This window comes from Labeo rohita, chromosome 5 (genome assembly GCF_022985175.1).
Source record: "Labeo rohita strain BAU-BD-2019 chromosome 5, IGBB_LRoh.1.0, whole genome shotgun sequence".
Lineage (NCBI taxonomy): Eukaryota > Metazoa > Chordata > Actinopteri > Cypriniformes > Cyprinidae > Labeo > Labeo rohita.
In genome coordinates, this window is record NC_066873.1 from 43,211,835 (window position 1) to 43,326,051 (window position 114,217).

General features: G+C 31.7%; 2 protein-coding genes across 4 annotated transcripts; one reads left to right on the top strand and one right to left on the bottom strand.

Moving 5' to 3' along the window:
- Positions 1 to 1,517: 1,517 nt before the first annotated feature.
- On the bottom strand, positions 1,518 to 40,591 carry mapkap1 (MAPK associated protein 1). Of its 2 annotated transcripts, XM_051110134.1 has the most exons (13): positions 40,412 to 40,591; positions 38,693 to 39,131; positions 34,512 to 34,547; positions 31,313 to 31,402; positions 31,066 to 31,214; positions 27,619 to 27,791; positions 24,084 to 24,260; positions 19,165 to 19,274; positions 9,297 to 9,404; positions 8,991 to 9,131; positions 6,984 to 7,121; positions 3,086 to 3,183; positions 1,518 to 3,002 (listed from the first exon to the last, which is right to left on the bottom strand). In XM_051110134.1, exons 2-13 carry the CDS (start codon positions 38,964 to 38,966, stop codon positions 2,880 to 2,882), a joined length of 1,617 nt encoding a protein of 538 aa, XP_050966091.1. In that variant the 5' UTR covers positions 38,967 to 39,131; positions 40,412 to 40,591; the 3' UTR covers positions 1,518 to 2,879. The 2 variants fall into 2 exon arrangements, with proteins under 2 accessions (XP_050966091.1, XP_050966090.1); XM_051110133.1 differs by lacking the exon at positions 34,512 to 34,547.
- A 2,618-nt stretch (positions 40,592 to 43,209) lies between these two features.
- On the top strand, positions 43,210 to 94,905 carry pbx3a (pre-B-cell leukemia homeobox 3a). Of its 2 annotated transcripts, XM_051110137.1 has the most exons (11): positions 43,210 to 43,899; positions 45,660 to 45,733; positions 79,944 to 80,185; positions 81,629 to 81,819; positions 84,646 to 84,781; positions 87,195 to 87,224; positions 88,777 to 88,942; positions 89,355 to 89,432; positions 90,075 to 90,184; positions 90,860 to 90,949; positions 93,519 to 94,905. In XM_051110137.1, the coding sequence occupies exons 1-11, from the start codon at positions 43,724 to 43,726 to the stop codon at positions 93,609 to 93,611; spliced, it is 1,386 nt and encodes a 461-aa protein (XP_050966094.1). In that variant the 5' UTR covers positions 43,210 to 43,723; the 3' UTR covers positions 93,612 to 94,905. The 2 variants fall into 2 exon arrangements, with proteins under 2 accessions (XP_050966094.1, XP_050966095.1); XM_051110138.1 differs by lacking the exon at positions 87,195 to 87,224.
- The last annotated feature ends 19,312 nt before the right edge of the window (positions 94,906 to 114,217 follow it).

A 114,217-nucleotide genomic window follows, 5' to 3' on the forward strand; every position in this document is an offset into this window, starting at 1 on the left:
TACTATTTTTACATTAATCTTTTTCAGTTCAGTTTCTATTTCAGTTTTAGCTTTTTTAGTACTTTAATTTATTTCAGTTACCTGCCAAGGCAAGATTTTAAATTTAGGTTAAAGTAAAATTTAAATATAAATTTCAGATTAAAAACCTGTGTTATTTCAAATACTGAAAACGATTTTTATAGTTTTAATGAACAATAACAACACACATTAAACCATATGTGCTCAAAAAAGACAAAATATGGCAAATATAAGGTGCCCTTGACAACAAATCTAACTTAACATTGATGAATAGATTTTGATCAAACTTCAGCAGTTTGTTTGGTGCATGAGGCCGATCACATAGATGTGACTATGTAGCGCCACCAACTGGCAACAGGAAGTGTGTCTCTTTTAAAAATGCTTTGAAATCACATGCTTATTTTCACCCAATCTGCTTCAAACTTCATCAGAATAATGCCAAAACATGGCCGATGAGAATCTGAAAAAGGGGTCGTTGATACTAAATGCTGTTGCCATGGCAACGTGTCAAACTTTAACATTTATTTCCTGTGTTTTTGGGCCACTTAATATGCTTAGAATTTCATGAAACTCAACACACATCAGTATTAATGATAGTTACACACTGGCAAAAGCTCTTAAATGGGCGTAGAAGAGGCGCTCTATAACGCCACCTTTTGTCAAAAGTGGGGGTTTAGTTTTAGCTACAGACACCAAACTTGGTATATATATTGTTCCCATCAAGCCGGACAACTTTCTAATTTACACTCATTAGCTGTGACCAACAGGAAGCCAGCTATTTTGATTTGAATGTGGATTTTTGGAAAAATATAGCTGTTATAACCGTCATTTTCTTATATCTTTAAAGTACAGCATCCCAAACACTTCAAACTACTTTTCATTCAGACAACTAGTCATTCTGAGGAAATATGCTTAGATTCACGAAAATCCAAAGCTCTATGAATAAATGAAAATTAAAAAACAATTAGATATCTGATGTCACTCTGCCTATATGTGTGTGTGTGTGTGTTAAGTGTTAGGGTGACTGTAGGGAGGAGGGGGTGATGGGGGAAAAGAGAGAGTCAGACAGGGAGAGAGAGGTCCATACATTTATATCTGTGTGATTTTGCCGGCTGTGCACAATTTTCCTAGTTCTATTGGGCCCGTCATCGCTACTTGCAGCTATATTTAATATTAGTTTTCATAAAAAAACTGTTGGGAAATTTTTTATTATTTTGGAATTAGTTTTCAGTCATACCAGCCCAAAGCAAAACATGTAAAAATCAACTGATTCCAATAGTAAATTGTAACTACTCATCTGCCGTCTCGAATGAGCTTCACATTGCAATGCATTCTGGGACTGCCTTATCTGTGAAAAATGCATGCAATGCTGCATTAGAATTTGTGCAAAAGAAGCAATCTTAAAGTGAAACACAAATATGCTGCCTACCTTATGCAACAGCGGAAGCGCAGAAGACAAAATGATGAAAACTCAACAAAACGACACCAGGACAAACACATTGTAGTTCAGTCTTTAATTAGAAAATCTACTTATATACAGTATACATGTACTGTAGCAAATATTGATTCCATAGGCCGCATGATAACCCCCCCAGGTCATCGGAATATTATAAATAAAGTTTTATTTGAAATGTCTATTCAGCCGTTATCCCTGTCACGGGAAAACATGCGTGCTCTCTTTGTCCATCCGTCAGCGCTGAACTGAGTATCAGCCATCGCTCTCCGGCTTTGACAGACGTAAAAAAAACAAAAAAAAAAACAAGATCAGTCAAGACAACATGGCAGTCGGAAACCTGAGTCAGAACAGTTTTGGATAGAATGAACACCCTGAATCCAGTTTAACAACAGCAGCGTTTGAAGTGGAGTTATAGAGCGAGACTTTCGGGTCGAGACGGCAGGTTTGAAGCCTACGGACGCGGATGAAATGAACCTAATAATGTTATCTTTAACATTTAGAAAGAAACGTGGCAGAGACGGTCATACATTCCCATTGCAGCCCGAGAGGACAGTCAGAATAAACCAAAACATCCGCCCAAATGCGAGACGGCGATCGGTTCGTTATAATAGATATATATATATGCAATCCAAAGATACAATGCAGAAGGGAAGAAACACATCACAGTAAAAAGTAGTTATTAATTTCATATTTGATCATTAAAAATCTGTCATTCCTTAACCTATTAACCTCCTCCGGTGGTAAAAAGAGTTTCCCGACTTAACCAGCGGACGCTTAAAATCTCGAAGAACGCATTTGTCCCTATTGATCTGTAGCAGGCACTGAAGTACTATGGCCAAAGAGGGTGTCATCAGACCCTGAATGCGTTTGCTATTTACATTTTCGTTAAAAAATTGCGATCCCTTTACACGTCAGTGTCCGATGCGGTTTAAGTTAACGTCTTTGATACAGCTAATGCGGTTCGCTTGCTCTTTCTGGCTTGTAAGGTTCCGACTGCGTTCGTTTGGTGCGCGTTTATGTACAGTTCGTTTGTAGGCAGTGGAAGTAAGTCTTTGACGCAAACAGCAGCAAGTTCTCGGTCCTTGGCATTCAGAGTCCAGCCGATGGTTTTGTCTGGTCTGGGCGATGGCTGTGGCTTCAAACGTTAATATAATTGTTCAATTAGATTGTTGGTTGGTTTTGCTAGTACATTCGAGTGACAGCAGAGAGCATTAGTGCTCTGATATGATTAAGGACCGTCAGTCCAGGAAAGGCCGACCTTGAGAGGCTGATTTCTCCATCCGGATGAGACGAACACATCTGTCTCACATCTAAAACTTCTCTTTGTATTTTCCCGTCTATCTCGTTGCCTCCGTTCACACAGGCCGTTTGGTTCAGAAACCGCTGATCGGTTTGGCCGCTAGCTCTACTGGCCCGACTTTTTGTCCTTCTGGAAACTGAAGCTTGTGCGACGGTTCAGTTTGCGTTGTTTCTGGGCGAAGTAATCCGCCCTCGATGTGCTAGCACGGGACTCCAGGATGTAGTTCACCTGGGAGAGGAAGAGGAAATGACACATTTTCCTGTGAAAAGGATCAGATGTATAAACAAAAATGCAGTTGAAGCAAACCCTACCTTGAGCACAATCTCATTGACAGTAGCAGCATCACACTCGAAGTACAGGGCTTTGTAATCGTGGTTGCTTAGATATGTGAGCTTAAATATTGCATGACCTACAGAAAGAAAGCAAGCATTACATTTAGCAAAAAAAACATACAGGGCAGCATGTGAGCTAAAAGTATTTGTTACATAAAAAAAAAAAAATGTATGATACATTGCTTTTACATGTACATTTATGACAATTATGATGATGATGATTTATTTGTTTATTTAAACAAAAAAAAAAAAAAAAAAAAAGCTAGAACTGCAATCATTCTTATTAATTTTTCTTACCATTTTTATTTTTGGAAATATTCCATTACTTTGGAAACAGTTTAAAAGTCATTAAAGCTCAACAAGAAAAATAATTTAATCAGAATAGACTATTTGAATAGCAGCTGCTAAATGGATTTTAAAAATGCAAAAATATTTTTTTAAACTTGATAATTAAGTTAAATAATTTAGTTTAAAAAAAAAATGAATTAAAATAAATATATAAATAAATAGAAAGTAAGAAAGAAAGAAGATAAAATAAAAAAAAATAAATAAATAAAAAATAAAATAGATAAAACTCACGTTTAGGGCCCTATAAAATCCATTGTATTTATTTATTTATTTTTCAAAATTCAGTTTTATTTTACTATATACATTTATTTATTTATTAGTATTATACACACACACACACACACATATATATATATATATATATATATATATTTTTTTTTTTTTTTTATTCTGTTTTAATTTTTCTAGACTGTTTTAATGGTTAAAAAAATAAAATCAAAAAATGTACACAATTTAACAGCAATTTACATTTTTAAGGCCTTATGAAATACATTTTTTCCCCCTCAAATTAATTTATTTTTATCATATTCTGTGTTGTCCATTACTGTTCTGGATTCCATTTTAATAGTTTCATGAAATTATAATAATCAAAAGCATCTTTAATTAATTGATTTTATTTTTAAAAAAAAATCTGAATTTATTATTTACTTTCTTTTTTTCCAGAAATACTTACTAGTAAATACTTACTGGTACTTTTTCTGGAAAATATTACTTTAAAAAAAAAATTTTAGAATATTTTTATTAATAGTAGTAGTAGTAGTACTATCATTAAATTAAATAATATATTTCAGTCACAGTTTCTTCAAGTTAACCCGAAAGTTTATTTTGATGGGTTGCTGTGAAGACCTTTAAGTTTATGTATGTATATGACATGATGATAATTTTTTCTTAAAAGTAAGATTTTAATGTTTTGAAAAGACATCTCTTATGCTGATCAAGGATATATATTATTATTATTATTATAAAATATTATTACAATTTAAAATAACTGTTTTCCATGTGAATATATTGTAAAATGTAATTAATTCCTGTGATCAAAGCTACATTTTTAGCATCGTTACTCCGGTCTTCAGTATCACATGATCCTTTAGAAATTATTCTAATATGCTGATTTCCTGCTCAGGAAGCAGTTCTGATTATTAGCAATGTTGCAAAGAGTTTCGTTGCTTTATAGTTTTTTTTGTGGAAACTGTGATACATTTTTGTTCAGAATTCTCTGATGATAAAATACGACTATTTAAACAATTATATGTTAAACTCAAATATTGCCAGCATCTTTGAATCTGAACATGCAGGACACACAGAAATAAATGGCCCCGCTCCAAAAACGAACGCTCAGTGAACGGCATATCCCGACTGTGAGACTGGAGCATTTCCAGGCGTAGTCGGAGCATCGGTGTGCGCCGCAGCGCCTGTGAGCAGACTTCAGCAATCTGTCTGCACTTCATCAATCACCGTTAGCAGCACGCGTCTGGAGAGCTGCGCTCGTGTCCCTGTCATATCCGCTAAGAAGAGATGTCTGCATCACTTACCAATGCAAACCTTACAGAAAGGCTGCGTAAATAGATTTTGTTTTCGGTAACGGAGTTCCCTGTAAGTGTAATGCAATATAAATCCCTTGGTGAGTTTGCAGCGCTACACTATATCTGTCAGTCGCCAGTGATGTGGGACATCAAAAGAGTTTCTACATAAAACAGATACGTTTTCCTCTGAGGAGGCTAGAGAGGCAGTGCCTATTTCTTCACTGTAATATTACTAAAAAAAACTTTTAAATAATCACTATATAAACTACTGGTCAAAATCATATATTTTTAAAGAAATAAATGTTCTTATTCAGTAAGGATATATTGATCATTGATTAAAAGTGACATTTATAATGTTACATAAATGTATATTTTAAATAAATACTGTTCTTTTGAAAAAAAATGCATCATGGTTTCCACAATAATATGAAGCAGCAGAACCGTTTTTAACATTGATAATGAAATGTTTGCTAGGCAGCAAATCAGCATATAAGAATGATTTCTGAAGGATCATGTGACATTGAAGCAGCGTTCTTAATAAAACCCCAAAAAGAAAAGAAAAACAATTTTTTTTGTTTTAAAATAAAATGTTAACAATAAATAAATAAATAATAAATAAAATAATAAATGTTAACAGGAATAAAATAATATATATATATATATATATATAAAAAAATGTCATTTAATTTTGTTTAACTAAAATAACTAAAACAGAGAAAAATGTATTAAAAAAAAAATACATAGACACAAAAAAAAAAAAAAAAAAAAAAAACACATACTAAAATGACAAAAACAACAACAAATACTAAAACTTTAACCAAAATTTATAAAATAAAAACTATTTAAACTTATTTAAAAATAAAAAAAACCTACTAAAATGACAAAAAACACAACAAAAATACTTAAACTTTAACCAAAATTAAAATAATAAAAATAAAATAAAACTATATAGACATATATATAAAAAAAACTACTAAAAATGACAAAAACACAACAAAAAAAAACTTAAATTTTAACCAAAATTAATAAAATAAAAACTATTTAGACTTATTTAAAAAAAAAAAAAAAAACTACAAAAATGACAAAAACACAACAAAAATATTTAAACTTTAGCCAAAATTTAAATAACATAAAATAAAATAAAACCATATAGACATATAAAAAAATACTACTAAAAATGACAAGAACACAACAAAAAAATACTGAAATTTTAACCAAAATTAATAAAATAAAAACTATTTAGACTTATTTAAAAAAAAAAAAAAAAAAACCTACAAAAAAAAAAAAAAAAAAAAAAAAAAAAAATCACAAAAACACAACAAAAATATTTAAACTTTAGCCAAAATTTAAATAACATAAAATAAAATAAAACTATATAGACATAAAAAAAAAACTACTAAAAATGACAAAAACACAACAAAAAATACTTAAATTTTAACCAAAATTAAAATAATAATAATAATAAAAAAAAATCAAACTATATAGACATTAAAAAAAACCTACTAAAATGAAAACATAATAATAATAATCTAAATAATAAACTAATAAATTAAAACTAATAAAAAAACAATATAGACAAAAAAAAAAAAACTAAAATGACAAAAACATAACAAAAATACTACCACTTTAACCAAAATTAAATTGAATACAGAAAACACAACAATAAAAACTAATTCAAAATATAAATAAAAACTATAATAGTACTCCGACTGAAGACTGGCATAATGGCTGCAGAAAATTATAAATTAAAATAAATTAAATTTTAAGATATATTCAAAAAGAAAACTGATTTTATTTTGACTTGTAAAAATATTTCACAATATTAGCGTTTTTCCTGTATCAAATAAATGCAGCCTTGGTGAGCAAAAGACACTTCTTTCAAAAACATGTACAAAAAAAAATAAAAAAAAATTTAAAAAAAAATAACCCCCAAACTTTTGAACGGTAGTGTATATAAATAAATAAAGATTTCATGCATATTTCACAAAAGTATGAGCAGAACTGACTTGGACTCTTCTCCTCTACCAGGTCACAGGCACACAGCAGATCCGAGTCTATGGAAATTGGCTTCTGTCGGATCCAGAACTTTGTGCTTGTCTTCTGATTGGTGACAGGATCGATCTCTACCTTTTCGCCAGAAATTCCTGAAAAAGTGAAAAGGATTTATCTTAAAAATCACTTACAGATAAATTTCAATTGTCAATTATTCTCAAAAGAGTTTAGATAAAAACAGCGTCCAGGTTTTAAAGATGAACAGGTGTGTGGGTTTATTTTCCCTGTTATTTAAATATGAAAGGAGACCTGACCCAGACTGACACTGATTCTGTAACGCTGTGAGAGAAAGAGAGGTCTGGAATATGATTACAGGTCTATCTCAGAAGCACACACACAGTCTATCCATAATGGATGTGACAGCTGTCAATCATTCACATGACTTAAAAAAAATAGCATGCAAACATCAGTGTGTCAGAAAAAAATTCCAGCCTGTCAATCAGAGTGAAATTCCTAAAGAGATTCCCTGGCTCACACAAGCTTCCTGCGCCTGGAGCGCTGCTGTAATTGGGATGGAGCTGTGACTGGAGCAACTGTCAGGTGTGCTGGAATATTTTTTTTGTGTTTTCACAAAACAGTACTGTGTTTGATCTGAAGAGCATCTGCCAAACTTTTGTTCAAGAGTTGAATCATGTGCTTTGAGAGCTGGAGAAACTGAGAAGTCAGGAGCAGCAAGGAAGAACTGGAGAGACTTTCTCAAGGAAGTTCTAAGTGTTAGACTACCATACAGTATTCTGTGCCAAACTAAACTATATATACGAAGAGTTCAGATGCAAAACCAGATAAAAGCCATCTCGGTCAAACTCACTAAATTCCAGCCTCAGCCCAACCAGAAGTACCAGTACTTACATAGAAACCTATACAAAGTAGAAAAATCTAAAATATAATATAAAAATAGTGTAAACAGTATTTATTTACTTTAGTTTTTTTTTTAAATAAAATAAACAAATAATAAAGTGTGGTAACACCATTATATTTTAAAATAAAAAGGGAGTATTAAATAAAGATACAATTATTTTATAGTAAACTAACAAATAAAACGGTAATATTTACTTTATATGAATTTTCATTATTTTCAAACTTAAAATTAGCAAGCTTTCATTGTAAATATGTGTATTACAAAATTAGCTATATTACTTATGTAAAATATGTTTAAATAATAAAGATAAATTTCTTTATTATAATATTAACTCTTGTTTATATAACTATAATACACACACACGTATATATTGATATTATTATACTATATCATATCATATTACATACATATAAATAATACATAAAAATAAATACAATCTCCCATATATTAATATATAAAAATAGCATAGTAATTTATATATTTAACTAAATTCGATTTTTTTAATACTATGTAATAATACGAATATGACATTGTAATATAATGATATTTATATTACACTACATTTATGCATGATTAAAAGAAAATTTTAAATTTTAGAATTTTTAAAATTAATAACTGCATATTTACTTATAGAGTATATGATCTTATTAGTCATATATATATATATATATATATATATATATATATATATATATATATATATATATATATATATATATATATATATATATACACACACACACACACACACACTATAAAAAGAAATAGTTACAATACATTAATGTGTAACAGAACTAAAATTTCAGAAAGGCATGATAAAATTGTACTGTATTTTTAGTTGTATTTTTTATTATTGCACACAGTAGCATAATTTCTTAAACCTTACTTTTATTATAATACTACTAAACAATTACATATTATTATTATTATATGCTTCTATGCAATATTATACCATTTCATACTAACACTACAGCAAAATACTTTGATTTTATCCTACTGAGTCTGAACAGAAAACTATTGGATCTGGATGTTGGTGGGTTTTTTGGCAGAAATAGAGCCAGACATTTCATAAACGTAAAATATAGGAATTTGGAAACTGTACCTAGCTGTACATCTGTGGTGAAACGGAGCTTGTGGATCATGCTGATCTTGAAGGACTTGTAGTGGTGGCTGCTCAACATGTCCTGTACCGTAGTGATGTCTATAGGCGGGTCCTCCTCTGAGCTCTCCTCGCCTCGAGAACCTGCAGATAAACACAGGGCATGTATGCGTTAGGTGCACATTTAGGCACTTTACATTTAACGTTGCTGTTGTTTCACAACAATGAAGATGATCAATAAAGTGTATGAATTTATCTAAATAAAGCTTTGTGTGTGAAAGCAGCATCAGAAATGTCATGAAAACTCACTGTTTTCTCGGACCAAGCAGAACTCCATAGTTCCCTGGCTCTCCAGCGTACTGTCCAAATCCACCGCCACATTTGGTTCGGTTTGCTTCTCTAGCCGATACATGGGGCCTGAAATGAATCACACAAACAAGATACAAGATTTTCACATTAATGAGAAACGATTACAAGAATCATTAATTTGATTCTAAAAACATGCGTAATGTTACATAAAACAAAAATACATTTTGAATCTTTTATTGAATTTACTAAATCAATTGAACTCAAAGATATCTGCCTGCCTGGATCAGAATTATTTACTGAATTAACAGATGACTGAATGTTTACATGACGGTATAAACAGTAATTCCTTTTAAATGTACCTACACTACTGTTCAAAAGTACAGAATCATTTTTTATCATTTTATCATTTTAATTAAGTTATTCAGCATAATGCATTAAACTGATCAAAAGTGACAGTAATATTAAAATGTTACAAAACATTTCTATTTCAAATAAACTCAACATTTTATTTATATAAAAATAGAAAGAAGCACAACTTTCAACAGATCATGTGACACTGAAGACTGGAGTAATGATGCTAAAAATTCAGGTTTGATCACAGGAATAAATTACATTTTACAATATATTCAAATAGAAAATAGCTATTTTAAACTGTAATAATATTTCACAATTTTACTATTTTTACTGTATTTTTGATCAAATAAATGCAGCCTTGGTGAGCAAAAAAATCGGCTTTCAAAAACATAAAAACAAAACAAAAAAAATTTACTGATCCCAGATTTTTCAACAGAAGTGTTGTGGCCTTTTTTTTCCTTCTCCCTCTCATAACATTAATAATCTCTACTATACTGACCTCATATTTTGAAATTCTGAATAGTTTAATACTATCATAGAGAGCCCTTGAGAGAAGGTAGCCATCATAAATGACTTCAGGATAACCAGAGCAGTTTAAAAACAATCTGTTAAAGATAATGTGCTGGGATTTACAGCTTTGGGCTTCTCTTTATAACATCGCTTGATTAATATTGCTCAGTTCAAACAATCTAATTTGACTTTTTATAGTTCAATCAGACGGTATCTACCCATCTAAAACCTTGAGACCGATTCACTTTGAACGATCTCCAAATGAGAGAAAGGTTTGTGAAGATGAATCAATAACTACTGCCTTGCAGGAACAATTGATGGCTATAAAACCAAAAAATGCCTGTTTATTTTCTTGTTAGAAGCAGGAAAAAATGCCCAGAGGCAGGATCAAGTCTTTCCCTCGTTTTTCGCCAGAAAAGAAGGGAAAAAAACAATACAGAGAAGCTGCCAATCTAAATAGGGCAAACACTCAGGGCGATATTTACCCTTTTGCAAATACCGTGGTTTTCCAAAATGTCACCAGAGCCTCCGAAAGCTTACGACCTCTATGGAGAAAGAAATATGTTCACGGCAGCCTCCAGCACAGTGCGAGATATACAACACAAATGAAGCCAACGAGTGAATTAAATCAATACAACACTTCAGTTTTGCGCTTGATGTGCAAGAATCGGACTAGCTGAGTGTATGGAAGAAGGAGAAAGCGTCTCTCTGAATCTACAGGAGTGAATGTGAATCCCTGTGACCGCTGTGACACTGAAGAGCAAGAGACTGTGACTAATTCAGAAACACACCATCTGACCTTTTACAAGCTTTCCTGCGACCCTGCGCCGATCTCAATGAGCCGAGAGGATATTTTTATCCATTTTATCATCCGTCAGGCAAAAACTGTAAGTCTGATCACTTAGTAAAGTAACAGCACACCTCTCACCGACAAGACATGATATCAAATGATATTTAATATTCAGAGTTTATGGTTCAAAGCTCTTGTCACAAGTATGAGGAAGATTAATATGAAGCGTAACTTAGCAAACATCACTAAAATGTATAAAATGTCAGAACATGTTTATTTACATTTATATTATTTATTATTTCATTATTTGAAATTAATATAATTTATTTGCAAATAAATCATTATTTTTTTTCTAAATCATTTCAAAATAATGCAATACAGTGCATTAGCTGCATTTATTTGATATATAACAATAATATTGTATTGTGAAATATTACATTTTACAATCAGAGTTCCTACACATTTTCTAATTTAACATTCCACAATTTTCTACCCCTGAGTAGATTTTTCAGACCATATTTCATGGTGAAAACAAATAATTAAGAGTACATAACATATTTCTTTTAAATATATACATTAATTTGTTTGTATTTATATACACATAACAATTACACACAGCACACACATACATTAGGCAAACTCAAATTTTCATTTTGTATGCGATTAATCGTGATTAACTGCTTGACAGCCCTAATATATATGTATGTATATATAATAATAATGATAATAATGCATTTTATTTAAAGGCGCCTTTCTGAACACCCAAGGACACCTTACAGCAAACAACCAATAAAATAATAACAATATAAAAAAGTATAAAATTTTTTGTATGTAAATATATATGTAAATATATATATATATATATATATATATATATATATATATATATATATATACATTTTTTTTTTTTTTATGTATATACATACATACACATTTTTATTGAGATTAATACTTTTATTCACCAAGGATGTATTAAGTTAATAATTAAAAGTTTATTAAAAGTTAATAATAAATAATTTACATTGTTATAAAATATTTATATTTTGAATAAACACTGTACTTTTTAAACTTGTTATTCATGAAATAATCCTGAAAAAAAAAAAAAAAAAAAAAAAAAAATCACAGGTTCCAAAAAATATTTGGCAGCACAACTGTTGATATTATCCAACATTGATCATTCTAATAATAAATCCGCATATTAGGATGATTTCTGAAGGATCATGTGACACTTAAGACTGGAGTAACAGCTGATAAAAATTCAGCTTTTCATCATCAGGAATAAATTCTATTTTAAAGTATGTTAAAATAAAAAACATTATTTTATATTGTAAAAACATTTTGCAATATTACTGTTTTTTTTCTATATTTTTAATCAAATAAATGCAGCCTTGATGAGCATAAGAGACTTCTTTAAAGACTATTACAAGTCTTACTGACCCCAAACTTTTGAACGGTAGTGTGTATATATATATATATATATATATATATATATATATATATATATATATAATATGTTATATTTAATTATATTTAATCTATATTATTACGCTTCAATTATATTTTCATTTAGAAATTTGCGTTTATTTACATGTAAATGTGTGTTTGTGCATATTTCAGAATGAAAAACAAATTAATTGTGTGTATTAAATGATTAAAGATTCAACAGTGGTTCAAAATCATAAAAATAAATAAATAAATAAAAAGAGAAAGAAACTTTTTTTAACTATTTGAAAATAGTTTAAAACTATTTGAAAACAAAAACAAATGAATAAATTAACAATTAAAGATTCAATAGTGGTTTAAAATAAATAAATAATAAAAAATAATCATAATAAAAAAAGAAATTTCAGAAGTCCAATACCAGTAAAATTTCACTGTTCTCAATAACTGAACTTTTTTTTTTAACTATTTGAAAATATATACAAATAAAACAAATAATAACTCAAGATATAAAGGTTCTATAGCGGTTCAAAAATATATAAATAATGAAAATAAGTAAAAATCAGTAGTCTGTACCAACATTTCACTGTTTTCAATAACTAAACTTTTTTAAAACTATTTGAAAATAAAAAAAAAACATTTTTTAATGAATTAATTAATTATTAACGCTAATAATATTTACACAAATAATACATACAAAGCTGACTTTTCAGCATCATTACTCCACAGTCTTTAGTGTCACATGATCCTTCAGAAATCTTCTAATATTATAATTTGATGCTCAAGAGACATTCTTATTATATTAATTTTTGTGGTAACTGTGATTTATTTTTTCAGGATTTTAGATGAATGAAAATCAAGAGCAAAATAACCACATTTATTTGACATCTGTAACAATATAAATGTCTTTAAGCAAGGACGCATTAAACTTATTCAAAGTGACAGTAAAGTATTAATTTCTTCAAAAAAAAAAAAAAAAAAAAAAAAAAAAGAAAAACCTGGTAGTGTATATGGCAATAATAATACATAATAACTGCATTTTTATAGAATTCAACTGATGTGCAGTCACAGGTGTGTGTGTATATATGAAAGACTTCGGCGATCAGATTTCAGAGCCGTTTAATGATGAATCTTTAATAACCGGAGAGCAGACGTACCATGTGGAGCTACAAATCCAATCATTTTGTGTGCATGTGTGTCATTAAAATATGGAGCCAAGAACTAAATAAAACAGCTGATACTAAATACCCACAAATCCACACAAATACAGCAACTGCTGAAAATGTTCAGCTTTGTATCATGTCTCAATGCACTGGCACTAAGCACATAAAGCATAACAGTCACGGTGTTTCTCTTTCTACTGAGCTCATCTGTAGTTCACACACAGGCACACCGACCTCAAACCGCAGCCATCGCCGCCTCCCAAATGTCACCAACATTTACCCTGATAAGGCTCATAAGAGGCATTCAATCGCGCTTATCTCCCCCAACAGACCCACCGAGCTTTACAAACCCTGAGCCGCTCATAAAACTAGTCATATTTTACAGTTCGCACCCCTTCTGGTGTCCTACAGTTATATATTCGCTCAGTTTAACTGCAAAAAACGCAATACTATTTTTAAAAATCATTAGACTTATTTTTTTTAAATATCAGTCCAAACATTTAAAGTTCATCTTTACAAAATTATACTAACAAATATTAAATAAACACAAAATTATACTAATAACAAAAAATAAATAGACAGATATAAAATCTGTTAATATGCTTAATTATATTTTAATTTATATTTTGAATTTTGAAAAATAAAAATAAAAATAACAAAAGAAATAAATGTTATTTAAATATTGATCTCTGTTAATGTTTTAATTTAATTTAATTAATTTTATAATTGAATTACATTTAAATTACTAGACTTATTTTTTAAACATCAGTACAAACATTTAAACTTTATCTTAAAAAAATTATACTAATAAGCATTAAATAAACAAAATTATTAATAACAACAAAAAAGATAAAATCTACATTAAAATGCTTAATTATATTTTAATTTATATTCTGATTTTTTTTTTAAATTTCAATAAAAAATAACAAGAAATAAATGCGTTATTTAAATATTGATCTCTGTTAATATGCTTTAATTTTACTGATTTTATAATTTTATAATTTAATTATATTTAAATTATTACTCATTTTTTAAAATATCAGTACAAACATTTAAACTTTATCTTAAAAAATTATACTAATAAACATTAAATAAACAATTTTATTAATAACAACACATAAAAGGATATAAAACCTGTTAATATGTTTAATTATATTTTAATTTATATATAATAAATCATGTTTGTGTATATGTGTGTTTAATAAATGTTTATAAAAGTTAATTCTATTTTAATTTATATTGTACTAAAAATAATATGGTTACTTATATTTTAATTTATATTTGAATTAATATATGTGTATATGTGTGCATGTTAAATCAATGGGTTATTTATAGTTTAATTTATAATGTAATATAAAATGTTTCACTTTAATTATACTTTGAATATTATTTTAAAAATGGTGCATTTATGTTCTTCTAAATATTAGTATTGTTTTTAAAAAACTGTCTAAAACTAATACATTAAACAAATGTAATTCATAGTATAATATTACACACACACATATATTTAATCAGTTTATAAGCTTTAATATATTTTATATAATACATACAACAATAATATATATAATAAATATTTAATTTATTGAATCATTTTATTTATATTATATTTTAATTTATATTTTGAATTCAAAATAAAAAATAAAATTTTGTTTAAATGCATAAAAAAATGTGTGTACATTCACATATAGACACACATTTCAAAAGTGTTAATTATATTTTAATTTATATTTTTAAGTTTTATCATTTTAACTTCTTTTTTGTATTAGTATTGTATTTTAAAAAAGCCAAAAATAAATAAATTAAACACAAATTTTATTTATGGTGTAATATTACACACACATGAAATATAAAATATTTAAAAGAAAAAAAAAAACATGTTTCTGTTATTTTTGTGTTCCTTGTTCAGACCTGAAAGGATTCAGCTAATACACAAAGGAAAAACAATTGCTCAAAGGAGAAAGAAAACAATGAACGGCTGGTGCAGAAGAGAGGCCAACATAGTGGACAGAAGATTGGATCGGTCTCTTGTCTCCAGCGGGTAAATAAACAATCAATACTCATCTAAATGCAGATGAGAGCGTGGCCCGCACCGTCTAACGTTTCTCTTCTGGACCGACTAGCCCATCACATCCACTCAAGATGTCTTCTGAGACACCATCTCAGACTAAAAGAGAAACAATCACCTGCAAGATGGGATACTGGACCAGGACGGGGCAATGGCTCACTGCCCACGGGGCAATTCTGTAGGTTTATTTCCAATTAAATTCCCTCTGAGGGCTCTCTTGGGCGGCTGTCAAATCAATCCGTCTCTGATGAGGCTGTACATCAAACACAAGTACTCTCAAACCACTGCAACTAAACATGCTCGCACTTTTAAGAGCAAGCAGATATTTCTCTCTCTTTTTTGTCTAAGATGTCACAAATCCAAAAAGAGAAACACTGGTTTTGTTTGTTTGCCCCAGAGACTGAGCCGCACAAGAGGATTGAGCTGGCTATTCCTCTGATACCTTAAAAAGACAAAGAAACACGGATTTCACTGAGTCGGAGCATTTATTTTTCTATTTTTCTAACCATCTTTGTTGTTTCTGGAAAAGCTGTCAAATACATGGTTTTTGCAAAAAGAGATGCCAACAGATTGCGTTTTACAACCCAAAATAGCATCCGGAACAAGCTCACGTTAGACTATTTGAGAAGTTCAAAGTGCTCAATGGTTTGAAGTGAAAGGCAAAAATCATTGTGATTGATTATCTTTAACATTACTACAGACAGTTTAGTTGTACTAAAATAGCTCATGATGTTGTCATACGTGAGGAAAGTAATTTTAACAAAGTATATTTAGGAGTCAATAAAATAACATCCACAAATCAAACCAAAGAACTTCGCAAGACGGCTTAAATGGCTTAAATACGTCATTTTTCAACATATTAAAATTATTTGAAATATAACAAAAGCCAAAACATGACAAAACCTGCATATATGAGGGACTTCTAAAAGTATGAAAAGTCCTGGAGATTAATTAAAAAAAAAAAAAAAAAGGAATAAGAAAACTTAATATTTTTCTCTTAAGTTCTAAAACATTATCTGGCAAAAGCTCAGTTCTGGAATTAAGGTAATTAAACTATATATTATAATAATTCAAATATTTTAATAATATAATATATTTTTAAAATAACTAAACATTACACACATTAAAAATTCTGGAATTCTGGAAATTATTAATTATTTTATTACATTTTTATAACTTAAAATATATATAATTAAAATATATTCTAAAATAATGAAACTTTAAAAACAATTATAATAATTAAAATGTATTATAACAAATCAATTCAACACTGCACATAATTATAATAATTTTAAATATATTTTAATATAATAAAAGTCATGCAATATAATTTTACTAGAAATTGCAAAAAATGTATTATCATTTTTATTATTTAGTGAAATTATTTGAACTTTAATGAATATTAAAATATATAAATTTAATAACGTGTAATCATTAATATTACCTAAAATAATTATTTATACTAATACAAGTAATTAAGTAATATAAGTAAAATTAATGCAATACAGTGCAATATTAATGAACTGATTATTAATAAATTAAAAAAAATATTAAACATTTATCATTATTAAACATTATTTTGCATTATTTAATATTTTTTAATAAAAAATATATACATGATTTATATAATTTAATAGTAAAATAATGATACTAACTGTAATCATTAATATTGCATAGCATAATAAATTTAAAAATAATTGTGATAATTGAGATAATTATACTAATTTAAGTAACATTTTAATATAATTATAATTAATGCAATATAATATAAATTAATTAAAAAATTCAATAAACAATCTCAGAAAACAGGGGACTTGTATTCACAAAGGATAAACTAATACTAATATAAGTAATTTTAATATAACTAAAATTAATGCAATACAGCATAATATTAATGAATTGATTAGAAATACATTTTAAAAATGTTTTATTAAACATGTATCATTATTAAACATTATTTTGCATTATTTAATAAAATTCTTCTAATTTGAATGAAAATTAATATAAATAAAATATATAATAAAAAATAAGTAAAAATGTAAAATAATACAATAATACTAGTTGTAATCATTAATATTATATAGCATAATAAAATTACATTTAAAAAAAAAAAAATCATATTAATTTAAGTATGCAATATAGTACATCATTTTAATATAGTAATGTAAATAATTTGAAAAATCTCAGAAAACAGGGGACTTGCTTTCACAAAGGTTGAGAACTGCTACAGACTAATCAGTTTGGTGTCGATGAAGGAGTAAGTGATCCATACTGATGAGGCTGTGTGGATACATATAAGACCAAAGCGAAGACTACAGCCTCTTTAAACTGACAGCACTAGCCTCCAGCGCCCTTACTGAAGCGAACCTCTCTCGCTTTAGGCTTTGACCTCAGTGTGTGGTAAATTCAGGAGAGATGAGGCTCCAGTGGCTCTCCACGCGCCATCATTTTCACTGCGTTTCATCCATTTTCTCTCTAATATACTTTTGTTCCCGCACCATTGCTTTCCATTCTTTATGTGCACTTCTCCGTCTCCGAGTCAGTCTGCGGCTCAATCTCCTCTCCTCACCCCTCTTATCTCGACGCTGCCCCGGCTCATCATGGCCGTCAAAGGGGCGATCCGTTACCTGTGACTTTTTGTATTAAAGTCTCTGGCCTTATCAGATTCCGCCCCATTCGGCGATGACAAATTAGGACGGCACATTGCCGCGGTTATCGGGCCAAATCGCAGCAGACGGCTTCACTTACTTTCTAAGATGAAAACTGCACACACAAATACCAGCTCGACCGACAATTCAAAGGCACCATTTGCTACACTTATTCCCGCATTTATTTTTTCCTAGTGCACTTACAATATTAGTCAAGATTTCTCGGACTAAAAATAGTCCAGATTTTGTTTATCATGCCAATATGTATGCAAAAGCATCAGTGTGGTTATTATTAAATAAAACTATAAAAAAATAAAATGTAAATAATATAAAAAAATGTTAATTATATAGAAAATATACTATGTATATTATATATTTTATGTATTACATACATAAAATACAAAAATAGAAATATTACAAATATAATGTAATATAAAAATGTATGTTATAAAATGTATTATATATTTCCTATAATAAATATATAAATATAATAAAAAATACAACTAATAAAAATATAAAACTATAAAATAAAATGAAATATAAAAATTAATGTTCAAAATATCAAAATATAAAATAAAATAAAATATAAATATTAATTCTGATTTGACAACTAACTAAAATAATTTGAAGTATGTAAATTACTAAAACAAAAATAAATTAAAGCTAAATATTAAAAACTAAAAATAAGAAAAAAAAAAACAGAAAAAATAAAAACAAAAATGCTAAAAAAAAAATAATAATAATACAAAATATTAATAAATATTAATAAATAATAATAATTGTATATAAATAACACTGCATGCCAATCCAACATTACAGGATTAGCAATCTAAGCTTGAATGTAAAACTCATCCATCTTTTCACATTAAGTGAGATGTGTATCTTTTAGATGTCTCACCTGATCCTTTCTGGGAGCCCTTTCTCTTTTTGAGGGCCTTCTGCAGAATATCCTTCATGGTCACTTTCAGGCTGTCCACTGGGATCAGGGAGAAACCATGAGCGGCGTTTCTGTGGGAGACAAAAGCAAATCATCAGTCACACTCAATACATCTTTTGCGTTTGGATTAGATGTGAACTTCCTGTGTAACAGAGCATCAACAGTGAGATCATGACCTCAGACTCTCAGGACTGAGCTTTGAGTCTGAACCAATGACGAAGCGCATCAGATTCAATTATATGAACCCATAAAGCATCAAATCATTAGCTTTATCATGAGCTTGGCAGGCGTTTAATGTTTTCCCAGATAACTACTGGATAAGACATTCTTATAGTGGCAAAAGAATCAAAAACAATGATACATTATACATTTAACAAATACTAAGTAATTAGATTTTCATTATTTTCATTAACTTATTAATTTTTTTATATTTTGTTTAAAAAAAATAGTATAAAAAAATAGTAATAGTTCTCGTCTCTTTTAGAGAAATAATAATCTGTGGTTCAGTAAGAAAATGAGTCATCTGACTGATTCAGTAAGGAAATGAGTCGTCTGACAGATTCACTGAACAAGTGAATCATCTGACCGATTCAGTGAACAAATGAGTCATCTGACCAATTCAGTGAGCAAATAAGTCATCTGACCGATTCAGTCAGCAAATGAGTCATCTGACTGATTCCGTAAAGAAATGGGTCAATATGTAATAAAAAAAAAAAAAAAAAAACATTCCTGTGATGCAAAGATGATTTTTTTAGCAGCTATTATTTTATTTTCGGTGTTACATGATTCTTCAAAATTCATTCTAATATTTATAGTTCTTGACTCTTTAAGAGACATAAAAACTTAGAGCCACCTGAGCTGATTCAGTGAGGAAATGAGTCATCTGACTGATTCACTTCATGATTCAGACCAATGACAGATTCATGACTCTTCTCATTGCTTCAGACTGATTCAGTTGATTCATTTACTGGTACAAGCAGTAAATGGATACAATTGTGTCAGAAGGAAAACTTGCACACACACACAAAAAAAAAACAAAAAAAAACAACTGTATTGTACTCAGAAGTGGGCGGCTTGCTTTAACAGAGCGCATCCTAAACACAACAGGGCCGAGGGCCAGTCCACGAGTCAAACTTTGAGCACATGGACGCATCACTTGCGATAGACTACATCAACAGAACAACAACCCGAGGCCAGAGAGCGGAGAGCGCGCACTTTCTGGACAGAGGACTCGCTTGTCCACTTCCATTTAGCAGTCCTGACCCGTCTGCCTCGGGCCAGGGCTTCTGACAGGCTTCACGTCAGGCCGGGGATCCGGCAGAAGAGGTCGCCGGCCCCGATGGCCCACTGAGGGCCGAGCGCTGGCTCAGTTCTCGCCCAGGGTCCTGCAGTGCCACATCAGTGGTCCTCTCATGAAGGGAGCATGCAGCTGACCCAGAGAGCTCAGAACAGCAGCCCACGGCTGAGAGATGATGAATAAAGAACAAATAACTACAGACAAAGACATGTGAAAAGCAATGAAAAGTGCAAAGCAGCTGGGCCACAAATAAAACTTTTCAAAAAAACACTAAATTAGTTTATGCCACAAGGAAATGGCTACTTATAATGAAGTTATACTTCCGTTCAAAAGTTTGGGGTCTGTAAGATTTTTTGTTTCTGAAAGAAGTCTCTTCTGCTCACCAAGTCTGCATTTATATGATCAAATTACCTAATTTTATTTAATGCCATAAATATATATTTATATGCTACAGATTTATTAACTAGAAACAAAATATTAAGAAATTTTAAGGAATATTATATGGTAAAGTTCTATTAACTAGAAACAAATGATTAAGGAATATTAAGGAAAAATATTTATGTTAATTGAAAAAATAAATGCTAGCTGAAATTAAATAAAATTATTAAGTTAAAGCTGAAGTACCTAAATTACTAATACTAAGTTAAAATTAATAAAACCCGAAGACTTAAAAAAAAAAAAAAAAAAAAAAAAAAAAAATATATATATATATATATATATATATATATATTACTAGAACTAGTTACTAAAATAAAACACAAAGGTAAATTGAAAACTAAAAAATAAATACCTAAAAAAAAATTCAAAATATAAATAAAAAAATAATAATAACAGTATATGAATTACACTAATAAAAAACTGTTTCTAGGTCTTATGTTTCATTAAAATAAAATACAGTAAAACTATTAAATATTTTTACAATTTAAAATAACTGTTTTCTACTTGAATATACTGTAAAATGTCATTTATTCCTGTGATGCAAAGCTACATTTTCAGCATCATTACTCCAGTCTTCAGTGTCACATGATCTTTCAGAAATCATTCTAATATGCTGATTTGCTGCTTAAAAAAAACATTAACATCAGTGTTAAAAACAGCTGCATATATTTTCAGAATAGAAACTTCAAAAGAAAAGCATTTATTTGAAATAGAAATCTTTTATAACATCATTAATGTCTTTAATGTCACTTTTGATCAATTTAATGCATCCTTACTGAATAAAAGTCTTAATTTCTATTAGTAAAATACTGACCTCAAACTTTAAAACGGTACTATAACTTGATGATTTCACAGTTGATAAAATGATAAAGGAACAGTTCACCCAACTGTGAAAACCAATTTTACGTAATCTGCAAAACACCTCTATTTCCTAATAAAAATGTCCATGATTATCTCTTATTCAGTGCAAATGTTACACAACCTGAGTGAGTACAAGAAATAATCACATAAAAACATCTGTCACGTACATCTGTCTCAATGCCAAATTCACTATTACAGCCCAAACCAAGGTTCCCCATCAAAGGGAGGAGAGTCTGGCAGGGTGCCACTCAAATCCAATTAGCAACTTCCAATTAATAGGGGCCTCCTAACGCTTTGTCAGCCACATTAAGCAAACAGCTGATTAAACATCGGCCCAAATGCACAGAAGAGCAACAATCGAATTGAGAGCTCACAAAACAAAGAAAAGAGCTTCATGGAGAGGCCTGTGGGGAAAAAAACTCAAACTAACTTAAGGAATAAGTGCTTAGGACTTATGTGAATAGCCAGGCATTTAAACCTCATTAGTTTAAGGGCTCAAACATTCAGATCATTCTCTTAAGAACCGTATGAGAGGCTGTGCAAACTTCAAGACACAAAGAATTGAAAGGGCCCTCGCATCCGGGCCCACCGCCACCTGGTGGCTTTAGGAAAAGAGCAAGAAATATGCATTTAAAGTGGTAAATATAGGAGGAATATGTCAAAGTCAATTATATGTGCCAAACTTCCTGCTGCCAGCTGGTAGCGCTATCTGAATATTGGCATGTAGATGTCTTCAGGCCAGCACTTTTATCTAACATATGAAGCTTGGTGCAGATTGAACATGATATGTTCGAGTTAGTGTAAAGCATGTATCCTGTCACCAACAGGTGGCGCTATGATTATACCTGAATATTGGCCTTTAAATTACTTCAGGCCAAGACTCTTACTAAACATGTGAACAGTGCAGGCGGGACATTGCATGTTTAAGTTAGTGTAAAACAAATAATTTCCTGTTGCCAGCAGGTGGCGCTATAATAACAGAATATTGGCCTTCAGATGTGTTTAGGCGAGGACTCCTACTGAACATGTTAAATTTGGGGCAGATCGGATATTGTACAGCTGAGTTTATAACAACTTATTTTTCCATTGCGAAACATCGAATTTTGGATGTTTCGGACACGCCCTTTAATGAAAACTTAAGACCTGCACAATTTATCATCGCAAAGGCTTTTAGATTAGACTGACCGAATATAATGTTGATGTCATTAAATCTCTAGGAGAGGTTTGTTAGAGCATAAAGCATGTCACTTCCTGTTGCCAGCAGGTGGCGCTATGACTATAACTGAATATGGGCATGGGTGTGTGTTCAGGACAGGACTCTTATCAAACGTTAAGTTTGTGTGCAGATCAGACATTGCATGGCTGAATTATAACAACTTTCTGTTTTATGGAAACATCAAAGTTTCCGACAAGCCCTTCGACGAAAACTGAAGATTTTTGCAATTTATGTCACAAAGGGCTTTAGATTACACCGACCAAATTTGTTTAAATCTCTAGGAGGAGTTTGTTTCAACACAACGCCTGAAATGGCAAGAACAGCACAAAACTCGCAGAGAAAATTCAAAATAACAGACTTCCTGTTGGGTTTCGGACTTCACACCAGGGGACTTTTTTGTAGGTATTGGTGTGTTACATGTCTCTACTGAATTTCACACATGTATGTGAAACATAGCTCGAGGGACACCTCGTTGAAATTTTAAAAGGTGGCGCCATCGAGCCATTTAGCCACACCAACTTCTGAAACCTACATCAGATGCAAGTTTTTACCACTTTTAGCATGTGTGCAAAGTTTCATGAGTTTTCAAGCATTTTTAGGCTCTCCAAAAATGCAATTCATTTTGGAGAAGCAGCAGCAGCAACTGAGCAATTCCAATAGGGTCCTCGCACCATCAGTGCTCGGGCCCTAAAGAAATTAAAGAATTAATTAAAGAAGAAAGAATTTTCAGCATCATTACTCCAGTCTTCAGTGTCACATGATCCTTCAGAAATCATTCTAATATGCTGATTTGCTGCTCAAGAAACATTTCTGATTATTATCAATTTTGAAATCAGTTGCACTGCAAAAAAAATAAATAAAAATGTACGGACCCCAAACTTTTGAACAAATATGGTATATAGGTATAGTCTGTCATTAAAAAATTGTGTTAGTAACTCATTTTACTCTAATAATCTATAAAGCATATTTGATTTCCTTTTGATTTTGACTCTAAATGTCTTCATTCTTTACAGTGAGTCAGTAGTAGTAATTAGAGGCGATAAAATCAGAGTTAAGTGGCTTTCTTACATGCGAACAAAGAGTGATTGTTTGGGCCCCAGTCCAGGAGACGAATACTTCTCAACCAGAGCCAGCGTGCTGAAGCCAAACTTGTGTATGGGCTCATTGGAGTCCAGCGGAGGGAAATCTGTGTCCACCTCCCCGTCGTCCTCTGCGATGTGGAGGCAGTAAGTGTTGACGTTTTCACTGTGGAGTACAAAAGATGAAAATGAGAGAGAGATTAAACTCAAAAAGTGCTGTTGTCAATGTAAAGTATGTTTACGATTTCAAAAAGGTAAATCCTGTTTTCCCATTAGCTTGCAACAAAGCCATTTATGCTACACTTACGTAGTTGGTAAATTATTAAGAATAATTTGTGTCTGTGTAAAAGTGGTTCTGACTCTTTTTAAAACTCTGGATTGTTGATAAAAGCCAACATTGCTCTCCCGACCCTAGACGAGAACAACAGAAACATCAAACAAAAGCAGCTAGACACAATTTATGAGTCAGGGCATTTAAATAGGGGCTATTCATTGAGGAGCAAAAACATTGAGGGTTTGTTGGGATGCAGCCTGGCACAGAACGAGTATGAATCAAGAGAAAAGCACTGGGAAGAGTTAACTTCATTGGTTTCATGGTTAAACCTTTTGCTGTATGATTATATATCGTGTAAGATGGCTGTATTCCAGATTACTTTTGCCCAGGGCTTTGTTTTATATCATAATGGATCCAGACTGATCCATCAGAAATACAAAACTAACAGCAGCCTATTCCACGATTCATTCAGCGCAGACATGGTAAGCTTTTGTCTTTATGATATAGTTTTCATCCCTCGAGGGCAGTGCCTGCGCTGGTGTTTTTACGCCGGGACGATGGGGTTTTAATTTGCTCTGACACTCTGTCGAAATCCAGGCCTGAGCTGTAAAGACTAACTGTCATGGTGTTAATCAGACCCATGATCCTGCTCGGGCAGCCTGAGGAGATAACAGCCGACTCACAGAAAGTCTTGAACCTCAAGCACCACAAGTTGTCTTTTTTATTTGTAGTTTCAGTAACATGAACTCCTTCTCGATTTCACCTTCAAATTCTGAGCCATCCAAGACAACAGCCGTCTCCTGAATATCAAAGATCCTTGTGTGTCTCATCTCTAAAGACCTTCTGTCTGTAACCCAAAAAGCCTACCAAATGTCTAAGGCATCTTTGTAAAGATCTCAAGCTGTCTGAATTTCATCTTATTTTTTTGCAAATGTAAGTATTAGTAACAAACAAACAACTAAACCTAGACAAACTCTAGTGCAGAGCTGGGCAATATGGCCGAAAATATTATCACAGTATATTTATTAATGCTGTTTGACATCACTCTTCATCATAATATTTAATTTCATACAGTTAACAGAGAAGGAAATGCATTACACATTTAAGATTACAAAAAATTGCTACTTTTCAATTTAAGGCCTCAAAAAAAAATGTTTTTTTTTGTTTGTTTTTTGTGTGTGCATGTGTTGTAAAATAAAAAAAAAAAAAAAAAAAAATATCACCAAAAGACAAAATGTAAAAATGTAATCTAAAGAAAATACGACAGTTAACTTTTTTTTTTTTTTAACAGTTTAACATTTTTGTCTAATAAGGTGCTGCACAACAGAACTATATATTGCTGTCATAATTTCTTCAAGTTAAACCAAACTTTTATTTTGTCAGTTTGTCATGAAGACTCTGGAGTGCCAGTGTGTATTTAAGGATAAATTACCTTGTGTTTTCCAACTATGACTAACTTATTTTTTCTGGATTCAGTGTTTCATGATTTAATGCAAATTCATCACCGAAAATGGCATCTAATGAAATTAATTTAGAAAACAATTTTAACAATTTACAATAAAACTGCATTTTATTTCAAATAAGGTGCTGCACACAGAACTATAATAGTAATACATTCCGGTCACAATTTCTTGAAGTTAAACCAAACTTTTAGTTGGCGGTTTGTCATGAAAAATTTTAAGTCTCAGCGTGTACTTGAGTATAATTTGAGTCGTGAGTGCAAAAACTACAAAAAACGCTGTATTACGTATGTCAGGCCAGTAGTTGGCGCTGTCACCTTGTTAGTTAACAACACCTATAGGGAAGTAAAATCGACATGTACTGCACATGTCTACATACCTAACACATACTAGTGCACATGCATAATAGTGGCATTTTCCAAAACTTGCACTTTGAAACCAGTTTTCAAAATTATGCGTTTTCAGTCCCCAAAACATTGTTGAAATGTAAACGAACAGAACAATAAAAAGTTTTCCGTTTGCACACCAGCTGTTGCACATCCCTAGTCTGGATGATAATAATACTAGATCTAGGGTTGGTTCTAATGGGAAATTACTGGTCAGCGCTGACAGCGATCTGAACATCCTGAAAAAATCGTCTCAGAATTGAAGAGGGGCATCTCTTTACCTTGATCCTCACTCAAAAGCAGCTTTCAGAGGGCCTCTGGTAATGGCCAGAGCCGTACGGAGGTAGTCGACTCATTTAAACCCCACACAAGTCCTGTATCTCTTCCTCGCTACAGCCTGACCCTCCTCCAGGGGGAAAAAGCTCATTGCTATGCCAATCAGGTCTCACATCAACCACCAAGACTGTCTGTGTGAGGCACCACGCTGCCCAAGAGGGAATCTTGCTTTTTTTCCTGGTCTCCTCTCCATTTTAATGGTCACCCTCTCCTCAATCTGACCGAAGTATAAATCTTCATATTGTACCACGTACCAGGGAGAAAATTCCTGCGCTATTCGGTCAGCAAACCTCGGAGACGTACTGAATGAGGAGATGAGAAAGAAACCCAGGGGAATCCCTGCCTTCGCTGGGAAAGGTCAAGACTGGCATTAGCAGCAGAGGTAGATGGGAAAGGAATATAAATGCCTCTGGGAAGGATCATTACTTGGAGAGTAGCACTTTCCAAGAAGGTTGATAACAAATATATTTTATTTATGGCACCCTAAACAAATATCCACTAAGCAGGGATCGACGTGTCAACATTTCACTCGCATTTGCGACTAAAAATAAATGTGTGCAAACTGTAAAATGCACTTAGGACACGTGTGAATAAAAAGGTTGCACAAAATAAAAAGAATGGCATAACAAATGTCTTATTTATCAGTCCTAAATTTGGGGCAGAAATCAGGAAATGTAATATGGCTTAATGATGTGGGTTTTTTTATATTTTGAATTAGGTTTTATTTTTATATAATTTAAATTTTAATTAATGTTTCAGTCATTTTGTTAACTGTTTTAGAATTTTTTTTAATAAGTCTCTATAGGTTTTCATTATTATTATTTTTTTTAATTTAGTCATTTTGGTACATCAATATAAAGTAATTTAAAATGAGAAATGTCTGTATTTCATTTTAGAAACATCTATTTTAGTTCAAGTAATAAAAAAAAATATATGTTTTTTTTTTATTTGTAAAATAAAAAAAGCCACACACTGAGGATGACTTTAACACTTCAAGCACTGGACAATGTGGAGATATAAAATTCTTATATAGGGTTTATTTGTAAAAAGTTTTTTTTTTATACTAACGTGAGCTTGGGTTCACGGCCCTCACAGGTGTACTGCCAGCAGATGAGCCCGATAAGATCGTGGACCCGAGCGTTAGCCATCGTGACCACCGTCATGGGGTGAAGCTTTTCTTGGGTCGACTGCATTGAGAGGTAGACGTCAATTTTTTTGGTTGCCGTTGTACCAACATGGCCCTGAAAAAAAAAAGTGAAGGAAACGCTTTTATATAATATGTAAAATATAAAGCAAAAAGTAAGACAGCGTTTGTACAGTAAGTAAAATGACATTCCAGAACTTTCAAACACTACTTTTTTAATTTTCAAGGACTTTAAACAGGGATCTCATTCATCGAACAATGTCTTCTATTTTAAATTCTAAAAAAAAAAAAAAAAGAGAGAAATACATAAAATATACAAATAAAAAAAGGCAAAATACTACTGTTGTACTTTAATGTAAAAAAAAATTTAATTCCTGAAATTGCTCCGAAATCCTGATCTGAAAGAAATGATTCGCAATCCGCACTCCGAGTGCTGATCTGAAATTCTGAACTTTGGAGCATGTTTGCAAATCTTTTGCTTTAGATAGAATTTCGGAGCACGGATCGTGAATCATTTGATTCAGATCAGGACTTCGACACAGGTTCGAGAATCACTCCGAATCGGATTTCGGAGTGATTTCGTGAATCTTTTTTATGTTTTTTTTTTTTCTTAAACAGTAGAACTTTGCGTATCACAAATCTTTTGATTTGAATCATTCAATTCGCAAAATGACTCACAAACCCATTCCAATCTGAATCAAATGATTCGCAATATGCGATTTGAACACTTCAAAACAGTGAATCATTTTGCAACACAATGGTTTAACTGATTAAGAGTTTCGCAATTTGATTTGATTTTTGCTAGTGAATTGCTTGAAATGAACAATCAAATTCAAGACTTTGAATCAATCGGCGCAGTTCCAGCATAAATGACTCAATTGATTTGGTTCATCTGTTCCTCTTTTTACGTCTTCGGCCATGTTTACATGACACTGTCAGTACTACTACTTGCTTAGCTCAATTGTTTTCTGCCATTTACTAAAACAAGCAAAAAAAAAAAAAATTGTATGATGTTTTTTGAATCGTGTGAATTTTGCATGAAAAGATATGTGCTTATTGACAAAATTAAACACTTATTTCATACATACATTGTCTTTCAATAGTTCAAGCACTTTTCAAGTACTTCTTCAGGAATATAGCTATTTTCAAGGGTTTTCCAGGCCTTAAATTTCAAAAAACAAATTCAAGTACTTCAAGCACTTTAAGCACCTTGTATGAGACCTGGCAAAAAAAAAAAAAAAAAAAAAACTGATGAAAAATTGTCAAATTATGCCTTATATTGAGCCTGGGTGCTCATGCAGTAGGCACAGGTTTGAATCTGGTTTGTATTCTGACTTCATTTATGATCTATATTCTCAAAATAATTTTGTTTTTTCTTAATTTGTCAACAAAAGTACCAAAAAAGTCCCAAAATAAACAACAAACACAATCTGAAAATACATATTTTTATCATGAAAAAAAAAAAAAAACAATGTAAAAACATGAATCTAAAGAGCTAAAGGGGTGAACAGGTGATAAAGACAGCCGTAAGTGATACACAATGACAAACTACACCTAAAAATCTCGGAAATTAAAATGGCAGTCTTTCTTTTTTCTGCTAAGGTGTTATAGCCTGGAGCTGATCCTAATATAAGGAGACAGGAGAGAAACCTGCGTGACACCAGCCGTTTCTGCTCTGTGTTTTAGAAAGAGCTTGCTTAGAGAGCGATGAAAACAGTCTTTAAACATCCCAAAAATATTTTATTTAAATTAAATTCAATTAAGATTTACATATTCTTCAACAATAGATGTTAAAGATGAGGTCTGAAAATTAAGTTTGGAAGTGATTTCTTAACCATGTTAATTTTGTTATTCATGCAAGAGAGGAAGGGTTCAGCAATGTATCATGACCAATTAATAATGATCAGGGTTAATATAGTTAACTAAAACAATAAATAAAACAACAATAAAAAATATTTTAAAAAATGTAATACAAAAAAAACATTTTCATTATGTGAAATTTAAAAAACTTAAAATAAATGTAAAAAAAAAAAAAAAAAAAAAAAAAATAAATAAATAAATAAATAAATAAATATATATATATATATATATATATATATATATATATATATACACATACATATATATATATACAGGGGTTGGACAGTGAAACTGAAACACCTGGGTTTAGACCACAATTAGTATGCCGTTTGGCCTCCTTTTGCAGCCAATACAGCATTATTTCATCTTGGGAATGACAAATACAAGTCCTGCACAGTAGCCAGAAGGATTTTGAGCCATTCCTTTCACAGAACAGTGGCCAGGTCACTATGTGATGTTGGTGTATGAAAACATTTCCTGACTCGCTCCTCCAAAACACCCCAAAGTGGCTCAATAATATTCAGATCTGGTGACTGTGCAGGCCATGGGAGATGTTTAACTTTACTTTCATGTTCATCAAATCACTCTTGTCACCAGTCTTGCTGTGTGTATTGGTGCATTATCATCCTAATACACGGCACCACCTTCAGGGTACAATGTTTGAGCTATTGGGTGCACATAGTCAACCTTCACACTCTGCTCTTATTGGTGGAATGTGCGATCAGTAAAGACTGGCCACCAGGCTGCATAAATATAGCCATGAAACCTCCAACACTATATTAGCCAGTGTTTCAGTTTCATTGTCCAACCCCTGTATATATATATATATATATATATATAAAAAATTAAGTGTTGTATAAAAATGTAACTAAAACTTTAAATTAATAAAAACTATATGTGACCCTGGACCACAAAACCAGTCTTAAGTAGCACAGATATATTTGTAGCAATAGCCAAAAATGCATTGTATGGGTGAAAATGATAGATTTTTCTTTTATGCCAAAAATCATTAGGATATTAAGTAAAGATCATGTTTCATGAAGATATTTTGTAAATTTCCAGCCATAAATATATCAAAACTTTGTTATTAGTATGGATTGCTAAGAACATCATTTGGACAACTTTAAAGGCGATTTTTAGATTTCTTTGCACCCCCAAATTCCAGATTTTCAAATAGATGCATCTCAGCCAAATATTGTCATATCCTAACACACCATACATCAATGGAAAGCTTATTTATTCAGCTTTCCAATTAAAAAGACTCAATTCAAAATAGTCATTATTTTAGCTAACTATCTAAATTATATATTACAAATGAAGGCAATTGGATGGTTATATTATATTTCTTCAGAATAATTTGCACTGAAGGATCATTCACAATACAGCCAGGGACATTTACTAAGAAAGCCAATTTTAAACTCATGTTGACTTTGAAAATCATCAGTTTTCAAAGATAATCCATCATGTAATTTTAGAGGAAAAGTACTTCGTCTAGACACAAAAGTGCTCACCTTGCCATCAAATTTGGAGTACTCGTTGAAGGGGTTGTTGAGCTGCTGAGGACACTGCTCAAGCCTCAGTGAGAGTGTGGATTTACTGCCTGTGCTCCGGGGCCTGTCCTTAAAGTCCTTCTTTTCGAAAAGCGAGCTCAAGTCGTCCGCTACAAACAAAAAAATCAAGACAGAAGAACAAAATATTCAGAGGACAAGAAATAAAGAGCAGAAAATGAATGCAAACTTTTGAGTATGGCTACTGTACCTGATTGAGACGAGCTTCTCTCTTTCCACTGGATGTTTTTGCACTTGATCTGGTTCTGTCGTTCTTTCCTCAGTCGCTCCAATCTTTGAGCTTTAAATGAAAAGACTTTGATCTATTAACAGTGTCAGTGGTGTGACCCCATTACACTTCAAAGTGGCCAACGAAAACATTTCACGCATATTAGAACTGTGATTAACAAATACAAGGGCTGTATTCACCTGGTGAAAAAAAATACATAGGGATATGATACATTTAGCAATGTTAAATATTTGATTAAAAATGGAGGTTATTGCTAGACTGATGATTTAAATATTAAAGCGCTTGTCATCTAACAAATCAGTGTCAAACTTGAGTTGCTATTACATTAGTCTCGGTTTTCCTCATCAATAAGCCGGCAAAAAAGGTGTTTGGATAAATCTCACAAAGAAATGACCAGGTCACAGTTCAATTCAAAGTGTTTTCAAGGTTTTGTTTGTTTGTTTTTGTTTTGTTTTTTTGGGTTGTGACATTATTTTCAAGACAATTAAATACTTTTCTCCCTTTAAAAAAAAAAAAAAAAAATCATTATCATTACTGTAACATTTTTATTCAAAACATCAATTATATCTAGTCCAACAAATACTACCTTGACATATACTTTTCATATACATGTACTTTACAAATCTGATTTAATATTACATCATTATTTTTCCCCATTACAGTAATGAGAATTTTTAAAAGTCATGAAAATGTCACAAAACTCAAACAAAACAAAAATGAAAATGAATGGTCTTAAAACACTCAATATAGTCATTCATGTCACTGGATTATATTGCCAATATTAAGAATATTCCAGAACGTCTACACAGAAGTACAAGATGTTTTCCATTTATTTAATGAGGCCTAGAGCTAATCTACATATTATTTTATTTTCCAAACATATATATATGCATTCTAAACAATATGCAGCTCATATTGCTTTCAAGATACATATGCACATTTTTCAGTTTGCATTCTGTGAGTCTAAAATATATTTAAACTAGTCCAATTTGTACACTTAAAGTGCTTGAAAGAATCGCCAGAGAGCACTTGGCTGGTATTTTGAGAGTGAGTACAAATACGTAGTACTTGAACTTGAAGTATGTATGCAAATGTAATCCACTCTAATTGCAGGGCAAAAGTTTCTCTTAAAGGGCTTTTCTCTTATACTGGAGTCAAAAGTGTTTTTTTGATTGTGGAATGTCAGCTTGAGTGGTCTTGAACAATCCACATGAAGGGTACTTTTTCCCACAGTGGAAAAACAGCACAATTGCAGATGCACAAATATACAAGTGACCACAAAGCATGAAATACACTCTATTCGCAAATATGTGAAAGCAAATGCTTCATGGATTTTGTGTGTCACACTGCAATTTGTAATGCAACATTAGACATTTGAAGGAAACACTACTGTCATCTTGAATACTGGGGATTGTTGCTTTAACGATAATACAAAAACATATATGAAATATCTTCTACTTCACAACGTGTATGTTAGACTATACTTCACCTGATAAAAGCCTTAAAGTTTTACAATATTGAACACTGCTATTAGTTACTAGAGACAGACAGAATTATTTCTTTATCTTTTTTAAATATTATTTGTATTTAATTTTATATTATGCATGAGTCAGGACATCCCATTTCAAAAATGTATATATATAAAATCATATTAAATAAAAGTAAAGTCTATACTTTAATATTTAAAATAACTTTTGTGAAAACAAAATGTCAAAATGTGGATGAAATAATGTTCCTTCATCATTCAGGGAAACAACATACTTATTCTGACCTTTACTTATTAAAATATATAAAACAAAATGCAATAACTCTAAATTTGATTATATTTTCTATTTAAATTATATTTTAAATTTTATTATATTTTCTCAATTTTATATTACCACCCCTAAAGGGTGCATATTAGTACCTTAAAAATACCTTTTAGTACCTAAAATGAACATATTAGTACCTAAATGTAGGTCCGTTTTATTTTTTCCTCAATTCTGTTTTATTTTTTTCCAAATTCCGTTTTTTCCATTTTAATTTTTCTGGATTCCATTTTTTTTTTCTGGACTTCTTTTTAATGGTTAAACTGAAAATGTATTCATCAAAAAGCATGTCTAATTAATTAAAATGATGAAACTTAAACAATTTAACATCATTTTATTTAAAAAAGAAACAAAAAAATACATGTTTAAGGCCCAACGAAAAGTTTTATTTTTTCCCATTATACGTTTTATTGTTACCAAATTCTGTGTTTTAGCAGGTCTAATTTTTTGAATGCATAAAAACATTTCTGCCTATCAAATGAAGGCATAAAACAATAATTTAAGTTTCTTTTCATTAATGAAAATTAAACAAATTTTATTTCTTTGGCAAATAAAGTAGATTTACTATTAAAATTAAAGCATTGAAGAAATATTGTAAGATTATTCCTTAAAAAAAAAAAAAAGTTTTAATCATTTTAGTAGTAGCATTAAGTACATTCTGCTGAACAATAGTAATGTATTTCTGCCACAATGTCTTCGAGTTAAGCAGAACTTGTATTTTGACAGGTTGCCGTGAATACCTTAACATTTCTATATGATATATGATATATGATACGAGACTAGTTTTACTCAAATGAAATGGTAGAATGCTCATTAGGAATTCTCAGAGCAATTCTGAGATGGTGATTATGTATTTATGTCTTTATCCTTTCATTAACACAGAGACACACAGAACATGCAGGATTAATATTTAAATAGTCTTTTTGTGGCTTAAAATTGACAAATACTAGTCCACATCAAGATCTGATTGAAGTGTAATGACCCTCTTTTGATTAATCCATACAAATTTTGACAAACTCCATGACATTCTGCGTTAAACTGTAAATTCTGTTTTAATTACTGGATTCTTAGGGCCCTACTAAACGGTACCCAGTGACAGCTTTTGTATATTTTTTTTCCTTAGAGTGTAAAAAAGTGTTCTCTAAGTGGGATTTTAACCCAATTAATAAAAAATGTAGACCATTTAAAGATGAAATAATTTGAAATTAAAGTCTTATATCAAATTAAAGAACAGCTTTTTGAGATTACAGAATGAATTGCTGAAATTCAAACTGAATTTGATTCACATGTAAGATTCATCAGATTCATATTGATCATTTCAGCACTGTTTCCTGTCCTGAACACTTCCTTACCAGCAGGCTCAGGTCTCACGAAACTCTCTTGTCGTCCTGGGCACAAGTTGTTCAGATGGTTCATAATAGAGAAATATTTCAATGACCCCCCTCCCCGACAAAAGCATACCAAAACCAGAGCTAAGCCACATCCATTTCATCAACGTTACAAAGCTGGAGTGCTAGTGATTATCAATCCCTAGCCCAGGATTAATGCGCATTTCAACAGTTGCCATGATAAAAGGTACTGACTGAAACTGAATGACTCCAGGAACAGACCTCAGCATAACCAGACATCAGTATTTCAGACCAAAAACTGTTTAAACAAGCATAACATAATTAAAGCCTCGCATAATTATGCGTAATTCAGCAGTCATAATTGTCATATTGCTTCCAAAGCAAAATATAATAGGCATAACTCACCTGTAATGTGAGAAACTGATTGTTTTCCATGTGAAAAATGTTTTTGTGAAATTATTCGTTGAATTTAATTTAAAAAAACAAAACAAAACCAGTATAAAACATTGTGTGTTTTTATCTACTGCAAAACATTGACAGCATTGTTGAGATAATCTTTAAAATAGCCCAATATAAAGTGTTCATGATGATTTTGAACAGGATTAATACTGAAAAACAAGAAAGACTAGATTTAATATGTAATTTGTTTTTTTAAAAAAATCATCAGATAAGCTTACAACTGATTCCAAAAGACAAAAGCTCCAATTTCATTGGAAACAATTTCAGCACTGGAAACAGGTTTGCAAAGGCAAGATCGTCTAAGAGTACAAATCAATTTCAGTCAGTTGCCATTCCCAGCTAACAAGCACAATCAGATTAACCCTTGATCGCAGAAAAGGAAAAATCAGATAATAAAATAACAAATTTTCCCCCCCAAAGAAACAATTCATTTCATTTTAAATGTTACCTATTGAGATCAAAATGTTTTGTGCAATTTCCTCTTTATTTACGTACACATTTATTGAGCCCCAGTACAGATTATGTTTTCTACTCATTTCTGAGTGGCTGGTACAGCAAAGACTAACATAGCTGCATTAACAGGAAAGCTTTAAGGGAAAGACGAAGCAGCGAAACGATATAGTGTTTAAGTCCAGTCTAACTTTCTGCTTTGTTTTGCTCTAAGGTTTCAGCCTATTGATAATCAGTAAACTGGGATGGGAATAGTAAGGAAATGAATGATTCTGGCTCTGATTCAGATTCCAATTAAAGATTCTGGTTCTTTAGGGATTGCATTAACAATCGTTTCAGGTTTTCTGAAAGATCGCTATTTAGGAAGCAATTCTGTCAGTTGCAATCAATTGCATTTAAGGCCCTCAGCAGCCTGTCGTCAAATGAGTTCAGATATTCTACAAAAATAAAAATACACTAAACCAAAGAACTTTTTCAAATGCCACATTATGCTAAATGAATCAATAATAACTTTCTGGAAAAATTCCATAACAGCTTTCAGAAAAGAATCCAGTTCTCAATTCCCAACCCTAGTGAGCTGTGATTTCTGTCCATCTGCAAGGCACAGAGCAGTTCAGCTGATGACCAAACAAATGCTAGTCTTGATGTACATGCTACACTTATTTAAACTTGCTTGGTGTTCAGCTTCTTTAAAAGCAATTTATGGCTGTTTTTCCTTAATTGCTTCACATTTTTCATCAACTGAACTGCTTTAAGCAGAGCAATACATTTAGAAATCACGTTCAGAGAGAAAGAGAGGTAATCATGGGCCGACACAGCAGAGCAAACTGAAGCAGAAGCGTGCAAGGTTGAGTTTAGGCTGGCATTAGATGATTTTCAACATTCAGCGTGTTTGATATTATCGGTTAGTAAACTCTGGTAGTGACCAATGAGCATCTTCTCACACTGAAGAACCGACAAGCCATTGTCATGCTCATTATCTGATCCCTTTGCAAAATGCATGTTAAAGGAAAATGTACAGATAATTTACTCGCCTCCTTGTCATCCAAGATGTTCATGCCTTTTTTTCTTCAGTTGTGAAGAAATTATGTTTCTTGAGGAAAACATTATGGAATGTTCTCGATATAATGGAATTGGTGCCTGCGAGTTTGAACTTCCAAAATGCAGTTTGAATGCAGCTTCAAGGGCTCCAAATGATCCCAGCTGAGGAAGAAGGGTCTTATCTAGCAAAATGATTGGTTATTTTCTAAAAAGTACAATTTATATACTTTTTAACCTTAAATGCTCATCTTGTCTAGCTCTGCGATGTGCATGCATACTCAATACTGCTCAATCCAGGTCAATACTGTTAGGGCATGTCGAAAAACTCCCGTCTCCTCCAACTTTAAAATCATCTTACATCTCAGTTTTACCTTTTTGTAATGGGTGTTTTAACCTTTGCATATTCACTTTATAAACACTGGGTTGGTATTTCTGCAGCAATGTAGAACGATTTTGAAGTTGGAGGAGAAAATAAGAAAATGAGATGGGAGTTTTTCAACATACCCTAACTGTACTGAACCGGAGGTGCAAAGATTGCGAAAGCACATCACAGACCTAGACAAGATGAGCGTTTGAGGTTAAGTAGTATATAAATTACTGATTGTTTCACTAGATAAGACCCTTCTTCCTCGGCTGGGATAAAGCCGTTTAAAGCCATTTGAAGCTGCATTTAAACTGCATTTTGGAAGTTCAAACTCACGGGCACCATAGAAGTCCACTATAAGGAGAACATTCCTGAAATGTTTTTCTCAAAAAACATAATTTCTTTATGACTGAAGAAACAAAGACATGAACATCTTGGATGACAAGGGGGTGAGTAAACGATCTGTAAATTTTTGTTCTGGAAGTGAAGTTCTCCTTTAAGTACTCTTAAAGGAATAATTCACCTAGAAATTAAAAACTTGCTGAAAATGTCCCTATCAGGCCAGATTTGGAGAAATTTAGCATTACGACACTTGCTAACCAATGGATGCTCTGCAGTGAATGGGTGCCGTCAGAATGAGAGTCCAAACAGCTGATAAAAACATTACAATAATACACAAGTAATCCACTCCAATCCAGTCCACCAATTAACATATTGTGAAGTGAAAAGCTGCATTTTTGTAAGAAACAAATCCATAATTAAGAGGTTTTTTTTTTTAAACTTTAAAACATTGCATCCAGCTACAATACAAGCCCATTATCCATAATAACGCTTCCTCCAGTGAAAAAGTGCTCTCGTCCTCGCATTTCAAAATCCATCAACATCTCTGTTTGTTGAAACCAATGCTTCATCTATGCATATTTTTCTTCTGTTTCAGATAAGATGACTTTTTCACTGGAGAAGGCTTTATAATATATTTTGGATTTGCATTTAGTCTATTTTTTATTTTATCTTATAGCTGGAAGCAATGGTTTTAGTTAAAAATCATCTTAATGATGAATTTGTTTTTCACAAACATGCAGGACTGGAGTCATGTGGATTACTATAGCGAAAATGAACACAAACAACAGCAAGTGCACAGGCAATGCGTACAATATGCATAAACAGTTTGATAATTCAGATGCACGTCTCCAATCATATTTAGATCACTTATTAGTCATGTTCATGGTTTTCAAATACATCATATTTAGTAATGGTAGAGAAAGCAATATTATGGATAGATGACTCACATTTTAGCTGAAAGCAATGGTTTGAGGTTGAAAATGCATTAATGATGGATTTGGTTTTTTTTACAAACATACAGCTTTTCAGCTTCACAAGACATTAATTGATGGCCCGGAGTGGTGTGGATTACTTATGAATTACTGTAATGTTTTTATCAGATGTTTGGACTTTCATTCTGACGGCACCCATTCACTGCAGAGGATCCATTGGTGAGCAAGTAATGTAATGCTACATTTCTCCAAATCTGTTCCCATGAAGAAACAAACTCATCTACATCTTGGATGTCCTGAAGCTGAGTACATTTACAGCAAATTTTAATTTTTGGGTGTACTATTTTTTTTTAAGTTGGTCTGAGTGACACAATACTGGAATTTCTAACTACAATACAATGCCTTGAATAATATAATCAATATTCGATAACACAAATGTAAAAAATAATATGCAGCTGGGCAATACATGCTTAACAATCTTAAAACCAAGTGTGAGAAGGTTTTGAGCGTTTCGTCTTTACCTGTACCAACCACATCAGTAAGCTGGATTCAGGGCCCCAAAAGCAGCAAAGTCTAATAGTAAGACAGCTACTTGCCTGTGTTGGAGCGCCGTCGGATGCCAAAGTCCCAGCTGGAGGTGATGTCGACAGACTGAGAAAGATCGCAGGTCTGGCCGTCTCCTCCAACGCTGCCATCTCCGTACGAACCCCCAGACGAGCCTCCGCCAGCGGACGCCGCAGACGAATGGCATTTCTCCAGATCCACGTCGTGGTCGATCAGGACCATCTCGCACATCCCGGTGTCATCGCTGGTCACGTGCGACTGGCGGATGTGGGCCAGGATGATGGCGGGGTTGTCGAGGAAAGCCATTCTGAGCACCCGCCCCTCGCCCCTCTGTCGCTCTCCGGTTCTCCGTCCGGATGTGCCGACCCTCAGTCGGAGTTAGAGGCTGAAGATTCCTCAGCAATGCAGCGTCTTCTTTTCTTTCTTTTTGGGGTTATTTTCTCCTCTCCATGGTGGGACATGGATGCTTGCCTGCAGGGTAACACAGACCGGATGTTTAACCATTAAGCCACAGATATCATGACTTGCGTAATACAATAACCCTACAAAGCCTACTGTATCATATTTGACATGCAAATGATCAAAACTTGTGCTGTTGACAAACTACTACATGCTGACTGATAGTTTATCATTTTTAAGTAAAAGGTTAGCACAATTGTAAAAACATCCACCTTCATCTTGTCTTTTTTGCTGTGAAATCTTTAAGTATTTTTATAAAGTAAATGCAAGAATAACGTAAATATTGTTCATAATAAACACTTACTAGACTGAATAAAAAAATATTGAGTATCAAATGTGAGTATCAAATATGATCATCAGGCTTTTTGAGGGAAGTTTGTACTGCATCAGTATATTTTGTGAAACTAGCTTTAATGCAATTAAGTATTTAAATATCATCTTTCTAAGACTTTCTATACTATTGAGAAATATACTGACAACTGATATTTACATGCATTTTATGTAGTCTGCTATAGCCTACTGTTCTAAAGATCTCACTAATTTACTTTACAAGCTATCAGAATTACATTTTGGCCGAATAAATAACTACAGCTGCACCAAACTGCAGATTTCTGCTCATTTAACTACAAAAATGTTACAATTATCAACTTTAAAGGAGCAAATAGGTGTATAAATTAAAATAAATACTTGCCATTCATTCACATCACACATCTTCCTACAAAAAGTCAAACTGAAATCATCCATTCAACAGGTTAAGCACAAACATCACGAGAGATACACACAGGTGTAATGGATAAACCAGTCTTCCAAGCTCTATTATTGTTCTTACAAGGATGTTTATTATATAAACACACAGTAAAGACAAAAACACACACAACTGGTTAGTTACTAACTAGACACTGTCATGATCGCTCCTGTCACCAGAATCCCAAACAACAACCTTCTTAACTAGACTAGGACAAAAGAAGGGACACCCATGCCTTATTGTTAAACCACATGTTAAAAACGTTTTAAATCCTGATTTGTAAACAAAATGACAAATGATGATGCTAAAATGCTAATTAGCCAGCAAGCTAACAATTTCTGATTTATAACCGCATTAACCGTGTTCGTTATGAGTGCGAGCTGGTCGCAAATGTACTCTCGTTGCTGTCTGAAATGCTTAACATTACATTTGAGTAACATTTTAGATTAAACACAAGTAAGAAAAAGCTCAGTGGACGCGCTAGTCAGGCCCTGCTAATGCTCGTGCTAATCTGCTCGATAAGCCTCAACCATCACCGCATCTTTACCTTCATTCATGCCTATAACAGCGGCCGAAACCATCAAAGACACGCCACACCGTCTGAGCGAGGGACTGACTGTATTGTCTCATTTCATACTTGTAGAGATATCGTCCCAAAAACGGAAAAAATGTGTCTGTTTACTCTGTTGTTCCTGTGTTGGTGGTCCACTAAGCTACTTCCTGCGGGTTTACCCCTCATACCGGAAGTACACGGCTCTGGGAAACACCCTCGAGAACGAACGATGGACAAGACATGCGGCCAATCAAGGCTGAGAGAATTTTAAAAATCAATTTAGTAGTAGATAGACAGATATTAATTAATTTTTGTAAGTATAACAAAGATTATCAGTAAGAAATAATAGACATAATTCTGCAAAAACTTGATATAGCTTTACACCTTATGATTCAGAAAATTTCCACAGATTGTTAAACAAACAGAAAGAGACAAATAATGTTATTATATTTTTGGAGTAAATAATAGACTATGATATTTTCTGAACATGCAAGACACACTATTTATACTAGACCTTGCACAATTACAGTGTTACAGCAACAAAGAGAAAAATGTTTACTTAATTAAAGAATTCTCCCACCACTGCAAATGCAATTACAACAGGGAAAGTTTTATACCTGAAATGAATTATAACATTATATCTTTGACTGGAATAAAATCAAGCATGATTTTAAATTTATGTATTTTTTAAGTAATTTATTCAGTAAGTAATAAAGTAATAAATTTAAGTATTTATTTATTTATAGTGTATATACAAATTTATATATGATTGTTTACTAATATATTTCTTAGCTGTTTAGAATAATATTGTGCTTTCATATTTATTTATGTATTTACCTGCTTGTTTACTAATTTATTTTGTAGTTATTATTTAATTGTGTTTGACCTGAAAAATATTACTTTAAACTGTTGCAGATAGATTGATTCAGTCATGTTGATTCAGATAATTTGATTCAGATGCTTTCACATAAAACCTATTTTTGAGGTTACCTGACAAAACAATTTTTATAAATGAATTGATGTTTGTTTACTCATTTATTTCTTGGCTGTTTACAATGGCATTTCTTTATGTATATGTATTTAGTTTGAAACAGAAGTGTTAGTCTGTACCAAATGACACTGTGTATGTTATAAATATTTTCTGCATTTCTGCATGGATAAGTTGGTGTTAATATAATTAAACACCAACTTATCCACCACCTTTTTTCTAAATAAACACTGACCATTTTTAGGTTGGGTGAGTTGTGCTTTATAATGTTATATTTCTAGAGGATATATATATATATATATATATATATATATATATATATTATATTTATATTACATTATATGTAAGAAATATATTTTATACACTACCAGTCAAAAGTTTTTGGTTATGGTTTTTAAAGAAGTCTCTTCTGCTCACCAAACCTGCATTTATTTGATCCAAATTACAGCAAAAAGTTTTGAAATATTTTTACTATTTAAAATATGTTTTCTATTTGAATATATTTTAAAATGTAAATTATTCCTGTGATTTCAAAGCTGAATTTTTAGCATCTAAAAAATATATATTATTATTATTATTATTATTATTATTATTTGAAAACAGCTGAGTGGAATTTTTTCAGGTTTCTTTGATGAATAGAAAGTTCAGAAGAACAGCATTTATCTGAAATAGAAATCTTTTGTTACACTATAAATTTCTATATCATCACTTTGGAAGCATCCTCGCTAAATAAAAGTATTAATTTCTATAATTTCTTTCCAAAAAATAAAAAATATATACTGACCTCAAGCTTTTGAATATAGTGTACTGTTACAAACAAAAGCTTTTAATTTCTGATAAATGCTAATCTTTGGATATTTTTTATCCATCAAAGAATACTCAACTGTTTTAAATATTGATAATAATAATAATACTGTTTCTTGAACAGCAAATCAGAATATTAGAATGATTTCTGAAGGATCAGGTGACTGGAGTAATGATGCATAAAATTTGGCTTTGATCACAGGAATAAATCATATTTTAAAATATATTCAAATAGAAAGCAGTTAATTGAAATAGTAAAAATATTTCACAATTTTACTATTTTTTTCTGTACTTTTGATCTAATAAATGCAGGCTTGGTGAGCAGAAGAGACTCCTTTGGCTGGTATTGTATATATTTTAACTGTATTTATTTAAAAAATATTTTAATATTATTTAATATTCTAAAAAAATTTTACGTGCAGCCTTTTAGATGCTTTCAATTTTATGCATCGTTTTATTTTAATATATTTTTAATTGTATTTATTTTTAATTTTATGTTATTCAGTACTACCATTTATTTCTTTATTTTATGATTTCATGTGTTTTGTACATTTTTGCTGTTTTCTGGATTTTTTTTTTTATATCGTGTTACTGTTCACATTTCGCTGAACAGCTTGTAATAGGCTGATTAATTATATATTTGTGACAACCCCATATCGTGCGACAACATACCCCGCTATAGGATGTGTTAAGTTAATTGTATCTTTCTTCATGGACAGCAACAGTGCAATGTTCAAGTGCTAAATAGTATTCATTGTATTCAAGTCCGTATAGACTTTTAAAACCACACTGATAAATATTCGCCGTAGTAAAAAACGCTTGTAAATACACCTTATGCACATGGACAGCAATGCAGAGTGTCACTGTAAAACTTACTTTGCCTGAGTCTCTGGACATATATATATATAAATGTATGTAATTGTGAGCAGAGATGCACACTTGCAGACCCCAGGTGGGCGGAGCCGACTGTCTGTACACTGTTGTGCAACACTGGGTACATCATCAGGAGGAGCTGCTGTGCACGAGACGCACGCAGGAATCCACACGGATATTCTCACAACCCATTACATCTGCTGTAGATCATCCAGAAGAGCGGGATGTGCGTTTAACAACCTGTCTGTGTTATTCCACAGCTCAACAAGAGGAAGAACAAACCCTGGAAAGCCACTGGTTTATTGCAGATTACATGCATCCCATTTTAATCACTAATTTATTTTCTACTCGAGGATGGAAATCAAACACAGAGGGATTTTCTGAAGTTTTTCAGAAGCTGCCACTGGAATAACAGTGTGAGGAAACATTGCAACGAGGCAGATGATGAACAGCAAAAGCATCAAAGTGAACTAGACTGTTTGCTCATACTGGAAATCAGTGGATCGTTTTATTAAAGCACTTTTTGTTTTCGCGCACTCGGGACTCTTAAGCACCCGTCATTTTCATTGCATTGATCCAGGACAGCTTCTACATCTCTCTTGCGTGGATTTTAACAAAGTCAGAGCTCTTTGAGGCGGAGGATGGAGGAGCAGAGCCATCTGATGCAGACCCTGGGCGGCGTGACCCTCACCGGACACCCGGTGGCTTTACCGGTGCCTCATGACGGACCCGACGCGAGAAACAAGCAGGACATCGGAGACATTCTGCATCAGATCATGACCATCACCGACCAGAGCCTGGACGAGGCTCAGGCAAAGTTAGTTTTACAATGACACTTTACATTGCTGTCCATGTGCATAAGGTGTATTTACAAGCGTTTTTTACTACGGCGAATATTTATCAGTGTGGTTTTAAAAGTCCATTTATACAGTCTTGAATAGAAAAAAAATATGTAGCACCTGCACTGTCCAGGGAAAAAAAGTACAATAGATTTAACACGCTACACATCCTATAGCGGGGCATGTTGTCACACGATATGGGGGTAAGTTGTGACAATGTGGCATTAACAGTACAGTATTAACAGGGAACAGATTTGACACAATTATGAACAACAAAACAATTCGGTAAACAGCAAGAATGTAAAATGACACATGCAAAAATATTTCAAGAATTAAATTGTAATATTGTAATAACAGAATATAAAATAATATAAAATAATATTAAAATATCAAAATATTTAAAAAGTATATTTAAAATATTTTAAAATAATTAAAACAAAATAATACATGCACAAATGTGAAACGTAACATGCAAAACTGTTTTTACAAATATTAAATTATAATACATTAATACTAAAAATTGTTAAAAAATAAACACAAATAAAATATATATTTAAAATATTGACGTGAGACAAAAATATAAAAGTATAAAAAATATGGTCTACAGAAATTTAAAATGATAAAACAAACTGAAAGTATTATTCAGAACAAACAAAAACATAATTTGCTGCTAAAAGACAAAACATTCATTTGTTATGTGTTTTATGTCTTAATTATTATTAGTAATGTAGGAATTGTCACACGAGATGGGGTAATTTGTCACTATGTGACATTAAATAGCTTATTACAGGCTTTTCTGGGCAATGTGAACAGTAACAGTTATGAACAACAAAACAACTTGGTAAACAGCTAAAAAACGTAAAAGGTAACATGCAAAAATCATATTAAGAAGTTAGTATTATATTATAAATAATAGTAATAATATAAAATAAAATAAAAATATTTAAAAAGTAAATACAAATGATATATTTATTATTTATTTTTTATTTATATTTAAATAATACATGAAACAGGAAAAATGTGAAATGAAAATGAAAAAAATATAATAATATAATATTTAAAATATATTTAAAAATAAATACTAATAAATTTGTGTTTAAAATATAAAAAATACACAACAACAAAACAATTTATGAAAGGGCATGCAAAAGCTAACATGCAAAAATACATATATATAGAATATTATAATAATATAATATTAAATAATATTACAAAAAATATTAAATATATATATAATATAAAAAATAATAAAAATACGTTTATATGAAATATGTGGCCAACAGATTATACAATTACCCCTACCTGAACAATATTCAGTTTAGAACAAAGACATTTATTGCTGCTAAAAAAAAGCATTAATTCAGTTATGTGTTTTATGTCTCAAATAGTTGGTTTTTAATTATATTAACAATGTAGAAAATATTCTCAAGCTTATACAGTGTAATCTGTTGCAACTACCTCTTTTGTCGAGATCAATGCACCTTAAAACATTTACCAACCTGGTGTGGTTTTATATAAACGTATGCCTTTACAACAAAAGAAAAGTACTCCAAAAATGCACTTGAAACATAATAATGTTGGTTTCCTACTGAGAAACACTAGTTGAACTTGCGTGGTGCTGTGAGGTGAAGAAGATAAATTTAGTGGCACAGCAGAGTAACTTTGAATGTAAAGCACTGTGTTAATGGCATGTACGAATGATTATTTATTCTGTATCCTTCCTGTTTTTCTTTGAAAGAAAGCATGGGCTGAACTGTCACAGAATGAAACCAGCTCTGTTCAGCGTGCTCTGTGAAATCAAAGAGAAAACAGGTAAGTGCTCCTTTATGCCCCACACAATACGCTGCCATAATGCACTTGCACGGATGATGCTCTTCAATACACACCGCTGTTACATTCACAATAGCCACCAGCAGCCTTGCAGAAGCTAACGTTCACTACAGACAATAGTGTGTTTAACACTGACAGATGCTTCCTTACCAAAGTGTGAATGAGTTATTTGTGGAGTTTTCTGATGACGTATTTTGTAAAGGTGTGGTTGATATCTTCCGTTCCACTCAGCAAAAATGCAGTTTGATTGCATGGTAATAAAGCACTGTATGTAATGTTTAGACTAGAGCTACTTATCTTATTGATGTACTGCAGAAACACAGAAGCATCTCATGCCTCTCATAATGTTATTATGAGAGTTTCAGATTATGTAGAGATAAAATGTTTTTATTTAAAAAATCACCTGATTTTAGAGAGTCAAGTCAGGTATTGGTACAGTTTGTATTTGTTGAAGGTTACTTGTTTGCAGATGGCTCAACATGCTTTGTTGTGTTTCTAAAAGAAGATGAAATTCAGTTCACAGCATGGATTTTCTGTAAATTGAAATAACAATGTATTTTCATGCCTGAAAAGAGAAAAACACATGCATTTGCATAAATTGTGCTCTCATTATTTTTGCAGATTTTTAACTGAATTTCCAATAAATTAATTGTGCAATTTAGATGCAATCTTAATTTTATGGAAGCCCATTTCCAACACTAAATAAAAATTGTAAAAAAGGTAATTGCAACTTTTTATCTAACAATTCATTATTTTAATTCAGTGTTTATTCTTTTTTATTCAATTTTTATTCTTTTTTTATTCAAATTCAAGTTTATATCTCGCAATTCTGACTTTTTTTCCTCAGAATTGTGAGATATAAACTTGCAATTACCTTTTTATTTTTTATTCAGTTTTTATTCTTTTTTTTTTTTTTTTTTTTTTTTTTTGCAATTTCGAGTCTACATCTCGCAATTCTGGCTTTTTCTCAGAATTGTGAGATATAAACTCACAATTGCAATGGAAAAAGTCAGAACTCCGATTTAATATCTCACAATTCTGACTTTATAACGCAAAATTGCGAGTTTATATCATGCAATTCTGACTTTTTTTCTCACAGTTGCAACTTTTTATCTCACAATTCTGACATTTTTTTTTTGCAATTTTGAGTATACATCTCACAAATTTGACTTTTTTTCTCAGAATTGTGAGACATAAATTTGCAATTGCCTTTTTATTCAGTAGCGGAAACAGGCTTCCATACAATTTACACCTATTCCTATGTATAAATAACAATGATTTAACTATATTATTAACCGAGCAACATCTTTATATTCAACCTATTTATAGAAATTCACTGAATAAAAAAAAAAATAACCTTATTAAATAACCTTAAAATGGTTTAAACAAAATATTTTATGCAAAATTTCAATAAAAAATTTTACCATTTGATTTACACATTTACATATTTTGATTTAAATACTTATTATGTTTTGCTTATTGATTTTTTTAGGTTGGAGCAAAAATAATTTCTAATTGTAATTGTGATTTAATATCTCACAGTTCTGACTTTATAACTCGCAATTGCGAGTTTATATTATGCAATTCTGACTTCTTCACAGTTGAGACTTTTTTCTCAGAATTGTGAGATATAAACTTGCAATTACCTTTTTGATTTTTTTATTCAGTGGCGGAAACAGGCTTCCATACAATTCACACCCATTCCTATTTATAAATGACAATGATTTAACTATATTATTAACAAAGTAACATCTTTATATTCAACCTATCTATTTATAAATTCATTGAAATTAATAAATATTTGTATGTAAAAACACATTAGTTCTTTTAGTCGTTTTTCTCTCAGTGAAAAGTAATATTTTTTCTTTAAGTAGGTCTGTCGTACTACTTTAAAACGGTTTAAGCTAAATATTTTATGCAAAATTTCATTTAAAATTTTTACCATTTGATTTACACATTTTGATTTAAATACTTACTATGTTTTGCTTATATGTTTTGCTAAAAATCATTTTATCAGAACTTCTTGTAAAATATGTTATTATGTTTAGTAGCCTCATGTTCATGATTGTAAATCTTAAATAAACATTTTTGTTCAGAATCGTGATTTCAACTGTAAATCATAAATTTATGCAGCTTATATCTGCCCTGGAAAGGTCAAATAAGTAAAATCAGTCAGGGAAAAGTCGAATTGTTATAGTGATTTTATATATATATATATATTCTCGAGGTATGCATAGCTTGATAATATTTTATTGGCTTGATGTTGCTTTCTAATTAATCTATTGCTTTGCAAGTAGTCAAATGCATTGAAAAGTCATGGAAATGAATTGGCTCTGTGGGGCAATCGGTTGTGTAACGGTAGTATAAAACATTATTTGGTCATGACAGCGCACTCTAGTGCCAGTGCAATAAACATTCAGACATTGCCATCGTAGTGAGTAACTCGCTTCAACTCAGCATGCTGAATACATTCACAAACACAATTTTTGCAGTGCATGCATATCTGTAAATATGCGTCTCTCATTCTGCAAAATCAATTGTCCGCTTTAAGTAAAGCAAAGCAATTGCATTTGATTCATTAGCTTGATTTACAGACGTGCTTCATATTAAGTAAGCACTTCTGAAGTCTGCCGGGGGCATTTTAGTATTGACGCAATCTGACAGAGCTAATGAGTGAAATCAATCAGCCTGAATATTATATATCTATTTGGGCAATAGAATTTAATTAGGCTATAAGGCTATAAAATATAACAGAAGCTAAATATCAACATAAACATTGATGGTGGCTGTTGTGTTAGCGAGAGAGTTCATATTCATGCAGAAAGTGGTTTTAGAATAATAGTTAGAGGTTTTTCGACATCAGATTTGGAGAAATTTAGCATTACATCACTTGCTCACCAATGGATCCTCTGTGCAATTAACTCGGCTGCATGGTGGTTAAGATGCGCTTGACTGTGGTGGGTGGATCATTACACTCTCTCGGCCCAGGCGGCTTGTGTTCAGCTTGCTTACCCTGTAGGCTGTGGAGGACTGTCAGAGACGGGCGGCATGGATCAGTGGCCTGGAAAATGGACACGAGAATGGAGCATAATTGATTTAAATCCCCGGCGTTCCTTCCCTGCTTATGTACTTCTGTGTCGGTGTAGAGCTAAAAGCACAATGTACATTTCTTGAGCAAATGTTTACTGCGCTTGTGAGCAGTGAGGCCAAAGAGCATTTAGCTGATGTCAATGCATTTTGAGTGTGCACGTTGTCTTTTATAAAGAAAAACAGCAAACTTTACAAGCAAAACAAAATAAATACTTTAGTGTTAAAAAAGAAGACAAAAAAGAACAACTTTGTTTCTGAAGCATTAGCTCAATAAGGACATTATGTTGATGTTCCTGTTAGTTTCTGAAAACATTATGTCTGAATGTTCTCTGAATGTACAGTTTTTAAAACATTTCCGTGGTTATGTGAATGTTGGAGAATTTAACAGTAACAGAACATTCCATTTTATCATTTTGCAAACATTATGGGAACGTTACTTTTGAATGTTCTCTGAAGCATCTGCAACTAATAACATTTTCTAAATGTTACTAAATTCCAAACGTCCATTTTTTAAAATGTTTGTTAAAATAGTTCTTAGTCTTGGTTATTTGAGTGTTAAGATTAAAGAAACATTCTATTTGCAAACATTATATGAAAGTTACTTTTTAATGTTCTTAAAATCATCTGAAACTAATATTAACATTTTCTGAATGTTCTTTAAACGTTTCAGAATGGTGAAACATTTTTTAAAATGGTGAAATGTTTACATTTTTAAATTATTTATTTGTTTTGGTTATTTGAACATTGTAGAAACATTAAGGGAACGTTTCATTTTATAATTATAATTAATTTTATAACATTATGGCAAAGTTACTTTTGAATGTTCTCTGAAGCATCTGCAACTAGTAACATTTTCTGAACGTTCTCTAAACATTCCAAACGTTAAATGTTTAAAAATCGTTTTTTTGCCTTGGTTATTTGAATGTTAGAGAAAGATAAAGGGAGAATTCCATTTGCAAACATTATATGTTACATTTTATTGTTCTCAGAATCATCTGAAACTAGTAAATATTAACTATTTCTGAATGTTCTCTAAATGTTCCAAATATCTTTTTTTTTTTAAATGCTTACATTTTTAAATTGTATATTTATTTTTATTTTTGTTTATTTGAATGTTGTAGAAACATTAAAGGAACATTCTATTTGATCATTTTGCAAACATTATGGGTAAGTTACTTTTGAATGTTCTCTGAAGCACCTGCAACTAGTAACAGGCGCTTAATGTTCTCTAAACATTCCAAACGTCCATTTTTTCAATTGTTTCAAATTAGTTTTTTGTCTTGGTCATTTGAATGTTAGAGAAAGATTAAGGTAACATCCCATTTGCAAACATTATACGAAAGTTACTTTTTAATTTTCTCAGAATCATATTAACATATTTGAACATTAGGAAATATATTAAAGGGATAAAAAAAAAAAAATCTGTCATCATTTACTTATTCTGAAGAATGTGCATAACCGAGCAGCTGACGGTAGCCATTGACTTCCATTGTATGAAAAAAATACTACCATCAGAGTCAATGGCTACCATCAGCTGTTTGGTTACCAACATTCTTCAGAATGTCTTTGTGTTCAACAGATGAAAGAAACTCATACAGGTGTGGAACAACTTGAGGGAGAGTAAATGACGACAGAATTTTGTTAATTTTTCCAATTCTGAATTTTTGGGTGAACTGTCCCTTTAAGGGAACGTTCCATTTTTATCATTTTGCAAACTTTATGAGAAGGTTACTTTTAAATGTTTTCTGAACCATCTGAAACTAGTACAGTAAGTGTTAATGTTTAAAAATAGATGAACATCAACTAAAATATTTTATAAAAATGTTTCATGAATGATGAATAAATAATGTTTTTGTGCTAATGTTTTGAGAACATGAGAGCATTACTGGAAGAATGTTTGTTTATAACTTTGAGAGAACCTTGAACATTCCCTGTAGGAAGATTTAATGTGATGAACTTGAGTAGAACTGATTTCATACATTTACTTAAAACCATCAAAACACCCTTTAAAAGACATTCAGCAAAATGATGAAATCTGTTGTCAAGACGTCCTGAAAGACACTGATTTTGTTCTGTCAGCACAACCTCACACTCTCGACAGGTTAACTAAATTGAGCTAAAGTATCACTGCATTAATTTTTCATTTCCCTAATGTAAACGCTACACACCCCACCTCGTGTATTTTAATATTTTACATTTCCCCTGTGACGTGCATGCGATATGAGTGCCATTTGTGATCTGCAGTCATCCATAATTTTTCTTAAAGCCTGAGAGGGAAGGGTTGTATATTTTATAGAGAAAAAATATAACACGTGTCGGGCTGCTCAAGCCATCACATGTGTGTGACTTTCACACAAGGCCGTTTCCTCATTTTTATCACACATCAGGAAGTTGTGTGTGCGTTTTTCATTCATGGCAACGCAGGTGTGTTATGTTCAATCTGTTAAAAATATCCTTCATTTAGCTTGAATTAAATCTTGGGCCATTCTTTATGACTCATTAACAATGGAAGTTATTGAAAAAGGTAGTGGTGTTATATTTGGCTACTGTTGTATTTTTACGAGAAAATGCTAATATTTGTAAAGTTAGATGTTGGTGATTCTTCAATTAGAGCCACTTTTGACAACTTGAAATCTTGCAAAAATGAAACTTCTTTAGATTTTTCATCTAAGTAATTTATCTCATGTCCTTGAACAAGTGGCCTTGATTGCAGATTTTAGTAAAAGTGTGAATTTATGATAAGCATCACTTTTCTTACTTTTTTACTTTTTGGAGGAAAAAAATGTTAAGCTAGCAGTCAGTGTATTTGATAAAAATAGTTCTGGATTGTACTGTTTCTGTTTCTGTATTAAACTTATTTTTACTTTTACAAATACAAAAATTGTTTTCTAAAATGCTTGATGTGATGAGAGCAGTATTGAAGACAATGATTCATTATTAGAAGTTAAGTTTGTAGGAAAAGTGCAAAGTATACAGTAAATTATTGGTATTTTAACACTTTTTATATATTTGTAAATACTTATATTGTTAATTATCTTCCTAAAATGACTGTCTTTGACTTTGCATAATGAAACAATGACATAAAAAACAATTTCATAAAGCTTATATATGCAGGCATTTGTGTAGTCAGTTGGGTGATGCTCTCAAAAGACATGTAATGCTTTCTGATTGGCAACAGATCAGTGTCAAGGAGGTGACTTCACACAGTACATGTTTTAGTGATATGTGTCAAGTAGTAGAGATATTTATCACAGAAATAAAATAAAATTTGAAATAACATGAAAAATAACATTAAAAAATAATAAAAATGACAAAAATGCATAACCAAATTATTGAAACTTAAACTAAACTAAAATTTAAATTAAGACCAAAAAAATATAAAAATAAATATTCATTAAAAAATAAATAAATACTATGATTGTATATAAATAATACTAAAATAACACTAGACAGACAGATAGATAGACAGATAGATAGATAGATAGATAGATAGATGATAGATAGATAGATAGATAGATAGATAGATAGATAGATAGATAGATAGACTGACCAAAATTATAAACGTAACACTTTTGTTTTTGCCCCCATTTTTCATAAGGCTGAACTCAAAGATCTAAGACTTTTTCTATGTACACAAAAGGCCTATTTCTCTCAAATACTGTTCACAAATCTGTCTAAATCTGTGTTAGTGAGCACTTCTCCTTTGCCGAGATAATCCATCCATCCCAGACAGCATGATTATTGCACAGGTGTGCCGTAGGCTGGCCACAATAAAAGGCTACTCTAAAATGTGCAGTTTTATCACACAGCACAATGACACAGATGTCGCAAATTTTGAGGGAGTGTGCAATTGGCATACTGACTGCAGGAATGTCCACCAGAGCTGTTTCTCTACCATATACCTGACTCCAAAGGTGTTTCAGAGAATTTGGCAGTATATCCAACCGGCCTCACAACCGCAGACCACGTGTAACCACAACTGCCCAGGACCGCCACATCCAGCATCTTCACCTTCAAGATCGTCTGAGACCAGCCACCCGGACAGCTGCTGCAACAATCGGTTTGCATAACCAAAGAATTTCTGCACAAACTGTCAGAAACCATCTCAGGGAAGCTCATCTGCATGCTCGTCGTTCTCATTGGGGTCTCGACCCGACTGCAGTTCGTCGACGTAACCGACTTGAGTGGGCAAATGCTCACATTCAGTGGCGTCTGGCACTTTGGAGAGGTGTTCTCTTAACGGATGAATCCCGGTTTTCACTGTACAGGGCAGATGGCAGACAGCGTGTATGGCGTCGTGTGCTGATGTCAACGTTGTGGATCGAGTGGCCCATGGTATGTTATGGACAACAAACACAGGTGCATTTTATTGATGACGTTTTGAATGCACAGAGATACTGTCATGATCCTGAGATCCTGAGGCCCATTGTTGTGTCATTCATCCACGACCATCACCTCATGTTGCAGCATGATAGTGCACGGCCCCATGATGCAAGAATCTGTACACAATTCCTAGAAGCTGAAAACAACTCAGTTCTTTCATGGCCAGCATACTCACTAGACATGTCACCTATTGAGCATGTTTGGGATGCTCTGAATAGGCGTATACGTTAGCGTGTTCCAGTTCCTGCCAATATCCAGCAACCATATCCAGCCATTGAAGAGGAGTGAACCAACATTCCACAGGCCACAATCAACAACCTGATCAACTCAATGCGAAAGAGATGTGTTGCACTGTGTGAGGCAAATGGTGGTCACACCAGATACTGACTGGTTTTCGGCCCCCCAGATCCCCCCAGTACAGTAAAACTGCATATTTTAGAGATGCCTTTCATTGTGGCCAGCCTAAGGCACACCTGTGCAATAATCATGCTGTCTAATCAGTGTCTTGATATGCAACACCTGTGAGGTGGATGGAGTATCTCGGCAAAGGAGAAGTGCTCACTAACACAGATTTAGACAGATTTGTGAACAATATTTGAGAGAAATAGGCCTTTTGTGTACATAGAAAAAGTCTTAGATCTTTAAGCTCAGCTCATGAAAAATGGGGGCAAAAACAAAAGAGTTGCGTTTATAATTTTGGTCAGTGTAGATAGACAGATAGATAGACAGATAGATAGATAGATAGATAGTTTCCTCTCTTGCACACATGACACTCGGCCAGCGTCCAGCAGATATTTCAGAGCGTGGTTTCAGAGTGTGGTGCAAAAAGACTGCAGTGAAATGAAAATTTAATCAGCATTTTCTCTGCCTTAACAAGGCAAGTAACCCTCATTTGCTGCTGTGGAGAAGAAACTGATATTTTATTCATAACCGTTTTGGAGGTTGGTATATACTTCATTTTCAGAGGTGAAAAAATAAGACAACAAATGGAAGCTTAAAACTTGATGCAAAGCACAATGACCTAAAAACTCATAGGCTCATATGTTCTGGAGCACAATGTGTTTGTTCTTATAATCTCATCAGTATTCATAAGTATTTATATTCATTCTAGCACCCATACAGACAGCAGCTTACAACATTGACATGTATCTATATGTCTAGCTGTCTGTATGTCTGTGTATATAAACATTGGTTTATAAACCCATCAAGATTTAATGAATATTAAATTGCATTAAATATGCAATACAAAAATGTTATGTAATGGAGTTAAAAATTTAATTTATTATAGATGCAATAACATAAATCTTTGTATTCAATGAATTTTTTATATAACCTATGCAATATACAATGTTTTTTACCATCACATTAAAATTGTTTCACTTATATTTCATACTTGTTGAGTTTTATGCACAAATTAGCTTTTTCATTTACTGAGAATCAAGAGTCCTGTTGTGCAGTTCCAGTTCAGACCAGTCTTCAAAGGATTTGCAAACATTTGTAGACCTTTAAATCTGCTCATGCATAAAAGGTTTACACTATAGATGCTGTCATATGTGGATATTGTTATGAATATAATTGAGATCACCCTAGTTTGTTAAAAGGAGGAGCTCATAAATTCTTCTCACTGGGCTTGATTTTCCCACAGTGCACTTCTTCTTTTCCCTTGTCTTTTATCATTGCAGCTCTTTTATATCGCTGTTTAGTAGGGTTGGTTTATGATTGTCTATCAGCCGTGTCAATAGAGCCTCCTGGGAATCTCATAGTTGGAGTTGATTAGATAAAGTTTAAAGGCTTTTAACTGATATGCATGGTGCTACAACGTGATAACATACACTAGGGCTGCAACTTTTGCTTATGTTGATAAATTGACTAATCTGATGATTATTTGAACAAATTTTTGTTTGTTTATGCACTAAGTAATCATTTTAGCTCATAACTGATAGGCTACTTTACGACTAATTGGTTTCAAATGACTCTTTGACTAGTCAACAAAAATATTTGTTGACAATTTTTTTGTCGTTGTTGTCAAAAACAGATTTAATGTCAAAATGAAACCAGAATCGATTACATTTACTTTCTAAATACATATTTTTTGGTCTTTGATAAGAGATATGGATATTTGTCTTCATAATCATTTATTTAAACAATAATTTTGTTAACTTTTTCTTTTCTTTCTTTTTTTTTTTACTTTTATCCAGAAAAAAAAAAAAAAAAAAAAAAATCTAAATTATTTTTTATTGCAACTTTTCTAAAAATTTGCATGCATTAACAGGATAAAGTCAGGTTCGAAATTCTAGTTTTAACTTTTTGACATATTGGAATCAGAGTTAGGTTTTTACTCAAAAAATAATAATAATTATAAAAATAATAAATAAAAAAAAAAAAAATATATATATATATATATATATATATATATATTATAAAATAATATAAAAATAATATAGAATATGAATAAAACTAAGTTTTAGTGTATGTAAGTGCTACTGAAGTGGAGAAAAAACTCAAATGCACAAATAGATAAAGCATAAAAAAAAAACCCTAAATGTGTATTTTAGATGTTTTCTTTTTGCTAGTCTGACACAAGACAAGCAAAGTAGCCAAAAGTGCCCAGTGCATGTAAAAAACAATGGTTTTGCCTGTAGTGTCTTGGTTTAACACAGTAATTTAACATCCGTTTCTTGCCCAAACACATAATTGCAACAACTGAGACTTGAAAACCAGACAAGGACACGGGACAGCGTGCTATTACACGGCTGCGATGTCATCAAAGCAGCCTGTGAAGGAGTCTCGCACTCTCCTGTCACGGGGGAAAAAAAATCAATAGTGCAATCCTCCCCGTTCCCATCCTCGCCGGCGGTAATTGAAATAGAAAATCAAATGAGCGGCGAGCAGATAATTGTTTTATCAATATCCTCCTGCCCGCCCTCCGCGGGTCAGTGGCGCATGATCACCGAGCGCTGGATATGACGAGGACGAAATGTGAAATTGAACAGCTCGGCTCTCGTTTATCAGACCTGACAACTAGGAGTGACCGACTCGCGGTACGGCCGGACGGCGCAGCTGCTCCCACAGAAACCTCCCGTCTGCTCAGACTCCTGCTTAAATATCTTAACGTGATAAAGTGGGTGCTGTCGCCAGCGCTGTCATCGGACCAACAAGATTTGAATGTATTCTTGCTCTAATATGTCCTATAGTTGTACTGTACTGTGATAGATTACAGTAATCAGTGGACACTTGCTTGCGGCCACGTATTTAAAGGGCGATTGTATTGTACTGCGCATAAAATAGGCTATGGTTAAAGATGGTCGGAGGACATCTGGATCACACAACTATGACTTGAAGATATGCAAGTGTTTTTGTTTTCTGTATGTTCAAAAGTCTGTTTTTTAAAAATGTTTTAAACATGTTTTTTTATTGGTTTTGCGAACATTCCATTTATTCTTCCATTTTAGCATTTTGAGGTCAAAAGTTTACAGAATTTGCAAAATGTTAATTATTTTACCAAAAATAAGAGCGATCATACAAAATACATACTATTTTTTATTTACTACCGACCTGAATACGATATTTCACATAAGACGTTTACATAGAGTCCACAAGAGAAAATAATAGTTGAATTTATAAAAATGACCCTGTTTACATACAGCTGTGTTTTTTGTTTAGTGATAGTTGTTCATGAGTCGCTTGTTTGTGCTGAACAGTTAAACTGCCTGCTGTTCTTTAGAAAAAATCCTTCAGGTCACACAAATTCTTTGGTTTTTCAGCATTTTTGTGTATTTGAACCCTTTCCAACAATGAGTGCTGATTTTGAGATCCATGTTTTCACACTGAGGACAACTGAGGGACTCATATGCAACTATTACAGAAGGTTCAAACGCTCACTGATGCTTCAGATAGAAGCACGATGCATTAAGAGCCGGGCGGTGAAAACTTTTGAACAGAATGAAGATGTGTACATTTTTCTTATTTTGCCTAAATATCATATTTTTTCATTTAGTACTGCCCTTCAGAAGCTACAGATGTCACGTTTGGGTCAGAGAGAAAAGAGGTCCGGGTCCAAATGCAGGGGAAGAATAATTTAATATAACAAACACAAATGAACGTAAACCCAAAAGGCCAACACGGCACAAACAGAATACTAAATGAATAAAACAGGGAACACGGTCAAGGCCAGATCAGGAACACACAAAAGTACATACAAGACAAAAGACAATGCAGACCTGAACAGGAGTGAGAAGTGAGAGTTCTTATACAATAGTCCAGAGTGTGAACAGCTGTGAGCGTAATCAGTGCAAATGACAAGACAGACGTGAACAATCAGGGGAGTGCAGTGCAAGGGGAACAGCGACCTCGAGAGGCTGAGGGAAGACCCACAGCCCCGATCATGACAACAGAAGATACGTTTCCCAGAAGACAAAATAAGTTAAATTAACCCTGATCTTGATTGTGTTTCCTTCTGGAGCATCAGTGAGCGTTTGAACCTTCTGTAATAGTTGCATATGAGTCCCTCAGTGTGAAAAGATGGAGAGGATCTCAAAATCATACAGTCATTGTTGAAAAGGGTTCAAACACACAAAAATGCTGAAAAACCGAAGACTTTGCATGACCTGAAGGATTTTTTCTGAGGAACGGTAGGCAGTTTAACTGTTCAGGACAAACAAGGGACTCATGAACAACTATCACTGAAAAACAAAAAAACACATATGTGAATCATTCAGGTAACAACGCACTATTAAGAATCAAGCGTATGTAAACTTTTGAACGGGGTCATTTTTACAAATCCAACTACTATTTTCTCATGTGGACTACATGTAAACATCTTTTATGTGAAATATCGGTAACACTTTATTTTACAGTTTCTTAACTAGTTGCTTATTAGCATGCATATTACTAGAATGTAAGCCATTTATAAGTACTAATTAAGCACATATTATTGCCTCACTCAACATGATCTTATTCTGCATTCCTAATCCTACCCAATCCTAAAGTTAACAACTACCTATTAATAAGCAGCAAATTAGGAATTTATTGAGGGAAAAGTCGTAGTTAATAGTGAATAAGTGTTCCCTATTCTAAAGTGTTACCGAAATATCATATTCAGGTCAGTACTAGATTAAAAAATAACAAGCGTTTTATATGATGCCTCTTATTTTGGTAAAATAATTAACATTTTGCAGATTGTGCAAGGTGTATGTAAACTTTTGACCTCAACTGTAAATAGAAAATTTAAAATAAATACATGATATCCAACATGATATTCCAGGAATTTCTTGTATTTTCTTAAAAAAAAAGACAAAATTCAAAAATTTGAAAAGAAACTGTTACTTTAAAATCCAATAACAGAAAACTCTGACACTACGAAAAGGCACGGTTCGTGTAAAATGATACTGGTTTAATTACATTTAATCTAAACAGTGACTGACGACTGATGACCGACTGATTGAAAAAAAAAGTCATTCTTGCAGTTCTCTGATTCTCTATGATGTTCATGAGAATATATATTACGATACCATGAAAGAGTCACACGCATGACTTATAACCGTTCATGTCCGGTTTTGATTTGGGTAATGAAGAGTAGCAGTAAATCTTTGCCTCATACTAGTGTTTGTTTTAAGATGCTGATGTCTGCTCGACTGCTTTAATTGCTCTCCTGGACTCTTGACCCTTTTGAGTGGCTGTTATATATCACACACAGTCATAATGAATTAGTCCACTTCACACACAGCATATTTCTGTATGATAGATAACGCTCTGGAGAAACGACCTGTCTTAATTTATGATACCTCACCGAGAGGAGGCGAGAGAGACCAGACGAGGATGTATGGATGTATGCGGGGGAAAAATAAATGTTACTCAAAAGTCAAACTGAAGCATTAGGTTACTGCTGTAATGCAACTTTTTTTTGCCAAAACTTTAGCATTTAACGGAAAATCTGTGCATGCACATTCTCTGCTCATGAGCCAAATTGCAATCTGGCAATTGCAAACTTATCAGATTATTTTTATTAATAAAGTAAAATGTTTATTGAATATAAGTGCCTAAATCAGGCACTTGATTGCATATTTATTAATATGAATGCAATTTCACCAGTCCCTGATAAAAACCCTTCTTTGGTATATGAAATGCCAACTTCGCAATCAGTAATATCATTAAAAATCCTGTTTTGCTTTTAAATGCATCATTACAGAAGTTAAATGGCTTTACACCATTTCATGTTGACCTTACGTCTACAGGTCAGCTGCGAACAGCTACACGGTTCTTGGCTTGGCAGCGTATTGAAATATTCAAAACATGCTCTCATGCAAACCCAGTCAAAAATGCATATTCTATGACTTTATTTACATCAAACTGATTGATTTTTAATTTAGTTAAACTATCCCTTTAATAACAAAAAAGATGCTATGTTAGGTTCAGGCATCCATTTTTCCGTCTCGGTTGCGATTGCACAATCCAGTATTTTCATGAGGACGTTTTAAGAGCGCATTGTTATTCAGTCTGTCAGACACACGCGGTTCATACATTTCAGATGAGGGCAGAGGAGTCAGGTGTGGTTCAAGCGCACACATACCCATTATATGGTGTGTTTGGGCTTTTCAAGCTCTTGTGTGCCAAAACCGTTGTGTACGTCTGATCAAAGCCGTACGCTCCACTGGAGACAAGGCACGCAATACTTCACCTTGGCTCTGGTGCTTTTCTTGGCATCACCTAAAAGCAGTCTTTGTTCCCTTGTTCTAGATGAAAGAATCAATCCCTGACAGCTACCATACAGGTGAGACAACAACCTAAGAGAAACCAAGACTGTTCGCTTCAGGGACGACTGTGTTTATATTCGTGTTTGCTGGAGAAGTCGAACGCAGAGGGAGTTTTCACAGCTGAATTTTACCCATAAAAGACGCGAGCATTCATAAAGCATTCATATAGCTGCTAACAAGAGATATCAAAAAGTCTCAATGAAATGTTTGTTTTTTTTTTACAACCTGCTGATTTACAAATAACATGCATTCTTCTTTTCTTTGAGATGTTAAAATTAAGTCTATTTAGTACCATAGTTTGTATACATTGCTATAGAATGCATTTCGCCAGATTTAACGTCAATGCCGTTTTTGCATCTTGAAACTCATCATAATGTGCCCATTTTGAAATGCACAGGAATTCCCGCCTTCAAGCGAACACATTATTCTCTAAAATATGGAGCTAAATTTGGCTGATTAACCCTTTTTATCTTTTTTTACATCTACAGCAACATCTGGATGTTTCATGTATAGTAATATTGCAATGCATAATATTTGCAAATCATTTTTTGTTGTTAGTTCACCTATACAGTCTATTTGTTTGTACATTTTAGTGCTCTACTTTCATGTATTAAATTATTTGAATTTTGTATTTTTATTTGTATTATTGCCTCCTCCTTGACTGAATTGTTATATTTTATTTTATTTTATTTTACTTTTATTGTTGTTTTTTTCTCCCACCTTGTATGTACACTACCATTTCCAAAAAATTGGCATCAAGTGTTTATAAAAAAACTTCCATTCAGCAAGGATGCATTAAATTAATCAAAATTGACATTAAAGACGCGTATAATGTTAGAAAAATTTTTTAATTTCAAATATAACTTATTTATCAGAGAATCAATGAAAATATGAAGCAGCACAACTGTTTTCAACTTTGATAACAATAAGAAATGTTCTTGAGAAGCAAATCAGCATAGTAGAATGATTTCTGAAAGATCATGTATATATACAGTAGTCGACATTTGAAGATTTGATTTGGATCAAAACCTCTTATTAAATTTGTCCTAAAACCAAAAAGAATACCTGTTCTTATCTTAGGACAACTTTGATGAACTTTTTTTGATCCACTTCAAATGTTGACTACTGTAATTTCATTTTATTAAAAAAAAATACATGTAAAAAATATTAAAATAATACATTTTAAAAAGTTATTTTTTATTGTAATTATAACAAAATTACTTGTAACTGTACCAAATAATGATTTACTGTATTTTTGATAAAATCAATGCATTCTTAGTGAGCAGAAGAGAATTTTTTCCAAACAAAAATCTTACCAACCCCAAACCTATGAACATTATAACATTTTTTTTTTTTTTTCCATAAAGTAAATCATAAATAAATAAAAATATATATGCATTTGACAGTTATGACAGTGGGAGATTTATATATAAAAATGTTAGGAAATACTGACTTAAAATGTCACTCTATTCCTCACACAAAGTTAAATCATTTGTGCAAAAAAAATAAATAAATAAAATAAAGTTAATAAAAAATTAAATAAATAAAATTAAATAAATCAAGTTGATATCCTAGCTAACATGGAACATTCTCACTACACAACTTTCACTAACATTTTTAAAGCTATTTAAATGTTAGAACAAAACGTTCTTAATATAATGTTTATGGAACATCGTTAATGTTTGATAGATGTTCTCATAATCTTGAGAGAAAACATTCTGAGATCAACATTCTCAAATATGATGTTCTTTGTACTTGAACATTCTAAGAATCTTTTTTTTTTTTAGTGATCTTTAAATTATGTTACATGATGGATATTTTAATATTCTTAGAATATTAAAGATAAACTAGGGTGAAAATAAAGTTAATAGAATGCTGTAATAAGTGTTTTTGTAACCCACAAAATAAACTGAATGTTTCAGCATTTTAGAAACATTTCAAAACAATGTTTCCACAACGGTTTTATAACCTCAATTCATTTCCTGGGAATGTTTTGACTGTTTTTGTGTTCATCAGCCCAGTAACTACTTTTATTGTATGAAAAAGCATTGTATGCTTTTAATAATATGGAATGACATGAATGTAAAAAATGTTTCTTAATATCTGACCTTCTGGTAAGAGCATCTACAACAGACGCTGTTAAAGCTCAGAGTTGCTCAGTGAAAAGCTGCAGAAGCTCAGTAAACTGTTCGTTCAGAGGGTCCTTGAGAGAACATTGGGAAAAAAAAAAAAACAGTGTGTTCCCCTCCTACGCCCGACTCAGAGGAGTCTTGGGAAATCATATCGATCGATAGTTCCTGTTCCAGAAAGATTGCTGCACACACACTAACGGGCGATGGTTCTCAGTGGCCTTCATTTACAGTTTCCATCAATAAATCTACATGACTAAGCATGAGCGTCAGAGGTGAATTACAGTTCACATAAGCTTCAGCACCATCACAGCTTGGCCTTTCCTCAGGAATGACCACTCGATATTTACCAGTTAATCTGGTTACGATCGAGGAAATGTTCTGAAATGTGACCATGCAATGCAAGCAAATCCTTACAAACATGCTGCCTTTAAAACTGACCAGATCTATCTAATAAAAAAGCTGACAATTTTGTCTTGACAAACTTTGCATTTCTGTATAATGGAAGTTTGATCTTTGCAACACCATTAATGTTTCTGTTTAAATTTTCTAGTTGTTTTTTAAATGCAAGAACACGTCCAGTACGAATGCCTCCTAACATGCAACAAACGGACACGTCGCGATTAGCAGCTCCTCATTAGCCTGACACCGGAGACTGTGTTTCTTGGATTTATGCTTCCTAAACGGGACATTAACACAATACTTTGAGCAGCACTCTCCTGATTAGCATAATTAACGTGCATTCCACTGAGAGTCTGCCATCGTTAACGAGGTATAGCTGGCTAATGAGGCTGAGTGAGTGAGCTTATATCAGGATCTGACTGGCTGCTGCATGTGCACAGGTTAGTCCTGATTCATGCACTATATGGATATCCATCTTTGGCGGCTGCCTCATTTTCCCACCCATTTCAGTTTAGTGTTTCTTTATGGAGTGTAAATCAATATGTAAATGAATAATTTATGTAATATTTAGCATGTTTACCAAAACAAGTATTTTGGGAGCAAATCTCTAGGCTATGAATAGTTCCCAAGTGTTTTTAAAACAGAAAGAGAGTAGTGATTGGAAGATTGGACCATTTTTATCAACACTCTTTCATCAAAATGAACTAATGTTTATTCAAGTCATTTTGTTCATTGAGTGGCATAAAATGTTGTATTTTTAACAGTCAAATTCCCTAAACACATCTACCTATGATCTACGATCATATTTGAATTAGGAAATCATTATAAAGCATAATGATAATTTATGAGGAACGTAAATAATTATTTTACCTCAGAGTCTTTCGGTCATTTGTCATACGACAGACACATTAAACAAATCGCTCATGAATGACACATCAGTAGAACACAGTTTTATCACGTATAGTTTCCTCCACAGGATAAAAATAAAAATACAAAGATAATTGCACCTTTTTATTTCACAATTCAGATATTTTCTGAATTGCAAGTCGTAAAGTCAGAATTACAAGGTGTAAGTCAAAATTGTGAGATGAAAAGTCAGACTTGAGAGATGACAAGTCAGAATTGTGAGATGTAAAGTCAGAATTTTGAGGGTTAAGTCAAAATTTTGAGATGTAAAATCAGAATCATGAGATGTATAGTCAGAATTACGAGTTGTCATTTAAAATTGCAAGATGTAAAGTCAGAATTACGACCTGTAAGTCAAAATTGTGAGATGTAAAGTCAAAACTACGAGGTATAAATCAAAAGTGGACGATGCCAGAATTACGAGGTGTACGTCAAAACCGGGAGATGTAAAGTCAGAATTGCAAGATGTAAAGTCAGAATTACGAGATGTAAAGTCAGTGTTATGAGGTGCAAGTCATAATTTTGAGATGCAAAGTCAGAATTGCAAGGTGTAAAGTCAGAATTACGAAATGTAAAGTCAGTGTTATAAGGTGCAGCTCATAATTTTGAGATGTAAAGTTAGAATTACAAGGTGTAAAGTCAGAATTACGAGGGTTAAGTCAGAATTTTGAGATGCAAAGTCAGAATTGCGAGATCTAAAGTCAGTATTACGAGATGTAAAGTCAGTATTATGAGGTGCAAGTCATAATTTCAAGATGCAAAGTCAGAATTGGGAGATCAAGAGTTAGAATTGTAAGGTGTAAGTCAGAATTTTGAGATGTAAAGTCAGAATTATGAAGTGTAGGTCATAATTTTGAGATGACAAGTTAGAATTACAAGGTGTAAAGTCAGAATTACGAGGGTTAAGTCAGAATTTTGAGATGCAAAGTCAGAATTGCGAGATGTAAAGTCAGAATTGCAGGATGTAAAGTCAGAATTGTGAGATGTAATGTCAGAATTATGAAGTGTAAGTCATAATTTCGAGATCTAAAGTGAGAATAACAAGGTGTAAAGTCAAAATTATGAGGGTTGAGTCAGAATTTCGAGATGCAAAGTCAGAATTGCAAGATGTAAAGTCAGAAGTACTAGGTGTAAAGTCAGAGTTACGAGGGTTAAGTCAGAATTGCAAGATGTAAGTCAGAATTGTGAGATGTACAGTCAGAATTATGAAGTGTAAGTCATAATTTCGAGATCTAAAGTCAGAATTATGAGGGTTAAGTCAGAATTGCAAGGTATAAAGTCAGAATTGAGAGATGTAACATCAGAATTGCAGGATGTGAAGTCAGAATTGTGAGATTTAAAGTCGGAATTGTATAATGTAAAGTCAGAAGTGCAAGATGTAAGTCAGGATTGGGAAATGTAAAGTCAGAATTATGAAGTGTAACTCATAATTTCGAGATGTAAAGTCAGAATTGCAGGATGTAAAATCAGAATTGTGAGATGTTAAATCAGAATTACGAGGTGTAAGTCAGAATTTCAAGGTATAAAGTCAGAATTGCAAGATGTGAATTCTGTGTTAATTAAATATAAAGTCTGAATTACAAGATGTGAAGTCAGAATTGTGAGATATAAAGCCTAAAATATAGTAGAAAATATTTCTTTCTCTTTGAAATTATTATTTTGTGTCCCATGGCGGAAACAGGCTTCCATAATCATGGCATGTGTCTGAATTATTGCATGCAATCTGTGATTTGTGTTCCCAGATTGCGTCTGGTATCAGTTTTTGGATTGTCGTGTTCCAGTGAAGCGTGCTTTCAGTGACACAAAATCGTTGCAGTGCTAAACCTGCTGTTTCTCTCATCAGGCTGTGTTTTGACAACATATAATATCTCTGCAAACCCCTTTTGGAAAGGTTTCTGTGGGTCGTTTGCCTGCAGTGATAACAAGCGGTCACACGCTTTAGCCATGAAATGACTCCTCAAAGACAAAATGACTTTCGAGGCGAAAACGACTTTCGAATTGATCTGTCGCTATCGACAACATGCCCTGAAACCTGCGAGCTGGTCATTATTCATGTTGTTTTGCACAGCGGGTCCAAATGTCTGAGATGGCATTGAGAAGCTGGGATTTTTTCATGTAATACCTGGACAGAAACAAAGGTTCAGGATTTAGAAACACACAAATTAAACTTGTGCAGCTTATGCAGAATGAAGAACAAAGATTCTGCAGTATTTCTAGGTCACTAACATAGTAATATTGATTATTTATTGCCTTTTTTCAGAATTGTGAGATATGAACTTGCAGTTGTGTGTTATAAAGTCAGAACTGTGAGATGAAAACTCGCAATTCTAAGCAATAAAGTCAGCCTTTTTCCTTTAGAATTGGGCTTTATAAAAAAGTAGCAATTACCTTTTTTTTATTTTTAAGTGGTAAAAATGGGCTTCCAAAAAATACAACTATAATACACTTTAAAAAATGTATTAAATTTATTACAATTATTTTATAAATCAACCATTTTCACTAAAATGCTAGGCAAGAAATGCACTGAAGTAAACATGAAATTTTGAAGTAGAAAGACTGAAATAGTGTTTTTTCTTTTCTATTTTTTTTTTTTTTACAGTGTACCGACTCTGAATATTGTAAACTATAGGACCTTTCTGCTTTCTGTGTCTGTCCAACTTTAAAGTATATGAAGCACCAACCCTCCTTTAAAAACACGTCTGTTCTATTCTTGTGAAGAGCCTGAGCGTCTCTTACCTGCTGTTAATCAGCTGTGACACACTGCCTGCTCTACAGTCTCTCCATGCACTCCAATTAACACACAAACCATAATTAGCCTTGTTATCAGAGCTCTCTGTGTGTGTATGTGTGTCTGATGCTGTGTTGTGTGTCTGGTGTGAGGCTGACAGTGAGGACGGTGGGAATTGCAAAAATTAAAGTGAGCAAAAATATAAAACTTCCCAGAAAATAGTAAGAACAGTCAGCTGGAATCTACAGAAATGTTAAATTTCTTAATGGCTGTTAGTTGTTTATGTGGTTGCTATGGTGTTCTGGTGGTTTCTAGAGTGCTGATATATGGTTGATAGGGTGATTCTGCATTGTTGCTATGTGGTTGCTATAGTGTTCTGGGTTGTTGCTAGGGTATTGCTATGTGGTTGATATGTGGTTGCTGTGGTGTTCTGAGTTGTTTCTAGGCTGTAGCTATATGCTTCTAGGGAGTTCTGGGTTGCTATAGAGCTTCTGGATTGCTATAGTGTTCTGGGTTGTTTCTAGGGTGTTGCTATAGTACTCTGGATTGTTGTTAGGGTATTGCTATGTGGTTTGTAAGGTGTCTATATGTGGTTGCTATGGTGTTCTAAATTGTTTCTAGGGTGTTGCTTTGTGATTGTAAGGGGTACTGGGTTGCTAAGGTGCTCTGGGGTGTTGCTATGTTGTTGTTAGGGTGTTCTGCATTTATAGGGTGTTTCTATGTTGTTACTATGGTGTTATTTTTAGGTTGTTCTGGGTTGTTTCTAGAGTGTTGATATGCGGTTAATGGGGTGTTTTGAGTGGTTTCTATGGTGCTGATATATGGTTGCTAGGGTTGTTGCTATGTGGTTTCTATTTTGTTCTGGTTTGTTTTCTAGGGTGTTGCTATGGTGTTCTGGGTTGTTGTGGGTGAAAGGGTGTTCTGGGTTGTTTCTAGGGTTTTGCTATGTGGTTTCTAAGACGGTGATATGTGGTTTCTATGGTGTTCTAAATTGTTTCTAGGGTGTTGCTATGTGATTCTAGAGAGTTCTGGGTTGCTGCAGAGTTTCTGGATTGCTAAGGTGTTTTGATGTGATGCTATGTTGTTGCTAGGGTGTTCAGGATTTATAGGGTGTTTCTATGTAGTTACTATGGTGTTCTAGGTTGTTGTTATGTGGATGTTATGGTGTTTGCATTATTTTTAGGTTCTCAGTTGTTTCTAGAGTGTTGATATGTGGTTAATATGGTGTTTTGTGTGGTTTCTAGGGTGCTGATATATGGTTGATAGGGTGTTTTGGGTTGTTGTTGTGTGGTTGCTATTGTGTTCTGGGTTGTTGCTAGGGTGTTGCTATGTGGTTCTAAGAAGTTCTGGGTGCTATAGAGCTTCTGGATTGTTAAGGTGTTCTGAGTTGTTTCTAGGGTGTTGATATGTGGTTACTAATGTGTTCTGGGTTGTTTCTAAGGTATTGGGCTGTTACTAGGGTGTTGCTATGTTGTTGCAAGGGAGTTGTGTTTGTTCCTGGTGTGTTCCTATGGTGTTCCGGGTTGTTGCTGTGGTGTTCTAAGTTGTGTATAGGGTGTTGCTATGTCTTTGCTAGAGTATTATGGGTTGTTTAAAGGGTATTTCTATGTGGCTGCTATGGTGTTCTTGCTTGTTTCTAGGGGGTTGCTGTGTCCTGCATCCTCAAGCCCGTGGCTCAGATGATTTTTTTTTTCTCTGATTTTTTTGTCTGCAACACTTAACTGAAATCTGATCTCAACAAGTAGCATGATTTAATGCACCTATTGACTTAGTAAACACGTTATATTTTTGCTTTATTTTGTAATTATAAAATCACTATTGCAAATGACTTGCAGAGTCAAAAATATATGCATGGAATTGACTGATACTAGCAGCTCAAATTTAATCCAAATGTGTCAATATTAAACCAATATGAACTGAATATAAATGATCACTCTTGCATTTGACTGACAGAAGCATTACACTTCAGTTGCACATGCATTGTGATGTAAATTCACACGCTTGGAAGCGTCTCTGAGAGCTTAACCACGGTGTGTCGCGCGTGGAAACCAACAGCAGCCATTTTCCCGTTGATTTGTGATGAGCTTATGTGAGAATAATTAATGCCAATTATCTCTTAATTACAGTGATTAGAGCTGCAGCTGTAGGATCCTCATCTTGTAGTGAAGAGAGAAACTGATGCGCTTTAAACGGTTAAAGTCGCCCACAGTCTGTGTGTGTGTGTGTGTGTGTGTGTGTGTGTGTGTGAGACCAATAAATGTGAGAGACAGCACTGAAATGAGAAATATGGATTATTATTAAATCACCTTAGCTTATGAACGCCATTCACCTCTAGAAATATCCAGCCTAATGAATAGAGAACATGACAATTCCTTGTTTCATTTAATTTACATTAAAGATCAAGTATGTTATTTCAGTACTCAGTGACACCAAAGTTGAATAGTAAAAAAAAAAAAAAAAAAAAAAAAAAAAAAAAAAAAAATGAATGCTGGTGCATTTTGCAGCTTGGTCTGGACAAAAAAATGCCCAATTTCACACTATACTGTAAAAGGAAAAAAAAATTAAATAAATGTCTCTCTCTCTCTCTCTCTCTCTCTCTCTCTATATATATAGTATTTTTATTAGTATTTACAAAAGTACTTCATGTAAAAATAACTAGTATCCTTTAAAAAATATATTTTAAAAATATCAAAACTATGAAAGTTATTTTTTAGAGAATAAATTTTGAATTTAATGTACTTTCAAACAAACAAACAAATGAATAACTCCGCTACTTTTCACACTATAATGTAAAAAACAACAACAAAAACATAATGATTATTTTTGTTTTATTTTTTGTCCTGTAAAATATCTAAAGACCTATTAAACAGCCCTTAAGTTTTGTTTGAATCTATTTTTTAAGAGCAGTAAGACTTGTTTCTTACCTAAAATAGTTTAAAAATGAAATTAAACAAACAAAGAAATAAGAAAATAATATTAAATAAATCTTGGCCCAAGCAAAAATGCTACATTTCACACTTATAATATTATAATAATATTATATTATAATATAATATTAAAATAATATTAAAAATATTATATTTTGTCTTTTTATCCTGTAAAAAACATCTCAACTATATCTAAACTATTAATTAATATCTATTGTGAGAGATATTGAGATATGTTTTCAGACAATAAATCCTACATTTTTCTCACCCAATTAACAAACGTTTAGCAAGCAAGCAAATAAATAAATAAATAAATTAGAGCTGTCAAATGATTAATCGTGATTAATCGCATACAAGATAAAAGTTTCAGTTTGCCTAATATATGTGTGTGTACTGTGTGTAATTATTAAGTATATATATAAATACAAATATTTTGTACATAAATCATAAATAACATATTTCTCTTAAATACGTACATTAATTTGTGTGTATTTATATATACATATTAATTACACACATTACAAACACATATTAGGCAAACTCAAACTTTTATTTTGTATGCGACTGATCGCAATTAATCGTTTGACAGCCCTAAAATAAATATATAAATAAATAAATAAATGCAATTTAATAAATGTATTTTTCTTTCCCAATTGGCAAATAGTTTTTCCTAACTAACTAAAAAATGTATTACATTTAAATTAAATATAAATTAAATAAATTATATTTTGTTGATTTTGCCAGACACATGCCCTAAATATAAGTCACATAACTCAGAAAACACAGCTGGATGTGTAGTGGATATTTAATTTTTCTTCCGTTAAGAGCCTCAAACAAAACTCTTAATATTATTAAAAGATTTGCTTCCACTAACCTGGCAAACTTTCAGTGACTAGTTTTCTCAGAAAAGCTCAGCCTTGTAAACACAAATATTTGTTTCTGGCAGAGCCTGTGATTTTGTCAAGTGTTCGACTTCTAACACTCCGTTTGCCGCAGGATTTATTAATATAGCTGGTGTTTGGCAGCAGCAATTAAAGCTTTAATCTGAGTGTATTTTAGAGCTGTATTCATCCAAATGAACCAGTATGACTGAAAGACTAATTAGAATACAAATTCTAATTAGCAAATTATGAGGCTTAAACCCACACAAGCATGTTTTAGTAACAAAGTGTGAATAAATCAGGACAAGGCATCCATACCGCTCTCTAGAAAACCACATTAAATGCCTGAAACTACCCAGCGGGCGTCTATTTTCTGACATGAGAGGGTTTAACATGAAAAAAACTCTCATTTTATTTCGGCTGCAGCTGGTATAAGCCAACTTATTTTTGATCGTGGTGCTAATTAGGAGCAGAAGAGCAGGCTGTGGCTTTGAGAAGATTTTCTGAGCTCTTCGTGGGAGAGGGAACGCCGTCTATTAGAGTCTTTATATATCAAATATGCATTTCAGCGATTGGTTTTGCTCTGTGAAGACATCCAAAACCACCCACAGCTCCCTCCAGCTGTACAGTAACTCGGGTTTTAACTCTTATTTAAAACTGTCATTGCTCAGCGACGAGACCGGCTTTGAGCGTTTCACTGAGCAGATTAAATTAGACTTGTAAATGTGGGGTTGTGAAGATTTGAGAGCTCTGGATTATATTTATTTTAGAGCGAGACCCCGCTCGTGAAGGCTTATGCAAGTTAGCTCTCTTATGATTTATTTCCAGGGTCTGTTAAAGGAATAACTCACCCAAAAATGAAAAGTCTATCACTTACTCACCCTCATGTCACTCCAAACCCCATATGACATACGAGCACAAAAGGAGATGTTTATTAGAAAGTCCTGGCTTGTTTTTCCTATAGTGAAATTGAATAAAGACAGATGTCAATGACAAAAAAGACAAAAAACGGCTGTGGTTGTTATGACTTGCACACTTTTCTACTTTTTGAGGGAATTTTTTTGTCTCACTTATTCCTGGTCAAAAAATGTCTAACCTACAAAGAACTCGACTATGCTTGTTTTCTTTTAATTATCACAGTTTTAGTAATTTTGTTACATGTTTTTTATATATATATTTCTATATAGCTTTTTGTTTCTAGTTTTAGTAATTACAGTTTCAAATTTAACTTATTTCAGTTCATTTCTGAAGCAACGTTTCTAATTTACATTTAAGATTTGTAGGTTTAAGTTCTAATAATTGTCATTTAATTTATTTCAGCTTTAATTTAATTACCAACATTTTTTAATAGTTTTACTTTTTGCTAACAGCACTATTTCTTGGACATGTAAAAAATAGTGCTGTAAATCTTTGGTTAGATTCACAATTCACAGGTTTTTTAGAACAATTTAATCTGTTTTACAACCAGATACGGGTTTCAAGTTTTGTAGGTTCATTTTAAAATTTTATTTGATCCACGATTGATATGCTTTTAATTTGATTTAGGGACGATTTTTGCAATTCGGAATGATTCGATACGATCAGATTCGCAACAAATTTTGATTTTGATTAAATATTCGATTCTGTTTTTTCAGTGCGTTCATAGGTTTATGTCAATTCTTCTAATGTGTCATAGGTAAGAAAAGACACTTAAGAACTACCCAAGATTTTTTATTGCAAGTAAATTGAAAGTAAACACATTAAATTTGTACATATGGCCACTTGGAATATAACAAAGAGTTACTGAAATACTATGATGGATAAGCTCAGATCAAACAGGGCTATGAACAATCAGTTCCAAAAACAAATACAAAACCTGTGTTAATTGAAAGAAAACAAGTTAATAAAAAGATTAAATCCAATATTTGGTGATAATATAGCATAATGAGAAATCTAAAAGTCCAGGAACGCCAAGTTATGTATTTTAAGCACAGCACAGCAAGGGTTAAATTAGCTGAAGATCTGAAAAGCCATATTTGAAGTGCAAAGATTTGAAACTAAAGCAAAAAGGACTTAAATTGGTTCTGTTCCTCACACCAACTTATAGACCAATTATAGGTTTGTAAACAAACATTCAGGATGCGCGCGCATCGTGGTTGCAGAGAACCCCAGAGAGATAGCCTTCACAGATAGACAATTACAGGGATACAGTACAAATAGTACCGTAAAATAGTAATTTTAAAAAGATTATAGATTATATTGATTAGATGTCATTTTCAAAATGTTCTCTGCACATTACAAGAGCTTGTCACCCAGCGATAAGCACTGTTATTCAACGAAATTGACGTCAGATAGTTTGATGGTCTTACAGATCCGAAACAGGGATGATGCTTTTTGTGACAGAAAATTACAGTTTTCAAGTGGCAGTCTATGGAGCAATGGAATAAAACAATAAAAAAAGGTAAATTTGATCATTTATATTTCAAAATTCTGACTTTATTCTTGCATTTCCGAGAATATATCTCACAATTCTAAAAAGGAAAAACAACTCGTCATTCTCTCTTTTCCCCTCGGCTCAAAATAGAAGTTTACATCCCACGCTCTTGGCTTTTTTTCTGGCTCCGAATTGTGAGATAAAATAAATAAATGTTATGTAAAAATGTTAATAGTAATAGGTCTAAATAATATTTCATGCTGTAACTGTAGGGCTAATACAATACGTCCCCTATGAACAGCATATGTGAATATTATGTAGACCTATTGTTTAAATCAAATTTATGCTTTAAAAGTAGAGTAATCATAGCAGTTTTCATCCATAGTATGTATGTTTAAACGTATGCATTTTGCTTCAAATGGCGTCTTTGATGACAGTATTCTATAAAAATGATTTGCATTCCGAATTTGACATTAAAAGGCACAAAAATACTTTTTTTTCCTTCTTATTCCATGGATTTTACCTGTTTACCTCCACTTGTTACCAGTGTTTTTCTGCAACCACTATACACGTGCAGCTGCAAGTGACGTCTACTCCAAATTGGTCTACAGAATGGCTTCAAAAGATGTTAAATACAGCACAAGTACTACTTTTAAGGTGTTTTTGGTGGTCATTTTTAGAGCTCATGAAGGAGAGTAAACGATGACAGAATTTTCCTTTTTTTGGGGGAAAACGACACCTTTAAACACTGATTCAATATATGCATTACTCAGCAAATTTGTCTTTTGGCTGAGCTTTGCTATTTAAAATGACACAACATAAAATACACATGATAAATGTATTTCTACCAGGCGTACAATGATTCACTCGTTTTCTCAATGCATCAATGACAAATTTTACATCTTACATCGACAAGTCTTACAACTGGAAACCTCATGGATTTTTTCTTTATTATATTCCAAGTGGCCTGTATGCACAAAGTTAATTTGTTGTTTGCAAAAAACAATCTTAAGTAGTTCATACATATCTTTTTTCCTACCTAACACATATTAGGAGAATAATTTACATAATCCTTTGAATGAAAACTACGGAATCAAATCATTAATCAAAATCGAATCATATTGTGAATCAGATCGAACTGAATTGTTCTGAATTTGCAAAAATCATCCCTGATTCGAATCGAAAACCTATGAATTGTAAATCAAATTATTTTGCTGTCTACCCAAAGATTCACATTCTTAACTAAAACTAAAAAAATAAAATAATTAGAACATAAACCTAAACATAAACCTTTGCTTTGGCAAACTTGAGTGTTAAAACGACTAAAACTGAAATAAAAAATTAAAGCTATATAGAAATCTTTAAAAAATTACAAAAGCACATAACAAAATGACGAAAACTTAAACTACAATTGAAAACTGAAAATGTAAAAATACAACCTAATTCAAAACATTACTAAATGCAAAAAATAGTACATAAATAATACTGAAATAACACTGCTGAAGTCTTTGTTTTGGCCCTGTGTGTCTCTAAAGTGTAAAACCACAGGAATGTCTCTTCAAAACACTCTGACTGAAAAGCAGCTCAGAAAAATACCTCATATCCCCCTCCACACATCAAATCCCAGACGCTGATGTATTCCTGACATGCCCAGGCAACTTCCAAGAGTGATTAAAGATGATTATCGGAAGTCTTTGTTTGACTAATCCAGATTAATGGCATTGAGGGATTAATGCACTTGTGCTTGAACTCGGGTGACCCGTCGCAGCTTCCAGCAGTCAGTAGATCCTGCAAAAGGACATAACCATCAGAAAGGTTGAGTGAGGTCATTGAGGTCGTGGATTTCTGGGATTTATTCTGTAAGATCTCTCCCAGGGTACAGCAATACTCTGAATAAAAACACTCGAAATGCCCAAAACCTGCCATTCATCTCCTCACATACGGCATTCAGCTTTATGCAATTTTTGCAACACAAAAGGCTAGATGCCTACAATAAAAAAAAAAAAAAAAAAAAGCATACCTACTTGTATAATACGTGCATCATTGCATATACTGTACTGTACAGTCCTCATGCATAAAAATCTGTTTGATTCCAAACAAACACAATATCAGGCACAAATGTTTGAGTATTAGTGTGTGTGGAGATCTTGACGAGAGGTGTCAGGTGGAGAAGTTAAACTGGCAGCCGTTTCAGCAGCACACAGCTGTTTCAGCCTGTTTACTCACAATCAGACCTCAGTCTGTCGTCAACATCCAGTTACACAGGCAAACAGAGGATGAGGACCACAGCAATATAGAAAAATCTCTATTTATTTTATGCTTGATAACCCTGGCAAGTAAAAACCAATAGCTTAAATATTTTATACTAAGTATAGTCCAAGTCTATTAACATGTTTATTGACATATCACTCGAGAATGGTATAATAATACTGAGATAAACCTTATTTGGAGTACTACTTGTGCACAATGCACATTTCTTAATATTAAGCCTAAAATATGTTTTAATGTCACTATTGATCTTTAAATAATATCGGTCTTTAAATGCAAATAAAGTAAACTTGCAATAGTTCCACTTCAGCACAATCAGATGTAATTAGGCATAGCTTTGGTTGGACTTCAGCACTACTTCTGCACAGTTAAAGTGCATTAATTACAAAATTAGTTGTTTCAATTAGTAGACTAAGTAAAATTGCAGAGTATTATTATTAATTGCATAATATGTAAATCACCTTTTCACTTCATTTCATTAGTTTTTTCAAATATAATTTTTTTATTGTTGTTGTTAATTATAATTTAAAAAAGTATATAATTTTAAAAATTTAGAGCATGAAATGACATTTGGTCAAAATAACAAAAAAAGATGCCATGTTTTAATTTATCATTTTAATTTATAATTATCATCTTGTTAATGATATATATATATATATATATATAAAAAATATGCATTTTTTTTTTTAATCTGATTTATTACTGATATTTAATCATTAAATATTACTGATATTTATCAAAATATTACTAAATAAATGTTGTCATTTAGAGCATGAAATGACAATTGGTCAAAATAGGAAAAAAGATGCCATGATTTCATTTATAATTTTAATTTATAATTTACATTTTGTTAATATATATATATATATATATATATTAATTACAATTTTAAAAATTATACATGTTTAATCATGTATTAAAATATTACTAATATTTATTAAATATATCTATATAAATGTTGGAATAAATAACAAAAAAAGCCATGTTTTCAGACATGTTTATATTCAAATTTAGACAACAAAATACCAATATTTTACCTTGAGAAGAGTTAAGAAATGATTTTCAATCACAACAAATAAAAACATTTGTTTTTTGACCAACTGCAAAAAAAAAAGAAGACAAAAAAAAAAAAAAAAACTTCAATCAAACTAAATGACATTATTTTTATTTTAAATTTAGAACAAATATTATTAGGCCTTTATTAGGCCTTAAACAAATATACATTTTATCGAAACCCATACCTAGTAAATCCAGTAAATCCTAAGAAACTGAGAATTTTCAAGTGGTCTCTTATTTGTTTTCATAGTTATATATATAAATATCTCATCGACAAGGTGAAAAATTTCAATTCTTAACATTTTGAAAAGTGACTCAGAATGCCTGTTCATTTCCAGTTTTTTCTTTTTTAATAATTAATGTCAATTTTGTCAATAGAATTTAAAAAAATATGCATTTTTTAAATAATTTATTAAAATATTAATAATAGTTGTTAAAATATTACATTTAGAGCATGAAATGACAATTTGTCAAAATAAAAAACATGCCATGTTTTTATATTCATATATTCATATATATGAGAATTTTCAAGAGGTCTCTTCATTTTTTCCATAGTTTCAAAAATTTAAATTCCGATCATTTTGAAAAGTGACTGCACACGCCTCCTCATCTGGTACTATCATCACTAAACCATGATACTGCCACAGTAATTGTTTGTCTGTAGAGTTCAAACATCACTAACAGTCATGAATATGTTTGTCTATCTATATGCATGCACCTCGCTGTCGATCCTGTTCCCATTCAGTCACCGTTAACTAATTAGACGTGTGCTTAAACTGAGAGCCGCTGTCTGAGAGATGCATTTCATGGCGATGTGCTCTGTGCTGAATTAGCATTTTTGTGCCTGAGGTCTGAATAGGGAATGTGGCTACCCTCACTGTTTTGTTGCCATTAAAAATGAAAGCGACACCAAAGAAAAGGCAAGAGATGAAACCGAAATGAGATTAAGAGCAGAGCAGAGCAAATGCTCATATCTTCAAGCTTGCTCTCATATTCACTCCTTCCATCTTGCATTTGTTTGCCTTTGTCTGCTGTGCTTTAAATGTCATCTTGCATTGACCTCATGAATACTGTGTGTGTGTGTGTGTGTGTTCCCGGAGGGCAATGTGTGTGCGAGTGTGTGTGGATCTTATTCTAGTCATTCTGAGCAGCTGTGGTGTGTTTACAATCCTGTCCTTGGGTTATTTGAAAGAGCATATTCAAAATCACCTAAAACATCGACATTGCACTTAATGTTTCTTCAGCAGAGAGTTTAATTGCTGTTTCAGAGCTTGTCTAATGCTCCCTAATGCTTCTTTAAGTATCAACATTCTCCAAAACACCTTGAGAAAAAATACACACCAATAGGTCAATCTACAAATTCATATTGAGGTCTGTGACTTTGATTTTTCAAATATTTAGTTCTAAGTTAAATAATTATGTATTTGAACTGCATATAAAATCCCATGCATGTGGATTATGCAACGTAAACTAATGAACTTAATATATGATGCATATTTGTCAGACATACATAAATGAAACAAAGATTGCTGCACTCAAAAAAATTTTTTTTTTTTTTTAAATGCATTGATTCAAATGGCTTAGAATCTGCAAGTATGAACATGATTTAAATATGACTATCTGTGGAACTATAATGTATAAGATTTATTGATGATAAATACATAAAGCTGGTTATTGTGTATTTAAAACACATTCAGTCTATAAGCACTATTGCAGAAATCTTACCTGTTTGTTTCATTTATGTATGACTGACAAATATGCACTACATTTAGTTTGTGTAATGCAAATGGTTAATTTTATGCAATTGAAATACATTTATTTTTACTTTTCCATGGGTCTTTCTAAAAATATCTGGAGTATTTTATTGTAGAAAAGCTCTTTTAGAGATCAGAGCAGTAAGAAAATCAAACACTGCTATTAAACCAACTTTACTATTACAATTTACAACATGAATAATTCCCTAAAGAGGAGATGTGGGATGTTACTTTACTAAGTGATCAAATGCACCATTTTCACCTGCTGGACTAGAAAAAAGGTTCAAAAAAATCCTAAAGATGCAAATTAAAAGAGAGACCTAATACTAGAATATCACAGAGATCTTTTTTGACTTTTCAAACAGGATAAAAACCATCCTTAACATCTTAGCGTCAAGGTGAGTTTTGCACAAATAAGCACTTACATTTACTTATAATACATTCACAACAGTGTTCATATAATTCTGGTTCTATTGGAATAACATTTTTCTCCCAGGCTCACATGAGTGCAAAATGTAGTTTTAAAAAAAGTAAAATCAGAAAAGTTAAAATGCATAATGACAAACACACTAACAAAAATGAATGAATGAATGAATGAACAAATAAATAAAATATTCTAAAACATGGTATTAAAGATTCCAAAAAATTTGGAATTAAAAGACTCCAAAAAATATTTACACTCACATGAACATCCTGTCTGCTACCTGCAAAATGAAAAAAAAAAATAAATAAATAAATAAATTCCATAAAAAATATATAACTGTACATTCGTTATATCAGCAGCTAAAATACAGAACAATAAAACATGAAAAAAAATTTTGAAATTTATAAAATCCATAAAAAAAACACATTATATGTGACCCTGGACCACAAAATCAGTCATAAAGGTCATTTTTTTGAAATTGAGATTTATACATCACCTGAAAGCTGAATAAATAAACTTTCCATTGATGTATGTTTGTTAGGATAGGACAGTTTTTGGCCGAGATACAACTATTTAAAAATCAAAAAAAAAAAAAAAAAAAAAATCGAAATATTCAGAAAATTGGCTTTAAAGTTGTCCAAATGAAGCTCTTAGCAATGCATATTACTAACCAAAAAATAAGTTTTGATATATTTACAGTAGAACATTTTTGAAATATCTTCATGGAACATGATCTTTACTTAATATCCTGATGATTTTTGGCATAAAAGAAAAATCTAAAATTTTAACCCATACAGTGTGGTTTTAGCTATTAATACAAATATACCTATGTTACTTAAGACTGGTTTTGTGGACAGTGCATGTTTTCTCCTGCGTTTATGTGAGCATCCATTCCACTGCCTGCAAAATGTCAATGAAATAAAAAAAAAAATCCATAAAAAATGTAGAAAAAGTCAGCACAGTAGCCTAGTGTGGCGACATGTAGCATAGCTGCATTCGCGGCAACCCGAGTTCGAATCCCGTCTTGAGGTCCTTTGCTGATCCCGGCCCCCTCTCTTCACCCAATGATTTCCTATTAGTTCTCCACTGTGCTGTCTCATTAAAGGCATTTTAAACCCCTTAAAAACACATTTAAAAAAAGTTGAAAAATATACCTGTTATATCAGCATAGCTAGAATGCAGAGTGACAAAAACATTTACATTACAAATTTATAAATGTAATATCAGCAGAGCATCAATGGGGGTCTACTCCACTGCCTGCAAAATTAGAAAAAAATGTAAAAATTCCACTAAATTTTATTTTATTTATTGCAGAGTTAGAATGCAGAATGAAATTTAAAAAAAATAATAATAATTTAAGTTTGTATTTTTTTATGTTTTTTTCAACAGAACATTTTCCCTGTGCTTTTTAGAAAAGATTACATAAATAAATATATCTGTAAAATGTTCAAACAATCTATAAAAACGACATATACAGTATATATATGCGCTATATATATCCTGCGCTTCCGTGACCATCCACTCTGCAGACTGCGAAATCAAAAATCAAACATGAAGTGCCAAAAAAAGTCTTTGTTGTGGAATTAAAGGAGGCCGTGTTGGGTGGCCGCTGAAGCACATCTTAACGGCTCACGGCGCTTTTATTCCACCCACCTCAGTGAAGAAACCTGCCACTGTCAATCATTCTCTTGTAGTCGCGCTGGCACAAACACACCTCGACCTCTGATAAACAGCGTGTCATAGCAGACTAATCCTGCGCCGTGCGTTAATGGCTGAGGACGTGAGGGGCTTGCCAGTTCTGCGGTGGGCCTGTCTAGTCGCTTATTCACTGTGGAGTGATAAGAAGAAATAACCGGCTATCTGAAACCTGCTTTGCGAGGTCCAGGTGTTCAAGAAATCATGATTGCATGTCTGAATGTGTCTCACACCCTGATGGTTACGTCTACATTGCTCATCTCATCTGTGTACTTTTATATGTGGTTAAACGGAGTCATTGAGCACCTGAAAATAACCAAATATAAAGATCTAGTCATTGCATGTTTATATTTAAATTGCCTGTTTTATTTTATGTTGTGACAGGTCTCAGTATCCGTGGCAGTCAGGATGAAGATCCTCCGGACCCTCAGCTCATGCGTCTGGATAACATGCTGCTGGCAGAGGGTGTGTCCGGACCAGAGAAAGGGGGCGGGGCGGCGGCGGTTGCTGCGGCAACAGCAGCAGTGGGAGTGGGAGCCGATAACTCCATCGAACACTCGGACTACAGAGCCAAACTCAGTCAGATCAGACAGATCTACCACACCGAGCTGGAGAAATATGAGCAGGTATGCAGAGCAGTGCACAACTGTAAAATAATCAGGAACACACGGCTGTATGAGCTTCACTAAAATCAATCAGACATCCTGGAATAATTACACTACTAGGGAAAGACATAATGAGTAGTGTTGTTTTAGTATTATTTATATACAATTATAGGTTAGAATTTTTTTATTAGGTTTTATTTTTATATTTTCAATGTAGTTACATTTTTAGTAACTTTGTTATATGAATTTTAGTCACATTTTATTTTTTGTGAATTTTTAATATTACTATTTAGGTTTGTTTATTATTATTATTAATATTATTTATTGCAGTTCGTTATTTTCATTTAGTTAAAATTTTCATTCTAATGTTTATATTTTATTTTATTTCAGCCTTATTTAAAATAACAAAAATATTTTAATAGCTTTAGCTTTAGTTAATTTTTAGTAATCTATTATTACGTTTTTAGCCAATGTTAAAATGTTTTTTATTTTGTGTACTTTTTTATTTTGTGAAAAGACATAAATACACATATTGAGTAGTGTTATTTTAATATCATTTATATTCTGTTATAATTTTTATTTTATCTTGAATTAACGTTTATTTTGATATTTTCAGTTTAGTTTGATTTTTAGTCATTTTATGTTTATTTTAGTAACTTCTTTCTTTTTGTTGATTTTTAATATTACTATTTAGATTTGTTTTATTATTATTGTTATTATTACTTTATTTTATTATTTTGTTTTATTTACTTCAGTTAGTTGCAACATTTATCATTTTCATTTAGGTAAAGTTTTTTATCTAATATTTATAAATTTTTATTTTATTTCAGCTTTGCTCAAATAACAAAAATGTTTTAATAGTTCATTTTTAGTAGTTTTGTTATTACATTTTATTTTATTATTACTTTTTAAGTCATTTTTTTGTGTGTACTTTTGTGTACTTTTTGTAAAAACACATAAATACACATACTGAGTAGTGTTATTTTAATATTATTTATATTCTGTTTGCATTTTTAGGTTACTTTGAATTAGCATTTATTTTTATATTTTCAGTATTATATTTTATATTTTAGTAATTTTGTCACATGCTTTTGTAAGTTTTATCTTTTTAATATTATATTTTGGTTCTAATAATAATTTATTTATATAGTACCTTTGAAGACCTCAAGGTCACTTTACAAGAAATCATTTAGAAAAAATCATACAGCAGGACAATTAATACAATAAATAAATAAAATACAGAACTATACAAAATGTTTATTTATTTACTTATTTAATAATTTTAGTGATTCCGTTTAAACTTATTTCAGTTAGTTGCCAAGGCAGCATTTCTAATTTTAATTCAAATTTTTTTATTTAATATTTCTATTTTATTTTATTTCAGTTAATAAAATGTTTTAATAGTTTTAGTTTTAGTTAAATGTCTTTGCTTTATCAGTTCTGAGTAATCTGATTGGTTCACAGGCGTGTAATGAGTTCACTACCCATGTGATGAACCTGTTGAGGGAACAGTCTCGCACGCGGCCCATCTCGCCCAAAGAGATCGAGCGCATGGTAAACATCATCCACCGCAAATTCAGCTCCATCCAGATGCAGCTCAAGCAGAGCACCTGCGAGGCCGTCATGATCCTCAGGTCCCGCTTCCTCGACGCCAGGTCAGAATCTCTGAAACACATTTTCAGTCATGCATTCAGCAGACAATTTTATCCACAACATCTTGCATGACATGCATTGCCTGCATCTTGCCATGTTTAGAAAAGGTGTTTTTTAGTATTTCTTATATACTACTATATTTTTGACATGCTATTAATGTTTTTAATGAGCATTTGTTTTAATATTAACAGTTTAGTTGAATTTTTATGAATTTTGTTATATGCATCTTGCATAACATTTAGAGGGGTCATCGGATGCAAAGTTCACTTTTTCATGTTGTTTGAACATTAATGTGTGTTGTGCAGTGGTTTTTAATTAATCTGTAAAATAATATCCCCTTTTTCAAATCGAGCCATTCTCAGATGCCATCACACAGACAGAGGCCGCTCCCACGATAGTTGATTGACATGAGCGTTTTACCTCAGATCAGCTGTAACAGTCCAACCTCCACTGGTTCAATGCCGGAGCAGGGATGTAAGTTAGACAAGAATATCTCCGATTGAGCGATTGAGGTGTTGTGTTGCAGGATGTAATAATGAACATAGTGGTCGTCATTTACTCCTGACATCTGAGCCGCTGAAGATGCAGTGGATTACGTTTGTTTGTGAAAGGAATGCACCTCCAGATCAACATAAATGTGTCTGTGTTCGCGCAAATCATTCATGATCCAGCTTCACTTATAGCAGAAGTGTGTATAAGGGTTGTTTTTATGAACCTCTGCTATCACCTTTCCTAATAGCATGCTAGTTAGCAAGTTTGGCGGCTAAACGCGCTAAATGTGGCTAAAGTAAACAGGCTCGTCACTCCACAGAGAGAAGAGAGGGGCGGGGCGAGCAGAGCTCATTTGCATTTAAAGGAACAATCCCTCAGAATGAGATGATTTTTGCAGAGCTGATTTTGACAAGGTAAAAAGGGTGTTGCTTTACACAACAATTGAGAATTTTTAACTGAAGTATATTATAGACTTTTCATTAAGACCCTAAAGAATCATATCAACTTGTTAAAAATGGGCATCCGATGACCCCTTTAATGCATGCATTTTGCCCGTATATGTGCTTCCTTGAATGAGGTGCAATCTACAGTACAAATTATTTGAATAGAAACAGTATTTTTTAGTATTACTTATTTTCAGTGTAGTTTATTTTGTTTAGCAATCTTGTTATAAGCTTCTGTCAGTTTTCTGTTTTATATTACTGTTTTTTTTTTTTTTTTTTTTTTTGCAAGTTCAGTTTATTTATTTATTTTTATTTAAAATGTATGTATTTATTTATTTAGCTTAGTTTCACTTTTAGTAATTTTGCTGTATGCTTTTTTATTAGTTAGGTTTAATTCATTTTTACTGTTTTATTTATTTATTTAAATACACATCAAAATGCGTGCATTTTAATAATAAAATAATAATAATTATTATTATTATTTTAATTTATTATTAAAATAAATTATTTACATTTATTATTTTATTTATTATTTAAACAGTATTTTTAGTATTACTTGTATATATATTTTATAGTTTTCATTAATGTTCTGAATTAGCCTATTTTTTAAATGTTTACTTTATTTTTTAGCAATCTTGTTATATGCGTTTGTCAGTTTTCTCTTTTTTTAGGTATTTTTTTTTTTTTTTCTTTTTTTGCAATTTCAGGTTATTTATTTATTTATTTATTTAAAATGTATTTATTTATTTATTTATTTTAGTTTAGTTCCACTTTTAATGCTTCCACTTTTATATGCTTTTGACAGTTTTCTCTTTTTTATATTATTATTTTGGTTAAATTTTTTTTTTTTTTTTTTTCAGTTTTATTTATTTTAATCCCAATCAAAATGCATGCATTTTACCAGTATATGTGTTGCCGTATGTCAATAAGTCACAATCTAGACTTTTTTAAATAGGAAAGGTGTTATTTTAGTATTATTTATACATGCTTTTATATGCTTATATGCTTTTGTATGTTTTTCTCTGTTGAACATTATTATTTAGGTTTAATTTAATTTTAAAATATTTTAGGTTTAATTTTTTTTCCAGTTTTTCTTTTATCTAAATCATCTTGCATAACATTTAGTGCATGCATTTTGCCTGTATGTGTGTTTGCTTACGTAAATAAGGTGCAATATAATACACTTAATATACATATTATATAAACATAGATAAGCATAGATTTAGCACAGAAAATGTTTAGGTTGAATTGCGGGTGGTTAATGAGCCCCAGGTTTCTTTTCTAAAATACAAAGCTCAAAACTGTTTAGTGAATTCAAACATCATTTTTCCCCAGAGAGACTGTTCTACTAATAACACACTTCAACTACCTTTAGATAAAGCTTTTTTTTTTTTTTTTAATAAAGGATAATCATTATTGATGGTGTGTTTTTACACATGTAGGTGTTTTTGCAAGTGTGGGTTTGTTTCTGATTGTATTGGATGTGCCGAGAGCGAGGCGTGTGTGAACGAGTGGGTGATGTGGTAATATTTTAAGGTCTTATGGGTGTTTTGCTTAAACTGGCAGAAGGATAAGCCGGGATGAGGAAATTTGCCAATTAGTGCCGGTTGGCTTGCAAGGGCACAAGTTACTTAAATCAAAAAGTAAACTGCATAAATCTGCTCATCAGAAAGTTATTCAAATGATGGAATGCAAATGAAGCAGACAGTGATTGGTGGGCTCAGTGATGACATCATACAGAGAGAGAGAGGGATTGGCTGCCAAAGTCAGATTCTCATTATCTCATTGTTTTAAGCAAATAAGTGGCCAAAAAAGAAGTTTTTATGCCACATCAGGGACTGTTTATAGTAACAGTTGAGGATCTGCCGATACTAATGATTCGTCTTTCTCCAGGAGGAAAAGACGCAACTTCAGCAAGCAGGCGACAGAGATTTTGAACGAGTATTTCTACTCTCACCTCAGTAACCCGTATCCCAGCGAGGAGGCCAAAGAGGAGCTGGCCAAGAAGTGTGCCATCACTGTGTCACAGGTCAGTCCGTCCCCCCGCAGTCCAGATCTCTGACGATACCGCGCACACGAGCTTTCAGCTGTCAAACGACAAGATTTTATTCACAATCTGAACAAAATAACTAACAAATTTGTTAGAGGTGGTCTGTGACACTGTGAAGGTGCAGAGAATTTGGCTCAAAATAGTGATGAAGCACAGCGATGCTGCCCGCTAACATCTCAAGATGAGTGTGAAGGGATTTAGAGCGCAACAGTGAGCGCCCAGTTTCTGCCGAATGGATCCTGGAAGTATTTTTCTCGTTTATTTTCTTTAAAGAGATTTCTAAACGAAGTTCAAATAGAGTTTAGTAGAAGGCAAACAACATTTGTTTTGCAAAACTGTGTGTGAAAATGTAAAAAAAAAATAGCAAATGTACTTTTGCAGGAATTAATGAACTACTAAAACTATAAAGAGCTGCAAACAAATGGTTCATGTGTCTTCTCAGAAAACACAACTACTCTTTTATGTTGGTTAATTAGGTAGCTAGTTAGTCTCTTTTTCTGCTCATTTTTTCAGATAGATCCATCCCTAAATCACACATAAACAAAATGAGCTGTGGTTGCACGAGACTAGTAGACAGTGTTAGTTTAATATTATTTCTGTGTTAGATATCATTAATATTTTGAATTAGCTTTTATTTTTTCAGTTTAATTTTGCATTTTCAGTTATTTGATGTGCTTTTGTCAATTTTATGTTTATGTAAATATTTTTATTTTTATTTCAGTTTTTTGTTTGAATTAGCTTTAAGTTTGATATTTTCCGTTTCATTTTTATTTTAGTTTTTTGATGTGCTTTTGCCAATTTTATGAATTTTTGTGCTTTTAAATATTTTCTTTTTCTTTTTATTTTAGTTTTTTAGTTTGAATTAGCTATAAGTTTGATATTTTCAGTTTCATTTTTATTTTAGTTACATTTTTTGTTATTTGATGTGCTTTGCCACTTTTATGATTTTTTTATCAAAATATTTTTAATTTCATTTTTTAAATTTGAATTAGCTTTAAGTTTTATATTTTGTTTCATTTTTATTTTAGTTATTAATGTCCTTTTGCCAAATTTATGATTTTTTATTTTACATTTATTTTTGGGTTTTTTTTGTTTTTTTATTTTTAGTTTCATTTTTATTTTAGTTACATTTTTAGTTATTTGATGTGCTTTTACCAAATTTATGATTTTTAAAAAATATTTTTATGTATTTTTATTTTAGTTTTTTAGTTTGATATTTTCAGTTTCATTTTTATTTTAGTTAAATTTTGAGTAATTTGAAGTGCTTTTGACAATCTTATGATTTTTTCATCTAAATATTTTTATTTTTTATTTCAGTGTTTTAGTTTGAATTAGCTATAAGTTTGATATTTTCAATTTCATTTTTATTTTAGTTACATTTTTAGTTATTTGATGTGCTTTTGCCAATTTTATGTTTTTTTTCATTTAAATATTTTTTTCAATTTTAATTTTAGTTTTTTTTTTTTGTTTGAATTAGCTTTAAGTTTGATATTTTCAGTTTCATTTTTATTTTAGTTAAATTTTTATTTGATGTGTACTTTTTATACTGTCATTTTATGATTTTTTTTCATCTAAACATAAAAAAATCTGTTTTTTTTTGTTTGAATTAGCTTTTATTTTAACATTTCTAGTTTTTTAAAGTGCCTTTTGTTTTTATTAGTTTTTGTTTTTTTTAACAGTATTTCTAAATACTTTCAATTTATGTTTAATTTCAGTTTAAGTTTTTATTATTTCAGTTAGTAATTTTAGTACTAAATTTAAACGTATTTCATTTTCATTTATTTTTTAATTTAATATTTATATTTTATTTATAACATTTTATTTTTATTTTTTAAAAATAGTTTTAGTTATAGTTAACAACACTGCTAGTAACTAGCTAACTTTACCTACAAAAAGTCGACACAACCCTGCTTACAGCAATTATTATTTTCATAGTAACAGCAGCTTCAGGATTATGGGTAATGAAGTTTATTACAAGAAATTCTGCAATATATACTGTAAATTATTACAGTTGTAAATAATTCATTTTTAGGGTACAATTTACAAGAAAATACAATTTTAGTCTTACTACTTCAAAAGTTAAATTCGTGTGTTACTTGTAAAATTATTTTTTACTTTTTAAATTATTTTTAAAAATTTACCAGCAATTTCTGAGTGAAAGTTTCAAAGCAAATTCTATTTACTTTTTTTTTTTTTTCATAATCATATAATCATAATCATACAACCTCAGAGCTCATGAAAAGTTTGGCACTTTTACTTCCAGAAGCGACTGTTGCGCTCGACTGAGAAGGACACACATTATGAATATTCAGGCTGTTTTATGTTTGTGTAACGGGTGGGTGTGTACAGGAAGTCGTTACTGTAAAAAAGCCCCTTCTTTTTGTGCCCTTAGGGGAAGGGAAGCACCATCACTGTGTCACAGGTATGTCACTAAAACATTCGTCCGTCCGCTGTGTTGTCTGTCGATGTTGGTTGCAGTGGCAGCCGTGTCTCTGTGTGCTGAACAACAAATGATGCATCATATAGTCATTTATTCAGCAGCTGGAATTATTCAGTACGGCCATAAGACACACACACACACACACACATGCATACATTTCCTCACCACTGCCGACAGTTACATGCTTTTCTGCACTTGGATGGTGTCTTCCGGCTGTCTTTTATTGGATCCTGAGATTATGACATCAGCGAGGCGTTTTTATAGCACTTCTTGAACTATTCCGCCTCCCATTGGCAGTTTAAGGCCTGTTTGGAGATATTTTATGAAGGAGCCATTGCTCGAGGTGGATGTAATTTTAATATGTCTGGGTTTGTAGAAACGTTAATGTTCTTTTGCAAAAGGTTGGTCCATTTACAATGTCTTACAAATGTGTGAGAATAACAGTCGCTGTAAAATACAACAAAAATGCATTTTTTGGAGAACCTGTGAACATTTGGCTTGCAGCACAAATTTCATTGGACTTTGCAATAATAATAATTTTTTATGAATAATATAAAAGCAACATAGTTTTTTTCATTATGGGAGAAAAATGTAATTAATTAAAATTCTATCACAAAATTAAAGTGGCATTATTCTCTTCATGCAAAATATTTTTTTTCTTCTGATTTTAGGCTAAACCTATAATAATCTATAATAAAATTATAATACTTTATAATGTAATTATAATATTTTAAATCTTTTTTTCCATGAGATTCATCTACATTTGCTTCTCCCTCTTATAGGGGAAAATGTAATTAATTTTAATTTAAATTAAAGATGCATAATATGCATTGATGCATAATACAATTTATTTTCTTTTTCTTTTTTTTAAAGTAAAATATATATATATATATATATATATATATATAACATTTTTTTAAATAATATTTCCTAAAGAAATTCATCTATATTTGCCTCTGTCTTTTTATTATTATTATTATTGTTATTATTATTATTATTATTATGGGTGAAAAAATTCCCAGTAAAAGATGTTAATACTCCTTCTCTTTATGACAAATTTATAATAATAATAATAATAATAATAATAATAATATAACTTCTTTATATTTTTATAATATGTTATAATATTATAAAAAAATAATATTTAATATTTGTAAAATATGTTTACAAATTTATATATATATATATATATATATATATATATAATTATTTATACAATCAAATGTATTTTATGTATAATACATCATATTATAACATATTTTAAAAAGAAATTAGAAAATTAGGAAAAATATCTAATTTTTTTTTATATTTCCTCATGAGATTCACCTACATTTGTGTTCTTTTTTCATGATGAAATGTTGTTGATTTTCTGTATGAAAAATAGAATTTCTATATATTTCTATTATATTTTATTTTAAAATATTCTCCTTTCTCTCTCTCTCTCTCTCTCTCTCTCTCTCTAATCATTATTTTTTAAATAATATTTCCTCGTGAGATTCATCCACATTTGCCTCTCTTTCTTTCTCTCTCTCAGGTTTCAAACTGGTTTGGTAATAAACGTATTCGCTATAAGAAGAACATCGGTAAATTCCAGGAAGAGGCGAATCTGTACGCAGCAAAGACGGCAGTGACGGCGGCTCAGGCCGTGGCGGCCGCTGTGCAGAACAGCCAGACCAACTCGCCCGCAACGCCCAGCTCCGGTACACATGAACAAGATCAATGGGGAGACCACCGGGGCTAGTTGTCACAAAGGAGTTTTTTTTTTTTTGAGTATTTTGAGTCCAATTTCACAAATACCTGTTTTCTTCAGCACTAATTTTAAATATCAACATCTGTTGGCCAAAACAGACAACCCATTGTGACAACATACCCTGTTACAGGCGGCATATAGTTCTGTTAAATGAACTGTATCATGTTTACTAGCCAATAACAGTAGAAATGTAAACGTAAGAATAAAAAGTGCGACAGCTAGACCCATTCTCCATTGTACTGCAGATAGAGTTGATCTAATGCAATTATTTGGTCATGAACATGCATTTTTGAAATAAGTAATTAAAAAGTAACTATAAATGAGTTCAATTCTGTAATAAATGTCTGTCATTTTCTCTACAGGCTTTCAGATGAAAGATGAAGACTTTCAGTTGGATGCAGCAGAAGATAAAAATAATCTGTTAAACAACATGTTCACTGGTACGTTACAGAGTTTAGTATTTTAGTCTCATTGAGATACTATTATAGCTTTTATTCATATTTTGAATTAATTTTTATACTTGATGTATTTTATATTTCCTGTTTTCATTTTAATTTTAGCAATTTTGTAGTGTGTTTTTGTCTTTTTTATTCGTTTTTAATTTATATGTTTCTACACAGTTTGTATTTATTTTAGTACATAAAGCCTTAAAATGAGAAATGTTGCTTTATATATATATATAAGTTCAGTTAAGGTTTATTTCCTATGTAGGAACTTTGTTATTTTTTATTTTAATTTATTTTACTTTTTTCTGTGGTTTTGTTTTAGTTTTCATGACCTCTAATAGCCCTGGACTTGCAGACACTTCCTGTGATGATTTGTTATAATTGAACTTCAGTGAACTTCCTCTGTCTGTGCTGTTCTTCCCATTAAACCCTCCATCAGTGTTCAACTTTGTGTGTTTATGTACAGTATGTGCATAAAAACCATTTGGATAATTGTTTTAACATGCATGTCACTTAAAAACGTCTGAATTCCTTTATATCACATATAAAATGATCAAACCAAGTGGCATCTGCAAACAAATAATGCTCTTGCTTTTCTCATGTTTACAGACTTACGGTTTCTCCTTCTCTCTGTAGGTTCTTCAGGTTCGTATAGTTTGCCGGGTTCAGGAGACATGTTTATGAGCATGTCTGGCCTGAACGGATCCTACCAGCCGACCCAGGTCCCCAACACAGGACAGACACAGGTATCACACACATCAACCTAAATACAATATATATATAACATACATGGATATAAAAAATAATTTACAACACAATATAACTTAAATGTTTTTAGAAGATCATTTATTTGATTAAAAATCCAATAAAAACAGTAATATTGTGAAATATTATTACAATTGAAAATAACAGCTTTTTAAAATCTAATTTATTCCTGTGACGCAAAGCTGACTTTTCAGCACCATTACTCCAGTCTTCAGTGTCACATGATAATTCAGAAATCATTCTAAGATGCAGATTTGCTGCTCAAGAAACATTTCTAATTACTACCAATGTTGAAAACAGTTGGACTGCTTCATTTTTTGTGGAAACTGTGATGCCTTTTTTTAGCACTTCACACTTCGCAAACAATCAGAATAATTAAAAATGAGGTTTCTACAGTTTTTACAGATATTATTGATTTTGATAATGAATATAAATCTACATCTGCATCCAAATTCAAGCTACTTTTAATTGTGTATTTCTATCAGGTAACACAAACCTTTTCCTTGATTACTCATTAAAGCATGCAGAACTAAGAAATATTTTTTTCTGTTAAGATATTTATTTTGTAAATGAAGAATGACTGTATTCTTTTGGTTTAAATGGTGTACAGTATTTATGACTCTCTTACGCTGAATCTCCTGTCTTTCTCTCTGCAGGGAGACTCCATACGTCACGCCATCGGACAGTCGTTGGGTTACAGCGACGGTCTGCGGGGAAACCCACTTTACAGCCCTCATGGCTTGAACGTGAGTTTGACAGAGAAACGACATTTTATCCCAAAACATATGCGGATGCTTTGATGCTTTAAACTAAATTTTGACGTCAGCCCCACTTAAATCCACACCTAAAGTGCATTAGAGTCCAAATGTTATTGACACACATATGCAATACACACACACACACACACACAGCGTCTCATGTGGTGGAAAGGAATAATCTCTTCGCAGCAGGTCTCCCGGAGTCATTCAGACAGACGTTGTATGATCAAACCGTCGCTCCGTGAGCCGACAAAGACGACAGCTAAGATTAAGTCTGGGAGAGGTGATGCGCTTCTGTGAAAAGGCAAAGATAAACGTATGGATTCATATTAATATTCACACATGCACACGGGCCTGTTTGCTGGGATTGAAAGCAAATGCGTTCCATTTCCATTTTCCAAAATGCATCTAATAACACAAGGACATGCGCGGCTCTTGGCAGTATATATCTGCCTCCTTATTGAACCACGCTCTCTCTCTGAACGAATTTGCAGTCCATTTGCTTATCACTATAATAAAGTATGAAACTGGAATTGCCTGCAGCTTTGTACAGATGTGAATAGCGTCTTCCCAGATGAGGTCTGATAAGACACGCTTTATAATGGAGTCGATCTGGAGTCACGGCGTTAAAGGTTCATTTATCTATTGAGGCAGCCATGTCGACTCTCTAATACTAAAAACAATCATCCAGCCATATCACAAAGAGAAGTAAAGGGCAGTACAAAAAGCTTCAGATATCATGGACACTTACTAACATTTATAAAAACATCACATAATGTTAGCCACACTTCAAAAGCAATGATTTCTGATTTCTGAGTTTTTTTTTAATTGGTGTTTTATTGTGACCCTGGACCACAAAACCAGTGTTAAGTAGCATTGGTATATTTGTAGCAATAGGCAAAAATACATTGTATGCGTCAAAATAATTGATTTTTCTTTTATGCCAAAAGTCATTAGGATATTAAGTAAAGATCATGTTCCGTGGAGATATTTTGTAAATTTCCTACCATAAATGTATCAAAACTTCATTTTTTGATTACTAATATGCATGCGACTTTAAAGATGATTTTCTCAATATTTCGATATTTTGCACCTGGTTTTGTGATCCAGGGTCACATATCTAAAAATCTAAAAAAAGATAAATGTACATAATGCTGCATACGTTTTGAAGACTTGTTTTCAAATTGTTCATACGAGACCTGTTAATATTAGTGTTTTTTTTTTTTTGTCTGGCAGTTTTGGCAGATTTTTATTTATTTATTTAAAACAAATACGTGAAAAAAATCTTCCAGTGTAGTAAAATAAATTAATATTAAAAAATCATTTAAAAAAATATCTCAAAATAATCATTAAAAAGGGTCATTTTGCATTGTATACTATTTTCACCCCACATTTTCAATGTAAAATTATAGCTAATTGAGTCTTTCCAGCCAGAGTATGTTAACTAATGTTAATTGATTTACGTTTAGCCAGATAATTACGACAAATGTTGACTTGAAATTGATCAAAAATAACATAAATATTGACCTGTATGTTTAAACTTAAGTAACCTAAAGAAAAAAATTAATTTAATTAAATTGTATCAGAATTATTTCCACAAGTAAGAGCAGAAGTATTTTTGTTTTTGTAAACACAAACACACAAAAACATCTTAAACCAGCTATTACCTGGTTTATAATGGTTTCCCAGTCTGACCAGACCAGACTGGTTTAAGCTGGATTTTGTTTTAGTATGGCAAACAACAGTTTAGGCAAATAATTAAATAAATAAAAATACAGAAACAGGGCAAAAAAAATCTGTCAGTAAGACAAAATATTCATAATAAAAAAATATGAAATAAGATCAAAATACTAGTTAGTAATAGGAATTTTGCAGTATATTTTAAATAATATACTATAATCTTTTTGACATAAAAATGACATAAATATTGATCTAAAATATTACATTTATGTAACAAAATTGTTTTAAATACAATTAAAATTAAGTCAAATTAATATGTATTAATGTATTTCCACAAGAGCAGAAATATTTTGACACTGTAAAAACAAACAAATAAACAAAAACATCTTAATCTAGCAAGTGATGACGGGCTGGTCTTAACCTGGTTTATAATGGTTTTCTGGCCTGACCAACTGACAAATGTCCAAAAAGCTTTTAAAACCATATGAACAGACTAGCCTAACCAGACCAGACTGGTTTAAGATTATTATTAGGATTATTTTTTTTCAGTGTGGCAAACAACAGCAGAGACAAAAAATAAATAAATAAATAAATATCTGTCAGTTAAGAATGGGATTTTTGAATGTTACATTTAAATAACCTAAAGAAAAATTAAAGTAAATTAAAATTAGGTTTAAGATGGTTTCCTTGCTGAAAAGTGTCCAAAAGCTTCTAAAACAAGGCTGGTCTAAGATGGATTTTGTTTCAGCAGTTCAGATAAAAAGGATACAAACAGAGCATCTTGTCTGACCTTACTCTCGAAAATCAATATCGGCTAATGTTTCCATCCTGACTTTAATTGAACGTCTCAAATGGTCTTTTCCGTGTCTCTTTCCAGGGTAACGGTGGCTGGCATGATGCTGTCACTCCGTCTTCTGTGACGTCTCCTATAGAGGGAGCAAACAGCGTTCACTCGGATACCTCTAACTGACCAGGCCTGCCGTCTGAAGCCCCTTAACCAACCCGCAGGACGACCTACACAACCCAACAAAATCTCAGATGAGAACGATGAGCGTGATAATGAAACACAGACTCAAAACCGCTTACTTTGACCAAAAGAGCACCACGTTGCAAAAATGAACCGATAGGATTGACGGTACCAGCTTTCTTTCCAAAACTGGTGATACCTCAATAACCATGCCCAACATGTACGATTGTGGAAACGAGGGAGGCTTTTGTCATATTCTCTGTGAACATCTTTGAATAGGTTTCAAAATATATCATGATTTAAATCTTTAATTAACTTGTAACACTGTCTTATTGCACAGTACAGTATGTTCGTACTTAAGTCTGATTTTTCTCGTACAGATCAACAACATTGATTTTTTAAGTTGTATTTTTAACGATTTAACTTAAGCATTAATGTTATTCATCAGAAATATCACTGACATTTTGACTTTAACAAATGACGACATGTGACATCAACATTGCAGTCATGCATATTCATATTCATATTCAGCTGTAGGGTTCCAGAAGTAAAATGCCATTGATAATCTCCATAAAGAAACTAAGTTTTGGCAATAATGTACAAACTCAAGATGTGTACTGTATGAAGTGATTTTATATGCTTCTGTGGAGCCAATTAGTTTCAGGTTCTTACTGGCTTAGAAATCCAGTGTCTATGGATAAAACATATGGGACATTTACTTCTGTATTTACATAACTTATCCAGTTATTTTATAACACCTCCTACTTAGCATTGCTGTTAACAGGGAGATAATGCAAATCAAATTTTAATTTGATAGTGCCATATAAGCGACTAGACATAATCAGCACACATACTGTATCTGTACATAAAAAAAGCATTTTTGAATGTTATTCTTTTCTTACTCGATACATTTGAATTCTTCATTCATGTTCTGTATGACAGGCTACACTGATTCCTTTTAAGTTTGCTTAAATTTTTATTCATCAGTTTGGGTAGTATATAATTTGCAATGCCGTTTTGAAAGGTTGTAATATTTAAAAAAAAAAAAAAAATGTTCTAATGTATTAACAGAATTTACACTGAGCAACTGTCTATGAAGAATAATTCATGTAATATTATTAGTTTTTGATAAAGGAAATACTTGTGTTTCTGGCCAAAAAAAAAGTGTTTCAATAAACATTTCGAATTGAGATTCTTACCGGCTCATGCATGACAGCTAACTAGATGCTTATTTTTAGCATTTTCCCATTCATGTTTAATGGGTAAGTTAATTAGCACATACAGTACACTGACTGTCACAGAGGTTTACCTTCTTGTTAAAGCCTTATAAATGGCATTGTCTTTGTCAATGTTTATACGCATTTCATTTTTCAAGCTGTAGTGTATGTCAGAAGTTGTCATTTATCTCTTCAGTCTGTGAGGAATTACTTTCAGACGCAGTGAGACTGAATCTTAAGATGAGACACTACAGGCCAAACCATAGTTTTTTTTTCTTTTTCATGCACTGGTCACTTATGAGATTTTAGGCTACTTTGCTTCCATAACATCAGACATATCAGATTATTGAAAAGAAACATCCAAAATACACATTTAAGTGCTTATTTTATTAGGCTTTATCAAATGTAATCCTGCACCACAAAACCAATTTACAGATTTTTACATTTTAAATTGTAAATTTTCCAATTTACAAATTACCGATTTTTCTTTTATGCCAAAAATCATTAGGATATTAAAGATTATGTTCCATGAAGATATTTTTTAAATTCCTTACCGTAAATATATCAAAACTGAATTTTTGATTAGTAATATGCATTGCTAAGAACTTCATTTGGACAACTTTAAAGGCGATTTTCTCAATATTTTGATTTTTTTGCACCCTTAGGTTCCAGACTTTCAAATAGTTGTATCTTGACCAAACATTGTCCTATTCTAACAAACCATACATCAAATGTTTTTTTTTTTTCTTTTAAATGACCCTTATGACTGGTTTTGTGGTCCAGGGTCACAAATTGCAGCTTTATATTCCAATTATAATACATATCTATAAAGGCCATTTTCACTAAATTAGTTTTTTCCTCCACTTCAGCAGCACTTACATACACCAGATTTAGCAGCTTTATTTGTGTCTATATTCTGAAGATTTTTACTGAGGGGTTTGTTCATATGTCATTCATGCTGATTTATACAACATTTTATTCCTAAAAACAGGGCGAAAATTAATATCTTTAAAGGCTGTGAGTTTTTAAATATGCCAAAACTTACACTTTTATTCCTGTCCATATTCTGAAGATTTTTATTGAGGGATTTGTTCATATATCATTCTTGCTGATTTCTATAACACTTCTAAAAAAAAAAAAAGGGTGAAATTGCATATCTTTAAAGGCTGTGTGTTTGTTTCTGCACTTCAGTAGCACATATATACACCAAAACTTATGGTTTTACTCCTATCTATATTCTGAAATTTTTTACTGAGGAGTTTGTTCATATGTCATTCATGCTGATAACTATGAAATTTTATTCCTAAAAACATGGCGAAATTTAATATCTTTAAAGGCTGTGAGTTTTTTTCTCAAATTCAGCAGTACTTACATACACCAAAACTTACAGTTTTATTCCCGTCTATATTCTGAAGATTTTTACTGAGGGGTTTGTTAATATGTAATTTAAAATGCATCTTAGAATCTTATTCCTAAAATTCTGGTGAAATTGTATTTTTTTCTGCCTGTTGTCAATATTTTCTGATTTATGCAGTGATAAAAAAGATACAAAAAATTCCTTCTGTAAAAACCATTAACTCTAATATGTAAACAAAATGAAACAAGAATTTTGAACCTGGCTTTATCCAATATTCAGATGGAAACAGTATAAGACAGTTTTATTAGTGTGTTTTAGACCTCACAACAGCAACAAAATTTGAAAATGTATGCAAATTAGTGACATTTCAATTAGAAAATGCCTCATTTATGTGTTTAAACATACAAGAAAACTTACAATATAAAACAATATTCTTAGGCTGAGGATACACAGGGCAACTGTTTGAGCAGTGTTGCCAAATGATGTTGCTTGAGCACTTTCCCATTGAGAATGGGCAACAAATTTCTATCTGGATACTTTAGATCGGTCAAGGTTTTAGATTGGCCCTGTGTCTCACCTGGTTGCCCACTGTATATCATCAGCCTTAATATACTGTGATTAATCAACTGGGGAGGAATGGTGGTCCATTAGTTACAATTTTATTCACCTGCCGTGTCTTGCCTTAAAATGCTATTTTTTCTCACTCTGGTCCGATAAGAATCAGGTAAAACATTTATTGGAATATCGATTTCCTTACAATATATGGTTTGTTTTGAATGGATGTAAATAGAGAATGATGCTTTTACAGCTAAATGGTGTAGTTACATCATCCAACTACATTAACCAGCCAATTCCAGTGACAAATGAAACATAATTATTATCAGCTATAATTTTTAATATATACTGTATTTCTTCACTCTTTTTAGTCAAAATTGGATTAAAAAGGCAAAATAATTTCTATTTCAGAAACTGGGTATGAATGAATTAAACATACAATGTAGAGAGGTCATGTGAGTCAGATCATATGCCAGTAATGTAGAAATATGTTTATGCTTTTTTTTGCCCAATATATTAGTAATACTTAAAAATAAGTACATTTTAGGGTGATAAATGTACTCTGTGTAATCAAGATTTTTTTTTTTTTTTTTAAATTGTTTTATTCAGCAAGGATGCATTACATTGATCAATTTTTTTTTTTTTTTTTTTTAATAAATGCAGTATCTATTGATCAAAGAATCCTGAAAAACAATCAGTTTCCATTAAAATATTCAGCAGCACAACTGTTTTCAATATTGTTAATAATCAGAAATATTTCTTTAGCAGCAAATCAACATATTTGAATGATTTCTGATAGATATGTGACACTGAAAACTAAAGAAATTATGCTGAAAATTCAGACTTGATCACAGAAATAAATTATATTTCAAAATATTCATGTAGAAAACTGTTATTTCACAATATTACTATATTTACTCTTTTTGTGCAGCTTTGGTGATCAAAAGAGACATTGTTCAAGAACATTAAAAAAGTGTGGATTTTTACATTATATGAGCAGTGGTGTCTGTGATTCTTCTTTGTTCTATGCTTTTAGACATAGAAAGTCCACCTATTTTATCATCTGCCAGACAGAAGCACTTAGGAAAAGTAAAAATAGAAGCCCATGTGACTTAATTCAGAAACAGAAATATGCTGCAAAGTTTAATACTTAGGGTTTTGTGCAAATCCCTGTGACAATATATGAACAACAGTAGCAGTGATTCTTGCAAAACCTAAAAAGGATACAAGTGAAGTGCAAAGTGATTCGAAATAGACAAAAGCATTTGAAAAGCTTGTGTTGAGTTCAGTTTGATTAGTTAGCATCTGTATAAACCTCCACACACAGAGAGACGGCATCGTCAGCTTTGGCAAACGGAGCTTCATTAATAATTCCACCTGAGTGGCAATAAATCTGTGGTGGTTCTCGATGAAGCGGCAACACACGCTCATAAATCAGTGAGATTACAGGACGATATTTCACGATCTCACGTCTATTTCTGTCAGTCGAACTAATAGCCTCTGCCGATCCCTCACAGTGATAGCTCATGAATCCGAGATTTGTTTTCAAAATGTCAACGGTGCAATATGCAATCTCACTGACAGCGGCAAAATGCCCTTTAATTATTTATTTACCCTCCGCTGTCAGTTAAAGGGCTGAGGGCTGAAGACGAGAGGTCAGGCCGCTGCATTAATGAGAAGTTTCTATGAAAAATTCCCGAGCGCTCGCGGCTTATCGAGATCAAAACAGCAGAGGAGGCTGGAATTGCCTATTGATGAAACGTCCACAGCATATGATGCTTTGTGCAGCTTAATTGCAATTCAACAGCCTATTTAGGGTGAAAGATTTGTTTGTCTGTGACATGAATTGAGCTCAAGTTGTTGCCCTCGCGAAATTATGTGCGTCACTTTTGACAAGCAGAAAAATAACCTTTTGCCAGTAGAGGACTACATTTCAGCTATATTTTCTACACAGCGGTGCTGGAGAAGTACTGTAAAACCACAGCTTGCAAAGAAAATATAATATCAAACCTGACTCTGTTTACTTTCTCATCAGTGCATACTGGCTTCGTAATAAAGTCTTAACTTACTTTCCTTTTGTCCGACGTCACAAAGTGTACGGAGACACTTTTAACTTTTTTTCTGGGTTTAATATTGCATTGGAGTTCAGAAAAATGCCACTTTATGTGATTAGAATGAGTTGTGAGCAATATTATCTAACATTAAACTTAGCTCCTCTTTGGAAAAGTAGTTGACCAAATACCAAAATGGAAACGAAATGAAAACATATGTGACCCTGGACCGCAAAACCAGTCATAAGTAGCACAGGTAAATTTGTAGCAATAGCCAAAAATGCATTGTATGGGTCACAATTATTAATTTTTCCTCTTATGCCAAAAATCATTAGGATATTAAGTTCCATGAAGATATTTTGTAAATTTCCTAATGTAAATATATCAAAACTTCATTTTTGATTAGTAATATGCATTGCTAAAAACTTTAAAGACTTTTTCCAGATTTGTAAATAGTTGTATCTCAGCCAAATACCTGAGAAATTGCCTTTTTTAAAATTATATATAACATTTATTTACTCATTTTTATTTAGCACAAATAAAACAGAGATTAAATTAATTAGGTTATTTAAAATTAATTCAAATTTAAATCATTTTAAAAATTAGGTTTTTAAAATAAAATAAAATAAACTTAAAAACTAAATAATCTGAAACTATAAAACACTAAAAACTGAACTAAAACCAACTAATGAAAAGCTAAAATAAAGGGACAAACATAAAATAAAAAAACACAATAAAACTGAACAAAGGTAGACATAATGAAAAATATAAGTCATGTTTTTTTAAAAAAACAAGAGGGAAAAAATATTTACAAAAATACATTTTTCTACATTTTATTAAATTACTCTGAAAACAATATTTAATATATATAATTAAAATAAATAAATAAATAAATAAATAAATAAGGTAAAAATAAGGCACAATGTATTATATATGTTTTACCTGCATTTACCTGAATTTTGCACTTCATTCATTGCATTGTGTTGTGCTTTAGGGTTACCGGAAAGATCCATCAAATTAATAAATTAATACATACATTTATTTGCATTCATTTAAAATATAATATAAAAAATACTTTTTTGCAAAAAGTACTAAAATCAAATAAAAATGGCCACAAATTCATTTGATTTTTAAATATCTAACATATTTCAAATGTTTCAAATTAAATTTTTATGACAATGGCACAAGATAATGACACCAATAATGCTAGACGAACCTGAGAAATTGCCTTTTTTTTAAATTATATATAACATTTATTTACTCATTTTTATTGAACACAAATAAAATAGAGATTAAATTAATTAGGTTAATTAAAATCAATTTGAATTTAAATCATTTTAAAAATTAGGTTTTTAAAATAAAATAAAATAAACTTCAAAACTAAATAAACTGAAACACTAAAAACTGAACTAAAACCAACTAATGAAGAGCATAAAATAAAAAAAAAACTACAATAAAACTGAATTGAGGCAGACATAACGAAATATATAAGTCAAAAAAACATTTTGTGAGGTAAACAAAAAAAAAAAAAAAAAAAAAAAAAAAAAAACGAGGGAAAAATTATTTGCAAATGGGTTAGAAAAAAAAAAGTTTCTAAGCATAACATTTTCTACATCTTATTAAATTACTCTGAAAACAATACTTAATATATAATTTTTTGTAGGTTTAATATATAATTGTTTTAAGGTTTTAGATATTTCTACTGGAAAACAGCAAAAAAGTATGAAAAAAAATCCTTATTTACAGTGCAGTTTTGTCACTACTTTTAGTTACTCACCATCACTGCATGTCACTAGTGATCTGATCACACTCTGTAGAGTCAAAAACTAGCAGATTATCTGACCAGCCCTGTGGCTACAGAAAGTCTCGGTGGAATAGAGATGCTACACACACATACGCACAGACACACACACACACACACACACACGCTCCAGCCTGGGGACACAGACTCTGGGAGTAGCTGCTCATTAGTTGCTCACCATGCTGCTTGTGACACCATTAAAAGTAAACAAAAACCAGGCGTTTTTCACTTTACCCGTGACTTATAAGACTCAGCATCGTAGATTAAAGAAATGAAGGTAAAGGTGTCTGAGGCATCCCGTTACTTTTCTAAGACACTGGACTTTTTGTCAGGTGGACGATAAAAATGGAGAGCGGAAACTAAGTGTGAATTGTAAGGCAAAGCAGCTCTGCAGCCAGCAGGCATCATAAAGGCTATGCAAATCACAGCGCCTGTCTGCCTCGTTAATATTAAACATGGGTTATTAGATGGAGCAAAAGCCTGACCCCTGGAGCGGCTCACCACACCTCCTGAATAATTAATGCCGTCTGATTATGTTAATCAGGAGCGTTCCAGGAGAGCAGTGGGGATTTGCTCAGGGTGTGGGATGACTCGAGCCGTGGGCTTTTCTTTTTATCTCCTGTCAACTCAATCTGTGTTATTTCGCTACATGCAGATTTTTTCTAATTTGATCAGCTTCATAAAAGTCCTAAAGAAAAAAGGTCCTACTTATTAAAAATACTCTTTTTTTTTTATTGCCATTTGCAACAGAATTTTTGCTCCACTTTGCTGTTTTATATTTTATACACTAATATGCCCATAATTTTACATTAATTTTAAATTTTACATAATAATAATAATAATCCTGATTTTAATCACATCTGATCATTTTATTTTATTTTATTTTAATTTTTTATTTTATTAATTTATTTTATTACAGTTAACGTTTATTTTAAATTCTTATGAAATTTTATTTCAGTTTTAGTTTCAGTTGTTTTAATATTTCAAGTTAAACTTAAAATGAGAAATGATGCCTTGGCACTCACATGAAATAAAGTAAGTTTAAGATTTTTTTCATTTTATTTTATTTTAGTTAATGCTTATTTTATTTCAAGCAATGAAACTAATTTAATGGTTTTAATTTTTTGTTTTCATTTTAGGTAATAATAATAATTATAATAATTACAACAACCCCGATTTTAATCACGTCTAATCATTTCTAATCATTTTATTTCAGCTTAGTTTAGTTTAGTTTAAATTCTTATGAAATTTTATTTTAGTTTTAGTGTTAGTTATTTTAATATTCCAAGTTAAACTTAAAATGAGAAATAATGCCTTGGCACTTACCTGAAATAAAGTAAGTTTAGGATTTTTACATTTTATTATATTTCAGTTAATGTTTATTTTATTTCATTTCAAGTAATGAAACTGATTTTATGGTTTTAATTTTTTTATTTTAATTTGAGGTAATAATAATAATAATAATAATAATAATAATAATAATAATAATAATAATAATAATAATAATAATAATAACAGCCCTGGTTTTAATCATGTCTGATCATTTCTTTATTTTATTTTATTTTAGAATTATTTCAAGTAACAAGTAGTTTAAGATAGATTTTGATATTTTATTTGATTTTTTTTCAGTTAACGTTTATTTTTATTTGAAGTTCTTATTCATTTTTATTTCAGTTTTTTCAGTTATAGTTATTTTAATATACCTATTTAAAGTTAGATTTAAATACAGTAAAAATGATACATTGGCAAATACTTGAAATAAAATAACTTTTATATTTTATATTTTATTTTATTTGTTTATTTATTTTTTAACAGTTTTAAACCTGCACTTTAGTCACGTCTACACACAGTGGCAAAGGCCATTTGATTAGCGCTTTACACTGACCTCCACTTGACCCCTCATTTGTGCTGGATCTTTCTGCTGGTTTCCTCTGGGGATGAAGACCAGCAATAAATGACCAACGGATCCCGTGGAAGTGGATCCAATCAGTCACCGCTGCACAGAACCGCCCTGTGAAACTCATCAGGGATAAAGATGGCCAGTGGCTCCCGGTCTTCCCGGAGAAAAACGGCCCCAGAAATGATACGATCAGCATCTGCCCGTAAGACTGCACTCAAGGCCATTCTTTAGCTTCAATATCCTGAAGGAGAAGATGAAGATGATTGCCAAAATAATGACTTTGCGAGGCTGGCGAAAAGATTAATATGGTATATACGGACAAAATATGACATTTGGTTTCAGTTTCAGAAATAGCTCAAAATTTATTTTTAGCAGAGTCTTAGACTTTCGGATACTATCCTGTCATAAAAAGGCACTCTCAAAAATAAAGGATTCAAAAGGAGGTTTTCAACTTAGAAGAAAAATTTTCTTTTGTGGAATGGAAAGATTGTACAGATGTTTAAGGTTGGATATACAGCTGATTTGATGCTAACGTCATCAAAAAAAAAAAAAAAAAAAAAAAAAATCAATACGATCAAATAAAAATAAATAAATAAATAAATAAATATGACAATAATTTCTAATTTAAAAATATAAAATAATGCATTAGAATTTTCAATTTTTAAAATTTATTTATTTTAATTTTAATATTTATTTATTTTATTTATTTCTAATTGTAGTCGTTTTGTTTATTTCAGTTTCTATGTAGTTTTTTAAAAAAAGTATTATTTTTAATTTTCAGTTTTTATTTACATTTTAGTAAAAGTTTTAATAATTTTGTTGTGCGTTTTTGTCTTTTAGCTTTCTATTTTTATGTCTATAAAGTTTTTATTAACCAAGTTAAACAAAACAAAAAATGAGAAATGTTGACTTGGGAACTAGCTGAAATAAGTTTTTTATATTTTTTATTTCAGAAAAAACATTTCAAGTTACAATTTTTTTTATAATTAATATTAATTAATTTTATTATTTAATATTTATAATAAATATAAATATTATATTTATAAATGTTTATAATATTAATTAATTTTGTTTTTTGTTTTATTTTTGTTTAAAAATATTTCAAGTTACTTTTTTTTATTAATATTAATTAATTAATTAATTAATTAATTTTAATTTTACTTTTAGTTAACTATAATAACGCTGGCTTGATTCACTCTAATTTAAAAGTTTGGGGTCTGTAAGCTATTTATTGATTTATCTTGTTTTGTTTTTTACAGAAATTAATGTTTTTATTCAGCAATAATGCATTAAAACTGATCAAAAGTGACAGTAAATATTTATAATGTTACAAAAGAATTTTTTTTTTTGAAAAACTTACAAAAGTTTCCACAAAAACCAGCAACTGTTTTCAGTGGGTGATAAATGCACTCTGCTGTATCAAGACTTTTAAATTAAATTAAGTTTTATTCAGCAAGCATGCATTAAAGTTATCAAAAGTGACTCTAAAGACATTTCTAATGTTTAAATAAAAGAATCCTGATAAAAATCAAAAATATGAAGCAGCACAACTGTTTCCAACACTGATAATAATCAGAAATGTTTCTTGAGCAGCGAATCAGCATATTAGAATGATTTCTGAAGAATCATGTGACACTGAAGACTGAAGTAATGATGCTGAAAATTCAGCTTTGATCACAGAAATAAATTACATTTTACAATATATTCACATAGAAATCAGGTATTTTAAATTGAAATAATATTTCACAATTTTTACTGAATTTCTGATGAAATAAATGCATCCTTGTTGTGCAGAAGAGCAGACTTTGTATCAGTAGTGTAGTCGTTTTTGGTCTGCAGTACTAAGTGGCAGCTAATTAGTGCAGTATTAGCATTCATGTGTGTTCGGAGAAATTTAAAGGCCTTCTAGGGACAAGTTGGTCATAAACACTGATTCATTTCAGCTCTGTTTCAGCTGGGATGGTGTTCATCGTTTGCTTGTAATTGATTTTTTTCTGCGATGTTATTACTGGCAGACTGTAGCACCTGCGAGTGCCGCTAATGTGCCATCTTCCCTTCAGATGCTACTTCAGCGATCACTGTTGCCAGCGTAACCGTTTCATAAAATTTCACGGCTCGCCATCTGCTCCGGCCAGACGGCAGCTTACCGCGCCTCATCAGCGGCTCAAACGAGCATTAGCACGGCTGATCTCAGCCGCCGAGCCAGACAGGTGCTTCGTATCAGTTAAATACCAGCGGCGCTTCACAAGCACACTTTTCGACTTTCTGGAAGAAAAAAAAAAAAAAAAAAAAAAAAAAATATATATATATATATATATATATATATATAAAAAAAAAAACAATCACACTCTAACTATATTTCAGTAAGATTTGTTGTATTTTAGTTTGTTTTGACATTAAAGACATTAATAATGTTTCCAAATATTTCTATTTCAAATGAAAGCTGTTCTTTTGAACTTTCTATTCATTAAAGAGTCCTGGAAAAAAATGAATCAGAAAAATGAACAACTAATGTAATTTCTTTTTTACATCTAGAAAGATTAAGTGATTCATGGGTGGATGGACTGACTGACGGATTGATTGATTTTCATAAACTGACCAAATTGCAGCTTGACGGGAAATTATACAATATAAAAATATTGTGTATGAGTGATGTTTTCTTTATTTTTTTGTTTTTTTCTTTGTTCCCTCCACACAACACATCTAATACACACTATCTATTTATTAGTTCATCCAGGGGCGTCGCTAGGGCTAATCATTCAGGGCTCGAGCCCCGAGAGTTTTTACTCCAGCCCCGAATGTTTTTTTTTTTTTTTTTTTTTTTTTTTTGTATGGCCCTATGATTTCCATGGAATTTGTCAAAGTTTGAATGAATGAATCAAAAGTTGGTCATTAAACTTAAATCAAGTCGCTTATATGAACTAGTATCTGTAAATATTATGCCGCAAAAGGCTATTTAAATATGAATCCTGCATGTTCTGTGTGTCTTTTTATGAATGAACGGCGCGGATGTGCGGTTTTGTTTCCTACATATGTAATACTGACGCGCACAGTGATTTCAGCATCTGCAATTTCACTAAATGAGGACATAAATACATTAACAACATCTCCAAAACTGCTCTGAGAGTCACTTCATGAGCACTCGACTGTTTCATTTGAGTAAAACAAGCGTGAAATATATACACAGAAATTTAAAGATATTCACGGCAACCCGTCAAAGTAAAAGTTCGGTTTAACTTTATTAATAATTCAGTATAATGTACGTGCCTACTACTACTACTACTAGTAGTAATTAATAAAAATTTATACAAAAATTTCACACAATAGTTCTTCCATGTTTTACATTTTAATAGTAAATCCCCTTTATTTGCCAAAAATAAAATATAATTTTCATTAACAGATCAATTAAATCAATATTTTATACCTTCATTTGATAACCAGAAAAATACACACAGAATTCCATAAGGCTATTGTAAAAATAAATAAAAGTTGTTTTTATGCATTCAAATAAACAGACATGCTATATTTGGTAACAATAAAGTGAGTGATAAAGTGAGAAAAAATAAAACATTTCATAGGGTCCTAAACATGTAATTTTTCTTAACTTTTGATAAATTGACGGTAAATTGTATAAGATTCATGGTTTTAATTAACTACACATGATTAATTACATTTTGATTAATAAAATTAAATTTAACCATTCAAACCATTTAACCAAACAAAGACCATAAAAATGAAAACAGAAAACAGAATTTGAAAAAAATAAGATAAAATGGAATTTGGGGAAAAAAAAAAATAGGGCCCTCTTTTTGCATGCAACTATATATTTGTTACAGTTATAAATACATTTTCAAATGTATTATTCTATTTGTCTAACATATTTTTGTAATGTTATAATTTTGTTATAATACTTTGATATGTTTGTTATTTGCAGTGATTACTATTTACTACTGTTAATAGTGGGACAAGGTCTTTAACCCCCGGTTTAATGCCCCCGGACCCACCTAGAAGGATCCAGGTTCAACCACTTGTGTCTAACAAAATCTTATGTGAGCATGATGTGAGCTCCCACCCAACACCACTAGCCCCTGATGTTTTGGCACCAGCCCCAGATGTTTTAAAATCCTAGAAACGCCCCTGAGTTCATCTATTTATTTATCTATTTTTAATTTAATTTAGACCAAATTACAACTTGACTGGAGATTGCACACAATAAATATTGTTTATAAACCATATTTACCTTGTTTTTTTTTTCTTTGTTTCCCCACCCATGCTGTCTAAAACACACATTTAAGTACTATTTTTTATTTACATTTAAAAAAAAAAAAAAAAAATACCCAATTACGGCTTGACTGGATATTACACACAATAAAATATATGAGTGATATTTTCCTTATTTTTTTTCTTTGTTTTCTCCACACAACACATCTAATACACACTATTGATTTGTTTTATTTTATTGTATTTTTATTTTATTTTATTTTATTTTATTTTTGACCAAATTACAACTTGACTGGAAATTACGCACAATAAAAATATTGTGTATAAAGCATATTTACCTTGCTTTTTCTTTGTTTTCCCCACCCATCACGTCTTAAGCACACAATTAAGTACTTTTTGTTTGTTTGTTTGTTTGTTTGTTTTTACTTTTTTTTAACAAATAAATTCACCCAATTACAGCCTGAATGGATATTACACACAATAAAAATATAGTGTATGAGTGACATTTTCCTTATTTTTTTCTTTGTTTCCTTCACACAACACATCTAATACACACTATTTTATTTTATTTTATTTTAATTTTAAACTGACCAAAATACAACTTGACTGGAAATTACACACAATAAAAATATTGTGCATAAATCATATTTACCTTGTTTTTTTCTTTGTTTTTCCCACTCATTGTGTCTAAAACACACAATTAAGTACTATTTTTTATTTTATTGTTTATTTACATTTTTGTTTAAATACACGTACTCAATTAAAGCTTGACTGGATAAAATATTGTGTATGAGTGATATTTTCCTTATTTTTCTTTGTTTCCTCCACACAACACATCTAATACACACTATTTATTTTATTTTATTTTATAGCTTGACTGGAAATTACACACAGTAGTGTATGAGTAATATTTTCCTTATTTTTATTTTGTTTCCTCAACACATCTAATGCACAATTTATTTATTTGTATATTTAATTTTATTTTAAATTGACCAAATTATAACCTGATTGGAAATTACACACAATTAAAATATTGCGTATGAGTGATATATTCCTAATTTTTCCCCCTACACACAACACATCTAATACACATTATTTATTTATTCATTAATTTATTAATTCATTATTATTTATTTACTTTTATGTCATCAATCAACCAAATTACAACTTGCAATTACACACAATAAAACAGTGTATAACCAGTACCTTGAACAACTGAGGGATAAGCCATAGACATGTTTTTTTTTTTTTTTTTTTTTAAGTACTAATTGTTACTATTTTTTTTTCAAAAATATCTTTCTGCATTTCACTCTCCTCTAACTTGTTTCCTAATCTATCCTTCTAATAAACCTGGCAATGTGTGAGTATTGCTGGCTTAGTGACAAATTGTTTGTTATTTTGTAAGTCTCTTGTGGGTAAAAGTGTCTACTAAATAAATAAATGTAAATTATTTTCTTGTTTTTAACAGTGAAAGTCTGAATGTGGTTCAGAACCAATCAGCATGAAGTATTCTAGAGAGCCATATAATAAATAACTTGGTAGGTGACAAAAATGTTACGTACAGAGGACATCAGTATGTGAAGCCAAACAGTAACACATGAGACAAACAGTAACATTAATGCCTTCTTCTGCTGGCACCTTCAGATTACAATAACACAATAACAGTGGCTGATCCCACATGCCTTTCTTTTAATTATTCTTTGTCTTGTTTGTCTTTACCGCTGTTTCTCAGTGTTTTGTAAAAGAGCCGTGGGCTGAGCTCTCCCACCCCTGTAGTATAATGAGATAGATGTGCTTGTAATAGTCAGGCTGCGTGAGTAAAACTAATGATTATGATTATGATGATGAATGGGGAATGTGTGAAGTAAAAACTGAGTTAGAGATGATTGTCCCATTCTGTTGTTTAACACTGGAACTGTATCTGCACTGATTTACACTGAATACATTATGTTCAGGGGGTTTGGGACCTTATTGCTGGTAATAACTAGTGATCTGAACATTGTGTAGGAAAGCCAATATATTTCATAATAAAGCGGTGGATCAGAGCTTTGATCATTTTTGTTTGTGTTTGTTTGTGTGTTTCTTGTTTTTTTGTTTTTCAAAACCTTGTGACATCCAAAAGATGAATAAAAAAAAAAAAAAAAAAGATCAATTAGTCATCACTGCTTAATGCATAAAAAATAAAATGTAATAAAATAAAATAAAATAAAATAAACCTATTGCTGCTATTAGATTTAATATTAGATCAATTAGCCACCACTACTTAATGTATAAAAATAAAAAAAATAAAAAATAAAACAAAACAAAACAAAACAAAACAAAACAAAATAAAATAAACCTGTTGGTGCTATTAGATTAGATATTAGATCAATTAGCCACCACTACCTAATGCATAAAAATAAAATAAAATAAAATAAAATAAAATAAAATAAAATAAAATAAAATAAAATAAAATAAGATTAGATATTAGATCAATTAGCCACCACTACTTAATGCATAAAAATAAAATAAAATGAAATAAAATAAAATAATAAAACAAAACAAAAAAAAAAATAAAATAAAATAAAATAAAATAAAATAAAATAAAATAAAATAAACCTGTAAAATAAAATAATAAAACAAAACAAAACAAAAAACAAAATAAAATAAAATAAAATAAAATAAAATAAAATAAAATAAAATAAAATAAAATAAAATAAAATAAAATAAAATAAAACAAAATAAAATAAACCTGTTGGTGCTATTAGATTAGATATTAAATCAATTAGCCACCACTACTTAATGCAATGCAATAAAATAAAATAAAATAAAATAAAATAAAATAAACAGCAGTGCTTTGATCAGATCCACAAAGCTTTGTTTGGCCATCACTAGAGCTGCTTTTTTATATAAAAATAGTATGCAAAAGAGTATGCATTACGTTTTCTTTTCCCATTTTATACAGTATTGTTCTCACATCACATGGCCTCATTTTGCTGAATGTTTAATCCTGCAAAATTTTGATCAAATAAAACGATTAAACATACTATTTACATTTATTATTTAAGCTGTTGGTCATCTCTGTATTTCTATGCATACAGAAATATTGCTTACAAGCTGCATGCACTTATGAGAGACCAAAATTTGGCCAAATTCCTAAGCAGCATTGCATGTATCTACTGCACAGAAAGCAATCCCACAATTAATTGCAGCAAACTCAGTGAAGATGAAGACAGAGAAATAATTGAATATAACCTCATTACAAAATAAGTACTGGAAAAAAAAAAAGCAATTAAATCTAATTTAATTTTTTTTATTGTATTAGAGCATTGCATTGCAACATACTGTTGCAAACTTTTAAAATCATCTTTTGTGTGCTTCATATAATGAGCGTCATTCAAGCTGCCTTTGTAAAGCGCTCCAAATCAGATTCAAGAAAAACCCAAAAGCTTCTAGAAGAACTGATACAGAAATCCTCCATGCCAGGTGATGCTGTAAGAAGGCAAAACCTTACCGTCTCTAAACAAACAGGTGTTTCATTTGCATAACAGCACAGCTTGCATGTGAAAATACATGTTCCACGTCCTGCGTGTTCTTCGGTTACATTCGTCAGAATATCTTGAGCTCCACTGATAATGTGTCGCTATTTTCTTTTTGATTAGAAAAGAAAAAGTGTGCAGACAGCTTCTGGAGTTTCCTAAAGAGAAGAAAGACAAAACATGTTATTTTACAGTAAAATAATGTCAGAATCATTGGTTTAGAAATAAACAGCATCAATCATTTAAATTTAAATAAATTGCGTAATATAATAGCAAATATAATTATTTTATAAATAAATAGCTTGATATAACAGCAATAAAATAAATAGTTTTATTTTTTTTAAAAAAACACTTTTTAAAATAAACAGAATGAATATTTTATAAATAAACAGCATAATATAATGCCAAATATATTATAATAATTTTATTAAAAAAGCATGATATAATAGCAAATGTAATAAGTATTTTGATAAATAAATAGCATGATATAATAGCAAATAAATATGTAAATAAATAGCATACATATTTAAAAAAATAAATATTTAAAAATAAATACATAAAATAAAATAAAAATAAATAGGATGAATCATTCTATAAATAACACAATTATATAATAGCTAATGTATTATTTTACAAATAAATAGCATTAATCACTTTTATTCCTATATGCAAGGCCCTGCATGACCCATAAAATTTTGTAGCATTTTCAAAGTTTATTATTATTATAATTAATAATAGTTATTGCATTGCTATTATTTGTTACTGCATGCAACATGCATGCATGAGTCGCGTGCACAGCTTTATGTTAACAAAAACATTTTTCCCACAATGCCTAAAATGTCACTATATTTTTACAGCAAGTTTAACAAGATTTTTATCTTATATTACATATAACCAGTGACTAATGAACAGAAATAAACATTTGAATACTTGCATATTGTCTGCAAGCATGCAAAACACATATGCATATTTAATCCTTTTAATTAAGACGCTAAACTGTGGCTCCCCAAGACAGAGCATTTAAGCCAATTGCAGTATTAATAACCTCATTAATTGAACAACATAATTGCCTATCAAGAGACCGGCTGCTGTGCGGGTTCAGAGGGGAAGGGTTAATTTTCTCAGGGAACCAGTCATGCATTATTTACATACTCTGATGAATAATACATTGTAGCGGGGTGAAAAATAAATTTCCCCCACTCAGCAAACCTGCAGAAAGCAAATGATTTTAATATTCATGCCATGCGTGAAAAACAGCGAGCGAGGTTGCGGGAAACAAGAAAGACTGCGTTTCATCTCCTCCAGCTATAAATAAAAGGTGCACAGGAACAAACTTCATTTATTTTGCTAAACAAATGACTGACCTGGCAACACTTGTGGTAGAAACAAAAGAAACATTAGAGAGATAAATGGCGCTCGTGATAATGGGCCGTAGAGAAGGGTGAGCACGCCTATTAGACATGTATATTATAATGGCAAAAATTCTCAGGAAAACACTGTTATGAGGAATAAAATGAGCAGAGGGATTTATCATGTGCTCAGATGAGGAAATTATCATGGAAAATCACACCAGCTGCAGTAACGCAATCATTATTATACAGCAGTACAGGGTACAAGCTAAAACAAATGCAATATTTCTGGAATACAACAGTCTGCAGAACAGCGGTTAAGGGAACACTTCAGACAAAAATGAGAATTCTGTTAACATTTACTCACTTTCATGTCATTCCAAAACCGGTTTGGAACACAAAAAGAGACATCTTCATTAACACTTGTGTTGTTTTTGTCTATACAGTAAAAGCAGTTGTTGTGAAGCTCCAAAAGGTACAAAATAAATGCATGCATTTTAGTCTAAAAAAAATCTTTTAAATGCCTTTTTTATGGAAACTAATGTTTACACACACCTTGCAGAATCTGCAAACTCTTTATTATTTTACCAAAATGCATGTTATGTTTTATTTAGTACTGACCTGTACTGACCTACATACAGTCCACAAGAGAAAATAATAGTTTAATCTATAAAAATGACCCTGTTCAAAAGTTTACAAACATTTGATTCTTAATACTCTGTTGTTACCTGAATGATCCACAGCTGTGTTTTGGTTTGTTTTGTTTAGTGATAATTGCTTATGAGTCCCTTGTTTGTCTTGAACAGTTAAACTGCCTGCTGTTCTTCAGAAAAAATCCTTCAGGTCCCAAAAAACTCTTTGGTCTTGCAGCATTTTTGAGTGTTTGAACCCTTTCTAACAATTACTGTAAGATTTTGAGATCCATCTTTTCACACTGAAGACAACTAAGGGATTTATATGCAACTATTACAGAAGGTTCAAACACTCACTGATGCTCCAGAAGGAAAAACAATGCATTAAGAGCCGGGGGGTAACATTTTTTGAACAGCATGAAAATGTGTACATTTTTCTTATTTGGCCTAAATATCATATTTTTGTCATTTAGTACTGCCATTCAGAGGCTACAGAAAATACTTAAATGCTTACCAGAAGTCAATATAAGTTAAATTCACCCTGATTTTCAAACTCAAAATGTTTTCACCCCTGGCTCTTAATGCATTGTGTTTCCTTCTGGAGCATCAGTGAGCATTTGAACCTTCTGTAATAGTTGCACATGAGTCCCTCAGTTGTCCTCAGTGTGAAAAGATGGATCTCAAAATCAAACAGTCATTACTGACCTGAAGGATTTTTTTGAAGAACAGCAGACAGTTTAACTGTTCAGGACAAACAAGGGACTCATTACAACTATAACTAAACAAAAAACACAGCTGTGGATCATTCAGGTAACGACACAGTATTAAGAATCAAGGGGATGTAAACTTTTGAACGGGGTCATTTTTTATAAATTCAACTATTATTTTCTCTTGTGGACTACATGTAAACATCTTTTATGTGAAATATCTTATTCAGGTCAGTACTAAATAAACAATAACTGTATGATAATTGTATGATCCCTCTTATTTTGGTAAAATAATTAACATTTTGCAGATTCTAAAAGGGGATGTAAACTTTTGACCTCAACTGTATTTTAAATTTGAAGACATTTTTGGCTATTCCTTTAAAGGAATAGTTCACCCAGAAATGAAAATTTGCTTACATTTTCCTCACCCACAGGCCATCCCAGATGTAGATGAGTTTGTTTCTTCATCAAATTTGGAGAAATGTAGCATTACGTCACTTGCTCACCAATGAATCCTCTGCAGTGAATGGGTGCCGTCAGAATGAGAGTCCAAACAGCTGATAAAAACATCACAATAATCCACAAGTAATCCACACCACTCCAGTCCATCAATTAACATCTTGAGAAACAAAAAGCTGTGTGTTTGTAAGAAACAAATCCATCATTAAGCCATTAAACTTTTTATGGTGTCCTTTATCCATAAAATTGCCTTCTTCACTGAAAAAGTGAATCTGGTCTGAATCAGGAGAGAAATCTGCACAGGTCAAGCACTGTTTACAAGCCAACAAATATTTTGGTGGATTTTCATGTGAGAGACAACAGGAGTGTTATTATGGATTACGGACTTGTATTGTGGCCAGACACAATGGTTTGAAGTTAAAAATGTCTCATGATGAATTTGTTTCTTACAAACATGCAGCTTCTGGCTTCTCAAGATGTTAATTGATTGACTGGAGTGTTGTGGATTATTATAATGTTGTTATCAGCTGTTTGGACTCTCATTCTGACGGCACCCATTACTGTAGATGTTCCATTGTGATGCAATGCTACATTTCTCCAAAACTGATGAAGAAACAAACTCATCTACATCATGAATAACCTGAGGGTGACTACATGGTCAGCTAATTTTAATTTTTGGGTGAACTATTCCTTCAAACCTTAAAATTTCATCAAGACACTAAATGCACTAAAAGCATAAAATGCTGAATTTTTAGTGAGTTTGTTTTGTGGTGGAAAGTCCTCCTCAGCATTAATTACCGAATATGACAAGCAACTTGACAGGCGTGTAGAGCTCATTATCC

What these genes read in the sequence shown, in the direction of transcription:
- mapkap1 (XM_051110134.1), bottom strand. Translation starts at nt 38,966, where the DNA reads ATGGCTTTCCTCGACAACCCCGCCATCATCCTGGCCCACATCCGCCAG. An exon ending in GAGAAGCTCGTCTCAATCAG is followed by an intron (nt 31,215 to 31,312) that starts GTACAGTAGCCA and finishes TTTTGTTTGTAG; the next exon opens with CGGACGACTTGAGCTCGCTT. An exon ending in CACCACAGATGTACAGCTAG is followed by an intron (nt 7,122 to 8,990) that starts GTACAGTTTCCA and finishes TCACTTTTTCAG; the next exon opens with GAATTTCTGGCGAAAAGGTA.
- pbx3a (XM_051110137.1), top strand. Translation starts at nt 43,724, where the DNA reads ATGGAGGAGCAGAGCCATCTGATGCAGACCCTGGGCGGCGTGACCCTC. An exon ending in TGAAATCAAAGAGAAAACAG is followed by an intron (nt 45,734 to 79,943) that starts GTAAGTGCTCCT and finishes ATGTTGTGACAG; the next exon opens with GTCTCAGTATCCGTGGCAGT. An exon ending in CCAACACAGGACAGACACAG is followed by an intron (nt 90,185 to 90,859) that starts GTATCACACACA and finishes TTCTCTCTGCAG; the next exon opens with GGAGACTCCATACGTCACGC.